At 45.2% G+C, this 136,694-nt stretch overlaps 1 protein-coding gene and 1 pseudogene across 1 annotated transcript; one reads left to right on the plus strand and one right to left on the minus strand.

The window, feature by feature from the left end:
- Positions 1-845: 845 nt before the first annotated feature.
- On the minus strand, positions 846-15,975 carry LOC141178612 (uncharacterized). The gene is made up of 7 exons (XM_073660498.1): positions 15,856-15,975; positions 6,601-6,750; positions 6,295-6,471; positions 6,088-6,211; positions 5,907-6,004; positions 5,618-5,708; positions 846-2,057 (listed from the first exon to the last, which is right to left on the minus strand). The coding sequence occupies exons 2-7, from the start codon at positions 6,676-6,678 to the stop codon at positions 1,132-1,134; spliced, it is 1,494 nt and encodes a 497-aa protein (XP_073516599.1). The 5' UTR covers positions 6,679-6,750; positions 15,856-15,975; the 3' UTR covers positions 846-1,131.
- Positions 15,976-53,497: 37,522 nt separating this feature from the next.
- LOC141178697 (uncharacterized) lies at positions 53,498-120,737 on the plus strand (annotated as a pseudogene).
- Positions 120,738-136,694: the final 15,957 nt, after the last annotated feature.

Below are 136,694 nucleotides of genomic sequence, written 5' to 3' on the forward strand. Positions count from 1 at the left end.
CATGGCCATCCACTGGGAGGATGGATGAGAAGACCACCTGCGCTCCCAATTCTTTCACTTTCTTGCCTAAGTCTTCAAAGTCACTGCAGATGGTTTCCAGGTCCTTTCTTGCGGTGTCATTTGTCCCCACATGTATTAGCAGGAATGGGTAGTGATCTGTAGGTCTGAAGAGTCTTGATATCCTGTCAGACACATCTTTAATTTTTGCTCCTGGAAGACAGCACATTTCTCTTGAGGTTATGTCTGGTCTGCAGATAGCGGCCTCTGTTCCTCTTAACAGGGAATCCCCCATGACCACCACTCTCCGTTTTTTCTTCACAACATTCTTCTTTCTCCATCCAGGAGAATTCTGAGGGCTTACAAGGTTATTCATTGCTGGCAAAGTCTTATTTTGCTGTATTTCTTCATGGTTCTCCTGCGTGAGAGCCTGGTACTGGTTCCTGAGCAGTATGGGTGCTGACTGCCTCTCGATCCTCCTGCTTCTCTGGGTCACATGCTTCCATTCCTCTGTTTCGTCAGGTGCAGTTCGAATTTCTTCTCTTTCTGAATCATGAAGAGATAATTCTGCTCTGTCTAAGAACTCTTCACCTTCCTTAATGATTTTCAAGGTAGTTAACCTCTCTTCTAGATTTCGCAACTTTTCCTCCAACAGGGACACAAGCTTGCATTTCTGGCATGTGAAGTTTGGCTTTTCCACTGGCAAGTCTGTGAACATGTAGCAGGATATGCAGCTCACCAAATGGCTCCTGGACTCTTCCATGTTCTTACTGTTAATGTTCTGAAAACAGTGAAAAAAGCTTCAAAAAAAAGCTTCAAAATGCACGCGGTTTGCATCCATAATTCATATTTAACAGTAATATAGCACACCTAGAAGTGTATAGGATTATAATGTTTATTACAATATTATGGTTATATAAGAAATTTCAAGAATGTGGAATGTTAATTGTAAGATATAGTGACTGCAAGTTATCAGACGGTAATGGGCAAGCTGAAAGGATATATAGGAGAGATGCATGTATGTCATCTCTATGGTATGTTATTTTATTACTGTATGTACTGGTTTCTTGGTTTGTAAAAAAAAACTAATAAAAAAATAACTATAAAAATTTATTGGATTAAAAAAAAAAAAGATTAGGAAAAAGGCTTCTCCCCTGTGTGAGTTCTCATGTGTCTATCCAAAGCTGATTTCTGGTTAAAACCTTTCCCACATTCTGAACACGAAAAAGGGTTCTCCCCTGTGTGGGTTCTCTGGTGACTAACCAAATCTGATTTATGGTTAAAACATTTCCCACATTCTGAACACGAAAAAGGCTTCTCCCCTGTGTGGGTTCTCTGGTGCTTAATCAAAGCTGATTTCTGGTTAAAACATTTGCCACATTCTGAACATGAAAAAGGCTTCTCTCCTGTGTGAGTTCTCTGGTGATCAACCAAAGTGGATTTCCGGTTAAAACATTTCCCACATTCTGAACATGAAAAAGGCTTCTCCCCTGTGTGGGTTCTCTGGTGCTTAATCAAAGCTGATTTCTGGTTAAAACATTTGCCACATTCTGAACATGAAAAAGGCTTCTCTCCTGTGTGAGTTCTCTGGTGATCAACCAAAGTGGATTTCCGGTTAAAACATTTGCCACATTCTGAACATGAAAAACGCTTCTCCGCTGTGTGAGTTCGCTGGTGCGCAACAAAATCTGATTTCTGGTTAAAACTTCTGCCACATTTGGAACAAAGCAATCTATTGTCTGCTGTGTGTATTTTTTGATGCTTAAGAATAGATTTTTCGAGGGTAAAACTATTTCCATTTTCTGAACGTGAAAATGACCTCTTTCCTTTAGGAGCAGTTCGTTTTTTAATGCTTATTTTTTTATTTTGATTTTTTTCCTTCATAGTCGGTAATGAATCAGAAGACAGGACCTGTTCCATAGGCTTAGATGATAGATCTTTGCTTTGAAGGGATGATGGTATATCCGGAGAAATGGCATTCACTTCAATTGTATCCTGTAAGATCTCAAGATCATTCAATTTAAAAATCTCCTGTCCCTCCGATCTCCTGGTACAGTCATCTGCCAAGAAAAAAAAACAATTAATAATTTTGAATGAAATATCCTTGAATTTATATTTTTGAACATTTCTACTTAAATGTCTGTAGAAATGGCAAGTTATTGACAGAATGACAGTGAAACGTGAAAACCTCATAGGATGAACCAGTAGAGCGTGATGTTGAACTGTTTGTTCATTCTGTCTCCAAAATATGGAATAAGAAGCCATCAAACAATGTTATGTAGACAAAAATAATATCAATAAAAACGTCTTCTCATCCATAAACCAATGCAGCAAAATCCGGTCTCCCAAAGTCAAATCTCCCCCTTCCTTCTAAGCCTTGAAGTGTGCCTAAACAATATTTAGCAACCATGTATTTGGCATTACTATAGTGAGAAGAACCCACTTAATCTACAGTGTGTGTCTGCTGGAGCACAATCTGGGCACTATGTGTTGGGTAATAAAATGGAAAATGCGTAATTTTCACTCTCCAACATCCACTGCGTGCTAATTTCTGGAAAGTGATTGTGGAGTCAAAATATTCACTGCACCAATAGTTAATTCACTGAGGGTTATAATTTTCAAAATGAAGTTACTTTATGGTGATTTCTACTGCTCTGGTTTTCTGTCATTTTATTATATTAAGGCATCTGTAAATGGTGTGTCCCATCTCCTCTGGTGATAAATGGATTATATAGCACCAAGCCTGTTCGTGGTGGCCATCTTTTGAGCTGCCAGGTGACCATACAGTTCATACAGTGCCCCCAATACATTGTGTCTGGGAACTATTCCAGCAAGATCTGCATTCCTAATAGCTAAATGTCGCTCCTTCCCTTCTTAACCTGCCATGTGCCCAGACAGTAGTGTACAGCTGTATATAGGGTATTGTCAAATTCAAGAGAAGTTGGAAAATAATTTGTAAGGTCCATTTGTTTCCTATTATCCTTTGTGAAGAATTCCAAAGTTATCTCCACATAAAGTGACACATGTCAGATTTGAAAATGGAGCCTGACTAGAAACATAAAACTGGCTGCGGGAAGTGGTTAAATCAGAGGATCACTGAAGTCAAAAACTGTGACTATAGACAATAACACATCTACTGAAATGATCAAACTCAACAGTCTCCATCAGTTAAAAACAAGTAACTAGCGGTGAAACCTCTCTGGGGTAATTAAGAGTATGGGGCTCGGTGGCTCTTAGCAATCTAAACTATCGTAAGGGACAATATTTTCTGTCAGATGAGTTTCAAGAAGAAATATTAGACATTTAAAGAGAACTTTTCATAATAGTGCAGAGCTGAGGTGTCTTAAATTTAGACCTCGGGCATTGGGAAGACATAATGGAGACCTTCTTTTAAAGACAACGAGGGAGTTACAGAGTCACATAAGTGAGTCAGGCCGATTCCACCACACTCAAACTATCATACAAAATGAACCTGTAAAAAAAGACAGAATAAAAGATATGTTACATCCCCAACAACAATATATGTATCAGGGGAGAACTACAACACTAAACCGGAATTGCAGTCATTTATGGTGGACCATTGGAGCTACTATGAGTCCTGATGAGAAGAGTAGAGAAAGTATTAGTGCTCCTGTCAGGCAAAATGTATTTTTGGTCATAGTTTTAAAAAATGAGAGCTGTCTCAAATCTCCACCCCCCCTGTCCATTTGTAAGAGTTTTACATAGAAGTCACTGTTGCTTTTCCCCCAAACCTCAGGAATTTTTAAGAGCGTCATAAAGCCTCAGCTCAGAAAAAGCACTGGTATACCCTGGATTTTTCCCTCCAATCCTATTGTTTAGCTGTACAAACGTTTAATGTCGATTTTAATAATGCCCATGACTGTCACAAACACAGGGACCACATTTTTGAGATCGTCAACTTTTTCCAATTGTGATGGTGTGGTTTTCGTGACTAGGAGACCACCGGAAGCCCGAGAAATGGGTTCTGAGCTTCTGAGCATCATAGAGATTTCATATTTGATATCCATCTTCATGAATAGTGTTGAGGGCAAACATGATGTCTCCATCTTGGATGTGGGACCCCCCCCTCACCAAGATATGAAATCTGAAGGAGTTTTAGGTCTTCTGCAGCTGGGTGGGTTCACAAAGCCGAGCCCCCGTGTGAGGTAAGCACCATGGGTGTCTCCTAATGTTTTGGCTCCTTTACTAAAAACCAGAACGGCCATTTTTTAAGTCATTCTTGCCCCGGGACGTCAGATGCATGCACACCACGCTGCGTGGAAGAATCGCATCTAATTTCCGGGGAGCCGTCCCCCCCCACAGAATCTGAGACCATCACCACGTGGCACAGGTTTTGCTATTACTTATCCCTTTTATTTTAATAACTGTTTATGCATATATGTACATTGTCTCTTTTATAATATCTTGTATATCTTTTGTAAATACTGCCCACTTTCGGGAGTAAATCATTATTATTTACCAGCTTCGTTCTTCTTGTCCTATGTCGAGCACCCGCTAATTCACGTTACCTAATGGGTACCCGATCCACCTGTTAAGCGATTGGTGGTGGCAGTATACCAGTATTTATGTGATATTGTGGTTTGAGGGTGGCTGGTCGGAGGTATATATACATTCCTGGAAGGAACTGGTGGTATATATATACGTCCTGTCACATCACGTGCCGCAATAGTCGACATAAATTAGAGCAGCTGAGCCCGTGCTTATCCTCGGTCAATACCGTGTTTGATCAGCAGGATAAGGGGGCACCAGAGAGCTGCAAGGTCTGACCAATTGGTGTTTTCGTGACAGCTCCCCATTTCAGGAGAGATTGTGCAGTAATCTGAATTCCTTAGGATTGAAAACATAATGGAATTTATGATGTGGAGTGAATCCATGAAACCAGGGCTCGAGCCATGCCAACAAATCTTCTGCAGGCGTGAATATATGTATATTACAGCCTTCAGCCAAGCACAGCTTAGAGATATATCATGGCACAGGTGTAATGTTTTTATGTAGTTTATCACGATCCTGTTTGAAGTTAATTGGTTTGAAAAGTCAAGATAAAGGGAAACTCTGTTGTTATTGTACAGAAATTCACACTTGGCCTCACTGCACATTTAATGTTGATCATAAAAGCGAAGTTTGTCCAGAAAGACTGGACCTGGTCTTGTAGGAACCATATGAGCACATTCAGCAGCACAGAAGGGAGAGAAGGTAGATTCATCCAATAAGATATCAGGGATCTAGAAAGCCAACACCATCATTACCCTCCGCTTTCTCTTACAGGCCCAGCATAATATTTTTCTTCAAGTGATTTTCTAACGTGTCAGCACATTCTACGTACGCTGTCATTTGGCTTTGTTACAGATCTGGGCAGGTAACGGACAGCGTCTCCTAATCCCAGGGGGTAGGTGGATCCTCCAGGTTGTAAGTTCTCTAGAAAAGGTCTTTCCCAATTCACAAAGTAATTTGAACATTTTCGGATGGAGGAGAATGTTATGCTCTAGCGGCAAAATGGTGATCACACGATTGTGATACTACCGGACTGCACTATCAATAGAGCAGCCACAGCTGGTGACTGAGAAGACTGACTTCTCTGCATTTAGTGGTTACTACTCACCTGGATGGTTATCTGTAGGAATCTCCTCTTTACACCGCTCATCACCTCTCACATATGTCTCTGTAGTATTAATATGGGTCAGATCTTCACCCTGAAACAAATATTGTAAAAGTCACAGACAGATGGAGAAGTCCCATCTATGATCAGCTTTAATCCTGCCATCTCAACCGTTCTCATTACAGAAATATAAAACATATAATCCTGGTGGATAAAACAAGACTGAGCACAAGACCTTCACAGCCGTCTACACATCATAGGGGAGATCTCATGACACCTTCTCTCCATCTACCTGATGATCCTGAGGAACATTGGGGTCTTCCTGTTTACAGTCTTGTGAAAGAAGAGGATGGGGACATCTCTCTGGTGTTGTCCTCTTACTGGATCGATCTGGAGGAAACACATACAGGGACTGAATTCATCCTTTATATACAGATAATTATAGGCCATGTGTATTTAGTCCTGTTTATTACCTGGCGATGTGAGGCACTGGGGAACCTCCATCATGACGTCCTTGTACAGATCTTTGTGTCCTTCTAAATACTCCCACTCCTCCATGGAGAAATAGACAGCGACATTCTGACACCTTATAGGAACCTGACACATACAATGATACCGTCATCCCCCCGATCCCTTCATAGCATTACTGTATAATGTCCCAGAATTCCCAGCAGTGTCACCTCTCCAGTCAGCAGCTCAATCATCTTGTAGGTGAGTTCTAGGATCTTCTGGTCATTGATGTCCTCATGCATCAGGGTGTAAGGTGGAGGCCCTGTGATTGGGCTCAGGGGTCTTCCCCATCCCTCAGACACAGGGTCCTGACAGCGCTCACTAGAGGTCTTCACTACTATGTAATCCTGGTAATGGAGAAACTCATTAATAAATCTCACTACAGACATTTCCAGAGTCCTCACCTATCCAGTTCTGTCCATCTGTTATTCCCATAGATAAGAATGATGTAATGTGACGTCATCAGAATCTCTCACCTCTCCAGTAAGACGGAAGAGGATGTCTAGGGTGAGGTGTAATATCCTCTCCGCCATCTTGTCTCTGTCCATATCCATCTTTGATGGGTAAATCAGGAAAATTCTCTTATCTAGAAGATCTTCACTGAGAGGATCCGATATTGTAGAAACCTGAATAAGAAGATGAGACAATGTAACCTAAAAATCCTGTGTAATAATACAATTACTGGAGATAATAAGGGAAACATTTGAGGAGATTTATTATTTTACAGTATTCAGTTTTCTTCTTTACATCTACTAATAAAACCTATATATTTTAGGCCACAGACAGCAAGCAGTTTCTTCCTCTCCAGTTGAATATGTTTCTCATAGACTCATCTTCCAGAACACTAATTGTCGTCTCATTTACTGACACTGGAATCAGCATTAGTAATACTGCAGGAGATATTCATTACACGTGACATGAGAAATAATTATTTCATGGTGAGGACGACATATTCATTTCTACTACAGCTCTAGAAACATTTTTGGCCAAAGTCTGTCACTGACTACATCACCACCAGCCGTCTATATGAATGTTCTCCGTCTTCCCCGGGCTCTACCATGTTGGATCTCATCACTGATTCACACACAGAAGTTTGAGGCTTTTATAAAAGCTTTTTTGTTTGCACAAACACCGCGGACAGCAATTATTTGATACCAAAGTCTCCATATACAGTTTTTTATGGGGTTTATTTATGGCCTTAGGCTTTCCTATATTACAAGAAATACACCAGAAAAAAAATCAGATATTAAAATGTTTCAAAAGAAAACTGGCACCAACAATTCTTGTAAAAAGAAAGAAACTTGCAAAACGTATTAGGCCCATTGTTATTTCTTAAGAAGTTAAACATTTGTTTTTTTAAAAAAATAACTCTTTTGGGCACCAGAACATAGATGTACACCGCAGGGATGGCACAGGTGCGGCTGCAACAGAAACCTTGGCAGTTTAACCACTTGCTGCTGTCAAAAGGAAACATGGCATCTATGAAGGTTTGACAAAGTTCGGCTCAATTCCCCTCCTCACCCAAGTACTCAATAGTAATAAGTTACCTTTTAACACCCCCAAACACATTAGACTAAAGTTGCATTAAAGCACTGATTTCAGTGGGGTTTAGTCGACTATACAATGTATTTGGGGCCTACCGACATATAATGTCAGGGCAGAGAAGGATCTGGCATCCTGAATTTCAGAGGCTATTTCGTTTGTTCTTCCTGTAGATAATCCTCCGCTATAGGAGTCCGGAGGCGACTCTCTCATACAGACCACAGGAAAGCTGGAATATTTGTGTGTATGGGGGAGTCGGGAGAGATAGCCGTCTGCCAAATGACCATTTAGGCAACACTTATCTCATGTGTATGGAGTCGTTAGTATTACACTGACAGGCAGGGATAATACACGGCACTACAGTAGTACAGTGCATCACCGGAGCGATCAGAGGCTTGTATGTTGTATGATCGCACTAATCAGTGTTGTTTAAAAAAAGGTTTAAAGTGAAAAAAATATTACAGTTTTATCAACAAGAAATATCAGTCACTATAGTGAAAACAGATTCACTGCGCAATGTTAGGTAAGTCACGTCCATAACAACAATAGCTATAAGTGGACCCCCCAACCTCAAAAGGAAGTAAATATGTATATAGAGAACTCATATCTCCTGATTCTGCAAGTCTGGACCAGATGATGTGGAGATGAATGAGGAAGAACAATGTCCAAGGGTACGTGCCCACGATCAGGAATAGCAGAGTTTTGGATGCAGCTCACCTGTGCTGCGTATAAAACGCTACATTCCACATTACAAGCACAGTAGATGGGATTTATAGAAATCCCATGCCCAAGGTGCTTCTATTTGACGTTGCGTAAACTCACCGGTGGTGTGGGTTTACGAGCCACAGCATGTTAATTTCTGTTGTGGAGACACTAGTCTCCGCAAACAGAAATTTCCACAATAGAAAGTATTAGATGTGGTAAATCCGCATTGTTCAATGAACACATGCAGATTTAACTGCGTGACTGAATGCAACGTATTAATGCATAATGCAGAAGAAGCAGTCCGGAACTTTCTGGTTACATGTAGCAGTATATAACTTTTGTTACAAGCCACAACAGTCCAGCAAACCATTATGGGAAGGCCCATCATCCCTTGTGTCACTACGGCCCCTGAGAGCTACTCTATGCTCCCAGTTGATTTGTCAGGACCTCACTGGCTGAGGTCCATCGGTACAACTTCTCAGTAGTACTCTCTATGTTCATTCGATGACTGGCTTCCTCAGGGGGCTGGGGTTATAATTAGTGTTGAGCATTCCGATACTGAAATATCGGGTATCGGCCAATATTCGCGGTATCGGAATTCCGATACTTTTGCAGTATCGTATACCGGAATCGGAAGTTCCCATAATGCAATGAGCCATTTTCATTTTATTCAGCCAATGAGGATCCTAAGAAGTGTGGGCACATCCTGTTAGGCATGTAGGCATCTTAACTAATGGCATGGCTGTGATTGGCTGCTGAAATGATGTCATGATGCACTATAAAAGCCGCCGCCGCCATTTTGAGCTCACTCTGCTGTGAATTCAGTTAGGGATAGGACGCTGTTGTTCTGAGGGACAGTTTTAGCTACCTATTTGGTCTATTCTGCTTTACCCAAGCTACTTTATAAATCGCTGTGCCTTGCAGCGCTAGTGCACAGTTCTCTGTGCTGTTCACCGCTGTCTGCAAGGTCTGTGTGTGTGAGTGCAGCTCACCCTGTAGTGTGTGCTTCAGCCACGTCTGGTTGTAGTGCACTCAGTGTGTGTCACTGCCTCATACATTGTCCTTTTTTGCCAATTCATAATTTTTCCTGATATCTCCCATTAGTGTGGTGGTTCCATCCGTATTCAGCTACATTGGTTCCAAACACACTATATAGGAGAAGATAGAGGAGCCTTTCTGCAGCATTGTGCCCTGCAGCCCCAGCCAGATTAGTATTAGCCTATTTTTTGTAGCCTCATCTATTGCATTGTAGGTTACCTTCCTACATTGTAATAGCTACAAAAAGTTTGTGATACTATCGGTATTACATCTTTGGGCACATCCAGTGTCTTTTTGTGACAAAAAAAAACCTAAATAAAGTTCACCAAACACTCAACTTTACAGTTGTGTAGGCCACATTAGCTCTTATTAAAGTCTAGTCCACACTTTATAAAATTAGTGTTTCTTATACCTGTTAGCAGCTGTTCAGGAATAAGCACACTAAGCCCTTGGTACACAGATAAAGATAGGCAGAAAAGTACTAAGATGAAGAAAGCAGGGAGTAAGGCATGTGGTCGTGGGCATGGAGTTTCTGCAGGGAGAGGACGTGAGGATTCTGTGCCTGCAGGGAGAAGACGTGGGGATTCTGTGCCTGCTGCGGGCACCAGTGACTCAGCATCCCCCAGTTTTACCAGGGAACAGTCCTTTATGCGCAGCTTTGTAGGAGCTAGCCGAACCCCACTGGAGGACCAAATTGAAGCAGTTGTCGGATGGATGGCAGCTAACGCATCGACTTCAATTAGTTCCAGATCCTCTCAGGTCCTGAGCACTGAAGAGCACCCATCTGTCTCTTCACCACCTGCCAAATTGCCCAGGCAGTCAGAGAGCCCTGGACAGGAGCCATCTCTACTTCTGTTCTCTGAATCTCTTGGCTTGTAAAGAGGGAGCCAGCCAAGCAGAATTCGAGAATTTGAAGAAGAGGTAGTATGCAGTGATGCGCAACCGTTTTGTCTCTCTGAATCTGAAGAGGCGGGTGGGCCAGTGCCTATGGTCAGCAGCACACCTCAGTACGCATCTGATGATGAGACTCAGGTGCCACTTTCTGGTGTGTACTGTGCTGTCGAGACTACCCAGGAGAAGCAGTTGTTTGAAAAGGGTGGTGTAGATGATGAGGTCCTTGACCCATCATGGCGTGAGGGACAGGAAGGTGGTGGGAGCAGCTCTGAGGAAGAGATTCCCCGAACAGCCCAAAAAGGAGGGAGAGGGAGGGGGCAGACTTGGTTGCCTGTAGCCTCCACTTAGGCACCCATTAGGAGCATGGCTCTTCCAAAATCCAAAGCGGGCGCTCCCAAGACTTGCAGTGCCTGGTCCTTTTTTGACACAGTTGCAGATGACATTTGCTTTGTCAAATGCAAGCTGTGTAATCAGAAGGTGAAAAGAGGGAAAAGTGTCAGCAACCTCAATACCACAAATATGTGGAAACATGTGCGGACCAAGCACATGGTGGTTACAAAAACACACTGAAGACCTAGGCCAACCTACAGCGCCACCTACCACCTCTTCAGCTCGTGTTGTAGCCTCTTCCTCCAGCTCACACACAGCTGGTTCGGCTTCCTCACAGGATCGCCATGGAAGAATCTCTGGCACTGTTGTACAGAGACACAGTGTAATTCCACCCACAGCACCACTTTCCCAGTCATCCTCACACTCCCAGGCCAGTCTACAGCCATCGTTAGCACAGGCATGGGAGAAAAGGCGCTCATACTCGGCAAACCACCCCCGAGCACAGGCTCTGAATGCTAGCATTGCTAAACTACTGGCCCTTGAAATGCTATCATTCAGGCTGGTGGAGACTGACACCTTCCGTAACTTTATGGCATTGGCAGTCCCACAATACAACGTACCCAGCCGCTTTTATTTCAGCAGGCAAGCCGTCCCTGCCCTGCAACATCATGTGGAGGGAGAAATTAAACATGCGCTACAAAATGCCGTCAGTAGCAAGGTCCACCTGACCACCGATGCATGGACCAGTAAGCATGGACAGGGACGATACCTTTCCCTCACTGCCCATTGGGTAAATGTTGTGGAGCCGGGTACAGATCTTGAGAGTGGCGCTGTACGTGTTCTGCCAACTCCAAGGATTGCAGGAATCCAGTCTGTACACATTGACTCCTCCTCATACTCCAGTTCCTCTGAATCAGCGCTGCAGGAGCCATCACGGTCTACCTCCACATCGACCCGTGAACGGTTACCTGTTATGATGACCGATATGAGCACAGCCGTGGCCAAACGTCAACAGGCCGTATTAAAATTAATTTATTTTGGGAATCGAAGCCACACAGCGCAGGAGCTTTGGAATGCCATCAAGCAGCACAGCGACGTGTGGTTTGTGCCAGCGAATCTCCAGCCAGGCATGGTAGTGTGTGACAATGGCCGAAATCTGGTGGCAGCTCTGGGCCTAGGCAACCTCACTCACATCCCATGTCTGGCACCTGTGCTCAACTTGGTCGTGCAGAGTTTTTTGAGGGACTATCCGGATCTTGATGCACTGCTTCACAAGGTCCGCATAGAGTGTGCTCACTTGCGGCGTTCCAGCAACGCAAGATCACGCATTGCAGCTCTGCAGCGCCGATTACGTCTTCCGGAACATCGCATCATATGTGACCTACCCACCAGGTGGAATTCAACGTTACATATGTTGGAGAGGTTGTGTGAGCAGCAGGCAGCAGTAATGGAATACCAGCTGCAGCAGGCGCAAACAAGTCGCAGTGCGCGCCGTTCACACTTCACCACCACTGAGTGGGCCTCTATGAAGGACATTTGCCACGTTTTGCGTGCCTTCGATTATTCCACGCGGATGGCGAGTGCAGATGATGCACTAGTCAGCATGACTATCCCCCTTATCTGCCTGCTTGAAAAAACACTGCAAGCACTAAGGGACAAGGTTTTGGAAGAGGTGGAGGATGAGGAGTCACAAATGCCATCTGATTCTCTACAGTCTGCGCAACGTGGTTCCTCACAAAGACCTAGGCAGGGGACACTTTGTGAGGAGGATGAGGAGGAGTCAATGGATGAGGAAGACATCTGTCCAGAGGAGGGAGGTACACAATGCTCTAGTAGTCAGTATCTAGAGCGAGGGTGGGGTGATGCAGAGCAGGCAGAGATCATGCCTCAAGCAGGGGACAGCGTTTCTTGGCCAGTTGGCAGTCTGCAGCACATGGTTAATTTCATGCTGCAGTGCCTGAGAAACGACCGCCGCATCGCCCACATTCTCAACACGGCTGATTATTGGGTGTCCACCCTCCTAGATCCTCGCTACCGGGACAACTTACAAAGCCTCATAACACTGTTGAACCGGGAGCGTAAAATGCGGGAGTACCAAGACGCACTGGTGCATTCCATCATGTTCTCCATTCCAACCGAGAGCAGTGCTGCTAGTGCTTTACAAAGCAGCTCAGTGCGTCGAGGCAGTGGAGGAAGCTCTGCACAAAGAGGGAGCAGAAGCAGCGCCTCAGCACAAGGCAAGACCAGTATGGCCCAAATGTGGCAAAGTTTTGTGTCCCCACCTCCACAAATGTCTACACCATCATAGACGGCTCCAGTCAGCAGGAGGCAACGTTTCCGTCAGATGGTGACAGACTACATGTCTTGCCCTCTCAGTGTACTCCCAGACGGCTCTTCTCCCTTCAAGTTTTGGGTCTGTAAGCTGAATACATGGCCAGAGCTTAGTCAGTATGCATTGGAGGTGCTAGCTTGCCCTGCTGCTAGTGTATTATCGGAACGCGTCTTTAGTGCCGCAGGTGGTGTACTAACAGACCGTCGCATGCGACTATCGTCCGATAAAGTTGACCGGCTTACTTTTCTCAAAATGAACAAGGCCTGGATCTCTCATGAATTTGCCAGTCCTCTTCCAGAATAAATAATTGGTTGGCAACAGTATCCAGGTCTCCTGTTGTGTTCATGTTTCTACCACCTGAACTGTAATCCCTGAGCTCCAACACCGCCAGTTGGCGCTCAGAAGTGCCGTCTGCACAGTCAACACTTGCTGCCGTGTTATTGGGGTTCAGTAACGTCAGCTGTTCCCCTGCTGTGCGGACGGCAATTTCTCCTGCTTTGTCCACATTCACTGTACTACTGATTTAAAACTTGCTCCAATTACACCTCTGGCTCCTCGGTTTTTAGTATTTACCCTGGGCTCCAATACCGCTAGTTGCTGCTCAGAAGTGCCGTCTGCACAGTCAACGCTTGCTCCAGTGTTATTGGGGTTCAGTAACGTCAGCTGATCCCCAGCTGTGTGTCCGGCAAATTCTCCTGCTTTGTCCACATCCACTGTACTACTGATTTAAAACTTGCTCCAATTACACCTCTCGCTCCTCTGTTTTTAGTATTTACCCTGGGCTCCAATACCACTAGTTGCTGCTCAGAAGTGCCGTCTGCACAGTCAACGCTTGCTCCAGTGTTATTGGGGTTCAGTAACGTCAGCTGATCCCTAGCTGTGTGTCCGGCAATTTCTCCTGCTCTGTCCACATTCACACTACTACAGATTTTAAAGTTGCTCCAATTACGCCTCTGGCTCCACTCTGTTTTTAGTATTTACCCTGGGTTCCAGCACCGCCAGCTGTTTCCCAGCAGTGTCTTCGGCACGGGTACTCCCTCCTGCCCATCCTGGTTCCAGCACGCCAGCTGTTTCTGGGTAGTGTCAACGTCACTTTGCCTCCAATGCGTTGTCCTGTTGCGGTCGGGTTAGCCGACTCTATGGTGCCTGCAGTTTAGGTGACTCCTATGTGGGTTGCGGGATCTGGCAATGAAGGCTGGTTCCATAGTGCCAATAGGACAAGCACCCCCTGTAGGACTGTGGGTTTTGGTAACTGCGGCCAGCTCGCGGCCTTGAAACTTTTTTTTACATGGGTACCTTCTGCTACTCATCCGGGTTCCAGTACCGTCAGCTGGTTCTCGGCAGTGCCTTTGGCTTAGGTGCCTCCTTCTCGGTATCCAAGTTTCACCAACGTCTGCTGGTCCTTGGTAGTGCTTTCTGGCACAAGTACCTCCGGCTTAGTAACCGAGTTCCAGTACCGTCAGCTGGTCTTCGGTAGTTCCATTGGCTCTTGTACCTTCTGCTACCCATCCGGGTTCCAGTACCGTCAGCTGGTCCTCGTTAGTTCCATTTGCTCTTGTACCTTCTACTACCCATCCGGGTTCCAGTACCGTCAGCTGGTCCTCGGTAGTTCCTCAGCCTTCTTGTACCTTCTGCTACATTTCCAAGTTCAAGCTTTTTGAAATGGTTCTTGGTAATCACTCTGGATCTCCCTGACGAGGACCCTGAAGACCTCCCCGAAGAAGACGAGGACCCCGAAGACGAGGACACCGAGGACGAGGACCCCGAAGACGAGGACCCCGAAGACCAACCCGAAGAAGACAAGGACCCCGAAGACGACCCTGAAGAAGACGAGGACCCAGAAGACGACGACCCTGAAGACCACCCCGAAGAAGACGACCCTGAAGACGACGACCCTGAAGACTACCCCGAAGAAGACCAAGAAGATGACCCTGAAGAAGTTGAACAAGAGGACAAAGAAGAAGAAGACAACCACCAAGATACAGAAGAACAAGAGACAGAAAACCAAGAAGCAGAAGTACAAGAAGCTGCAGAACAAAAAGCGGAAGAACATTAAGCATAAGACTAAAAATCAGAGGAAAAGATAATATCGAAATTATAAGCAGAAGATGACTAAGCAGTGTATGGGGGTGAGTCCGTTCCTCCTCGTGGTGCCCCTGGAAAAGACCTGCTGCTGCAGGCCAAACTGAACGCGGACAAATCCTGTTGTAAATCTTTTGTGACAAGCAGAACGAAAGGTGTAATGTTCAAACTTTTATAGATAACTACAGGAATGCCTGTCACAAATAAGAATATGATGAAGATGAAGAAGTAGAATATGAAGAAGAATAATAGTTGAATAAGAAGAATATGAAGAATGTAAAAAAAAAGAATAATAAAAAGAAGGTGAAGTAGAAGATGAAGAAGGTGAAGAAGTTGATGAAAAAGATGCTGATGCTGAGGATGATGAAGGAGAAAGTGTGGGAGAAGTAAAAAAGAAGGTGAAGAGCATGGAAGTAGTGAAACATAAATATCTGACAAAATATAAAAATACTTAACATAGTCAATATTTCCGTAACTCAGAACGTCTTAAAAAAATATATTAATTCCTGCTATTCCATTTGATTGGGCTAAACCTCTATGCCTTTATTGTCTCCCCAACCTCCCCCAATACATTCTACATTATTCTTAGTTGTTTTCCTTCATGTAGAATTAACCTACAAGGAAAGAAAGGGTTTATTTTCATTCCGATATTTCTGTCCCATTGACTTGCATTGGTTTCCGGTATCGGAATCGGCGATATCCGATACTTTTTGGGTATCGGTCCGATCCAATCCGATCCGATATTTCCCGATATCGGAAGGTATCGCTCAACACTAGTTATAATGCAATAAAAAATGGAGTCACTTACCTTTTAAAGCCTTTGCTTTAGCACCATAGGTCCAATAGGTACCAATAAATTGGCCACTTCTATGTCCAAAATCTTAACTGCTTCTTGCTCTTTCTTCCTGCAGTCATAGTGGAGATAATATGGCGAAATTTTAAATTGATCTACCACTTTTAAAGATAATTAATGTTTTATTGCTTTTAATCCTTTAATTAGGGTTTATTTACCCCTACGGTAATTTGGTAATACGTAAATATCTCATAGGTCCTGGGTTTATTAGCATCTGCAACAAAAATGGGGCTAAGTAAGTATTTATTAATTAGCCATGGGGTAGATAGTACCATTTTGTGTATGTAGGAGGCAGTACTGTGGGAAAATTTTACTGTGTGTGGGGAGGTGGCAGTACTGTGGGAACATTACACTGTTAGTGGGGATGGCAGTCCTCAGGAAACATTATAATGTGCATGGAAGGATGGTGGTATTGTGGGAACATTAAACTTTGTGCTAGGGGAATGCTAGTACTGTGGGAACATTACACTGTTAGTGGGGGATGGCAGTCCTCTGGAAACATTATAATGTGCATGAAAGGATGGTGGTATTGTGGGAACATTAAACTTTGTGCTAGGGGAATGCTAGTACTGTGGGAACATTATACTGTGTGTGGTGGGAATGGTGGTACAGTGGGAATATTATAATGTGTGTGAGGGATGGTGGTACAGTGGAAACATTATACTGTGTGTGCGGAGGATGGTGGAACTGTTGAAATATTATCTTTTGTATGAGAGATGGCAGTACTGTAGGAACATTATACTGTGTGAGGGGCATCATACATACTGCATAAGAAGTGTAAGATTGTGCGCCATAAAAAGAGAAAATCCTCAGTGTTGTGCAGCATTTGTAGAAGAAGACTGCCATCTGTCGTCCAAGCGGAACCCTCCAGAACCAATTGGAAGAGATCGAGTTTCAGGAAGGAGTCTAGATGGTTCACCAGGTAAGGTGACTTTGATGATCCAGTTTCTTGACATAAAAGGCCAGCTCCCCAAAATGGTAGCAGATTTGTTGCCAAGCAAAGAATCGAGCACGATATGTGCAGGGGAATCTGAAGCTGAGGAACCAGGCCGTGGTAAAACCCAAGGCAGCGCGTTGTGGTGCGCCGGGTAGCAGAACCCGGCCGGTGCCAGATGAGTCCCAGAATCCAGTCTATGCTAGCTAAAGCCCAAGAACCAGACCTGCGCCGATCAAGAGCCGAAGTCGCAGCTACGCCAGTCAAGGCCAGAGAACTAGACCCCAGTACTTCGGGTATGCCCACAGTTGGATAAGCACCGAAGATCCGCGAAGAGATTCCTCTCGGGAGTATACGGCTACAGTGAAGAGTGGGAGGCGCAAGTGAGCCAGGCTGCTGCTTCCAGCACTGACGTATGCTACAGGGGTTGGTCCAGGCTACTACATCAAGCAGGGCAAGGCTGGTTGAAGTGATGGCGGCCCAGCGAGCCTTGATAAACTTTGTCAGGAGGACTTGCATCCTATGGGGAAGAACCGGAAACCCCCGCTGGGAAAATATTATATACAGTGGGTACAGAAAGTATTCAGACCCCTTTAAATTTTTCACTCTTTGTTTCATTGCAGCTATTTGGTAAATTCTAAAAAGTTTATTTTTTTTCTCATTAAAGTACACTCTTCACCCCATCTTGACTGAAAAAAAACCCAAAAATGTAGAAATTTTTGCAAATTTATTAAAAAAGAAAAACTGAAATATGACATGGTCATAAGTATTCAGACCCTTTGCTCAGAAAATCATATTTAAGTCACATGCTGTCCATTTCCTTGTGATCCTCCTTGAGATGGTTCTACTCCTTCATTGGAGTCCAGCAGTGTTTAATTAAACTGATAGGACTTGATTTGGAAAGGCACACACCTGTCTATATAAGACCTCACAGTGCATGTCAGACCAAATGAGAATCATGAGCTCAAAGGAACTGCCCAAGGAGCTCAGAGACAGAATTGTGGCAAGGCACAGACCTGGCCAAGGTTACAAAAGAATTTATGCAATACTCAAGGTTCCTAAGAGCACAGTGGCCTCCATATTCCCTAAATGGAAGAAGTTTGGGACCACCAGAAGTCTTCCTAGACCTTGCCATCCAGCCAAACTGAGCCTTGGTGAGAGAGGTAAAGAAGAACCCCAAGATCACTGTGCCGAGTTCCAGAGATGCAGTAGGGAGATGGGAAAAAGTTCCACAAAGTCTATCAATGCAGCCCTCCACCAGTCGGGCCTTTATGGCAGAGTGGCCCGACGGATCCTCTCCTCAGTGTAAGACATATGAAAGCCTGCATAGAGTTTGCTCAAAAACACATGAAGGACTGCCAGACTATGAGAAATAAGATTCTCTGGTCTGAGACTAAGATAGAACTTTTTGGTGATAATTCTAAGAGGTATGTGTGGAGAAAACCAGGCACTGCTCATCACCTGCCCAATACAATCCCAACAGTGAAACATGGTGGTGGCAGCATCATGCTATGGGGGTGTTTTTCAGCTGCAGGGACAGGACGACTGGTTGCAATTGAAGGAAACATGCATGCGGCCAAATACAGAGATATTCTGGATGAAAACCTCTTCCAGAGTGCTCTGGACCTCAGACTTGGCCGAAGGTTCACTTTCCAACAAGACAATGACCCTAAGCACACAGCTAAAACAACAAAGCAGTGGCTTCAGAACAACTCTGCGACCATTCTTGACTGGCCCAGCCAGAGCCCTGACCTAAACCCATTTGAGCATCTCTGGAGAGACCTGAAAATGGCTGTCCACCAACATTCACCATCCAACCTGACGAAACTGGAGCGGATCTGCAAGGAAGAATGGCAGAGGATCCCCAAATCCAGGTGTGAAAAACTTGTTGCATCAATCCCAAGAAGAGTCACGGCTGTACTAGCTCAAAAGGGTGCTTCTACTCAATACTGAGAAAAGGGTCTGAATACTTATGACCATGTGATATTTCAGTTTTTCTTTTTTAATAAATTTGCAAAAATTTCTACATTTCTACCAGTCAAGATGGGGTTAGAGTGTACTTTACTGAGAAAAAAATGAACGTGTGTGTGTGTAAATATATATATATTTATTTGTCGGGACCATCACCCTTGTCAATAGCTAAAGTAACATACGGTCAGAGGCTGTGATTACAGTTAGAGTGAGCTGGAGAATTCATTGTATATCTGATATTCTAGATTTCACCTTGTAATCTCCCTGTTCTGCATTATTCACGGTTGCTATAGTTATAACATTTCCCCCATATCAGGGACATAAATAATTATATTTGTTACTCCCACATTGTGTATGTCTGTGCGTTGTATCCAGTCACCTGATTACAGGGGCATAATGGGGGCATTATACTGTGTGGGGGCATCATACATCCTGCATAAGGGGTATAATGGGGGCATTACACTGTGTGGGGGCATCATACATCCTGCACAAGGGGCATAATGGGGGCATTACACTGTGTGGGGGCATCATACATCCTGCACAAGGGGCATAATGGGGGCATTACACTGTGTGGGGGCATCATACATCCTGCATAAGGGGCATAATGGGGGCACTACACTGTGTGGGGGCATCATACATCCTGCATAAGGAGCACAATGAGGGGGCATTACACTGTGGGGGCATCATACATACTGCATAAAGGGTATAATGGTGGTATTACATGGTGTGGGGGCATCATACATCCTGCATAAGGGGGGCATTACACTGTGTGGGCATCATACATCCTGCATAAGGGGCATAATGGGGGCATTACACTGTGGGGGGTATCATACATACTGCATAAGGGGCATAATGGGGGCATTACACTGTGGGGGGCATCATACATCCTGCATAAGGGGCATAATGGGGGCATTACACTGTGGGGGGCATCATACATCCTGCATAAGAGGCATAATGGGGGCATCATACATCCTGCATAAGGAGCATAATGGGGGCATTACACTGTGTGGGGGGCATCATACATCCTGCATAAGGGGCATAATGGGGGCATTACACTGTGTGGGGGGGCATCATACATCCTGCATAAGGGGCATAATGGGGGCATTACATTGTGTGGGGGCATCATACATCCTGCATAAGGGGCATATTGGGGGCATTACACTGTGTGGGGGGCATCATACATCCTGCATAAGGGGCATAATGGGGGCATTACACTGTGTGGGGGCATCATACATCCTGCATAAGGGGCATAATGGGGGCATTACACTGTGTGGGGGCATCATACATACAGCATAAGGGGCATAATGGGGGCATTACACTGTGTGGGTGCATCATACATACTGCATAAGGGGCATAATGGGGGCATTACACTGTGGGGCAGTAAAGGGGTCCTGTACTATGAGAACAATACGTTTCCTCCCTTCCTGTCTCCATAGTTGGGTCGTATGTATCTATTACAGGAAACAGAACAAAAACCTTATGATTCTTATAAAGGGGCAACACAAGACCCCAAAAGAGCCTCCGTTCTGAAGGGGTTAATGCCCCCTGCGCCCAGTAATGGGGGTCTCCACATACCTCCACCTGCAGAGCCGCCACCACATATATGGCTGCTCTGTGCGCACAGGAGCTGTGATGAGGTCACAGGAGGGGAGGAGTCAGGGGTCACATGATCAGGGGCCTCAGTGGATGCAGGACTCTGCTGTGCTGGTTGTCATGGTGCTGGATGAGCTGAAGTTTATGTGTGGGGTCAGGAGGGGTTTACAGTGTGGATGTAGCAGAGCCGCGTGTGTACGAGGTGTACGGAGCGGAGCCGCGTGTGTACGAGGTGTACGGAGCAGAGCCGGGTGTGTACGAGGTGTACGGAGCAGAGCCGCGTGTGTACGAGGCGTACGGAGCAGAGCCGCGTGTGTACGAGGTGTACGGAGCAGAGCCGCGTGTGTACGAAGTGTACGGAGCAGAGCCGTGTGTACAAGGTGTACGGAGCAGAGCCGCGTGTGTACGAGGTGTACGGAGCGGAGCCGCGTGTGTACGAGGTGTACGGAGCAGAGCCGCGCGTGTACGAGGTGTACGGAGCAGAGCCGCGTGTGTACGAGGTGTACGGAGCGGAGCCGCGTGTGTACGAGGTGTACGGAGCAGAGCCGTGTGTGTACGAGGTGTACAGAGTGGAGCCGCGTGTGTACGAGGTGTGCGGAGCAGAGCCGCGTGTGTACGAGGTGTACGGAGCAGAGCCGCGTGTGTACGAGGTGTGCGGAGCAGAGCCGTGTGTGTACGAGGTGTACGGAGCGGAGCCGCATGTGTACGGAGCAGAGCCGCGTGTGTACGAGGTGTACGGAGCGGAGCCGCGTGTGTATGAGGCGTACGGAGCGGAGCCGTGTGTGTACGAGGTGTACGGAGAGGAGACGTGTGTGTACGAGGTGTACGGAGCGGAACCGCGTGTGTACGAGGTGTACGGAGCGGAGCCGTGTGTGTACGAGGTGTACGGAGCAGAGCCGCGCATGTACGAGGTGTACGGAGCAGAGCCGCGTGTGTACGAGGTGTACGGAGCAGAGCCGCGTGTGTACGAGGTGTGCGGAGCAGAGCCGCGTGTGTACGAGGTGTACGGAGCAGAGCCGTGTGTGTACGAGGCGTACGGAGCGGAGCCGCATGTGTACGGAGCAGAGCCGCGTGTGTACGAGGTGTACGGAGCGGAGCGGCGTGTGTACGAGGCGTACGGAGCGGAGCCGCGCGTGTACGCGGCGTACGGAGCCGAGCCGCATGTGTACGAGGTGTACGGAGCCAAGCCGCATGTGTACGAGGCGTGCGGAGCCGCGTGTGTACGAGGCGTACGGAGCGGAGCCGCGTGTGTATGAGGCGTACGGAGCGGAGCCGCGCGTGTACGAGGTGTACGGAGCGGAGCCGCGCGTGTACGCGGCGTACGGAGCGGAGCCGCGCGTGTACGAGGCGTACGGAGCGGAGCCGCGCGTGTGCGAGGCGTACGGAGCGCAGCCGCGCGTGTTCGAGGCGTACGGAGCGGAGCCGCGCGTGTACGAGGCGAGCAGAGCCGCGCGTGTACGAGGCGTGCGGAGCGGAGCCGCGCGTGTACGAGGCGTGCGGAGCGGAGCCGCGCGTGTACGAGGCGTACGGAGCGGAGCCGCGCGTGTACGAGGCGTACGGAGCGGAGCCGCGCGTGTACGAGGCGTACGGAGCGGAGCAGCGCGTGTATGAGGCGCACGGAGCGGAGCCGCGCGTGTACGAGGCGTACGGAGCGGAGCAGCGCGTGTACGAGGCGTACGGAGCGGAGGCGTACGGAGCGGAGCCGCGCGTGTACGAGGCGTACGGAGCGGAGCCGCGCGTGTACGAGGCGTACGGAGCGGAGCCGCGCGTGTACAAGGCGTACGGAGCGGAGCAGCGCGTGTACGAGGTGTACGGAGCGGAGCCGCGCGTGTACGCGGCGTACGGAGCGGAGCAGCGAGTGTACGAGGCGTACGGAGCGGAGCCGCGCGTGTACGAGGCGTACGGAGCGGAGCCGCGCGTGTACGAGGTGTACGGAGCGGAGCCGCGCGTGTACGAGGTGTACGGAGCCGCGCGTGTACGAGGTGTACGGAGCGGAGCCGCGCGTGTACGAGGTGTACGGAGCGGAGTCGCGCGTGTATGAGGTGTACGGAGCGGAGCCGCGCGTGTACGAGGCGTACGGAGCCGAGCCGCATGTGTACGAGGCGTACGGAGCCGAGCCGCATGTGTACGAGGCGTGCGGAGCCGCGCGTGTACGAGGCGTACGGAGCGGAGCCGCGTGTGTATGAGGTGTACGGAGCGGAGCCGCGCGTGTACGAGGCGTGCGGAGCGGAGCCGCACGTGTACAAGGCGTGCGGAGCGGGGCCGCGTGTGTACGAGTCGTGCGGAGCGGAGCCGCGCGTGTACGAGGCGTACGGAGCGGAGCCGCGCGTGTACGAGGCGTACGGAGCGGAGCCGCGCGTGTACGAGGCGTACGGAGCGGAGCAGCGCGTGTACGAGGCGTACGGAGCGGAGCCGCGCGTGTACGCGGCGTACGGAGCGGAGCCGTTTGTGCGGAGCCGTGTGTGTACGGAGCGGAGCCGTGTGTGTACAGAGCCGTGTGTATGCTGTATACTGCTGTATACCCCCCCAGGTTCAGTGGGAGAGACTCGGTAAAACTGCGCTCGGACGTCTCTTGCTTCTCGCACAGATATTGATAACATAAGATGGAGTCAGACGAACCCTCCTACAAAACCTGATAACAAAGTCATTACTACAGGACTGGATGAGAAAGGGATTTATTCTACAAGAAACGCTGGGGCCACAAATGAGAGAATCCGGGCCCCGTGGCTGGATACTCCGGGCCCCCGCCGTGTTAGGACCAGACGGGGTCTTTGTCCCTGGAGCTTCTCTGCTCGGTATAATGAGACTCTGATCTTGTTCTTATAAAGAGGGTTGGAGTAAAATAGAAGCTGCCTGAATATGAGGACCTTGTCTGATCTCTATGTCCTTGTGTACAGAGCTATGGAGATAGCGCTATTCTCTGTATAATAGATGTGATGTCGCTGGAGCCCTAATATTCCTGTACAGGGGTCTCTGTAGAGATAATCTTACCCCAGCATTATGGATCAGGGAGAAGGGAAAAAGGGATTGGGGACATTTTATTGTAATTTCCCTGTAATAAAAACTGTAATAAAATATAACGGATTAATAAAAAGTGTTTTGTTTTCCCCCCATGTTGTCTGTAGGAGGTAAAGAGCCGAGGCTGAAGATGCTTTATGTCCAGAAGTCTACAAAAGGCCCCGGCCCCACTATCAGTATTTGGTCAGTATTCGGTCAGTATTTTTTCTCAGGAGAGGGGGATAAATGCAGACTTGTTTCTATTACACCTTTTCTCTGATTGTTTCTCACCTGGTTTTAGCTCCCACTCCTGAGAAAAATCGCGATCCTCCTGCGACTGTTAATATGTTAAATGCCGCTGTCAATCTCTTTAAGGACATCATAAGTCCTGCCCATCAGCGCCCATATCACATGACCGCGGATCTCTGATGGGTTGGTATGACAACCCAGGGTTTCCAGGAGACCCCTGCAGTTGTCATTGCCAGATTGCTATGAGCCCAGCGGCAGGGCCGGCTCCAGGATTTCGTGGGCCCCAGGCGAAAGAGAGTCTCAGTGGGCCCCTTTAACAAATACCATGATTCATGATGCACAGATACCGCAGACAAATATATATATATATATATATATATATATATATATATATATGTATATCAATGCCAAAGATTCCACTTCTTACATTACATGAGTGATATCTAAATTCTACAATAGCTCAGAAACCGGCGAATCCACGGAGCACACAATGCAGAATGGGAACTATAGTCCACCATACAGTATTACGGGCACCACTAAGTCCTCCATACAGTATTACGGCCCCACATAGTCCTCCATACAGTATAATGGCCCCACATAGTCCTCCATACAGTATAAAGGCCCCACATAGTCCTCCATACAGTATAATAGGCCCCACATAGTCCTCCATATAGTATAATGGGCCCTACATAGTCCTCCATACAGTATAATGGGCCCCACATAGTCCTCCATACAGTATAATGGGCCCCACATAGTACTCCATACAGTATAATGGGCCCCACATAGTCATCCATACAGTATAATGGGCCCCACATAGTCCTCCATACAGTATAACGGACCCCACATAGTCCTCCATACACTATAATGGGCCCCACATTGTCCTCCATACACTATAATGGGCCCCACGTAGTCCTCCATACAGAATAATGGGCCCCACGTAGTCCTCCATACAGAATAATGGGCCCCACATAGTCCTCCATACAGTATAACGGACCCCACATAGTCCTCCATACAGTATAATGGGCCCCACATTGTCCTCCATACACTATAATGGGCCCCACGTAGTCCTCCATACAGAATAATGGGCCCCACATTGTCCTCCCTACACTATAATGAGCCCCACATAGTCCTGACAGGAGCCATGGCAGTAACTCACCCAGTGACCCCACATAGTGGAGAGATGGGCACAAGGTGGTCAGACAGTGCCAGGAGAAAGGGTCACATACCATTACAGTATAGCCCTCATACAGCGGAGAAGACTGTCACCATCATCCCTGCCCCTGCCTGCCACTTCCTACTCTGCCATTCCACACAGACAGACAGGTCAGGCCAGGATTTCCTGTAAGATGCTGCAGACAGTGCTGTGCTGACTATATATAATATATCTATGTCTTTCTATATATATAGATACTGTACATGATGATGCATGTGATTGTCACTGTATCTATATATAGAAAGACATTACATAAGAAATGCAGTGTCTGTCAGTCAGATAAAGTTACCGGCCGTCCATGTTTGCTGGCTGTGGCTGGCGCTTGAATACTGAGGAGCTCGAGCTCGGAGGAGGGACCCAGGCTGAAGGCAGCGCATGCACTGTAGACAGGTGAACATAGATGGTGCCATCATCTGACTGGATGTGTGCGCTGCCCGCGCACGCGCTCTGCGGCACCAGGAGGCTAAAGATGCATCTGTGGCTCTGCTGGCTGGCGGTAACCCAGGACGCGGCGGGAGTGCTCACATAGCAACCAAGGTGAGTGCGGGCACCCTGCTGTCCAGAAGAGGATCTGCCGGCTGGCGGTAACCCAGGACGCAGCAGACAGCACCAGCGCTCACATAGCAGCCAATCAAGATGAGTGGGCCCCCCTGCTGTCCAGGGCCCCGGCACTTGCCCGGGTGCTGACGCCGGCCTTGCCCAGCGGTCGTGGCTCATAGCCAGTGAGCATTTCTGCTACACACAGGTGATCTGATGGTCGCAGCTTCTAATTTCCTATGGAGACTATTGAAGGAAGTGAAAAGTAAAAAAAAAATGTTTTTAAAAATATAAAAAAATATAAAAGTTTAAATCACCCCCCTTTCGCCCCATTCAAAATAAAACGATAACTAAAACAATCACGCATACACATATTTGGTATCGCCGCGTTCAGAATCGCCCGATCTATCAATATATAGAAATAATTTATCAGATCAGTAAACAGTGTAACGAGAAAAAAATCAAAACGCCAGAAGTATGTTTTTTTGGTCTTCACAACAGTGCAATAAAATGCAATAACGAGCGATCAAAACATCGTATCTACCCCAAAATGGTATCAATAAAACGTCAGCTCAAAGTGCAAAAAATAAGCCCTCACCCGGCCCCAGATAGCGAAAAATGGAGATGCTACAGGTCTTGGAAAATGTCAACTTTTTTTTTTTTTTTTTTTAACAACCTTCGGATTTTTTTTCACCACTTAAATAAGAAAGAACCTCTACATGTTTGGTGTCTAACAACTCGTAATGACCTGGAGAATAATGATGGCAGGTCAGTGAACATGGTAAAGAAAAATAAATTGGGAAATTGCACATTTTTTTGCAATTTCACCGCACTGAATTTTTTTTCCCGTTTTCCAGTACACAATATGGTAAAACCAATGGTGTCGTTCAATAGTAAAACTTGTCCTGCAAAAAACAAGCCCTCACACGGCCATATAGATGGAAAAATAAAAAACGTTATGGCTCTGGGAAAAATGGGAGTGAGAAACTAAAATGCAAAAATGGAGAAACCCAAGGTGGTAAAGGGGTTAATATCAAATATTTATAAAAAAAAAAAGAAAAATGTTAGAAAATATTTGTTTTTATTTCTTTCATATAGGCATCGAAGAAAACCAGCGTATGGATCTTTTCCAGCCTGGGTGCCGGGTTATCTGGGCCCATTCCATCCGGTGTTGTTCATATGGTGCGAAATCCCTTCCCAGATCCCCTGAATTCCTACATGGGATGTAAATTCCCTCAGGAACGACCCGCTGAATTCACGGCTTATCAATGAACATTTATATTTTGTTAATATTTATCCGGAACTTTGGAAAAGCGTCTAAATGGTTAATATTTCTGATGAATTGTATCATTTATTTCAGTTAAATGTAGAAGAAAGATTTTTGGCAATGTTCACACTCTGCATCTGAGGCTGAATGGTCCACAATGTACATTATATAATCATTGTCATATAGCATTTTATAGAGAAATTCATAAACATTTTGAAATAAATAGATAGTGTGGAGACATGAGGGTCAGTGGGTGGTCTCATCTTTAGAAAACCATATGGACCACGGCTCACCCCACTGAACGCCCGCTCTCCTTTCCCGTGGACACTACTCAGACCAGACAGGGTGAGGGTAACACAGTGCTGCAATAATTTATTGCACCAACACCAGCCGGTCACATACAGTACAACCCCAGCAAGTACATAAGATGGTGCACATGACATAGTCTCACCTTTCCGCTGGCTCTGAGCAGCTGTGACTTTGGGGCATCCAGAGCCGACTACCCCAACTTCTGGCTGGCAACCAGAGAGGAGGTAGCGGCAAGCTTAGGAAACTGAGTGAGTGCAGTGAGGTATGTGGCCAGGTGACCTGATTGTTCCAACCTGGATTCTCCAGCGTCTTTGAGGGGTCAGTGATGGTCAGTGGAGCAGATCTGTGTTCCTCCAGCTGGTCGGTGGCTTTCTGTAGAGTATGTGGAAAAAGAGGCAGATCCTACTTTTCTAGGTCACACCTCGTATTCAGGTATTTTCCCACAGGATTGGGAGAAGGTGGTCTCTCATTGTCCAAGTGTTCATAGTTTGTCCTTCAATATTTGCATGAGAACAACCTTGAATGCACTAATACAATAGGTAGACAGGAAACTAACAATGATCAATGGGTCAGTTAGCCTGTGCCTTTCTTCCACAAGGACAGCAGGACAATAAGCTGTAGGGGGCGCTATAATCTGTACACAGCAGCCATTCAAGATTCCAACAACTAATTACATCTACAACTAGAGTCAGGGACAATAGCTCCTGTCCCTGTGCCCACTGACTAACAATGCATTTGGCAGAATTAATAAGAAATGCTGGGTCCTCACATAGATATATGCAAATATACAACTATCTCTAAATATATATACATCTATTTATGGATATAGACATAAAGTTCAAATGAAAGCACGGTTCGAGGTATAAATTTCCGCAATAAAACAAGTCTTGTGTGTATAAAGTCTTATTGTGAAGGATGTGTTCTTGCTAATCTCTGAGACTATAGGAGCAGAACAGAAGCTTCAGGCCGGAGTCACACTACACGTAGACAAAATCGTTCCGATTCCCACTGATGAGAGTCGCACGAGTTCTCTGTATGGTAATCCGTGTGTAATCCGTGTGTAATGCGATGATGCGATATTTTCTCACCCATGTATCCGTATGACATCAATATGCAACGTGTTTATCTTCTCTGCAACTATTCTTCTCCAATCATTTACAGGACCATTTACAGTGTTCTGTGCTACAGAATGGTGATGTATCCGTAAAAATTGGACGGCATACGGATGGTCCATGTGGCGACCAATTTTTTTCTCACACCCGTAGGCTTGCATTGGCGAGTCTCTCACAATATATGCGTACAATCACAGCATGCTGCGATTTTGCATGAACGCCGAATACGCCTGAGAAAAATAAACGGTTATCTGAGCTGCCCTATAGAATAACACTGGGCCGAGTGCTGTGCGATGTTTTATATGTTATACGGTAGTGTGACTCCGGCCTTACCTGACATATCTGCTTCTAGAAGAATGTGACATGGAAGGAGGAAGAGCAGCACAATCCTGTTTTTGTGGATGAAGGACTTGTACACGCAACCCGGTAAACACTGATAAAGAGAACAAGTAACAGGAGCAGCGCTCCAGGGAAAGTACTGACAACGTCTGAAGCCCCCATCACACTAAGCGAGATCGCTAGCGAGATCGCTGGTGAGTCACAAGTTTTGTGATGCAACAGCGACCTCAGCAGCGATCTCGCTATGTTTGACACTTAGCAGCTACCAGGTCCCTGCTGTGAGATCGCTGGTCGTGTCAGAATGGTCTGGACATTTCTTTGATTGTTGAGGCCCCGCTGGGTAGCATGCATCGTTGTGTTTGACACCTTACCAACGACCTTGTTGACGACTCAGACACAGAGACACATAGGCCTGCATCGTTATACAGGTCGTTACGGGTCGCCGCATCGTTGCTGCGTCGTTGGGAACATCTGACTGTTTGACATCTCACCAACGACCACATAGCAACGCAGCAACGATCCCTGACAGGTCGTATCCTCTGGGAGAGGAAGTGGTGATGTCCAACTCACTTAATGAGTTCAAGAGAGGCCTGGACGCCTTTCTTGAGAACAATAAAATTACATCTTATGCTTAGTGATAGTTAATTAATCCAGGGATTTAATCTGACTGCCAGATTGGAGTCGGGAAGTGAATTTTTCCTCAATGATGTAAATTGGCCTATACCGCATGGGATTTTTTTGCCTTCCCCTGGATCAACGCTGCGGAATAGCTGCAGTGCACAAGAAATAGGCTGAACTGGATGGACGCTTGTATGTAACTATGTAACTATGTATCGTTGTCGGAATCACTGTAGCATCACTGAGTGTGACGGGGCCTTGACTGTATTCACACAGATACAGAGGACTTTATTCACACATATACAGAGGAGGTTATTCACACAGATACAGAGGATTTTATTCACACAGATACAGAGGAGGTTATTCACACAGATACAGAGGACTTTATTCACACAGATACAGAGGACTTTATTCACACAGCTACAGAGGACTTTATTCACACAGATACAGAGGACTTTATTCACACAGATACAGAGTAATGATGGACGAGCACTAAAATGCTCGATGCTCGGGTTGAGCACATTGGAATACTCGGGTGCTCAACCCGAGCAACGAGCCCAATGTAAGTCTATGGGAAACTCGAGCATTTTTAAGACTGATCCCCCCGGCAGTCTGCAGAGTTTCGATGGGAACAGTGCTCAAATGACATGGGAACAGCATGGGGAAGACCCCTGTAAGCATTTCTGACTCCCAGGTCACTGCTGTCAACAACGTTGTCAGAGGTATTACGCCACTTTTACAGACTCACAATAAAACATACAAAAACAAAACCAAAATGGATTTTCCTGGTAAATATTTTAAGGACCATCCTTTCCAGGGTAATGACTTGTATATAAAGCAAAATAAATAACCAAAAACAAAAATACTCCTCCACACCTTGGACTATGTTCACACTTAGCTTTTTTGATGCGTTTTTGCACTTTTGCATTGCTTTCAACCGTGACAAATGCATTCACCAGGTAATGTCATTTTAACATTTTACAACCTTATCTGGCCATGTGGTGTGTGAGATATCATCAGACACATCGTGTTTCATTTATGATGGAGGGACTCTGAAAGTCACAAAGCCTATTTTTATAGGGCCATCAGGTGCCCTTTATTATTCTTAAAGGACCAGCAATCGGCCCTCACTATTCTTAGAGAGCCATCAGCCGGCTATGTTTTATTGTTCCCATTACTGAAGACTGGGTCTCCTATAGTGTTCCTGCGTATGCAGTTAGTGGCAGGGCTGCCCAAAATTTGGATGCACCCCAATACCCTTTTTGAAGAGACTTAGAGGAGGGCCTCCTGAAAACAATGTTCCCATTATTAGGAAGTAGGTCTCCCATTGTGTTTGCCTATGCAGTGAATGCAAAGGTTGCCAAAAATTTGGAGGCACTCCAATGCCCCTTGGAAGAGATGTGGAGGAGGGCCTCATAAAAAAATGTTCCCATTAGAAAGGAGCAGGCCTCCTTACTTGTAATGCCCATGCACTAAATGTATGGGCTGACAAACATTTACCCCTGGGGGTATACATGAACATACTGTATAAAAAATGTTTTTTACGGGCATCATAAACACCCTTTAAAAAATTATGTGGGTGTTGCATCACGGACCACGGTCACCCTGGTGATATGGTGGTAGAGGATGAGGAGAAGGAGGAGGACAAGAGCAAATAGACAAAATCAGGAAGCGTATACCCATGTGTGGGTGTGAGAAGGTGCATGGGAATACACCTCCCAAAAAGAGACACTGGATTTGAGTTTATGTTACGCTGCTATCATTCGGTGGTGTTGAGAAGTCTGGCCCAATCCAGCCCTTGTTCAATTTTATGAGTCATCCTGTCAGCATTTTCAGTTGACAGGCAGATGCGCTTATCAGTTATAATTCCACCAGCAGCACTAAAAACACGCTCTGATAAAACGCTGGCGGCAGGGCAGGCCAGGACCTTGAAGGCATAGAGAGTCAGTTCATTCCACGTATCCAGCTTGGATATCCAATAATTATAAGGCACAGAGGAATCACGGAGGACGTTGGTACGGTCGGTAAAGTACTCCCTCAGCATCTTCCCAAACTTTGCACTCCTTATGAGAGTACCCTGCACCTCAGGGCCTGTGCGATGCGAGGGGCTGAGAAAATTCTCCCAGAACTTTGACAGTGTTCCCTTGCCTCTGCTGGATTGAAGTTGTGTCTCTCTCACCTGTTGTCCTTCGTTGTCCAACGAACTGTGACCTCTGCCGCCGGCGTTTTCAGATGGGAATTTTTTAATAGTTCCGCAACAAGGGCCTTCTAGTACAGCCCCATTTTTTGTAGACCTGTCCGCCTCAGGAAAAAGAGATATAAAGTTCTCCTTGTAGTGTGGGTCTAGAAGTGTCACCAACCAGTAATGACTGTCACCCAAAATTTTGAGAACGCGAGGGTTATGAGAAAGGCAGCGTAACATAAAATTAGCCATGCGTGCCAGACTGCTAACAGGCAAGACCGTGTCCTCACCAAAAGGATGACTGACCATGCTCTCTTCCTCCTCCTCCTGTCTGTCCTCTGGCCATCCACGCTGAACAGACAGTATTACAGTTGTGCAGGTAGTACCGTCTATAGCGCATGAAACTAGCTCCTGTTCTTCCTCCTCCTCCTCCTCTTTGTCACCCAATCCACGTTGGGATGAGATGAGGCTGGGTTGTGTGTAATCACACTGTATGGTTCCTTGCTCCATCTTATCGTGCTCCGCCTGCAATGCATCCTCTTTGATTGTCAGCAAAGGGCGTTTTAGAAGACAGAGAAGCGGGATGGTGATGCTAATTATGGTGACATTGCCGCTCACCATCTTGGTGGAGTTCTCAAAGTTTTGGAGGATGGTACATATGTCTGATATCCATGTCCACTCCTGAGGTCTTATGTGTTGAGTCTGAACTGAATACCGACGGCCTTGTTGATGCTGGTACTCAACAACTGCCCTCTTCTGCTCACAAATCTGACCCAACATCTGCTGCATAGATTTCCAACGCGTGGGGCATCACACACCAGTCTGTGAGCCGGAAGCTGCAAATGCTGCTGAAACACGGCAAGGGTGGCGGAAGCTGTAGGTGACTTTCTAAAATGGGCACACAGGCGGCGTACTTTAACAAGCAGATACGGTAGTGTGACGGATCAACCCCGTACTCCAAGATTTTGCCACATGAGGGTTGTCGTAGCGCCTATTCAGCTAATGGGACATAATGTTATAAAGTGGGGTGAATATTGTGGATCGCATATTGTTGGACATTCTGTGATGTGACCGAAGCACTCCTGGCCCCCACCTTCCTGTGCTCACTTAGCAGGGGCAAACAGACAATGTGCTGATTAATGGGTTGTTGCCTAACTGCTGTCTGGGAGCCTACTGTGGGTATTATCTAGTGAGAACAATGGGTGCTAAAAATAGCTTGTGTGATTCTCTATAAAACCTGCCTGTGAGAATAAAAGTTTAGTTCATCTTGGAGACACTGTGCGATAGTCATATTTTATATATCCCAGTGTAAGAAAAGCCTTTCCATGTCAGGGGCCTGCAGAAGAAGATTGGACATCTGCGGATGGGGTAACTAGCTCCCGTCACACTGGTGGCAGCGGTGGGATTCGGTCCATCTTCTTCAGGAACCAAGGACTGAATGGAAGACATCTACCGGAAGCTAAAGAGGAATACGTTGAAGGACCTTGTGGAAGCTCGAGGGTTAACCGCCAGCAACAAAACAAAAGCGGATTTGATAGCAGCCATTATGGAGCTCGACAACGCAACAACCTCCAACGGGAACGTGGAAGAGACTGAATTCCAGAGGGAGGTAAAGAGCAGACTGGCACTTTATGCTCCCAACCCGGCAGTACAGATCATAGATAAGGTGATGGCTGATGTGCGTACTGATCTGGATGAAAAGATGGAGAGGGCAGAGCGGATGGAGCTAGCCAGGATGGAGATGCCAGAGAGGACCAAGATAGAGCTAGCCAAGATGGAGATGGCGGAACGGAGAGAGGAGATACAGCGAGCAGGGGGAGCCCTGGCTTCCTCCCTGGTTCCAGCAGGGGTAAGCCACAAAAAGATCCAATACAATGCCTTCCGACAGTTGGGGGAGGCAGAGGAAGACATTGATGGCTTTCTGCAGGACTTTGAGCGGCAGTGTACCCTTCATAAAGTGGAGCCGGAGGATTGGGTCCAGATTCTGGCCAGCAAGCTGACAGGCCGGGCAGCGGATGCCTATCGCACTGTATCGGATAAGGACTGTATGGACTATAAGCGAGTCAAAGAAGTGATCTTGGCCCGGTATGCACTAACACCAGAGGCATACCGTCAAAAGTTCCGCAAAACCACAAAACGGGAAACGGATACCCACGCTGAATGGGCCTGTAAACTATGGTGGTCACTGCTACAGTGGGTACAAGGTAGCAAAGCAGACATGAAGGAGGACGTCCAACAGCTCATCGCGTTAGAACGATTCTTTACTGGGTTAACTCCCGAGACGCAAGAATGGCTTTGGGACCGACGACTCTTGAGGAGGCTGCACGGCTGACCGATGAACATTATGATGCCAGGAGGGCCCAATTGTCAGGGTCCAAAACTGTCTCAAGGGGCCCTCCCATGGGTCTGGAGGCCCCTAAACCACAGAAGCTTGGCAGGGGACCCACCAATACCCCGGCCTACCAGAGTCCTCCTGGGGTGCGATGCCACACCTGCCATCAGCTGGGTCACCTGCAGAGACACTATCCCAACCAGACCCAGCGCACCCAGTGGCCAAAACCGGAAACGGCTACCTTCAACCGGGCCGGAGTACGCTGCTACCAAGGCGAAGCCGACCCGGCATCGGTGGCTATGGCTAATTATGGGATGGAAGAGAAAGAGGGAGTGCTGCATGAAGTGGACCCTGTGCAGGCAGCCCAGGCGGATAATCGACAACAACATTGACAGTCGGTGTGGATTAATGGGAAACAGCTGCAGGGATTAAGAGATTCCGGAGCTACTCTGACCCTTGTGAAGTCGCATCTCGCCCAAGGCCAAAAGACGGGTCGAACAGTGGCGGTCCGTGTAGCAGGGGGAGCCATACATCGACTGCCCACGGCCAAGATTCACCTGAACTGGGGGGCCGGGGATGGCTTTGTCGAGGTCGGCATGATGAAGGATTTGCCTGCAGATGTCCTGCTGGGAAATGACTTGGGGCCCATGTTGTCTTCCTTCTCGGTTGCCCCCCTGGCTGAGACATATCCTGTGACTACCCGGAGACAAGCTCGAGCTGCGGAGGCGGAATCACACTCAGAGGAGGCCCAGGTAAGACACTACAGCCCTTCACGTATTCCCATAGCCAGACACATTTCATGGGACACCCCAGCAGAATTTAGGAGGGAGGTACTAGAGGATCCCTCATTGCAGGGGTATCGCGGGAAGGCACAGGAGGGGAGAGGGGTACTGGAAGGTGAACAGTTTATATGGCATCAGGGACTCCTCTACAGGGTTACAGAGCAAACTCACTCAGGGACGAGCCCCACTGTACAACGACAGCTGGTAGTTCCCAAAAAGTATAGGCAGGAGTTGCTGCGAATCTCTCATGACATACCCTTGGCGGGGCACCTCGGAGTCAGCCGCACCTGGCATCATCTGACACAAAACTTCTTTTGGCCAGGGTTATCCCATGATGTTCGTCAGTATTGCCAGACCTGTGACAGTTGCCAGCGCATTGGCAAGAGGGGAGATCGCTGCAAGGCCAAATTACACCCCCTTCCAATTGTGGAGGAGCCATTTAGCCGAGTAGCGGTCGATCTGATAGGGCCGTTAGTCAAACCCAGTCCGTCAGGGAAAAGGTATATATTGACAGTGATAGATTACACCACGCGGTATGCAGAGGCGGTTGCCTTACCTAACATACTCCTTTGTTGGGTGAAGAGAATGGGGCATCAAACTCCGCTGCTCGCCTGTCAGAATTATGTACCAGAGGAATCCAAGTCAATGTAATAATAAAATAGACTTTATTTCTACGTGTTTCGTGGTGATCACACCACTTCCTCAGGACAGTCTATAGACGCACCTTCGAGATAGGACAGAAGGTCCTGGTACTAGAACCGGTTAGGCAGAACAAATTCCAGGCCGCATGGGAGGGGCCTTACCGGGTAGTGGGGAAAATAGCCGACACCACCTACAATGTCTCCGATTGTGACGACCCCAGGGTTATCCGCCCTGAAGAGGTAGCTGCCATCTGCGCACCCGAAGCAGATGATTTAGCCAAACTCCCCTTGCCTGATGTCTTAGGTGAGAGGACTCAGTCGAAAACCTGGGACCAGGTACACTTAGGAGAAAACCTAGGGGCCCGGGAGAGAGAGCAGGCTGAGACATTGCTGAGGCAGCCGCAGAGGATGTTTTCAGAAAGACCGGGGTTCACCTGACTTGCACAACACAAGGTTGAGACACAAGATCAGACCCCCCTGAGACAACCCCCCTTCCGCGTCCCGGAGTCTGTACGAGAAGGGATGTGACAAGAGATACAGGAGACGTTGAGTTTAGGGGTCATTGAGGAGTCAGATAGTCCCTGGGCGTCCCCTGTAGTGTTAGTGCCTAAGAAAGATGGGACTACCCAGTTTTGTGTAGACTATCGCAAGATAAATGAGAAAACTGTGACGGATGCGTATCCCATGCCGCGTGTGGACGAGTTGTTAGACCGGCTGGCTGGGGCAAAGTATTTGACCACCATCGATCTATGCAAAGGCTATTGGCAGATCCCCCTAAGTCCTGATGCTATTCCCAAGTCTGCATTCGTCACTCCGTTTGGCTTATTCCAGTTTCGGGTTATGCCATTTGGGATGAAGAATGCCCCCGCGACCTTCCAGAGGCTTGCTGACCGGCTTCTGGATGGTCTCCAGTACTATGCTTGTGCCTACCTGGATGACATCACCGTCTACAGCGCGACATGGGATGAGCATCTAAATCACCTAGAGACAGTATTGGATAGGATCCACAAAGCTGGAATCACCCTGAACCCCAACAAGTGTCACATAGGCAAAGCAGAGGTGCAGTATTTAGGACATTGGGTGGGGGGTGGAAAACAACGACCGGAACCCGCCAAGATTGAGGCCGTAGCCAAGTGGCCCACCCCACGTACTAAAGCCCAAGTCATGGCCTTTCTAGGGACAGCGGGGTATTATAGGAAATTTGTCCCTAATTACAGCAGCATTGCCAAGCCCCTCACTGATCTGACACGTAAGAACCTCCCCCGCCAGATAACCTGGACCCCCGAGTGTGAGGAAGGCTTCCGCCAGCTAAAGGACGCTCTCACAAATACCCCGATATTGGCCGCACCCGATCCAACTAAACGTTTCCTGGTTCACACGGACGCATCTACGTTTGGGTTGGGGGCAGTACTGAGCCAAGTTGGGCCGGATGGCCAAGAACACCCAATAGCTTATCTGAGTCGGAAATTACTACCTTGAGAAGTCAGCTATGTGGCCGTCGAAAAGGAATGCCTGGCAGTAGTATGGGCTGCCAAGAAGCTCCAACCATATTTGTATGGAAGACAGTTTTCCCTCATAACGGACCATAACCCCCTGGTATGCCTTAATCGGGTCTCCGGTGACAATGCCAGACTACTACGGTGGAGTTTGGCGCTACAACCGTTAAACTTCACCATCCACTATAGACCCGGCAAGCAAAATGGTAACGCCGATGGACTAAGCCGACAAGCTGACCTGCTACCAACCTCATAAATCGTGGACCTCCTCCAGCTGATCTGTCAGGGAGCAGACTGGGTAGGCCGATTCTGTCCGGGAAGGGGGAGCATTGTGACTCATCAACCCTGTACTCCAAGATTTTGCCACATGGGGGTTGTCATAGCGCCTATGCAGCTAATGGGACATAATGTTATAAAGTGGGGTGAATATTGTGGATCGCATATTGTTGGACATTCTGTGATGTGACCAAAGCAATCCTGGCCCCCACCTTCCTGTGCTCAATTAGCAGGGGCAAACAGACAATGTGCTGATTAATGGGTTGTTGCCTAACTCAGGGCCGATGTCAGCACCCGGCGCACATGGGGAAATGCCGGGGCCCTGAGCATTGTAATAATAAAATAGACTTTATTTCTACGTGTTTCGTGGTGATCACACCACTTCCTCAGGACAGTCTATAGACGCACCTTCGAGATAGGACAGAAGGTCCTGGTACTAGAACCGGTTAGGCAGAACAAATTCCAGGCCGCATGGGAGGGGCCTTACCGGGTAGTGGGGAAAATAGCCGACACCACCTACAATGTCTCCGATTGTGACGACCCCAGGGTTATCCGCCCTGAAGAGGTAGCTGCCATCTGCGCACCCGAAGCAGATGATTTAGCCAAACTCCCCTTGCCTGATGTCTTAGGTGAGAGGACTCAGTCGAAAACCTGGGACCAGGTACACTTAGGAGAAAACCTAGGGGCCCGGGAGAGAGAGCAGGCTGAGACATTGCTGAGGCAGCCGCAGAGGATGTTTTCAGAAAGACCGGGGTTCACCTGACTTGCACAACACAAGGTTGAGACACAAGATCAGACCCCCCTGAGACAACCCCCCTTCCGCGTCCCGGAGTCTGTACGAGAAGGGATGTGACAAGAGATACAGGAGACGTTGAGTTTAGGGGTCATTGAGGAGTCAGATAGTCCCTGGGCGTCCCCTGTAGTGTTAGTGCCTAAGAAAGATGGGACTACCCAGTTTTGTGTAGACTATCGCAAGATAAATGAGAAAACTGTGACGGATGCGTATCCCATGCCGCGTGTGGACGAGTTGTTAGACCGGCTGGCTGGGGCAAAGTATTTGACCACCATCGATCTATGCAAAGGCTATTGGCAGATCCCCCTAAGTCCTGATGCTATTCCCAAGTCTGCATTCGTCACTCCGTTTGGCTTATTCCAGTTTCGGGTTATGCCATTTGGGATGAAGAATGCCCCCGCGACCTTCCAGAGGCTTGCTGACCGGCTTCTGGATGGTCTCCAGTACTATGCTTGTGCCTACCTGGATGACATCACCGTCTACAGCGCGACATGGGATGAGCATCTAAATCACCTAGAGACAGTATTGGATAGGATCCACAAAGCTGGAATCACCCTGAACCCCAACAAGTGTCACATAGGCAAAGCAGAGGTGCAGTATTTAGGACATTGGGTGGGGGGTGGAAAACAACGACCGGAACCCGCCAAGATTGAGGCCGTAGCCAAGTGGCCCACCCCACGTACTAAAGCCCAAGTCATGGCCTTTCTAGGGACAGCGGGGTATTATAGGAAATTTGTCCCTAATTACAGCAGCATTGCCAAGCCCCTCACTGATCTGACACGTAAGAACCTCCCCCGCCAGATAACCTGGACCCCCGAGTGTGAGGAAGGCTTCCGCCAGCTAAAGGACGCTCTCACAAATACCCCGATATTGGCCGCACCCGATCCAACTAAACGTTTCCTGGTTCACACGGACGCATCTACGTTTGGGTTGGGGGCAGTACTGAGCCAAGTTGGGCCGGATGGCCAAGAACACCCAATAGCTTATCTGAGTCGGAAATTACTACCTTGAGAAGTCAGCTATGTGGCCGTCGAAAAGGAATGCCTGGCAGTAGTATGGGCTGCCAAGAAGCTCCAACCATATTTGTATGGAAGACAGTTTTCCCTCATAACGGACCATAACCCCCTGGTATGCCTTAATCGGGTCTCCGGTGACAATGCCAGACTACTACGGTGGAGTTTGGCGCTACAACCGTTAAACTTCACCATCCACTATAGACCCGGCAAGCAAAATGGTAACGCCGATGGACTAAGCCGACAAGCTGACCTGCTACCAACCTCATAAATCGTGGACCTCCTCCAGCTGATCTGTCAGGGAGCAGACTGGGTAGGCCGATTCTGTCCGGGAAGGGGGAGCATTGTGACTCATCAACCCTGTACTCCAAGATTTTTCCACATGGGGGTTGTCATAGCGCCTATGCAGCTAATGGGACATAATGTTATAAAGTGGGGTGAATATTGTGGATCGCATATTGTTGGACATTCTGTGATGTGACCAAAGCAATCCTGGCCCCCACCTTCCTGTGCTCAATTAGCAGGGGCAAACAGACAATGTGCTGATTAATGGGTTGTTGCCTAACTCAGGGCCGATGTCAGCACCCGGCGCACATGGGGAAATGCCGGGGCCCTGAGCAGGCAGGGGGGCCCACTGGCGGTCGCGCACCCCGCTGGGCTATAGGCGGAGGAGAGCGGTGTCAGCGCCCGCCCTTCTCCGCCGCTTGCTCAGGGCCCCGGCAGCCGGATATTTACCTCTCCCCGTGCCTCCGCAGATCCGCTGTCTTCCTGCTCTGCGCTCCCTGTGACGTCTCAGGTCAGAGGGCGCGGTGATGACTTTCCACCGCGCGCTCCCCTGAACCGTCACAGGGAGCGCAGAGCGGGACGACTCCGGCAACGCTGGAGTCCGGACCCGAGCAGCGGGCATTAGGTGAGAAGGAGGGAGGTGAGTATTTGATTTTTTTTTTTTTTTTAAATGTATGGAGGCATGGGGCATAATATGGGGGGGTGACATCCTGCATGGGGCATAATATGGGGGGGTGACATCTTGCATGGGGCATTATAAAGAGAGGGGGGGTGACATCCTGCATGGGGCATTATAAAGAGAGGGGGGGTGACATCCTGCATGGGGCATTATAGAGAGAGGGGGTGACAGCCTGCATGGGGCCTTATAAAGAGGGGGGGGCACATCCTGCATGGGACATTATAAAGAGAGGGGCGGTGACCTCCTGCATGGGGCATTATAAAGAGAGGGGGTGACATCCTGCATGGGGCATTATAAAGAGAAGGGGGTGACATCCTGCATGGTGCATTATAAAGAGAGGGGGGGTGACATCCTGCATGGGACATTATAAAGAGATGGGGGGTGACATCCTGCATGGGGCATTATAGAGAGAGGGAGTGACAGCCTGCATGGGGCCTTATAAAGAGGGGGGGTACATCCTGCATGGGGCATTATAAAGAGAGGGGGGGTGACATCCTGCAAGGGGCATTATAAAGAGGAGGGGTGACAGCCTGCATGGGGCATTATAAGGTGGGGAACAGCCTGCATGGGGCATTATAAGGGGGGGAAAGCCTGCATAGTGAATTATGTGGGGGGGAACAGCCTGCATGAAGCATTATAAGGGGGGGACAGCCTGTATGGGGCATTATGTGGGGGGTAACAGCCTGCATGGAACATTATAAGGGGGGGACAGCCTGTATGGGGCATTATGTGGGGGGTAATAGCCTGCATGCAGCATTATATGGGGGCCAGTATCCTGTATGGAGCGTTATAAGGGGACCAGTATCCTGTATGGAGCGTTATATGGGGGCCAGTATCCTGTATGGAGCTTTATAAGGGGACCAGTATTCTGTATGGAGCGTTATATGGGGGCCAGTATCCTGTATGGAGCTTTATAAGGGGACCAGTATCCTGTATGGAGCGTTATATGGGGGCCAGTATTCTGTATGGAGCCTTATATGGGGGCCAGTATTCCGTATGGAGCCTTATATGGAGGCCAGTATTCCGTATGGAGCCTTATATGGGGGCCAGTATTCCGTATGGAGCCTTATATGGAGTCCAGTATTCTGTATGGATCCTTATATGGGGGCCAAGTATTCCGTATGGAGCCTTATATGGGGGCCAGTATTCCGTATGGGGCCTTATATGGGGGCCAGTATTCCGTATGGGGTCTTATTACGGGCCAGTATTCCGTATGGGGCCTTATATGGGGGCCAGTATTCCGTATAGGGCCTTATATGGGGGCCAGTATTCTGTATGGGGCCTTATATGGGGGCCAGTATTCCGTATGGGGCCTTATATGGGGGCCAGTATTCCGTATGGGGCCTTATATGGGGGCCAGTATTCCGTATGGGGGCAGTATTCTGTGTGGTACGATTTGCTGGTTTCTGAGCTATTGTGGAATTTACAATAGATATCGCTCATGTAATGTAAGAAGTGAAATCTTTGGGTTGTAGTATATATATATATTTCTCTGCGGTACCTGTGCATCATGAATCGTGGTATGTATTAATGTGGCCCACTGAGACTCTTTCGCCCGGGGCCCAGAAAAACCTGGAGCCGGCCCTGGCCTAACTGCTGTCTGGGAGCCTACTGTGGGTATTATCTGGTGAGAACAATGGGTGCTAAAAATAGCTTGTGTGATTCTCTATAAAACCTGCTTGTGAGAATAAAAGTTTAGTTCATCTTGGAGACACTGTGCGATAGTCATATTTTATATATCCCAGTGTAAGAAAAGCCTTTCAATGCCAGGGGCCTGCAGAAGAAGATTGGTCATCTGCGAATGGGGTAACTAGCTCCCGTCACAGGCAGCTACGGGTAGGATTTGAGAAACCACTGAACCACATGGGCCAGGCATGGTACGTGTGTGAGCTCGCCTCGCCTCAGAGCCGTCACCAGCTTCCGGCCATTGTCACACACGACAATTCCTGGCTGTAGGTTCAGCGGTGTGAGCCACACATCTGCCTGCTCTATCAGAGCTGTCTACAACTCTTCAGCATTGTGTGGTTTGTCACCTAAGCATATTAGCTTCAGCACAGCTTTTTGCCGCTTGGCTGAGGCAGTGCTGCAGTGCTTCCAGCTTGTGACCAATGTGGTCATTTTGGAGATGGAGGCTGAAGAGGAGGCTGAGGAGGATGATGTGCAGGAGCTGTAGACTGTGGGAGCTAACCTGATTGACCTAGGGACCGCAATCCTTTCCATCGGGAGGACGTGTTCCGTCCAAGGTCCGACTGGGTCCCGGCTTCCACTATATTAACCCAGTATGCCATCAGCGAGATGTACCATCCCTGCCCACAAGCACTTGTTCACGTGTCTGTGGTTAGGTGGACTTTCCCGGTAACTGCGTTGTTGAGGGCACGACTAATGTTTTGGGACACGTGCTTGTGTAATGCGGGGACGGCACACCGGGAGAAATAGTGGCGGCTGGGGACCGAGTACCGAGGGACGGCCGCCGCCATCAGGTTGCGGAATGCTTCTGTCTCCACGAGCAACATTTCGAGCGCAAGCAGACGTGTAATGTGGGAATTTAGTATTGTGGCCTGTGGGGCGTTGGCTGCGTATTTGCGCTTGCGTTCCAAGGACTGAGGTATGGACAACTGAATGCTGCGCTGGGACAAGGATGTGGACGTGCTTCCTGATGCTGCTACTTGAGAGTGTGCAACGAAAGGTGCAGGGCAGGAGGCATCTTCGCATGCACCATGGACAGGGGATTGGCTTGCATGCACAACAGCGGAAGAAGCAATGGTGCCACCCGCAGACACTGTTCCTGGACCCTGGGGTTCGGCCCACAAAGTGGGGTGCTTTGCTGCCATGTGCCTGATCATGCTAGTGGTGGTCAGGCTGCTAGCTTTGCCACCCCTGCTGATGCTGGCCTGGCAGGTGGTGCAAATGGCCTTTTTGGGGTTATCAGCAGAGTCTTTAAAAAACAACCATACTCGGGAAGACCTAACAGTTGTACTGGCAACTTCCTTCATGTTGGTCTTATGGGAAATGGTTGCCTGCTTTCTGTCTGCGTCCACCACACTGCTTCTTCCTGCCTGTTGGGGTGCTCTGCCTCTCTCCCCCTGTGTGCTGCTGTCCTCGCTCTGCATGTCCTCCTGCCAGGTTGGGTCAATTACTATATCATCCATCACCTCGTCTTCCACTTCCGCACTCTGGTCCTCCTCCTGACTTTCTGGCAATTGTGTCTCATCATCGTCCACCTCTTGTGATACTTTCCCACCGTCGCCTTCATGTGACCGTGGCTGCTCAAATATTTGGGTATCGCTACATGTGATCTCCTCTTGCCCCACTTCAAGTGGACCGGACGAGAGGCCCGAATCTATAAATGGAAAAGTAAACAGCTCTGCAGAGTGTCCAAGTGTGGGATCATTTGTTTTCGGGCACTCGGCCTGGTGGGAGGAAGGAGGATCAGGGTGAATATGCGGTCCAGACTCACGGCTACTGAGACTTGACCGTGTGGAAGACAGGGTGGTGGTGGTGGAAGCATTATCCGCTATCCAATCAACAACTTTTTGACACTGCTCTGGGTTCAATAGTGGTGTGCTGCAGTCCCCTAGGAATTGGGACAGGAAGGTTGGGCAAGAAGGTGTGGGTGTTTGTTGTGGCACAATTTCAGCTAGCCCACGGCCTCGGCCTCGGTATGCACCATCACCATCACGTCCAGTTCCCCGTCCCTTGCCACGCGCCTTGCCCATTTTAAATGGAGGACAATATCTTCCACGCTCACTACAAATGGCTGAATTTGGAGCAAAGTTATATGTAATCTATGTGATGGAGGAACCACAGTTTTAAATACCTGGCCTGTAGGTAACTATTTTGAACAGCAAACAGGTGCCAAAAACTTTGCTGACACACTGAAAAAAAATTTGAATGGAGGCCAAAAATGGCAGTATTTTCAGTGCAATTATATGTGAATGTGATCCGTGTGACGGAGAAACCACAGTTTTAAATACCTGGCTGTAGGTAACTATTTTGAACAGCAAACCGGTGTCAAAAACTTTGCTGAGACACTGAAAAATAATTTGAGTGGAGGCCAAAAATGGCAGTATTTTCAGCGCAAATATACAGTACAGACCAAAAGTTTGGAAACACCTTCTCATTTAAAGATTTTTCTGTATTTTCATGACTTTGAAAATTGTACATTCACACTGAAAGCATCAAAACTATGAATTAACACATGTGGAATTATATACTTAACAAAAAGTGTGAAGCAACTGTAAATATGTCTTATATTCTAGGTTCTTCAAAGTACCCACCTTTTGCTTTGATGACTGCTTTGCACACTCTTGGCATTCTCTTGATGAGCTTCAAGAGATAGTCACCGGAAATGTTCTTTTAACAATCTTGAAGAAGTTCCCAGAGATGCTTAGCACTTGTTGGCCCTTTTGCCTTCACTCTGCAGTCCAGCTCAACCCAAACCATCTCGATTGGGTTCAGGTCTGGTGACTGTGGAGGCTAGGTCATCTGGCGTAGCACCCCATCACTCTCCCTCTTGGTCAAATAGCCCTTACACAGCCTGTCGGTGTGTTTGGGGTCATTGTCCTGTTGAAAAATAAATGATGGTCCAACTAAACGCAAACCGGATGGAATAGCATGCTGTTGCAAGATGCTGTGGTAGCCATGCTGGTTCAGTATGCCTTCAATTTTGAATAAATCCCCAATCGTGTCACCAGAAAAGCACCCCCACGCCATCACACCTCCTCCTCCATGCTTCACGGTGGGAACCGGGCATGTAGAGTCCATCCGTTCACCTTTTATGCGTCGCACAAAGACACGGTGGTTGGAACCAAAGATCTTAAATTTGGACTCACCAGGCCAAAGCACAGATTTCCACTGGTCTAATGTCCATTCCTTGTGTTCTTTAGCCCAAACAAGTCTCTTCTGCTTGTTGCCTGTCCTTAGCAGTGGTTTCCTAGCAGCTATTTTACCATGAAGACCTGCTGCACAAAGTCTCCTCTTAACAGGTGTAGAGATGTGTTTGCTGCTAGAACTCTGTGGGGCATTGACCTGGTTTCTAATGTGAGCTGCTGTTAACCTGCGATTTCTGAGGCTGGTGACTCAGATAAACTTATCCTCAGAAGCAGAGGTGACTCTTGGTCTTCCTTTCCTGGGGCGGTCCTCATGTGAGCCAGTTTCTTTGTAGCGCTTGATGATTTTTGCAACTGCACTTGGGGACACTTTCAAAGTTTGCCCAATTTTTCAGACTGACTGACCTTCATTTCTTAAAGTAATGATGGCCACTCATTTTTCTTTACTTAGCTGCTTTTTTCTTGCAATAATACAAATTCTAACAGTCTATTCAGTAGGACTATCAGCTGTGTATGCACCTGACTTCTGCACAACACAACTGATGGTCCCAAACCCATTTATAAGGCAAAAAATCCCACTTTTTAAACCTGACAGGGCACATCTGTGAAGTGAAAATCATTTCCGATGGCTACCTCTAGAGTGTGCAAAGCTGTCATCAAAGCAAAAGGTGGCTACTTTGAAGAACCTAGAATATAAGACATATTTTCAGTTGTTTCACACTTTTTTGTTAAGTATATAATTCCACATGTGTTAATTCATAGTTTTGATGCCTTCAGTGTGAATGTACAATTTTCAAAGTCATGAAAATACAGTAAAATCTTTAAATGAGAAGGTGTGTCCAAACTTTTGGTCTGTACTGTATGTGATCCATGTGACGGACGAACCACAGTTTTAAATAGCTGGATTTTTAGCGCTGTAATATGGAAAGGACCTGGCTGTATTCTGCAGTGCCAACAAGCAAATGGCGCAGAAAAATGGTGTTCTCTGGATTGCTTTTTAAGCAAATAATGAGGATTAAGATCCCAAAAAAAATATTCCTGGCCCCTGAGACCTGGGCCTTTGTCTAGAAATATCTAACAGCAGCAGAAGGCAGAACTGGAATGGAGCCTCTTGTGCTATATGCACTGCAGTCTGCTATATACCCTGCCTGCCTGCCTATATACACTGCCTGTCTGATATCTCTGCAGATGGATTAGTCCTCAAAAGGACTGTTTGTTGAGATGGATATGTGTAATGTACTTGTTTTCTCCCTACACTACCTAATATACAACCAAATCTCTCCCTAGCTCAGCAGCACCTCTCCCTACACTGCCTGATTGCGGAGTAGACTGACGAGCACAGCGGCGCCAGGTCTGATATAGACCTGATGACGCTGTGCGGCCAGCCAATCACTGTAATGCCACAACCAACATGACTGTGGCATTACAGTGAGTGGCAGGCAATCCCTGCATGTTGATTGTCGCGCTAAAGAGCGCCAAACATGCAGGGAGGGGACCCAAGTATCCACCCGAGCAACCCCGGAAATACTCGGCGAGCTCGGAGCATCTTGAGTACTGAGATGCTCAGGCGAGTACCGAGTACTTGCGAGTATGCTCAATCATCACTAATACAGAGGACTTTATTCACACAGACACAGAGGACTTTATTCACACAGATACAGAGGACTTTTCAGGTTCTTATTTGAGGCATTTTTATCATCGACTAGGTGTTGTAGCTAATCAGAAGTGCGGATCCAGAACACGATGTCCAGGAGACACAGTAACTCCATCTCATCCATATAACAAGGAGCCGTCAGCGCACAGGACAGATTCCCGCTTTTCCTGCTTTCAGACAGCTCTCCATATATCTATTTATCTAATTATCTATTAGTCTATGTATCTATCTATTATCTATCTATCTATTATCTGTATATCTATCTATCCATGTATCTACTCCAAAAATAAAGGACAGCACTCCTTGTAGAAAACATAATGTGGTTTCATGGCCCATAAGGGCTAGTGGCGATGTTTTGGCTCTGATTTGAGCCTTTCTCAAGCAGTGAATAAGTGAAGTTACATCATATAAATAGAGTCATCCATCAGATAATCAATGATATAAATAAAGTGCATAAGTGCTTTACAGAACCAAAATGCCTAGTAGAAAAGACATGTGCAAACCTCATTGTATATTTATAAATAAAGTGCTGGTGATACACAGATTGCAGATTTACACAAAACACACATTACATTTAATTGCAATCAAGTACCAGATGCGTAGCTTTCAATAATCAAAGATAACATGACTCACCCCATTGGATCATATAATCGAGCGCCAAAACTCTGCATCTATCAAATGCTACCGCACATGTCAGTGTCAGCGCCAGGAAGATTCCTGGCCGGCATGCGCTCTAAGCGCCTGAGTGTATCCTGCGCCATGTTTGTTGAAGTAAGAATCTCAAATCGTACTGCGCATGTCACAGGCTGCTTCAGCATCACAGGAAGTGCTGCGCCTGACACAGACTGTCAAAAAATTCCCAAGCAGCAGTAGTGCCGTAAGTGAGGTCGCGGCTGCAGAATAGAGACATCACATTTTCTGATGTGGCCGTTCTATTCATGAGATCGATGTGGGACACTCACAATATGGACTACGGCAGACAGTGAAGATTATGGTCATTTATTATTTTTTTCTTTATTTCAGGAGACAATGGCTTCAGGGATTAGGTCTAAGGTGAGTATATGGTGTTTTTATTTTTTATAGGGGACAAGATCTGCCCCCTTACGTGTGATGACAGTAAGAGGTTCAGCAATCTGAGAAAACCCCTAATGAATTTCCTATAATAGTTGGCGAATCCTACACAACGTTGCAACACTTTGAGGTCACTAGGTTGGACCCAATCTATAGTGGCTTTCACCTTCCCAGGATCCATCGTAAACCCATCAGCCGATAAAATAATCCCCAGGAATGAAATTTCTTGAACAGAAAAAAACATTTCTCAATTTCATCAAACAAAGAATTCTCCCTCAACCTTTGTAATACAACACGGACATGTTCCTGGTGAGAATCTAAATGAGGAGAGAAAATTCTATATCATCAAGATAAATCACAAGAAATCTCCCAAAGTAATCAGAGAAATATCATTCAGAAAGTTGTGAAATCCTGTTGGTGCATTGGAGAATCCAAAAGGCAGGATCTTGTGGTTTCCCACTGTATTTTTTTATTGTAATGTATTTTGTGTATTTTATCTTGTATTTAATAAAGCATTGTTATATTTTATGAATCTTGGTTCATGAGTACATTTTCTATATGATATGAGCTTTAGGTAATTTAGAATTAGGGAGAAGATTAATAGCACAATCATAAGGACAATGGTGAGGTAGTATCTCTGCCTCCTTTTCCGAGAACACATCTCTGCAGTCCGTCAGGTACCATGGCCGACCCTCCAGACTAGCGGAGCAAATCTGTACCGACTTTAGACATTTCACAATTTCCTTATGACACCAATCAGCAAGTGCTTCACTCTGTGCTCCACACTTACTACTTCTGTTATCTACGTTCTGCTCCGAGCACATCGTCCACACACATCTCCTCTCCGTATACCTCGCACACACACAGCTACTCTCCGTATACCTCGTACACACACATCTCCTCTCCGTATACCTCGTACACACACAGCTCCTCTCCGTATACCTCATACACACACGCCTCCTTTCCGTACACCACGTACACACACGTCTCCTCTCCGTACACCACGTACACACACGTCTCCTCTCCGTACACCTACTTCTCCTCTCCGTACACCTCGTACACACACGTCTCCTCTCCGTACACCTAGTACACACACGTCTCCTCTCCGTACACCTCGTACACACACGTCTCCTCTCCGTACACCTCGTACACACACGTCTACTCTCCGTACACCTCGTACACACACGTCTCCTCTCCGTATACCTCGTACACACACGTCTCCTCTCCGTATACCTCATACACACACACACGTCTCCTCTCCGTATACCTCAAACAAACACGTCTCCTCTCCGTATACCTCATACACACAAGTCTCCTCTCCGTATACCTGTTAGAACCCTCCTGTTAGTTTTTTATATTTTGCTGGTCACATGACTTTTTGCCTATATAATCCAGCTCCGCCCTCCTGGCCTTGCTGGACTTCAGTGTTACTTTTACTCTTAAGCTAGCCAGGTGCCTTGTACCTTACTCTGTAGTTTGCTTGGTCTTTTGACCACTAGTACTTTTGTTTGTTTGTTTGTCTTTGCTCTGCTACAATTTCTGCTAGGAGGTGTCCAACTATATCCCAGTCCTTAGTTCTTGTAGGGACCCCTCCCTTATATCTATAGGTCTGCGTTCAGACTAGCCGAGGACTTAGGTGGGTCTGTTCACAAGGAACAGGTCCCCCGCTGCATCGTAGGGAATCAGCTTAGTCCTATTGTAGGGACAGTTTTCCTATCTTTCCTTAGTGTTTGTAGCAGTTCATAACAATACCTCATACACACATGTCTCCTCTCCGTATACCTCTTACACACATCTCCTCTCCGTACACCTCGTACATGAGCGCCTCCGCTCCGTACACCTCATACACGCGCGCCTCCGCTCCGTACACCTCGTACATGCGCGCCTCCGCTCCGTACACCTCGTACACGTGCGCCTCCGCTCCGTACACCTCTTACACGAGCGCCTCCGCTCCGTACACCTCGTACACGTGCGGCTCCGCTCCGTACACCTCGTACACGCGCGCCTTCGCTCCGTACACCTCGTACACGCGCGCCTCCGCTCCGTACACCTCTTACACGCACGGCTCCGCTCCGTACACCTCGCACACGCGCGCCTCCGCTCCGTACACCTCGTACATGAGCGCCTCCGCTCCGTACACGCGCGGCTCCACTCCGTACACCTCGTACACGCGTGGCTCCGCTCCGTACACCTCGTACACGCTCGCCTCCGCTCCGTACACCTCGTACACGCGCGCCTCCGCTCCGTACACCTCGTACACGCGCGCCTCCGCTCCGTACACCTCGTACACGCGCGCCTCCGCTCCGTACACCTCGTACACGAGCGCCTCCGCTCCGTACACCTCGTACACGAGCGCCTCCGCTCCGTACACCTCGTACACGAGCGCCTCCGCTCCGTACACCTCGTACACGCGCGCCTCCGCTCCGTACACCTCGTACACGCGCGGCTCCGCTCCGTACACCTCGTACACGCGCGCCTCCGCTCCGTACACCTCGTACACGCGCGCCTCCGCTCCGTACACCTCGTACACGCGCGGCTCCGCTCCGTACACCTCGTACACGCGCGGCTCCGCTCCGTACACCTCGTACACGCGCGGCTCCGCTCCGTACACCTCTTACACGCGCGGCTCCGCTCCGTACACCTCTTACACGCGCGGCTCCGCTCCGTACACCTCTTACACGCGCGGCTCCGCTCCGTACACCTCGTACACACGAGGTTCCGCTCCGTACACCTCGTACACACGCGGCTCCGCTCCGTACACCTCGTACACACGCGGCTCTGCTACATCCACACTGTAAACCCCTCCTGACCCCACACATAAACTTCAGCTCATCCAGCACCATGACAACCAGCACAGCAGAGTCCTGCATCCACTGAGGCCCCTGATCATGTGACCCCTGACTCCTCCCCTCCTGTGACCTCATCACAGCTCCTGTGCGCACAGAGCAGCCATATATGTGGTGGCGGCTCTGCAGCTGGAGGTATGTGGAGACCCCATTACTGGGCACAGGGGGCATTAACCCCTTCAGCACGGAGACTCTTTTGGGGTCTAGTCTTGCCCCTTTATAAGAATCATAAGGTTTTTGTTCTGTTTCCTGTAATAGATACATACGACCCAACTATGGAGACAGAAAGGAGGAAACGTATTGTTCTCATAGTACAGGGCCCCTTTACTGGCCCCACAGTGTAATGCCCCCATTATGCCCCTTATGCAGGATGTATGATGCCCCCACACAGTGTAATGCCCCCATTATGCCCCTTATGCAGTATGTATGATGCCCCCACACAGTGTAATGCCCCCATTATGGCCCTTATGCAGTATGTATGATGCCCCCCACAGTGTAATGCCCCCATTATGCCCCTTATGCAGTATGTATGATGCCCCCACACAGTGTAATGCCTCCATTATGCCCCTTATGCAGGATGTATGATGCCCCCACACAGTGTAATGCCCCCATTATGCCCCTTATGTATTATGTATGATGCCCCCACACAGTGTAATGCCCCCATTATGCCCCTTATGCAGTATGTATGATGCCCCCCACACAGTGTAATGCCCCCATTATGCCCCTTATGCAGTATGTATGATGCCTCCACACAGTGTAATGCCCCCATTATGCCCCTTATGCTGGATGTATGATGCCCCCATACAGTGTAATGCCCCTTATGCAGTATGCATGATGCCCCACACAGTGTAATGCCCCTATTATGCCCCTTTTTCAGTATGTATGATGCCCACATTCTGCCCCTGTAATCAGGTGACTGGATACAACACACAGGCAAACAGAAACCCTCTAACCGTATGTTACTTTATCTACTGACAAGGGTGATGGTCCGGACACATATAGGCCATTATGCTCTCCCATGTGGAACACATAACTACGGTCATGCGCAGTCACTGGTACGAGTGGGGCGGTGACAAACAGTTTATCTGGCGTTTCAGTGTAAAGCGTGTCACTTCTGGACATGCATACTAGGGGGTGGACATTATCGGACCACTAGCTCATGAGAAGTAGCGCAGTACATTATTGTAGACAGACTCCATTCTGTATATCCCATGACAATTCACCTCAAGGAATAGGAATGGGTCTCCTAGTCTGGGAGGGGTTTTGGATGAAGTGGGATATTTATACATGAACACCTGGCTATTAGGCACACTATACTGAACATCATGAATTATCATCCCTGTATGAAGCCTCCTGATGAAGCTGTTGGGGAAACACGTTGAGGCGGATGAACCATTCTCTGATGAGTACCATACCTTTTGCTTTATATATACCTTGAGACATATCTGGTCCTATTTAATGTATCAGTGTATTTTTTTGATATATGTCAGAGTTAACTACGGCTTCTGAGAGACAGCCACCAGTGAGCGGGGGCACCATTGTTGAGGGTGCTAACCTCGGCAGGTAGGCAGTATCAACTTTGTTTAGGTACAGGATAGGGTACAGTAGTGACTGTTTCAATTGTTCAGCAGCATCATTGCTTACATCTGTTTATATACATCCACAACAAGCCGTTCAGCAGGTAATTTTGCTAGTTTTAAGTATAAATAAATATATATCTTGTTAGTCCCAGTTTTCAATTCATATATTTAAAAAAGGTTTAATATTTTATTTTAGGGGGGTGTTCCCACAGTATTGCCCCACAGCTAATGAATGAATACTCACTTAGCCCCATTCTTGGTGCAGATAATAATGAACCCAGGATCTATGAGATATTTTCCACACAATAGTTGGCAAGACCGTATCATCCATAGCGGTCGCCCATGCGGCCTGTATGGTGCCCATGAACTGAGACGGCTCGGCACCGAGCACGCTCTCCTTACCCATCATCACAATTTCAGTGATATCCACATTCCCATGATGGTGATACCATTGAATAGAATAGGGAGTCAGGGAGTTGAAGGGTCCCTGATCCACCATTCAGCCGTTTGTGTGTGTGTGTTGTTTTTTTTTTGTTGTTGTTTTTTTTTTTAAATATCAGGAATTAGGGGGGCAATCATACTGTCTGTGAGCCCTCATTCTGAGCTAGATGGGCACACAGGAGAACAAGGGAATAAGGGAATATTGCTGCCCGATAGGTGTCATCTGTATGTATGTATGTAATACTAACGGCCCCATACACAAGATAAGTGTTGGCTGAGCGGTCATTTGGCAGACGGCTATCTCTCCCGACTCCCCCATATGCACCAATATTCCAGCTTTCCTGTGATCTGTATGAGAGAGTCGCCTCCAGACTCCTCTATTGGAGGATTATCCACAGGAAGAACAAACGGATTAGCCTCTGAAATTCAGGATGCCAGATCCTTCTCTGCCCTGACACCATCTGTCGGGAGGCCCCCAAATAATGTATATAGTCTACCAAACCCCGGAAATCAGTGCTTTCATGCAACTTTAGTCTAATGTGTATGGGGGCATTAAAAAGTAACTTATTGGACATTGCCTCTGGCCCGGCCTAATAGACTTTTCTACATTACAGGCCCAGACACCATTATTGGTTATTTAAGTATCGTAGTAACTAGGCATCCCCATACTATCAAGTACTTGAGAGAGGAGGGGCATTCAGTGGAACTCTGTCAAACCTTCTTAGATGCCATGTTTGCCCTTGACAGCAGCAAGTGGTTAAACTGCCAGGGTTTGTGTAGCAGCCGCACCTGTGCCATCCCTGCCTGTACATCTATGTTCTGATGCCCAAAAGAGTTACTTTTTAACATGTTAAACATTTGTTTTAAAATAATTAACAAAATGTTAATATCTGCTTTTTTATGGAATTTTTCTTGTAATATATGACAGCCTAAGGCCAGAAATAGACTCCATAAAAGACTGTACATGGAGACTTTGGCATCAAATAACTCCCGTCTTAGTGAGACTGCTACCAAATAATTTCTGTCCACGGTATTTGTGCAAACAAAGAAACTTTTATAAATGCCTCAAACTTCTGTGTGTGAATCAGACCTGAGCTCTAACTTGTTAGAAGATGACAGTCTGGTGAAAACAGGAAACATATAGACGGCCGTTGGGGATGTAGTTTGTGACAGACTCTGGCTAAATATGTTAATAGAACGGTAGTAGAAGATGAAGATGTCGTCCTCATCATGAAATAGTTATTTCTCATGTCACGTGTAATGAATATCTCCTGCAGTATTGCTAATGCCGATTCCAGTGTCAGTAAATGAGACGAGAATTAGCAATAAGGAAGATGAGTCTATGAGAAACGTATTCAGCTGCAGACTCCAAGGAAGCAACTGCTTGTTGTCTGTGGCCTAAAATATATAGGTTTTATTACTAGATGTAAAGAAGAAATCTAAACACTGTAAAAAATAAATCTCAAATGTTTCCCTTATTATCTCCAGTAATTGTATTATTACACAGGATTTTTTGATGTTACATCGCTCATCTTCTCATTCAGGTCTCTACAATATCGGATCCTCTCAGTGAAGATCTTCTATATAAGAGAATTTTCCTGATTTACCCATCAAAGATGGATATGGACAGAGACAAGATGGTGGAGGGGATATTACACCTCACCCTAGAGATCCTCTTCCAGCTTACTGGAGAGGTGAGAGATTCTGATGACGTCACATTACATCATTCTTATCTATGGGAATAACAGACAGAACTGGAGAGGTGAGGACTCTGGAAATATCTGTAGTGAGATTTATGAATGTGTCTCTACATAACCAGGATTACACAGTAGTGAAGAAGACCTCTAGTGAGCGCTGTCAGGACCCTGTGTCTGAGGGATTGGGAAGAACCCTGAGCCCAATCACAGGGCTTCCACTGCATCACCTGGTACATGAGAACATGAATGACCAAAATATCCTAGATCTGGCCTACAAGATGATTGAGCTGCTGACTGGAGAGGTGACATTGCTGGGAATGCTGAGACATTTTATAGTATAGCTATGAAGGGATTGGGGGATGACTGTCATTGTATGTGTCAGATTCCTATAAGGTGTCAGGACGTCACCGTCTATTTCTCCATGAATGAGTGGGAGTATTTACAAGGACACAAAGATCTGTACAAGGACATCATGCTAGAGGTTCTCCAGCCCCTCACATCACCAGGTAATAGACAGGACTAAATACACACGACCTATAATTATCTGTATGTAAAGAATGAATTCAGTTCCTGTATGTGTTTCCTCCAGATCTATCCAGTAAGAGGACAACACCAGAGAGATGTCCCCGTCCTCTTCTTCCACAGGACTGTAAACAAGAAGATCCCAATGTTCCTCAGGATCATCAGGTAGATGGAGAGAAGGTGTCACGAGATCTCCCCTATTTGTCTTGTTTTATCCACCAGTATTATATGTTTTATACTTGTGTAATGAGAACAGTGGAGATGGCAGGATTAGAGCTGATCATAGATGGGACTTCTCCAACTGTCTGTGACTTGTACAATATTTTTTTTCAGGGTGAAGATCTGACCCATATTAATACTATAGAGACATATGAAAGGGGTGATGAGCGGCGTAAAGAGGAGATTCCTACATATGACGACCCAGGTGAGTAGTGACCACTAAATGAAGAGAGGTCACAGATTCTTCTGGTTTACTGGTCATGTAGGCTGGCCATATCACAATCGTGTGACCACCATTTTGCATCTAGGCCAAAACCTTTTCTTCCACCAAAAATTGTACAAATGACTTTGGACATTGAAAGCCCTTTTCTATAGAACTTACAACCTGGAAGATCCAACTACCAACTGAAATTAGAAGATCCTGACTTTTACCTGCCCAGATCTGTAAACTACAAAGCTAAATGACAGCATATGTAGAAAGTGCTGACAAGTTAGAAAATCACTTAAAGAAAAATATTATGATGAGCCTGTAAGAGAAAGTGGAGGGTAATGATGCTGTTGGCTTCCTAGAATCCTGATATCTTATTAGATGAATCTACCTTCTCTCCATTCTGTGTTGCTGAATGTGCTCATATGGTCCCTACAAGACCAGGTCCAGTCTTTATGACCAAACCTCGCTTTTATGATCGGCAACATTAAACGTGCGGTGAGGACCAAGTGTGAATTTCTGTATAATAACAACAGAGTTTCCCTTTATCCTGACTTTTCAATTTCTTTTTAAACCAAATAACTTCAAATAGATAAACTATATAAAAAACATTACACCTGTGCCATGATATATCTCTAAGCTGTGCGTGGCTGATGGCTGTAATATACATTTATTCACGCCTGCAGGAGATGTGTTGGCTCGAGCCCTGGTTTCATGGATTCACTCCACATCATAAATTACATAACATTATCGATCCTAAAGAATTTAGATGCAATTTATCCTGAAATGGGTGGCACTAATACTTTCTCTACTCTTCTGGTCAGGACTCATAGTATCTCCAACAGTCTACCATAAATTAAGTGCAACTCTGGCTTAGTGTTGGAGTCCCCCCCCCACCCCCCAAACATACATTCTTGTTGGGGATGTAATGTATTTTTTTATCCTGTCTTTTTTTTTTACCTGTTCATTCTGTATGATAGTTTGATTGTGGTGGGATCGGCCGGCCTCACATATGTGAGTCTGTAACTCCCTGGTAGTCATTCAACAAAGGTCTCCATTGCCTCTTCCAAATGCCCGAGTTCTAAATTTAAGACATCTCAGCTCTGCACTATTATAAAAAGTTCTCATTAAATGTATATTTCTACTTGATACTCATCTGACAGAAAATATTGGCCCTTACTATAGTTTAAATTGCCTGGAGCTACCAAGAAGCATACTCTAATTATCCCAGAGAGGTTTCACCACTAGTTACTTTTTTTTTTCGATCTTTTCATTAGATGTGTTATTGTCTAGAGTCAAAAGTTTTGCCCATCACCCTTTAACCCCTCTACATGGATCTGGATTTACACAGAGACCCCTAGGCTTGGACTTGGTGTTGCCAGCTGTTCTGTGGTGTGAGATAACAAGAAGAATAGTCAGGTGGCTGGATCAGAACAAGGAGGGCAGAGAATATACAAAATCAGAAGACACAATAGTAGTCAGTAAACGAGCTGGGATCACAAGAAGAAACTAAGAAGAAAATACACAACATGGGAGCTGAACCCAGAAGACTTAACCAGCGGAGAACAAGGCTGTATCAGGCAGCTTCCAGCATTATGCATGAGCTTTAGTAGGGTGTGGTGCTTTCCATTTGAGTTAAGTAGGGAGCATATTTGACTTTGGAAGAGCAGATTTTGCTGGATTAGTTTATGGAAGCCATGTTTCTTTTCAAGAGTTTTTGAGCCACTAATGATGTGGAAACCTCTGTTTTTCCGTTGACAGATGATGGACCTGAGTGGAGGCTTGTTTTTTGTGAGATGAGTAGAAATTATTATTGGTATCATTTTCGCATATTTCATATTTGGGAGGCAGAATGAACAAACAGTTGAACACCAAACTCTACTTGTTCATGCTATGAGGTTTTCTATTAGACTGTGAACTGTCATTATCTTGGTGAATAATTCAATATTTTTACATAACTTGCCATTTGTACCAACAGATTAAGTAGAAATGTTCAAAAATATGAATTTCAAGAATATTTTATTCAAATATAATATTTTTTTTACTTAGCAGATGACTGTACTAGGAGATCAGAGGGACAGCTGACATCTTCAATTTTCAAATCAGATGAGCTGGAGATCTCACAGGATACAATTGAAGAGAATGCTATTACTCCAAATATAACATCATCCCTTCCCAGCAAAGATGTGTCATCTGATCCTTTGAAACAGGTCCTATCTTCCGATTCATTACCGACTACTAAGGAAAATCAAAGTCATAAAATAAGCATTAAAAAACTAACTGCTCCTAAAGCTAAGAAGCCATTTTCACGGTCAGAATATGGAAATAGTTTTCCCCTCAAAAAGTTTTTTTTTAAACATCAAAAAATTCACACAGCAAAGAATAGATTTCCTTGTTTCAAGTGTGTGAAATGTTTTAACAAGAAAGCAAGTCTTCTTAGTCACCAAAGAACTCATACAGGGAAGAAGCCTTTTTCATGTTCAGAATGTGAGAAATGTTTTACAGGGAAATCAAATCTTGTTAACCACCAGAGAACTCGCACAGGAGAGAAGCCTTTTTCATGTTCAGAATGTGAGAAATGTTTTACAGGGAAATCAAATCTTGTTAACCACCAGAGAACTCACACAGGAGAGAAGCCTTTTTCATGTTCAGAATGTGAGAAATGTTTTACAGGGAAATCAAATCTTGTTAACCACCAGAGAACTCACACAGGAGAGAAGCCATTTTCTTGTTCAGAATGTGGAAAATGTTTTACAGATAATTCAAGTTTTATCAGACATCAGAGAATTCACACAGGGGAGAAGCCTTTTTCATGTTCAGAGTGTGGGAAATGTTTTAACCGGAAAGCGCATCTTGATAGACATCAGAGAACTCACACAGGGGAGAAGGCTTTTTACTGTTCAGAATGTGGGAAATTTTTTTTCCGGAAAGCGCATCTTGATGGACATCAGAGAACTCACACAGGGGAGAAGCCTTTTTCATGTTCAGAATGTGAGAAATGTTTTAACCAGAAATCAGATCTTGTTACACATCAGAGAATTCACACAGGGGAGAAGCCTTTTTCATGTTCAGAGTGTGGGAAATGTTTTAACCGGAAAGCGCATCTTGATAGACATCAGAGAACTCACACAGGGGAGAAGGCTTTTTACTGTTCAGAATGTGGGAAATTTTTTTTCCGGAAAGCGCATCTTGATGGACATCAGAGAACTCACACAGGGGAGAAGCCTTTTTCATGTTCAGAATGTGAGAAATGTTTTAACCAGAAATCAGATCTTGTTACACATCAGAGAACTCACACAGGGGAGAAGCCTTTTTCATGTTCAGAATGTGGTAAATATTTTAACCGGAAAGCGCATCTTGATAGACATCAGAGAATTCACACAGGAAAGATGCCTTTTTCATGTTCAGAATGTGGGAAATGTTTTAACCAGAAATCAGATCTTGTTACACATCAGAGAACTCACACAGGGGAGAAGCCTTTTTCATGTTCAGAATGTGGGAAATGTTTTAACAGCAAATCAGCTCTTGTTAAACATCAGATAACTCACACAGAGGAAAAGCCTTTTTTATGTACAGAATGTGGGAAATGTTTTAACCAGAAATCAAATCTTCTTAGTCACCAGAGAACTCTCACAGGGGAGAAGCCTTTTTCCTGTTCAGAATGTGTGAAATTTTTTAATCGGAAAGCACATCTTGATAGACATCAGAGAAGTCACAGAGGGGAGAAGCCTTTTTTATATCCTTAATGTGGAAAAAGTTTTACTTGAAAAGACTTACCTTTAGCAAAAAAAAATCTTGCTAATAAGTGAGTGCGTCCTATAGACTGGAGATAGCTTCCTGTGACCGAGAACAATGAGACCGTGTCCTTCCTGATCAGTGAGAGAACTGCTCTCTCCTTAAGCCCCACACCTATCTAACTGATTGGTGCAAAAGAGGAGAGGAAGGTACTGGGACCTATGCAGAGGCAGCACGTCCTGACTGAGCAGCTGAAGAACCTAGCTCATGGACCTTTCAGATCATGTAACACTGTTTTACCTATTTTTAAAAGTTGTTAGGTTCCGTTATGAACTGTGCCATTTCTTAATGAGTTTGACCTCCTGAATTCAAATTGGACAATGAGTTTTCCTTTTACTGCTACATATAATTAATGATAAAAGTTTCAGTACTTTGAAACATTATTTTTGTAAATATACCGATGCAGAATATTTTATTATGCCAATTTTCTGATATTTATTTAGAGGAAACTTAGAAACAATTCAAGTAACTAAAACCTGTCTAATCCCTATTGCGAATTTTAAACCGTTACAGAAATTGCACTACAAAATTAGTCCTCATTCAGTGACAACTGTTTTTTGCTTGTTTCTTGTACTCCTGTATCAAATCATCTCTTAAAATTATGCAACAGTAATTTGCAAGCATTGATGGATTTCATTTTCCTTGATATCTTTTTCTCTATAGCTGCAATATCTTGGTTACATCTCTCACCATCCTCGTCTCTCACTACTCCACAGTTTGGTGTAAGAAAAGTCCAGAATGTAAGAAATTAATCATTAAGGACATGTTACAGCCATGATCCTTATATGTTTTGAGGAGAAATAACACCCAACTCTTCATAGTTACTGTATCTGCTCGAGTTTCCCAAAAAGTTAGTTACCACAAATGCAAATGTAAACCATACTGCTTTTTCCTTGCCCTGCAACGAATGAAAAAACTCCTCATCTTGAAGAAGCTTATGAATCTGAAGTCCAATAAAGACTCCTTCTTTTATATTTGCTTCACTTAACCTTGGAAAGTTATCAATCAGATGCATGAATGCTTTTAATTTTTTATCCATAGCCTTTACAAAGTTCTTCATTAGGCCCAACTTGATAAGATTTTGTTGCCACCATTGCCTAGGTGGGTCCTCAACTTATGGATTCAGGACAATTTACTCCCTTGCTGAAGTGAATGTCAGAGAGGCCAGTCCCTTTTTTTGTAGCAATATTCTCTTGCACGACTATCCCACTCACACAGAAAGCAAAAATGAAAAAGTGAAAAAAAAAAACACTTTTTCATTTTTACAAATCAATTTGTGAAGCACCTGGGGGTTCCAAGTGCTCACTATGCATCTAGATAGGTGCCTTGGGGGGTCTCGTTTCCAAAATGGGGTCACTTGTGGGGGAGCTCCAATGTTTGGGCACGCAGGGGCTCTCCAAACGCAACATGGTGTCCGCTAACAATTTGAGCTGATTTTTCCATTCAATTTGTTAGCGGACACCATGTTGCATTTGGAGAGTCCCCGCCCGGATGTTTCACGGTTATTAGACACCCAAAAAAAAACATGCGGGGATCGCTCGTGCATGGCAGGCAATCCCCGCAAAGTTTTTTTGGCCGCGAAGCATATGAGGTGGAGACTCGAGCATGTCACTCAAATACCCACGATACTCAATGCATACCAGAACACCCGATGCAAACTCAAGTAGCGAGCACTTGCGCTCAACAGTAGTCACCATATCGTCATCTTTTTTTCTTACTTTTGAAAAAAATCCCAACCCCACCCCAACCCCAACCTCAACCCTAACCTCAACCCTAACCTCAACCCCAACCTCAACCCTAACCTCAACCCTAACCTCAACCCTAACCTCAACCCTAACCTCAACCCTAACCTCAACCCTAACCTCAACCCTAACCTCAACCCTAACCGTAGCACAATCCTAACCCTAGCACAACCCTAACCTGAGAGTTTATTTTTTACGCCGTTCCTCCTGCAGTATAAGTGATTAGACAACTTTATTCTTCGGGTCGGTGAGACTACAGCGATACCAGAATCATATGGGGTTTTTATGACTGACAGCTGTCACACACTAAAAGACGCATTTTTTGTAAAATCTAGTTTTTGCATCGCCATATTTTGAGAGCTATAATTTTTCCAGATTTTGGCAGACAGTCATTTGACGGCTTGTTTTTTGCGGGATGAGTTGACTTCATTATTGGTGCCATTTTCAGGCACGTGACATTTTTTGATTGCTTTCTATTCTGATTTTTGGGAGGCAGAATAAACCAAAACCAACAATTCAGGAATTGTTATTTTGTTTTTTTTTATTCTGTTCCGCGTGTGGTAAAATTGATAAGGCAGCTTTATTCTTCGGGTCAGTACGTTTACAGCGGTACCACATTTATATCGTTTTTCTATGTTTTGCACTTTTACATAATAAAAGTAATTTTATAGAAAAAAATATTTTTTAGCATCGCTTTATTCTGAGAGCTATAACTTTTTTTATTTTTCAGCTGATGGAGCTGTATGGCAGCTTGTTTTTTGCGGGACGAGATGACATTTTCAGCGGTACCATTTTTATTTATATTTGTCTTTTTGATCGCGTGTTATTCCATTTTTTGTTTGGCGGTATGGTGATAAAGCATTGTTTTTTGCTTCGTTTTTTATTTATTTTTTTTACCGTGTTCACTGAAGGGGTTAGGGAGAAGATTGTTTGGAGATGCACTGCGCATGTCCAAAAAATCTTCCTGCTGTCTGGCAATCCGGATGTTGTCATGATGACATCGGGTCGTCATGGCAACATCCTGGAAGCCATGGCAGACAGCGCTGGAAGCCGGAAGAGGAGGTGAGTATCTGCGATCACCCCCCTTGCCACCGCAATGCTGCGATCGACTTTGATCGCAGCATCAAAGGGGTTAATGTTCTGGGAGCGGTGCGTGACCGCTCCCTGCACATAGTACCGGGTGTCAGCTGTGACAGTCAGCTGACACCCGGCGGCGATCGCCATGACCTACTAATACAGGTCTGGCTCTTAAGTCCCAGGGCACAGACGCGTATTCGTACATCTAATGTTGTTAAGGGGTTAAAGACATTTTCATTGCAATGGTACATTGTAAATTCTCTCCATCTGCTTTCAATGTACATTTTGGTGGTCTTAAAGATGAGATAGAACAGGCTTGCAGAACAGCAAATATCAGCACTGCTGGCAGAAACAGATGATCTTGAAAATAGGTCAAGGCTCAATGATATACCACTTATTGGTGTGCCTGAAAAAATAGAAGGCGCCTTTCCTACTGAATTCTTTGAAAACTGGCTGAAACTAATAATCAGGCTCGAAACCTTAACCCTCCTATAAGCTGTAGAACGAGGTCATAGGGTGCTCATCTTCCTCCTGGGCTTCCACAAAGACCTGTGCTGGCTAAAGTTTTACACTACCGGGACAAAGATATTATCCTGCGACAGGCAAGGGATCACCCAGATGTAACAATCAGTGGGTCCAAAATCTAGATCTTTCCAGATTATTCTATAGAAGGACTGAAACAAAGAGCCAGATTCATTGATATCAAAAAACATCTGAGAGATCAGCATGTTCCATATTCAATTATTATATTTAATAAACCTTTCTGAATTGACGTCTGCAATAAACCAGCAGCACGAGAATTATCCACAAATTTCTCCAGATCCTGATATTCATCGGTTTTGACAAACCCATGAATCTGCAGCAGCTGAACATCAAACTTAAAACGCCAAGAAAAGAATACGGATCAGGTTAGCACAATCTGATACAAATAATCTTAAATGTTTGTTGGGTAAGGCCCTATTTGCGCTACTTTCTCCCTAGTGTTTTATCTTGGATACAGCAGCAGTACCTTGGAATCGTCTCCCGGTCTGGAAATTGTCAAAGGAGAGCCCGGCTGCAGAGGGCATTATCTATATATCTACATCATGGAATACTTTTACAATTGACTATCATCAAGGGTTACAAACTATTAGACAAAATGGAGGATCCATTATGGACATGGACAGCTCTACAAACATTTCCTAATGACAATAAGTTTACACTTGAATGGGACTCTAATTTAAATAATTGTCTGCACATTATGTTAGCATGTTTACATAAAAAGAGAACACAATTGTGTGAAACTGCAACTGAAAAAGTTCTATATTTAGCTAAGGACTGTGAAGACCTGGGGTATTCTGTTGGCATAATACTACTCAGACAACACAGTGTGAGGGTAAAGCAGTGTGACAATATTTTATTGAACCACCAAACGGACATTAAACAGAACAGTCCCAACAAATACCTAAGATGGTACAACATTACACAGTCTTGTCCTTCTGCTGACTCATCAGGGATAGAACTGTGATTTTGGGACTTCCAGGGCCAACTACCTCAACCAGTGGCCCCCGCTTTTGGCGGGCGTCCTCAGAGAGGAAGTAGCAGCCAGCTTAGGAAGCTGACAGTCCATCGAGGTACAAGGCCTGGAGACTCAAGGGTCCCACCCTGGCCTCTCCGAGAGTTTCCATGGGTTCCAGGCGACCCGAGGGTCCCACCTGGCAGCCCCTAACAACATATCCATGGGGCCAGGTGACTTCATTGTCCCAACCTGGTCTCCACAAATGTATCCATGGGTTCTCTGATGGTCAAAGGAGCAGCTCCGTATCCTTCCAGTCAGGGCCGTTCATCCTTAGGCTGGAATCATGTAGAATCCAAATCTGTGTCTTTCTGGATTGAGCCATGCTACCAAGCTGATGCCCTGAAAACTCTGACTGATTTTTGATTCTCTCTTTCAATTCTCACTGCTACAGAGGCATATGTCCCTTAAATAGTTACAGTTGTCCTTTCAACGTATGCATCCACAGGTCAAGGATTAGGGAGGGTATTATTCCACAGGGCTCATGTTTCATTGTTTGAGCATTTAATCATTTTATATAGTTGGTATAGCAGTGGGCTCTTGTAAATCAACATCAAGATGGCTTTAGTAAATATGCAATTAGCATAATAACAAATATCATTGTTTAAAAACTAAGAGTTTTCAACATTCAGCTTTATGCAAATAATCATATGTCCTTCTTGACCAGCCACAGAAATACACATACATTCACAAGTCAACACAATAGTGGATTTCTCTTGGCTTAACAAATGTAGACTTCTGGCTGATTAAGATAAAAAGCTGTTTTGTCACAAGGACCTATTAGGCTATGTGCCCACGTAGCGAATTTCAAGCGGATATGCTGCGGAATTTCCGCAGCGTATACGCTTGGTAAACGCTATGTAATCTGCCCCCCATGGTCCCCAAGGGGATTCCGCAGGTTCAATGCCCATGCTGCGGATTTTTCCGCAGCGTTTTTGCTGTGGGGAAAAATCAACAGCATGTTCAATAATTTTACGTTTCCCCAAGCGGAATTGCCTTTGCACTGCAAGAAAAAACGCAAGGCAATTCCGCATGTGGAAATCGTGCGATAAACGTACGATAAACGCGTGCGGAATTCCACATGCGTTTATCCGGGAGAGGACATGCAGAAATGAAGCAGAAAATTTCTGCTTCATTTCCGCAGCGTGGGCACATAGCCTTAAGGTTTGAATCTCATCCAGAATATAAAAAAAAAAAAAAATTCTAACACTATCACATCCATATTACAATTAGACCATGAACCAATAATGAATAAATCGAAAAAACTGCAAAGAGACAGGGATCATTATCGTATTATAAAAAAGAAAGAAACACAAAGTGTGCCCTGAGTGATCGAACAAAATCTAAAATTTCTCTACCTATACAACTAAAGGACAAGGCTAATGAATGTATTGATACAAAAAAAAATTTAAAAAAATGAAAATATTAAGATCGAACCGAAGATAACAAATAAAATAATTGAGAAAGTGCTACCAAATAGAATTGAACCTTTATCAATTGCATCAGTTGAATCTACAAAAATTACTGTAAGCAGGAGAACAAATTTGACAAACACTCCTCCTATACAAAATTCAAATACAATACTTCCATCTTCTGAATGGAAAACCTCTACCTTCATTTTGGTTCTTAATGAAAAAAAACATCTAGACAACATTAGACTACAAATAGAATAAATGAAGAAAGGGAAAGTGCTTGTGTAAGTAGAAAATAAAACTGAGACAACTAGAGGCAATAAATTAAATAAGTCTAATTCCACCTAATGAAATTGAATCTCTAATCAAATTCTCTGATCCCACTTCTACTCCACTACTGGACCTCTCAGTATATGACACTACATCAGACATTGTTTCCTCTACTAAAAAAACAAGCAATATTATCATAGTGGACAATACCACAACTGGTACTAAAGGTCTGGTACCTTTTTTACCCCGGGCTGTGTCCCACAAGAAAGGGCAATTAACCAATACTTCTCCCCCAAACCAGGGAAAAGAGAAAACCTATTAGAGGAACACGAGGAGGAAGAAAAGAGGGAAAATAAACCTACCCCAAGCCCCAAACAACATATCCATGGGGCCACAAATATTTTTAATCTGTCGGACTAACTTTTATCAAATGATGAGAAATGAATGTTATCAAAAGGACTTTCCTTTTGTCCCACAAACAAATCCAAAGACTTTGGTCTTTTTTTAAATCTTCAGGTATTTACGAGGAAAATGACTGAAAATACATTTTACAATAAATAAAGTGAGAGAACAGTCTGTTTTATCTTCATCACAAACTGATTTACAATTTCATGTGAATGTAAAAACAAAATCCCATTTTTATCCGATCGAGAGTAAGGGACATCACATTAGCACCTTCCATGATATAGTTCTTGATAAATTAAAATAACTTACAATTAAAGGAGGCCCACCACAAAAAATAAAAATAATCTTTCAATATCTGAGAAAAAAGCCCTACAATCCTTATGTAATAATGAGAACTTAGTCATTAGAGCTGCTGATAAAGGTGGGATATAGTAATACAAAACTGCACAGATTATTGCAGAGAAGCATACAGGATAATATCAGACGTGGAATACTATCAGACAATTCCTTCAGGCCCTTTACCTAAAGTGATGCTAATTAATAATAGTTTGATCAACAGAGCAATAGAGGAAAATATATTAAATCTAAAAGAAAAAAAAAATTCTCTTAATCAAAAATCCCACTATTTCCTTCTTTTATCACCTTCCAAAAATCCATAATAGTCTTACTAATCCCCCTGGAAGACCTATAATATCAGGCATTGGATCTCTGACGAGCAATCTGTCAGAATATATTGACAAAATAATGCAGATTCATGTGTCAAAATTACCTAACGATCTAAAAGATTCTACACATCTAATTCAACTTCTACAAGAGATACAATGGGAGCCGAATTATGTTTTTCTCACATTAGATCTATCATCTTATATTCAAATATATTAAATAATATCGGATTGACATGTTTCAAAAAATATTTGACCGATGTCAGATTGTCCAGTAGACAAATCCTTCATCTACACAGGGCTATCCTTTATTTAAAAAAATAATTATTTTACATTTGAAGGTGAACATTACCATCAGATGCGAGGCACTGCGATGGGTTCAAAGGTCGCACCAACCTACGCAAATCTATTTATAGGGGTATTTGAGGAGATTTTTATTCAAAATAATAAATGGAAAAAGTATATAACTTTATATAAAAGGTTCATTGATGACCTGTTCTTTATATGGGACAATTGTAACAATAACATGCAATCCTTTTTGCTACATAAATTCTAATAATTGAGGTATTTCCTTCTCACCCCTATATGATTTTGTAAATATCAATTTTTTGGATATAAATGTATTTATAAAGGAATATTCCATATGTACGAAAACCTTTTTCTTAAAAAGTTGACATAAACAGTTATTTATATCCATTATGTGAAGTGGCTGGATAACATCCACAAAATCAATTCAAAAGAATTGAGAAGAATTGTAGTGTTGACATTGATTTTATAACACAAGCCAAAATCTTGCAAGAGAGATTTGAAGCTCAGAGATACCCAAATGGATTAATCAAACGAGCCTATTCTAATTCAATGAAATATGGTCAGAAAGCACTACTAGAAAATAAGAAAAAATCAGTCTGTAAATGGATATGAATTCAATTTTATCACCCAGTTTAATTCCTGCCATAAAGAAATACGCCAAATTTTTCAGAAATATTGGCACACATTACAAAGTGATCCTATTCTTGGAAAATCTCTACCTAGAAACCCCATGATCACTTGTCGTAGTGCGCCCACAATAAAGAATATTTTGGCCCCTCGCTGCTTCAAATCATACTCCTCAAACAGTATACCTAATCAGATAAACCTAATGGTATATACAAATGTGGATCAAGGAATTGTTTGTGTTGTTTATCTATAGATCACGGTGTCGATAGTTTTTCCTCATCTATTGGACAGAGATTTTCAGTTAAGCAACATCTAACACAGACTTTGTGATTTATGTAATCCAATATATATGTAATAAACAATATGTGCGTAGAACTACTCAGCCACTGCACAGCAGAATTCATTCACATAGAGACAATATCGTAGGGGTTTCCTTAAACATGGGTTATCTCAACACTGTACAATAGAGCACAATAATGAGTATAGAAAATGAAAATGAGTCCAATTGAATATATTCCTGCTAATAGGCCGAACCGCATTCAGAAACTGAACAGGAAGGAAATTTACTGGATATAGAGACTGAACAGTATGAAACCCCACGGATTAAATGAAATGTCTGAATTGTTCCTTTAGATGTTAAGAAATCTACATCTATGGTCATTTTGGAGATAGAAAGCCTGATGTGGAAGCTCCCTTAACATTAGTATTAATTGTAATAATTTAGATGGTCTTTTAATAAGATATTTTATTGTAATATCTATTTACAACAATATTATCCATGATCTGTGACATGGTTTTATTAACCAATTGATATAAATTATTTTAAATAAAACCCTCGACCTTTCAGGTTTTAATATTTAGTTCTTTTATATACATTTGCTATGATTTATTATGATATATAATTATGGTACAAGGATGATCTTTTAATATCCTATGTAAACTACCGTTCAAAAGTTTGGGGTTATTTAGAAATTTCATTATTTTTGAAAGAAAAGCACATTTTTTTTTCAATGAAGCTATCATTAAATGAATCAGAAATGCACTCTATACATTGTAAATGTGGTAAATGACTATTCTAGCTACAAACGTCTTGTTTTTATTGCAATATCTACATAGGTGTATACAGGCCCATTTCCAACAACCACCACTCCAGTGTTTTAATGGTACATTGTGTTTGCTAACTGTGTAAGAAGGCTAATGGATGTTTAGAAAACCCTAGAAAAACCCTTGCACAAGTATGTTAGCCCAGCTGAAAACAGTTTGGCTGATTTGAGAAGCTATAAAATTGACCTTCCTTTGAGCTAGTTGAGAATCTGGAGCATTACATTTGTTTGTTCTATGAAACCCTCAAAATGGCCAGAAAAAGAGAACTTTCATGTGAAACTCGACAGTCTATTCTTGTTCTTAGAAATGAAGGCTATTCCATGTGAGAAGTTGCCAAGAAACTGAAGATTTCCTCCAACGGTGTGTACTACTCCCTTCAGATGAGAGCACAAACAGGCTCTACCAGAGTAGAAAGAGAAGTGGGAGGCCCCGCTGCACAACTGAGCAACAAGACAAGTACATTAGAGTCTCTAGTTTGAGAAATCGATGCCTCACAGCTCCTCAACTGGCAGCTTCATTAAATAGTACACGCAAAACAACAGTGTCAACGTCTACAGTGAAGAGGCGACTGCGGGATGCTGGCCTTCAGGGCAAAGTGGCAAAGAAAAAGCCATATCTGAGACTGGCTAATAAAAGGAAAAGATTAATATGGGCAAAAGAACACAGGCATTGGACAGAGGAAGATTGGAAAAAAGTTTTGTGGACAGACGAATCAAAGTTTGAGGTGTTTGGATCACACAGAAGAACATTTGTGAGACGCAGAACAACTGAAAAGATGCTGAAAGAGTGCCTGACGCCATCTGTCAAGCATGGTGGAGGTAATGTGATGGTCTGGGGTTGCTTTGGTGCTGGTAAAGTGGGAGATTTGTACAAGGTAAATGGGATTTTGAATAAGGAAGGCTATCACTCCATTTTGCAAAGCCATGCCATACCCTGTGGACAGCGCTTGATTGGAGCCAATTTCATCCTACTACAGGACAATGACCCAAAGCACACCTCCAAATTATACATGGACTATTTAGGGAAGAAGCAGGCAGCTGGTATTCTATCTGTAATGGAGTGGCCAGTGCAGTCACCAGATCTCAACCCCATTGAGCTGTGCCCATCAAGCCAATCCAACTTGTGGGGCTTCAGGAAGCATGGGGGGAAATTTCTCAAGATGACCTCAGCAAATTAACAACTAGAATGCCAAAGGTCTGCAATGCTGGAATTGCTGCAAAGGAGCATTCTGTGACGAAAGCAAAGTTTGAAGGAGAAAATTATTCTTTCAAATAAAAATCATTATTTCTAACCTTGTCAATGTCTGGACTATATTTTCTAATCATTTTGCAACTCATTTGATAAATAAAAGTATGAGTTTCCATGGAAAACATGAAATTGTCTGGCCAAACTTTTGAACGGTAGTGTATATTTTTTAGATGTCACAATTTTATCAAACTCCCAGAACATCAAGCATTTAGATCTCCTTTAAGTGATTGTCTTTTTTTCTCAGAGTATAAAACTCCCCTCATTGTAACTCGAGTCACTACCATTGTCATCTATTTACCTACAGTCCCTGATAACGAAGGCTTGAAAAAAGAAAGATCTCCCTGAACTAATTCCCATGTGAAGTCACTGCTGCCCTAGGTGAACCCTCCGCTGATGAAATCCTTCCAAGTTAAGCACATGGCCATATATTTACTCCAGCGGCCGTATTCATGGACAGAGGTAAGCCACGCTCTCTCCCCATATTTCACCATCTCATTGTATGAGAAACTAATTAATTAAAAAAGGAAGCGTGGAATTGATAATGATATTTATTTTCCCTCTAATAAAATTATACAGGAATTGATAAAACACACTGATATCAGTATAATGACACAAAATAATATTCTGACATATGAAACACGACAAATGGACTGTAACAAATATAATAAACTAAAATAAAAGAGGAATTCGGATAAGAGCATTTTAGCTCATCAAAAAGACATTAAATAAAATAAATAAAACAAGAATTTTTTGACATACAATGAGCTACAAGTTTTTTACAAGCTTTTCTCCTACCCTTGGATTTGCTTTTCTTTTTAATCTTCTGTTAATTCCTAAATACACATAGCGGCTTAACGAATAAAGAACACAGGACACAGTGGTTTTCCCTATAGAGACATAGGTTCTAGCCCAACTCCTGCTATTAGAATAAGTGAATAAATACATTTATTTTATTTGAACTTATATATATACAATTTTTAAATAATGTCGAATAGGTTTATAGTATATGAACTGTAGATTTTTTTAGGAGGAATTTCTTTGTATAATTGAAATGCATGCAATTTTGTTATTTTCCGATGTAATCGTTTGCCAATCTAGTGAACTTTGACACAGCTCAGACAGTCATGTGTTGATTTGGAGCCTTAATTCATAACTCAAGCCTTTACACTGTCTTGCACCATTTTGTCTGTATGTGGTTGTTTCCTGAAGAAGAAGTGCTTGTCACTTTGAAACTCCTTGAATAAAAACAGCAATTTAATAAACCTTTCTGAATTGACGTCTTCAATAAACCAGCAGTGTGGGAAGTATCCACAGATTTCGCCAGATCCTGATATTCAATGATCTACCCTGCCAAGTTAAGGGTGGTAGCCCGAGGTACTGTGCACTTTATTCAAGATTCATAAACCCTTCACTGGCTGGATATGAATGAGAGGATAAAATATGAAATACACCGGGATCACATTCGGGATGTTACAAGTTGAAGATCCTGTGGTCCAAACCCTAATTCTTCAAAAACACAGTGATCCGTGAGTGTATGGGAAGAAGTGTGTCCCTGCTTGCTGGACAGTTCTTTACAAATGTTGCTTTTTCTTCAGGTTCTATTATGATTATATCACAGTCCTTATGTCTAATTGGGGTTGAATTATCCCCCAAGGAGACTTAAATTCTAGGCGAGATTCTCCCATATGTTCAACAGTGACTGCGCCGCCATTTTTTCTACTTTAAAAGCGACAGCTATGGAAATACTTCTCCCAGTCTCTCACCCGGAGAAAGGTGTCATATATCTGCCTATTGTGGTTGGGGTTTTATGGGTGGAGGTCTTTTTATTTTTTGGGGTATTTTTATATTGTCGACAATCTTGTAAAATGCGCTTAACAAGCTATTTAAAACGGAAATGCTCTGCTGATAGGATATTGGAAATGACATATCTACTACATTAAATATGGCGGGGTTAGTGACAATACTTATCTGGAATGTAAGGGGTCTTTCTTCTTGTGTTAAAAGACAGGTGATCTTTCAGTATCTTCAAATGGAAAAACCTGCCTTCAAACACATCTTACCTCTGAGAAACTTCATCTACTAGACAAGAAGTGGTTACAGGCCAACTATCACAACACACAATATATTAAAGGGAAGGTGCCATCAAAAACAAAATTTTTTCAACAATTGAAAAAATGTAAACTATTAATGTTTAATTTTTTTCAAAATATCATTTGTTTTTAATGAAGTAAAATATGAAAAATAATTTTAAAAGGTTTGGTATTTCCACTTTTAAACACTAGGGGGAGCAGCTGCTGAGATTTGCCATGAAAACCTAGTGTACAACTAGCTCCCATTACGACTGCAGTAAATGTGGGCTGGATCTGCTCTCCTGTGTGTGATGTCGCTCCTCTCCTCCCTTTCTGGGTGTTTGTAACAGGATAAGAGAGGATGAAATTTAGGATCACAGTGTGGTGCCATTTTTTTGGTGACTGCCAGTGATCATGACGAGTACAGTGTCACCGAGGACGGCCGGCAGCACTGATTCTGTTAGATGGTGCTGCTAGCTGTTTTCATAAGCTGGGGTTAGATACGCGTAGTGTATCGTGTGGGATTAGATACACTTAGAGTAACACGCTGGGAATAGATACATGTCTCAATGTAGTGTATCATATGCGGCTGATGTGGGGCCTGTGAGCTAGGTGAAGGGAGGGGCCTAGCTCTGGTTCCCCTGCCCATCCTCACAAATTGAACTGTATCGACTTATTGCCGATATACAGTACAGACCAAAAATTTGGACACACCTCATTTAAAGATTTTTCTGTATTTTCTTGACTATGGAAATTGTACATTCACACTGAAGGCATCAAAACTATGAATTAACACATGTGGAATTATATACTTAACAAAAAAGTGTGAAACAACTGAAAATATGTCTTATATTCTAGGTTCTTCAAAGTAGCCACCTTTTGCTTTGATGACTGCTTTGCACACTCTTGGCATTCTCTTGATGAGCTTCAAGAGGAAGTCTCCGGAAATGGTCTTCCAACAATCTTGAAGGAGTTCCCAGAGATGCTTAGCACTTGTTGGCCCTTTTGCCTTCACTCTGCGGTCCAGCTCACCCCAAACCATCTCGATTGGGTTCAGGTCTGGTGACTGTCGAGGCCAGGTCATCTGGCGTAGCACCCCATCACTCTCCTCCTTGGTCAAATAGCCCTTACACAGCCTGGAGGTGTGTTTGGGGTCATTGTCCTGTTGGAAAATAAATGATGGTCCAACTAAACGCAAACCGGATGGAATAGCATGCCGCTGCAAGATGCTGTGGTAGCCATGCTGGTTCAGTATGCCTTCAATTTTGAATAAATCCCCAACAGTGTCACCAGCAAAGCACCCCCACACCATCACACCTCCTCCTCCATGCTTCACGGTGGGAACCAGGCATGTAGAGTCATCCGTTCACCTTTTCTGTGTCACACAAAGACACATTGGTTGGAACCAAAGATCTCAAATTTGGACTCATCAGACCAAAGCACAGATTTCCACTGGTCTAATGTCCATTCCTTGTGTTCTTTAGCCCAAACAAGTCTCTTCTGCTTGTTGCCTGTCCTTAGCAGTGGTGTCCTAGCAGCTATTTTACCATGAAGACCTGCTGAACAAAGTCTCCTCTTAACAGTTGTTGTAGAGATGTGTCTGCTGCTAGAACTCTGTGTGGCATTGACCTGGTCTCTAATCTGAGCTGCTGTTAACCTGCGATTTCTGAGGCTGGTGACTCGGATAAACTTATCCTCAGAAGCAGAGGTGACTCTTGGTCTTCCTTTCCTGGGGCGGTCCTCATGTGAGCCAGTTTCTTTGTAGCACTTGATGGTTTTTGCAACTGCACTTGGGGACACTTTCAAAGATTTCCAAATTTTTCGGACTGACTGACCTTCATTTCTTAAAGTAATGATGGCCACTCGTTTTTCTTTACTTAGCTGCTTTTTTCATGCCATAATACAAATTCTAACAGTCTATTCAGTAGGACTATCAGCTGTGTATCCACCAGACTTCTGCACAACACAACTGATGGTCCCAACCCCATTTATAAGGCAAGAAATCCCACTTATTAAACCTGACAGGGCACACCTGTGAAGTGAAAACCATTTCCGGTGACTACCTCTTGAAGCTCATCAAGAGAATGCCAAGAGTGTGCAAAGCAGTCATCAAAGCAAAAGGTGGCTACTTTGAAGAACCTAGAATATAAGACATATTTTCAGTTGTTTCACACTTTTTTCTTAAGTATATAATTCCACATGTGTTAATTCATAGTTTTGATGCCTTCAGTGTGAATGTACAATTTTCACAGTCAAGAAAATACAGAAAAATCTTTAAATGAGAAGGTGTGTCCAAACTTTTGGTCTGTACTGTAGTTGAAAGCAATATTGAGTGAGGGAGCGTGACGCTCCCATCAATCACCCTCTGCGTCTTACATCACTGATGCAGGCACTGACAGCTGGGGCGATGACATGACTACATGGAGTCCACTGTGCTGAGATGTGCGGGCGTTCGCTACAGAGACCGGAGCAGAGGGAGAACAATGAGGAGTTCATTATACTGTATAGAGACATTGGGGAGTGCATTCTACTCTGTGGAGGCCAATGGGGAGTGCATTCTACTCTGTGGCGGCCAATGGGGAGTGCATTCTACTCTGGAGGCTGATGGGGAGTGCATTCTACTCTGTAGGCCAGTGGGGAGTGCATTCCACTCTGGAGGCCGATGGGGAGTGCATTCTACTCTGTGGAGGCCGATAAGGAGTATCGCACATGAAGATGGAATTGGATACATTGGTCTGGGGAACAACGCAAATGATGATAGGATGAGATACACCGGTCTGGGGAACATCGCACATGATGATGGGATTAGATACACCAGTCTGTGGAGTATCGTGCATGATGATGTGATTAGATACACAGGTCTGGGGAGTATCATACATGCAGGGATTAGATAGCTTTTCACTTTATACTGTATTTCTTACTTGAAGTTGCGATCATCTGATCTCTACTATACATAGCAAAATACACATACGCTCATACAAACAGGAAAATAGAAAAATTCTCACACACAGTAAAATACGCACGCTCACACACACTGAAAAATGCACACGCACGCTCACACACCCGGAAAAATGCACACGCACGCTCACACCAAAAAAAATACACATGCACGCTCATACACACAGGAAAAAACACATGCACGCTCATACACACAGAAAAATGCACATGTGGTGTAATACATTACCTCGCTCTGTCCACTTCTATGGGAGCAGTGGTGTAATATGTGACCCCGCTCCGTCCACTTCCATAGGTGCAGGGGTGTAATAAGATAGAATAGATAGATGTCCTGTAAATATATAATTTCACATGCCCCTACATATAATAAACTTGCACTTGCCTTTCATGTGGCACTAAAAGGCATTTATCCTAATAAATGAAAAAAAAAAACGCTTATTTTTGGTAACCAGCAAGGTAAAGCAGACAGTTGTGGGTTTATATTTTCAGGCTGGAAAGGTACCTCGTTATTGGGCCTTACCCAGCCTAAAAATAACAGCCTGCAGCTGCACCAGAAGTGTCGCATCACATTAGATGCGAGAATTCTGGCGCTTTGTCCGCCTCTTCCTGATTGGTGTCGTGGCAATCAGAGTAATGGTAGTTGTGGTTGATGACAGCTGTGATTTGTCAAAAATCACAGCTGCAATCAACAGCTGGGATTAGTAATGAAGAGGCGTCTTTCAGACACCCCCACTACTGACTCACTAATGGAAAAAAAACAAAAATAAATGTTATTTGAATAATGACTCTCCGATACTTTCCCTGGTTCACCAATTTATTTTTGAATAAAAAAAAAACACAAGCAGGCCCGACGTAGTCCATGATGTTACCATGCCGATCCCCGTATCCGAAGTCCAAAGGCTATGGAGCCTTGTTCAGAGAACGAGGCTTTATAGGCCGCTGCAGCAGCCACTCCGAGGCCCACTGCGCTCCATGAGACCCGGCGGCTGTGATGAGCAGTGGCATCAGTAACTACACCGCTCATTAGAGTCACGGAGCCCTCTGTATAATGGCCCCTTATAGTGTCCCACAGTCTAATGGCCTCATATAGTCATCCATACAGTATAATGGCCCCATATAGTCCTCCATACAGTATAATGGCCATATATAGTGCCCTACATAATAATGGCCCCATATAATGACCTACACTATAATGGTCCCATATAGTGCACTACGGTATAATGGCCCCATATAATGCACCATACTGTAATGTGCCTCACATATTGCTCCACAGTGTAATGGTGTCATATAGTGCCCCACAGTAGAATGTGCCCCATAAAGTGCATCCTGGTGTATATGGCCCCCATCATCCTTCTCCCGGTGTGTATGGTCCCCATCATCCACCTCCCTGCGTCTATGGCCCCCATCCTCCTCCTCCCTGCGTGTATGGCCCTCATCCCCCTCCCTGCGTGTATGGCCCTCATCCTCCTCCCCCCTGCGTGTATGGCCCTCATCCTCCTCCTCCCTGCTTGTATGGCCCACATCCTCCTCCTCCTCCCGGTGTGTATGGCCCCCATCCTCTTCCTCCCGGAGTGTATGGCCCCTATCATTTTCCTCCCAGCGTGTATGGCCTCCATCATCCTCCTCCCTGCATGTATGGCCCCCATCATCCACCTCCCTGCGTGTATGGCCCCCATCATTCACCTCCCTGCGTGTATGGCCCCCATCATCCTCATCCCTGCATGTATGACCCCCATCCTCTTCCTCCCGGCGTGCATGGCCTCCATTATCCTCCTATCGGCGTGCATGGCCCCCATCATCCTCCTCCCAGCGTGTATGGACTCCATCTCCCTGCGTGTAAGTGTCCTGCTCAGACACTTACACCCCCACCAAATTAAAATGACAGCTTCCAGTGGCTGAAATAAAAATGTATAAATAAAAAAACTAATAAAGTAGTACATTTAATTTTGTATTAAAAATAATTGATTATATAATCCCAATGTGAGCATCTTAAAGTGATAATAGATGCAGAGGGTCAGTACATATATTTGTTCTGTAAGTTATTACTAAATCTCTATTACTAATCTCTATCTACATACCACCACCATATTCCAGGAGAATCATACATAAAATTCTCACTATTATTTCTGGCTTCTTACAAATCCCCTATATTATAATAGAGGACATTAATAATATACCGGACTGTCTCTGGGATAGAGGGAGACATGAAGCTAAGAGGGTAGAAGGCAATTGTATCTCTTTTGGTCACTTAAGGAGACAGCTGTAATTGCTCTTTGGAGAGACGGTCAGCCTAATGTATACCAATACTCCTGCTTCTCGTCCACATTCTCCTCTTTGTGGAGAATGGATTTGTCTCTTGGAAATGAACGGATGCCGGGTCTTATATCTGACATCAGCTCCTGCCCAGAGCGCTATCCCATCATTCTCCTCTGTGTCTCCCTAAGCTTAATCTCCCAATGCAGTACAGACCCACAGGGAAATTAACCCCTTTTTGGTTGCAAGTTATAGACCTTAAGGGGAAAATTGATGGGAAACTAAAGGAGTATCTTGTGATTAATAAAAATACAACTTCCATTTTCTATGTATGGGAAGCCATGAAGGCCGACCTTAGAGGAATATTTATAACAGAAATCTCAGCAGCTGAATCCCAGACTAAGCAGCAGGAGCAATTGGTGTTTCAGGAATTGGGAGATGCAGAGAGTGCGATGATTACTGATCCAACGCCGACTGCGCAAAACAGGCTGAAAGCAGCTCCGGACACGAGGAATCAGGGAACATTGCAGCCGCAGGAAGGAAGAAGATGTTTCATAGGATGCAATATTGTGAAGAGGGGGATAAAGCAGGTCACTTATATCTGTGATAGCTGCCGCCCAGAGGGACTCCGCCTTTATATCCAGTGTAATGCAGCAGCTTGCTAGCATTACTGTAAATGGTCCAGGATGTGTTTTACCTGACCATGTACCTTCCCCTTTAACTGACTGGTCACATGACTGTGACATCACACAGGTCCTGTATGCACAGTAAAGGTCTGTACACATGACTGGGACAGCACACAGGACCTATACACACAGCTGACTGATCACATGACTGACATCAGCAAGGTCCTGTCAGTATGTGTGTGTGTGCACAGGATATATAAACCCTGGTAATTTGAGACAGGTGTGTACGGTGTGAGGCATGAGGCCTGTTCCCGTGTGTGTGGGACACCGTTTGTGAGAGGCCTAGTGAGGCCGAGTGAAGCCTGGCAGCCTGAAAGGCAAAGACTAGATCCTGTGTGGATGCTAGTGGCCTTGGAAGGCAGAGGCTTGAGGAAGAGTCCTGAAAGGCAGAGCCTGGATCTTGTGTGGATGTCAGTGGCCTTTGAGGGGACGACGGCTGGAGACCCCTACCTGGGAACCCACAAAGCCACAGTGGTGGCGGAGTAACGGACTGAAACAGCTAAACCCGGTAAAGGTAATACCCTGTGTTATATGGACATTAATATGGACATTGCTATTTTATTACCTTGCTGAAGGCTGTTACTTGGGCCACTTGGGCCTGTCTGCTACTTGAGAGACTCCCAGATGTTAAGTGTGTAAACGTGCCGGTGGCGGACTAAGATGAACTGTGTGAACTGTGGTTTATGAAGTAATAAACTGCTGAGCATTGTTTAAAAACGGAAAGACATTGCACGTGTGCATTGATTGTCGCAGCAAAGCGAGTATTCCCCATTATGATGACTAGTGCTGCCTTACACCAGTCTGCAGACTAGGGAGGGTAATGTGGTACAGTCCACAGTGGACATACTGAAAGTGTTGGAGGAATACTATGCAAAGCTGTATACTTCTCAGGTTCAACGTTCAGAAGAACATACCCAGACCTTCCTAGATAAAGTTCCGCTCCTGGTCCTTTCCTTAGACTCTCAGAATTTATAAGATGAACTACTTGATATAGAAGAGCTAGAATGGGCACTGAGCTCAATGGCCAACGATAAAGCATCGGGAATGGACGGTCCTCCAGTGGAAGTATATAAGAGATATAAGGAAGTATTACTACCAGTGTTATTGGAGGTATACAATTCCAAGGAGGATCATTGTCACATCCATGCACGAAGCCATAATTAGAGTGTTACCTAAACAAGGCAAGGCCCCCAGCTTGCTGGCATCCTAGTGACTCATCTCTCTTTTAACAGTAGATGTCAAACTTCTTGCTAACAGACTCTCAAAAGTAATCTCAATAATACACCCCGATCAGTCTGGGTTTATGCCAAATAAGTCCACAGCGATCAATCGCAGAAGGCTTTATATTGATATACAAGCAAGGACTGATAATATTGGTCAAAGGGTGATCCTGGCTAAGGCCTTTGATAGTGTAGAATGGCCATATTTGTGAGCTACACTGCGGCAGATGGGCTTTGATGACAAATTTATATAATGGGTGCATTTGCTTTATTTGGACTCAAAGGCTAAAATAAGAGCGAATGGCTCTATGGCTAATCGATTTTTGTTGCACAGAGGTTCCAGGAAATGGATGGCCCCTGTCTCATTGTTTTCAATAGCAACTGAACCTCTTGCGGCAGTAATTAGTAAAATGTCTGAGAACACCAAGGTTACTTACCGGTAGCCGTTTTTTCCTGAACCCATGACAGAACACATAGAGAGAGGGATCCACCCCATCAAGGACAGGAAATAAAGGGCGGTACCTCTTCCTCACTTCAGCTGTTTACAGAGCATTGAGAGGACCTCCCAAAAAGGTTAGACATATAACCAACACCTACAATATATATAACACCCCAAACAGTGCCCACCAGGGTGTGAGAAACAGAAAAACGGGGGGGGGGGGGAGACGGACAAGGGTGCTGTCATGAGTTCAGGAAAAACCGGATACCGGTAAGTAACCTTGGTGTTTTCCCCTCACCCATGACAGCACACCTTGAGAGAATTTTGGAGAATTATGAGCACCCTATGGAGGGACCACCACCTTAAGTACCCTTCTCCCAAAGGTAAGGTCAGAGGAGGACAGATCCAACCAACAGTGTTTATAGAAGGTGGATGGTGTAGACCAATTAGCAGCTCTACATATCTGATCGATTGAGACGTCTGCCCTCTCCGCCCAGGAGGTTTCTATGGCTCTGGTGGAATGAGCCTTGACATTGTCCGGGGCCGGAACTCCTGTGGACGTATATATGCTAAACAAATGGCCTCCCTAAGCCACCTAGAAATGGTACCCTTGGTCACCCCATGACCTTTCCTACTCCCTTGAAAAGCCAGGAACAAGGAATGGTCCTTCCTCCATACACTAGTCATGTTAATGTAATGTAGTAGGGATCTTCTAACGTCTAGGTTATGGAATCTAACTTCCCCAGTGTTTTTCGGATTGCTGCAAAACGAGGGTAGTGCAATCTCCTGGTTACAGTGGAATCTAGATACCACTTTGGGAAGATATGCTGGATCTGGACGCAAGGTGACTATCATCATAAATTTGCGTGTACGGAGGATCAACCGAAAGGGCCTGCAGGTCACCCACCCTACGGGCTGATGTTAAGGCCACTAAGAGGATGGTCTTAAGGGTGAGTCTTTGGAGAGACGTCCTGTAGGGGCTCGAACGGATCACTGGTAAGTGCGTTCAAGACCAAATTCAGGTCCCAGGAAGGAATTGTAAGGGACCGAACTGGTCTGGCTCTGGCACAGGATTTGATAAATCTAGAGACCCACCTGTTCCCAGCCAAGTTACAATTATAGAGCGCCCCCAAGGCAGACACCTGAACTTTAAGAGTCCCCGTGGCTAGACCCAGGTCATGCCCCTTTTGCAGACACTCCAGGATTCCTTTGATTGGAGGCTTGTCTGTTATAAATTTTAGTCATTATTGGTTTCCTACTACCCAGCAGGGTAGAGACTAACCCTGGTGAAAACCCCTTGTTACTTAGTAGTGACCTCTCAAATTCCACGCCGCTAGATGGAATCCTCTGGCTTGGAATACTGGTCCCTGAATGAGAAGTTCCGGCCTCTCTGGTAGAACCCAGGGATCTGAAACCGACATTAGTGGAAGCAGGGAGAACCAAGGCCTCTTGGGCCAAAAAGGGGCTATAAGAATTACCATTGCGCCATCCTCTTGAATCTTCCTCACCACTGCTGGAACCATTACTAACGGGGGAAAGGCATAGGCCTTCCTGAACTTCCAATGAATCTGGAGGGCATCTACAGCATGGGGATTTTCTGCTGGGTTTAAGGAACAGAATCTGTCTACTTTCCTGTTTGCTCTTGAGCCGAACAGATCTTTGTCTAGTTGTCCCCATAACTGGACAATCTGTCGGAAGACCCCCGGGTTTAAGCTCCACTCCCCCTGTTTTAGGGTGTGGCGGCTGATAAAATGTGCCCTTGCATTTTCCACCCTGCTTATGTGAAGGGCACTGAGAGATGGGAGATATTGCTCTGCCAGATGTAGGATTCTGTCTGCCACAGCCATCAGAGAGCGTGACCTTGTTCCCCCCTGGTGATTTACATAGGCTACTGTTGTCCGGTTGTCAGACCTGACCTGGACATGGTGACCCTGAATGTGAGGAAGGAAGCCTATCAGGAATTTCTCCGCTGCCCAAAGTTCTTTTAAGTTTGAGGATGCCCCCATTTCGAGGTATGCCCAGTGACCCTGTACTGAGAGCTCTGCTAGATGACACCCCCCCCATCCGGAGCCGCTCACATCGGTTGTAATCACCAGATCTACTGGTCTGGACCACTGTACACCTGAGGTCAGATTTTCCCTGTCTGTCCACCATGAAAGGGAATCTACAGCTTCTAGGGAGAGAGAGAACTTCCTTTCTAAATGCCCGTTGAAGGACCTCTGCACTGACAGGACCTCCCACTAAAGAAGTCTCATATGCCCTTGAGCCCATCTGACTGCTGGGAGCCCAGGAGAGACATTGCTTCTCTTAGGGACATCACTGGAGACCGCATGGCTTTCAAGACTAAATTGAATACTTTGCGGACCTTGTATTCTGGGAGGAATCAGGCTTGGAGACGAGAATCCAGGATTAGACCTAGAAAGATATGAGTCCTTGAGGGGATTAATTTTGACTTTTGGGTATTTACCAACCATCCTAGCTGTTGCAACACCACCATGACTTCTAGAAGTTGACTGGAGCAATGGACTTCTGATTTCCCTATTACCAAAAAGTCGTCTAAATAGGGAACGATCACTACGTTTTTGATTTGTAGAAAGGCTGTTACTTCCGCTATTAATTTTGTGAATATTCTCGGGGCTATGGAGAGGCCGAAGGGTAGGGCAGTAAACTGAAAATGCCTCAGTTCTTTCTGAATGAACAGGGCTACTCTCAGATATTTCTGGTAGTCTGGATGAATTGGGACGTGATAATATGCGTCCTTCAAGTCTATTACTGTCATAAAGCAGTCATGGTGCAAGAGCTTCACTGCCGAGCTCACTGACTCCATCTTGAAAGTCTGGTTCTCTATCAACTGGTTTAGACTCCTGAGGTTGATGATGGTCCTTAAGGACCCATTGGTTTTTTTTTTATCATGAACAGAGGGGAATAGAATCCCTTCTTCCTTTGTGGTATCGGAACTTCGAGAAGGACCCGTTTCGTTTCCCTACTAGCCCCAATATTTCTGACTCCAGAGCTATCTGTTCTTCCTGGACCTTCCTCTTGGGGGTAATCATAAAGGTCCGGCGAGGAATCTGGCTGAACAGTATTTTCAGGCCACCACTCAGAATATTCAGAATCCAGGGGCTTGATGTAATGGCTTCCCAAGCTGGAATAAAGTGGGAAAGCTTCCCCCCTACCTCCAGCCTGGCGTCATTGGGAAGATTTTTTTGTATTGGAGGACGGTCCTCCAAACATATAGCCTGACTCTTTCTTGGACCCCCATCTTCTCCTGTCTCCTGGAGGGTGACCCTGATTTAAATTTTCTCCTCCGAAAACTAAACCTTTTTGAGTCCCCTGAAAATCCTGGGAACCCTTTGTTATTATCCCTCGGTTTTTCTAAAAGGTCATCCAGCTTCTGGCCAAACAGGAGTCTGCCGTCACACGGGAGGGAACATAATTTATGTTTGGATTGTAGGTCACCTGGACAACTCTTGAGCCACAAGGCCCGTCTGGCAGTATTAGATAGATTTGCTGATCTAGCCGAGAGTCTGAGTCCGCTGAAGAATCTGCCAGGAAGACTGATGCTGCCTGCATTAGGGGCAGATTTGAAAGGATTCCATCCCTAGGGATCTTTTTATCCCTAAGTTGGTCTTCCAATTGTTGGAGCCACACCATGAGAGACCTTGCCAGCTACCTCAGGCTTCAGGCCTCCTGCTGCAGCTTCCCAAGTGTGACGTAGAAAGGAGTCAGCCTTTTTATCAAGGGCTTACTTTAGGACGCCTGAATCCTCCAAGGGTAGGGAAGATTTTTTTGGATGACCAGGCTACAGCCCCATCAACTTTGGGGATTTTATCCCAAGGCTCAGAGTCCTTCTCCTCAAAGGGGTACCTTCTTTTAGAGAAGGAGGGGAAGGCCCCTTATCTCTCTGGTTTCTTCCACTCTCTGTCAATAAGGCCCTGAATTTTACTGTTTACCGGAAAGGAGCGTCTCTTTTTTTCTCCAAGGCCCGCAAACATAATGTCTTCCAGGGATTTGGATGCTTTCTCCTCCCCCAGACCCATGGTTGATCTGACTGATTTGGCCAGTTTGTCCGTACCCTCGATGGGGAAGCAGGGTCTACTGTTATCGATGAGGAAGAGGATGATGAAATCACTCAGCCATAGATCCTCGGACTGGGATGAATCAGAATTGGAGGAGACATCTTTATGGGATCTTTTCTTCCCTCCAAACAACCCCTTCAGGGACCCTTGAACCTCTGCGTGGACTATGGATTTCAGATTGGATGCGAAATCCAGAGAATTTTCTGCTATGGTTTTATTAATGCAGTTCGGGCATAGCTGTTTTTGCAAATCTATGGGAAGGAAAGTTTGGCATAGGGCACAAATCCTGTGCTTTTGCTTGGCGCTACTCTTCTTAGGATCCTACAGAAGGACTCACATATGAGACTTCCCATTACTAAAAGGGTGACATTCACGAAGATCACTCACCCCTGAAGTCACAAACGGGTACCGGATTCGGAGGCTGTAGTGGAACACGCGATGATTCCTTTCTGGATGGTCCAGAGGTGTTTGATACCTTGCTCCTGCGGCTGCCACTGCGATTGCTCGAGCGGCTGTCTGTGTGAGAGGCGTCCGTCTACCTCTTCCTGTTATGCACACGCCCGGACTGACTGGCGTGTGCGTGATTAGTGATCCCACTGTACCATGAACCGGGGAGTGCCTGGAGGTGGGTAACTAAGTATCAACCCGATCTGACCAAGGTCGCACGTCGGCTCAGTCGACTCCGTGCACCAGGGAGGAACCGAGCAGAGGGACCAGGTGCTACTCCAGGTCAGACCCCGGACACGGCTGTTGACCCACACCGGGGAATGCAGGAACAGGCAGGTTAGGCTGGCATACAGACAGGTGGGTATTGGCAGGCACGACTGGTATGCAGACAGGTGGGCACTGATAAGCACGGCTGGTATGCAGATAGGGGGGGTACTGGCAAGCACAGCTGGAGTGCAGACAGGGAGGTACTGGCAGGCACGGCTGGCGTGCAGACAGGGAGGTACTAGCAGGTTGGAGCGCAGGCTGGATAGGGTCCAGTACAGACTGGGATACAGGAACAGAACCGCAGATGCGGTAGACTAGCAGAGTAAAGCGAATTCGTCAGAGCGGAGGACAAGGCTGAGCAGAGCGAATCCGCTGGTGCGGTGAGCAAGTAAAGCAAAGCGAAACCGCAGGTGCGGTGGACAAGGTAGAGCAGATCGAAACTGCCGGAGCGGTGGACTAGGCAGAGCAGGAAGGAACCGCCAGAGCGGTGGACAAGGCAGAGCAGAGCGAAACCGCTGCTGCGGTGAGCAAGCGGAGCAGAGCGAAACCGCAGGTGCGGTGGACAAGGCAGAGCAGAGCGAAACCGCCGGAGCGGTGGACAAGGCAGAGCAAAGAGGAACCGCCGGAGCGGTGGACAAGGCAGAGCAGAGCGAAACCGCTGGTGCGGTGAGCAAGCGGAGCAGAGCGAAACCGCAGGTGCGGTGAACAAGGCTGAGCAGAGTGAAACCGCCCGAGCGGTGGACAAGGCAGAGCAGAGAGGAACCGCCGGAGCGGTGAACAAGGCAGAGCAGAGAGGAACCGCCGGAGCGGTGAGCAAGCAGGGCAGAGCGAAACCGCCAGAGAGGTAAACAAGGTAGAGCGGAGCAAAACCGCCGGAGCGGTGGACAAGGCAGGGCAGAGCGAAACCGCCGGAGCGGTGGGCAAGGCAGAGCAGAGAGAAACTGCCAGAGCGGTGGACAAGGCAGAGCAGAACGAAACCGCAGGAGTGGTGGGCAAGACAGAGCAGAGAGCAGAGAGAAACCGCCAGAGCGGTGGACAAGGCAGAGATGACAGGGCTCTGTTCACATGGAACAGACTGGAAGGGACAAGCAGAACCATATACGCACAAGGTACTTACAATGAAGTAGCGAGTGGACTCTAAACTCACAAACAGAAGTACAGAGACAACGAGATGGAGTTAGGTGCAGGTTCAGACACTGCAGGAACAGGGAAGGTACGGACATAGAGACAAACAGGTAACAGGCTAGGAGACAGTTCAGACAGGAACTGACACTGCAACGAGATACAGGAACGAGCCTGGGTATACAGCCCCCAGAATGGCGAAAACAGACAAGAAGTCACAGATAACAGGTCTGGGTATACAGCCCCCAGAGATGGTGGAAACAGACAAGAAGTCACAGATAACAGGTCTGGGTATACAGTCCCCAGAGATGGCGGAAACAGACAAGAAGCAGAACTGGACCTGGCAACTTCAGAGTCAAGGAGCACACTGAATGTTAGTGTTGCTCAGGCACCTCCTTCAGGGTGGAGTGGGTTTAAATATCCAGTGACTCACAGCAGCTATAAGAATCAGGAAGTAACCGGGCCGCCACCCTAAGCAGTCAGACCAGAGGCATGCACACAGCATGAACAGGAGCAAGGTTTGCAGACTGGACTGAAGGGTAAGATTGCGATCTTGCATAGTGGGAGGTGGTACACTATGCAAGCACGCTGCCAGGGATGTTACACTTCCATTGCTGAGGTAGAGGGGTTAGCTGCTGCTCTTGACTATCCTGGTCAGCCATCTTGCAGAAGCTTGAGCGACGCTCCCAGGATAACCCCCCCATAACATAGAGCCATCCAGAACCTCCTCCGGTTCAAGGGCCCTCCCCCCCTTCCCAGGCCGAGGCTCCAAACAAAAAACTGGCCCACGAGCGCTTTACAGGGCACCGACATCTTGGATCGGGCACCATACGGTGCAGTGGTCTACGGGAAGCCAGAGCCTGCCTCACCGCGTTCGCCCGCTCGGACGCAGGACCCAAGGGAGCTGCGGATGGCGCTTCTGGAGGCTGGAACCTGGTGCACAGGCCAGTGCCTGTTCTTCCACACCGGAACAGGCCCAGGTAAGTTCTTTTATATCCAAACAGGTTCCCATCAAGGACAGGAAACCAAATGAAGCAAGGGGGAGGTACCGCCTTTTTATTTCAGACGGTTTCCTGTCCTTGATGGGGCGGATTCCTCTCTCAAGGTGTGCTGTCATGGGTGAGGGGAAAAAATGGATTTAAATATGGGACCAAGGAAGAGAAGGTGGCATTGTTTGCCGATGATTTACGATTATTCCTTGGGGATGCTCGGGGGTCTCTGGAGAGCAAGCTGGCGACTATCTCTAGCTGACTTATTCCTTCCAAAGACCATACTAAGGACTAGGGAGCACTTATTACAAGTGGAGAAATGACCATTCGGGCAAACAGGAAAGAGAAAGGAAAATTCAGAAAAATGGGGATGATCACCATAATTACAATAAAACGGTGAGGTTCCAGCAGACTGACTGATCCGACTGTAAGGCCACGGCTTCACTGTCAGTATTTGGTCAGTATTTTTCCTCGGGAGTGGGAGCCAAAACCAGGTGAAGAACAAGCAGACAAAAGGTATAATAGAAACAAGTCACCAATTCTACATTTATCACGCACTACAGGTTTTGGCTACCATTCCTGAGAAAAAATACTGACCAAATACTAATAGTGGGGTGGTGGCCTTAAAGGCAAACTCGGCAAGAAGCAAGAATGAAGTTGCAGCAAAACAGTGAGCTGCAACAAAACACCTTAAAATTTGTTATAGAGATTGATTAGTCCTTTCTGTCTGACCAATGGTTTCAGTGTGGTTGGTCCAGGAAAATAAATGAATTCCCAGTTTGTTACAAAAAGCTCTGCAGAATTTGGAGACAAATTTCACTACCCTACCACACACAATGTTAAGAGGGATCCCATGTACTCTTACTTTATGCGAATTAAAAAACCTGGAGAATGTCTCTGCATTAGGTAATCCTCTGACAAAGGAACAAAATGAGCCCGTTTAATGAATCAGTCAATGACCACCCAAAGACAGTCTTCCCACCAGGCAGAGGCAAATCCGTGATGAAATCCATGGACAGATGAGTTCACTGTCTTTCTGGAATTGCAATGGAGCCAATACTCCACCTGGACTGTTATGACAGACTTTAGCATGTGCGCAAACTACACAAGCAGATACAAAATCTTTAATATAATTATTCATAGATGGCCAGCAAAAAAGCCTAATAATAGCTTTCTGCTTAGCTGTGAACCGCGGATGACCACTCATGATTAAATCATGAAACTCTAGCAACAGACGCAATCTTAGGTACACAACTATAAATAATTTGGACCTAGGCGTGGCGAAAGGAGCAAACGATTGGACTTTACGGATCTCAGCTTCAACCTCCAACGATATCACAGAAACCACAATGCCCTCAGGGAGAATGGAGGTTTTGGAGAAGAAACAGAACTAAAACTGCTTGGACCTCGGCCTGAAAGTGATAGAGAAATTGAATCTAGAGAAAAATAAGGACCCTCTGGCCTGTCTAGGAGTTAGCCATTTAGCTGATTCAATAAACGCTAAATTCTTCTGGTCAGTGACCACAGTGATTTGATGAACTTCTCCCTCCAGAAAATGTCTTAAAACCTTAAAGGCTAATTTAACAACGAGTAACTCACAATTCCCAACAGCATAATTTCTTTCAGCAGATGAAAATTTTCTTAATAAAAAAACACATGGCCACAAATTGGTCAAAGTCTCGGAACATTGAAATAAAACGGCCCCTACCCCGACCTCCGAAACATCCACCTCCACAATGAATGGTTCTTGGAGATGGGGTTGGATTAGAACAGGAGCAGACAAACACTCCTTCAATTTCTCAAAAGACCCAATAGCATCCGGTGGCCAAACCTTGAGATCTGCCACCTTACGTGTGACGTCAGTAATCTGAGAAAAAAAACCGAAAGAATTTCCTATAATAGTTGGAGAATCCTACAAAATGTTGCAACACTTTCAGGTCACTAGGTTGGACCCAATCTATTATGGCTTTCACCTTCCCAGGATCCATCGTAAACCCATCAGCCGATAAAATGACCCAGGAATGAAACTTTCTGAACAGAAAAAAAAACATTTCTCAATTTCAGCAAAGAAAGAATTCTCCCTCAATCTTTCTAAAACAACACGGACATGTTCCTGGTGAGAATCCAAATTAGGAGAGAAAATTCTCTATCATCAAGATAAATCACAAGAAATCTCCCAAAGTAATCAGAGAAATATCATTCAGAGAGTTGTGAAATTCTGTTGGTGCATTGGAGAATCCAAATGGCAGAACGAGATTATCGAATAAGGCCTCTGCTCCGTACAGATCGTACACACATAGCTCCGCTCCTTACACGTCGTACACACATGGCTCCACTCCGCATGCCTCGTACACACGCGGCTCCGCTCTGTACACCTTGTACACACGCGGCTCCGCTCCGTACACCTCGTACACGCGCGGCTCCGCTTCGTACGCCTCGTACACGCGCGGCTCCGCTCCGTACGCCTCGTACACGCGCGGCTCCGCTCCGTACGCCTCGTACACGCGCGGCTCTGCTCCGTACGCCTCGTACACGCGCGGCTCTGCTCCGTACACCTCGTACACACGCGGCTCTGCTCCGTACACCTCGTACACACGCGGCTCTGCTCCGTACACCTCGTACACACGCGGCTCTGCTCCGTACACATCGTACACGCGCGGCTCCGCTTCGTACACCTCGTACACGCGTGGCTCCGCTTCGTACACCTCGTACACGCGCGGCTCCGCTTCGTACACCTCGTACACGCGCGGCTCAGTACACCTCGTACACACCCGGCTCCGCTCCGTACACCTCGTACACACACAGTTTCGCTCCGTACACGCGTGGCTCTGCTCCGTACACCTCGTACACGCGCGGCTCAGCTCCGTACACGTCGTACACGCGCGGCTCAGCTCCGTACACGCGCTGCTCAGCTCCGTACACGTCGTACACGCGCTGCTCAGCTCCGTACACGTCGTACACGCGCGGCTCAGCTCCGTACACGTCGTACAAGCACGGCTCCGCTCCCTACGCCTCGTACACGCACGGCTCCGCTCCGTACACCTTGTACACACACGGCTCCGCTCCGTACACCTCGTACACACACGGCTCCGCTCCATACACCTCGTACACACGCGGCTCTGCTCCGTACACCTCGTACACACGCTGCTCTGCTCCGTACACCTCGTACACACGCTGCTCTGCTCCGTACACCTCGTACACACGCTGCTCCGCTCCGTACACCTCGTACACACGCTGCTCCGCTCCGTACACCTCGTACACACGCTGCTCCGCTCCGTACACCTCGTACACACGCTGCTCCGCTCCGTACACCTCGTACACACGCGGCTCCGCTCCGTACACCTCGTACACACGCGGCTCCGCTCCGTACACCTCGTACACACGCGGCTCCGCTCCGTACACCTCGTACACACGCGGCTCCGCTCCGTACACCTCGTACACACGCGGCTCCGCTCCGTACACCTCGTACACACGCGGCTCCGCTCCGTACAACGCGTACACACGCGGCTCTGCTACGTACGCCTCGTACACACGCGGCTCTGCTACGTACGCCTCGTACACACGCGGCTCCGCTCCGTACACCTCGTACACACGCGGCTCCGCTCCGTACACCTCGTCCACACGCGGCTCCGCTCCGTACAACGCGTACACACGCGGCTCTGCTACGTACGCCTCGTACACACGCGGCTCTGCTCCGTACGCCTCGTACACACGCGGCTCCGCTCCGTACGCCTCGTACACGCGCGGCTCCGCTCCGTACGCCTCGTACACGCGCGGCTCCGCTCCGTACGCCTCGTACACGCGCGGCTCCGCTCCGTACGCCTCGTACACGCGCGGCTCCGCTCCGTACGCCTCGTACACGCGCGGCTCCGCTCCGTACGCCTCGTACACGCGCGGCTCCGCTCCGTACGCCTCGTACACGCGCGGCTCCGCTCCGTACGCCTCGTACACGCGCGGCTCCGCTCCGTACGCCTCGTACACGCGCGGCTCCGCTCCGTACGCCTCGTACACGCGCGGCTCTGCTCCGTACACCTCGTACACACGCGGCTCTGCTCCGTACACCTCGTACACACGCGGCTCTGCTCCGTACACCTCGTACACACGCGGCTCTGCTCCGTACACCTCGTACACACGCGGCTCTGCTCCGTACACCTCGTACACACGCGGCTCTGCTCCGTACACCTCGTACACACGCGGCTCCGCTCCGTACACCTCGTACACACGCGGCTCCGCTCCGTACACCTCGTACACACGCGGCTCCGCTCCGTACACCTCGTACACACGCGGCTCCGCTCCGTACACCTCGTACACACGCGGCTCCGCTCCGTACACCTCGTACACACGCGGCTCCGCTCCGTACACCTCGTACACACGCGGCTCCGCTCCGTACACCTCGTACACACGCGGCTCTGCTCCGTACACACGCAGCTCCGCTCCGTACAACGCGTACACACGCGGCTCTGCTACGTACGCCTCGTACACACGCGGCTCTGCTCCGTACACACGCAGCTCCGCTCCGTACAACGCGTACACACGCGGCTCCGCTCCGTACACCTCGTACACACGCGGCTCCGCTCCGTACACCTCGTACACACGCGGCTCCGCTCCGTACACCTCGTACACACGCGGCTCCGCTCCGTACACCTCGTACACACGCGGCTCCGCTCCGTACACCTCGTACACACGCGGCTCCGCTCCGTACACCTCGTACACACGCGGCTCCGCTCCGTACACCTCGTACACACGCGGCTCCGCTCCGTACACCTCGTACACACGCGGCTCCGCTCCGTACACCTCGTACACACGCGGCTCTGCTCCGTACACACGCAGCTCCGCTCCGTACAACGCGTACACACGCGGCTCTGCTACGTACGCCTCGTACACACGCGGCTCTGCTCCGTACGCCTCGTACACACGCGGCTCCGCTCCGTACGCCTCGTACACACGCGGCTCCGCTCCGTACACCTCGTACACACGCGGCTCCGCTCCGTACGCCTCGTACACACGCGGCTCTGCTCCGTACGCCTCGTACACACGCGGCTCCGCTCCGTACGCCTCGTACACACGCGGCTCCGCTCCGTACGCCTCGTACACGCGCGGCTCTGCTCCGTACGCCTCGTACACGCGCGGCTCCGCTCCGTACACCTCGTACACACGCGGCTCTGCTCCGTACACCTCGTACACACGCGGCTCTGCTCCGTACACCTCGTACACACGCGGCTCTGCTCCGTACACCTCGTACACACGCGGCTCCGCTCCGTACACCTCGTACACACGCGGCTCCGCTCCGTACACCTCGTACACACGCGGCTCTGCTCCGTACACCTCGTACACACGCGGCTCCGCTCCGTACAACGCATACACACGCGGCTCTGCTCCGTACACCTCGTACACACGCGGCTCCGCTCCGTACACCTCGTACACACGCGGCTCCGCTCCGTACACCTCGTACACACACGGCTCTGCTCCGTACACCTTGTACACACGCGGCTCCGCTCCGTACGCCTCGTACACACGCGGCTCCGCTCCGTACGCCTCGTACACGCGCGGCTCCGCTCCGTACGCCTCGTACACGCGCGGCTCCGCTCCGTACGCCTCGTACACGCGCGGCTCCGCTCCGTACGCCTCGTACACGCGCGGCTCTGCTCCGTACGCCTCGTACACGCGCGGCTCCGCTCCGTACGCCTCGTACACGCGCGGCTCCGCTCCGTACGCCTCGTACACGCGCGGCTCCGCTCCGTACGCCTCGTACACGCGCGGCTCCGCTCCGTACGCCTCGTACACGCGCGGCTCTGCTCCGTACGCCTCGTACACGCGCGGCTCTGCTCCGTACACCTCGTACACACGCGGCTCTGCTCCGTACACCTCGTACACACGCGGCTCTGCTCCGTACACCTCGTACACACGCGGCTCTGCTCCGTACACCTCGTACACACGCGGCTCTGCTCCGTACACCTCGTACACACGCGGCTCTGCTCCGTACACCTCGTACACACGCGGCTCCGCTCCGTACACCTCGTACACACGCGGCTCCGCTCCGTACACCTCGTACACACGCGGCTCCGCTCCGTACACCTCGTACACACGCGGCTCCGCTCCGTACACCTCGTACACACGCGGCTCCGCTCCGTACACCTCGTACACACGCGGCTCTGCTCCGTACACCTCGTACACACGCGGCTCTGCTCCGTACACACGCAGCTCCGCTCCGTACAACGCGTACACACGCGGCTCTGCTACGTACGCCTCGTACACACGCGGCTCTGCTCCGTACGCCTCGTACACACGCGGCTCCGCTCCGTACGCCTCGTACACACGCGGCTCCGCTCCGTACGCCTCGTACACACGCGGCTCCGCTCCGTACACCTCGTACACACGCGGCTCCGCTCCGTACGCCTCGTACACACGCGGCTCTGCTCCGTACGCCTCGTACACACGCGGCTCCGCTCCGTACGCCTCGTACACACGCGGCTCCGCTCCGTACGCCTCGTACACGCGCGGCTCTGCTCCGTACGCCTCGTACACGCGCGGCTCCGCTCCGTACACCTCGTACACACGCGGCTCTGCTCCGTACACCTCGTACACACGCGGCTCTGCTCCGTACACCTCGTACACACGCGGCTCTGCTCCGTACACCTCGTACACACGCGGCTCCGCTCCGTACACCTCGTACACACGCGGCTCCGCTCCGTACACCTCGTACACACGCGGCTCTGCTCCGTACACCTCGTACACACGCGGCTCCGCTCCGTACAACGCATACACACGCGGCTCTGCTCCGTACACCTCGTACACACGCGGCTCCGCTCCGTACACCTCGTACACACGCGGCTCCGCTCCGTACACCTCGTACACACACGGCTCTGCTCCGTACACCTTGTACACACACGGCTCCGCTCCGTACACCTCGTACACACACGGCTCTGCTACATCCCCCCTGTAAACCCCTCCTGACCCCACACATAAACTTCAGCTCATCCAGCACCATGACAACCAGCACAGCAGAGTCCTGCATCCACTGAGGCCCCTGATCATGTGACCCCTGACTCCTCCCCTCCTGTGACCTCATCACAGGTCCTGTGCGCACAGAGCAGCCATATATGTGGTGGCGGCTCTGCAGGTGGAGGTATGTGGAGACCCCCATTACTGGGCGCAGGGGGCATTAACCCCTTCAGCACGGAGACTCTTTTGGGGTCTTGTGTTGCCCCTTTATAAGAATCATAAGGTTTTTGTTCTGTTTCCTGTAATAGATACATACGACCCAACTATGGAGACAGGAAGGGAGGAAACGTATTGTTCTCATAGTACAGGACCCCTTTACTGGCCCCACAGTGTAATGCCACCATTATGCCCCTTATACAGGATGTATGATGCCCCCACAGTGTAATGCCCCCATTATACCCCTTATACAGGATGTGTAATGCCCCCATTATACCCCTTATACAGGATGTATGATGCCCCCCACACAGTGTAATGCCCCCATTACGCCCCTTATGCAGTGTGTGTAATGCCCCCATTATGCCCCTTATGCAGTATGTATGATGCCCCCACAGTGTAATGCCCCATTATGCCCCTTATGCAGTATGTATGATGCCCCCACACAGTGTAATGCCCCTTATGCAGTATGTATGATGCCCCCACAGTGTAATGCCCCCATTATGCCCCATATACAGTGTGTATGATGCCCCCACACAGTGTAATGCCCCCATTATGCCCCTTATGCAGTATGTATGATGCCCCTTATGCAGTATGTATGATGCCCCCACACAGTGTAATGCCCCCATTATGCCCCTTATGCAGTGTGTATGATGCCCCCACACAGTGTAATGCCCCCATTATTCCTCTTATTCAGTATGTATGATGCCCCCATTATGCCCCTTATGTAGGATGTATGATGCCCCCAGACAGTGTTATGCCCCTTATGCAGTATGTATGATGCCCCCACACAGTGTAATGCCCCTTATGCAGTATGTATGATGCCCCCACACAGTGTAATGCCCCCATTATGCCCCTTATGCAGTATGTATGATGCCCCCACAGTGTAATGCCCCCATTATGCCCCTTATGCAGTATGTATGATGCCCCCACAGTGTAATGCCCCCATTATACCCCTTATACAGGATGTGTAATGCCCCCATTATACCCCTTATACAAGATGTATGATGCCCCCCACACAGTGTAATGCCCCCATTGCGCTCCTTATGCAGTGTGCGTAATGCCCCCATTATACCCCTTATGCAGTATGTATGATGCCCCCACAGTGTAATGCCCCCATTATGCCCCTTATGCAGTATGTATGATGCCCCCACAGTGTAATGCCCCATATGTAGTATGTATGATGCCTCCACAGTGTAATGCCCCCATTATGCCCCATATACAGTGTGTATGATGCCCCCACACAGTGTAATGCCCCCATTATGCCCCTTATGCAGTATGTATGATGCCCCCACACAGTGTAATGCCCCCATTATTCCTCTTATTCAGTATGTATGATGCCCCCACACAGTGTAATGCCCCCATTATGCCCCTTATGCAGGATGTATGATGCCCCCACACAGTGTAATGCCCCCATTATGCCCCTTATTCAGGATGTATGATGCCCCCACAGTGTAATGCCCCCATTATGCCCCTTATGCAGTATGTATGATGCCCCCACACAGTGTAATGCCCCCATTATGCCCCTTATGCAGTATGTATGATGCCCCCACACAGTGTAATGCCCCCATTATGCCCCTTATGCAGGGTGTATGATGCCCCCATACAGTGTAATGCCCCCATTATGCCCCTTATGCAGTATGTATGATGACCCCACACAGTGTAATGCCCCCATTATGCCCCTTATGCAGTATGTATGATGCCCCCACACAGTGTAATGCCCCCATTATGCCCCTTATGCAGTATGTATGATGCCCCCACACAGTTTAATGCCCCCATTAGGCCCCTTATGCATGATGTATGATGCCCCCACACAGTGTAGTGCCCCATTATGCCCCTTATGCAGTATGTATGATGACCCCACACAATGTAATGCCCCCATTATGCCCCTTATGCAGTATGTATGATGCCCCCACACAGTGTAATGCCCCCATTATGCCCCTTTTGCAGTATGTATGATGCCCCCACACAGTGTAATGCCCCCTTTATGCCCCTTATGCAGTATGTATGATGCTCCCACACAGTGTAATGCCCCCATTATGCACCTTATGCAGTATGTATTATGCCCCCACAGTGTAATGCCCCCATTATACCCCTTTTTTGGCCCCACGTAGTGTAATGTTCCCATAGTACCGCCATCCCCCCACACAGTATAATCAGAGTTATAGCTAAGGTCTGATGGGGACCCGTTGCGAGATTTCGACCACCCCCCATCCTGATATATACAGTGGGTATGGAAATTATTCAGACCCCTTTACATTTTTCACTCTGTTTCATTGCAGCCTTTTGGTAAATTGTAAAAAGTTATTTTTTTTCTCATTAATGTACACTCTGCACCCCATCTTGACTGAAAAAAAAATGTAGAAATTTTTGCAAATTTATTAAAAAAGAAAAACTTAAATATCACATGGTCATAAGTATTCAGACCCTTTGCTCAGACACTCTTATTTAAGTCACATGCTGTCCATTTCCTTGTGACCCTCCTTGAGATGGTTCTACTCCTTCATTGGAGTCCAGCTGTGTTTAATTACACTGATAGGACTTGATTTGGAAAGGCACACACCTGTCTATATAAAACCTCACAGCTCACAGTGCATGTCAGACCAAATGAGAATCATGAACTCAGAGACAGAATTGTGGCAAGGCACAGATCTGGCCAAGGTTACGAAAGAATTTCTGCATTACTCAAGGTTCCTAAGAGCACAGTTGCCTCCATAATCCTTAAATGGAAGAAGTTTTGGACCACCAGAAGTCTTCCTAGACCTGGCCGTCCTGCCAAACTGAGCAATCGTGGGAGAAGAGCCTTGGTGAGAGAGGTAAAGAAGAACCCCAAGATCACTGTGGCTGATCTCCAGAGATGCAGTAGGGAGATGGGAGAAAGTTCCATAAAGCCAGCTATCACTTATGCCCTCCACCAGTCGGGCCTTTATGGCAAAGTGGCCCCACCGAAGCCTCTCCTCAGTGCAAGACATATGAAAGCCTGCATAGAGTTTGCTCAAAAACACATGAAGAACTCCCAGACTATGAGAAATAAGATTCTCTGGTCTGATGAGATGAACATAGAACTTTTTGGTGATAATTCTAAGTGGTATGTGTGGAGAAAACCAGGCACTGCTCATCTCCTGCCCAATACAATCCCAACAGTGAAACATGGTGGTGGCAGCATCATGCTATGGGGGTGTTTTTCAGCTGCAGCGACAGGACGACTGATTGCAATTGAAGGAAACATGAATGCGGCCAAGTACAGAGATATCCTGGATGAAAACCTCTTCAGACTTGGCCGAAGGTTCACCTTCCAACAAAACAATGACCCTAAGCACACAACTAAAATAACAAAGGAGTGGCTTCAGAGTAACTCTGTGACCATTCTTGACTGGCCCAGCCAGAGCCCTGACCTAAACCCAATTGAGCATCTCTGGAGAGACCTGAAAATGGCTGTCCACCAACGTTCACCATCCAACCTGATGGAACTGGAGAGAATCTGCAGGAAAGAATGGCAGAGGATCCCCAAATCCAGGTGTGAAAAACTTGTTACATCATTCCCAAGAAGACTCATGGCTGTACTAGCTGAAAAGAGTGCTTCTACTCAATACTGAGCAAAGGGTCTGAATACTTATGACCATGTGATTTTTCAGTTTTTCTTTTTTCAGAAATTTGGAAAAATTTCTACATTTCTTGTTTTTTTTTTCAGTCAAGATGGGGTGCAGAGTGTACTTTAATGGGAAAAAAATATGAACTTTTTAGAATTTACCAAATGGCTGCAATGAAACAAAGAGTGAAAAATTTAAAGGGGTCTGACTACTCTCCGTACCCACTGTATATGTATGTCCCTTATCCTAGGCCCCATCTTGGTATATGTCCCCTGTGCTGCCTCTGTTCTTTAGTGTATAGAAAAAATAAACTATTACACTCACCAGGGGCGAACATAGAAGTGATGGGGCCCCATAACAGAAGTACAGTGCATTGTGAAAGTATTTGGCCCCCTTGAACTTTTCTACTTTTTGCCACATTTCTGGCTTCAAACATAAAGATATAAAATTCTAATTTTTTGGGGGGAAGAATCAACAAGAAGTGGATCTCTGAATGATCCAGTGTTGTCCTAAATGACTGGTAATTATAAGTAGAATCCACCTGTGTGTAATCAAGTCTCCGTATAAATGCACCTGCTCTGTGATAGTCTCAGGGTTCTGTTTCAAGTGCAGAGAGCATCATGAAGACCAAGGAACACACAAGGCAGGTCCGAGATACTGTTGTGGCGAAGTTTAAAGCCGGATTTGGATACAAAAAGATTTCCCAAGTTTTAAACATCTCAAGGAGCACTGTGCAAGCGATCATATTGAAATGGAAGGAGTATCCGACCACTGCAAATCTACCAAGACCTGGCCGTCCCTCTAAACTTTCATCTCGAACAAGAAGACTGAACAGAGATGCAGCCAAAAGTCCCATGATGACTCTGGATGAACTGCAATATATAGAATTAGTATAAAACTCTTATAAGAAAGAAGCGATAGCAAGTCTTGCAAACAGTACTTAGCCGCCTATAAAAAAGTAAATCTGTGGAACTGGTAACACTCCTAGTATGGTTCCTTCTGACACAGGAACCTAACGGACCACAGGTGTGTAACACTATAGACCATCACCTCAATTCCAACTAAGTTGTTCTGGTCCAAACTAAAGAGAAGACTGTCATACAATAAATGTTTCTTTAAATATACAACAAAGCATATTGAACAGACAGGTATACATCAAGAATCTCCTACACCCATGACTTTAATTCAGAAATGGGTGAGGAAAAGAGGAAGATAGACCAATTGTAATGTAGAGTCTAGATGTGACATAAAATACCTGGTGAATAATTAATATATAGAACAATCTCACCGTTAGAATGTCAGTATCATCGCTGTTGACTCATATCTATGCAATTCTAAGGAGAACCCTTTGGAAGTGGCATTATCCAGTAGAGTGCAGGACTCATTTCCTCTAGAAGGACTCAGACCAACAGGGTGAGGGGTGCCCTCCCGACGCGTTTCCTCATGTTACTGATTCATCAGGGGAGAGAGCAGTAGTACTAATGGGTCTATCAGCCCGAAATGGAGATGGCACGGCTGCTAAGTAGTGCCCGCGCTTCTTTTAAATATGCCGGTATTACTGCGCTACAGCGGTAACGTCACTTCCGGTTTCCGGCCCCTCAACTTCCGGTATTTGGAGCGCATGAGCCGGCAAATGACATGCAAACGTCGTTTCCGATGACGCGAGCCTCCGACTGGGCGGACGCTTGCTGTGTTGTGATGGTAACCTGATGTACATCAACCAGACACGACTGCGGAATATCAGGTAAATATACTATTTGCCCGGGTCCATCAGGTCACCATTAGGATAATTCGGCTTACGGGATGATTTAAAATGGAAACATCATGCAGCGCCCTAGGTAGAGTGGGAAAAAAACGGTTTGTCACGGGGTTCAAGGATCAGGGAGGGGTACAGAGGAAATGATTAATCAGTTCCCGAGGCACAATACTCTCACACGTAGATCAGTTGGAACATGTAGGTGAAGACTTTATACATAGTCATAAAACCTTCTGACAAAGGCGGAAATGTTGTCATTATTCGGGCTGATAGACCCATTAGTACTACTGCTCTCTCCCCTGATGAATCAGTAACATGAGGAAACGCGTCGGGAGAGCACCCCTCACCCTGTTGGTCTGAGTCCTTCCAGAGGAAATGAGTCCTGCACTCTACTGGATATTGCCACTTCCAAAGGGTTCTCCTTAGAATTGCATAGATATGAGTCAACAGCGATGATACTGACATTCTAACGGTGAGATTGTTCTATATATTAATTATTCACCAGGTATTTTATGTCACATCTAGACTCTACATTACAATTGGTCTATCTTCCTCTTTTCCTCACCCATTTCTGAATTAAAGTCATGGGTGTAGGAGATTCTTGATGTATACCTGTCTGTTCAATATGCTTTGTTGTATATTTAAAGAAACATTTATTGTATGACAGTCTTCTCTTTAGTTTGGACCAGAACAACTTATTTGGAATTGAGGTGGTGGTCTATAGTGTTACACACCTGTGGTCCGTTAGGTTCCTGTGTCAGAAGGAACTATACTAGGAGTGTTACCAGTTCCACAGATTTTTCTTTTTTATAGGCGGCTAAGTACCGTTTGCAAGACTTGCTATCGCTTCTTTCTTATATGAGTTTTATACTAATTCGATTTATTCACTACTATTTTTAAATAGATAAATAAAAGTTAATTTTTATATTACACTTTGCCACTTTTTGCTCGTCGTTCTATTGAATACTTGTGGTTTATATCCCTTTGCTGATATTTTAATGTTCGTGACGCCACCTGTGGTATGCGACTGTATGGAGCAGGTCCTCTGGAGCTGTTGGTAATGCAGCAGAGCTGGTTCAGCTCTCCACAGGTAGAGCTAAGCTCCAGGGCCTTGCTGTGGTGACTATAGATGAGGTAGATGTTGTTGTGCAGTGTGGTGCAGGGGATGATGGCGCAGCAATAATTCACAGAGACAGTGGGGTGCAGTCTTCAAGGTTTACTCACGCTTATCACGTTGCTCCTGGTTACAACTGCAGATTATAACCACCCAAGTCGTCCTGCATTCACCATGGGAGGGGTTCAGCAATCCCTTAGGTAATTCAAGAGCACTTAACGGGACCCCTTTCTGTGTGCCTTTCTCAGTCATCTTCCTGCGCTGGCTCTCACCCTCCTGCCCTGCGCCTCGCAAACAGTGTGCCAAGCCGGTAACCTCAGATCTTAGCGGGCAACCTGGAGTTCCCTGTATCCTGTGTGGCTACCTTTTTGGCGATTAATTGTGGCTGTGGCAACTGCACCCTGAAAATGTATGTAGAAGCCTCCGGTTTCTAGCTGAATATGGCAATTCCGACTAGTTAGGGGCCGGTCTCCTCTGCGGCTTGATCCCTCCACGTCCTGGTAGATTCGGGCGTACGGGTGGCCTCCAGCACTTCCTGTACCCCTAGGATCCCCTCTTTCCTTCTTGGAGCCTTCTTTCCTGCTCCTCTCCTCTCTGTTCAGTCAGTCTCCACTCCTGGGCCTCTCTCACTCAGGCGCGCTCCTCCTGAGCAGAGCTCCTGCGGAGCTCCTGCTCCCACTACTTCTCCTCTCACTGTCTTCTCTGACTCAACCCCTTCTAGATGGTTCCATCCCTTTTTATACTACTCCTGAAGTGCTCCCCTGATCTTCTTCCTCCACCCACACCCACTACATTGTTCTGCCCTCCAGTTAGGGACCAGGGACTGTGCTCTCCTTTAGGAGCAATCTCGCCCTGCCCTCTGAAGTGGAGTGTAATGCATGCTAGTGTGTGGGTTCCGGGCAGTACTCCATCGTTACCTGAGAGTGAGATACTACACCTCTCGGTGAGATGCAGTACCTCTGTGGCGACTGAACCCGCAGGGGTGCCACATATCCATAAAAAGTCTTGTTTGAAGTTTGCCACCTGCCACCTGGGAGAATCACCAAACATGTGGAATAAGGTGCTCTGGTCAGCTGAAACCAAAATCAAACTTTTTGGCCACAATGCAAAACGATATGTTTGGCGTAAAAGCAACACAGCTCATCACCCTCAAAACACCATCCCCACTGTCAAACATGGTGGTGGCAGCATCATGGTTTGGGCCTGCTTTTCTTCAGCAGGGACAGGGAAGATGGTTAAAATTGATGGGAAGATGGACGGAGCCAAAAACAGGACCATTCTGGATGAAAACCTGTTGGAGACCTGAGACTGGGACAGAGATTTATCTTCCAAATAGACAATGATCCCAAACATAAAGCGAAACCTACAATGGATTTGTTCAAAAATATACGTATCCAGGTGTTAGAATGGCCAAGTCAAAGTCCAGACCTGAATCCAATCAAGAATCTGTGGAAAGAGCTGAAAACTGCTGTTCACAAACGCTCTCCATCCAACCTCAATGAGCTCGAGCTGTTTTGCAAAGAAGAATAGGCAAGAATTTCAGCCTCTCGATGTGCAAAACTGATAGAGACATACCCCAAGCAACTTCCAGCTGTAATCACAGCAAAAGGTGGCGCTACTAAGTATTAACTCAAGGGGGCCGAATAATATTGCACGCCCCACTTTTCAGTTTTTATTTTTTTTTAAAAGTTTAAAATATCCAATAAATTTCATTCCACTTCACGATTGTGTCCCACTTGTTGTTGATTCTTCCCCCCAAAAATAGAATTTTATATCTTTGTTTGAAGCCAGAAATGTGGCAAAAGGTAGAAAAGTTCAAGGGGGCCAAATACTTTCACAATGCACGATATAATGCACTCCCCATAATCCTCCATACAGTATAATGCACAGCCCATAGTCATCCATGTGGTATATTGCACAGCCCATAGTCCATATATGTAGTATAATGCACAGCCCGTTGTCCGTACATGTCGCATAATACACACCCCATGGTCCTTGCATGTAGTATAATGCACAGCCCATAGTCCGTACATGTAGTATAATGCACAGCCCATAGTCCGTACATGTAGTGTAATGCACAGCCCATAGTCCGTACATGTAGTATAATGCACAGCCCATAGTCCGTACATGTAGTATAATGCACAGCCCATAGTCCGTACATGTAGTATAATGCACAGCCCATAGTCCGTACATGTAGTATAATGCACAGCCCATAGTCCGTACATGTAGTATAATGCACAGCCCATAGTCCGTACATGTAGTATAATGCACAGCCCATAGTCCGTACATGTAGTATAATGCACAGCCCATAGTCCGTACATGTAGTATAATGCACAGCCCATAGTCCGTACATGTAGTATAATGCACAGCCCATAGTCCGTACATGTAGTATAATCCACAGCCCATAGTCCGCACATGTAGCATAATGCACAGCCCATAGTCATCCATGTAGTATAATGCACAACCCATAGTCATCCATGTAGTATAATGCACAACCCATAGTCCATACATGTAGTATAATGCACTGCCCATAGTCATCCATGTAGTATATGCACAGCCCATAGTCCATACATGTAGTATAATGCACAGCCCATACATGTAGTGTAATGCACAGCCCATAGTCCACACATTTAGTATAATGGTCCACCCATAGTCATACATGTAGTATAATGCACAGCCCATAGTCATACATGTAGTATAATGCCCAGCCCACCGTCATCCATGTAGTATAATGCCCAGCCCATAGTCATACATGTAGTATAATGCACAGCCCACAGTCCATACATGTAGTATAATGCACTCCCCATAATCCTCCATACAGTATAATGCCCAGCCCACCGTCATCCATGTAGTATAATGCACAGCCCATAGTCATACATGTAGTATAATGCACAGCCCACAGTCCATACATGTAGTATAATGCACAGCCCATAGTCATCCATGTAGTATAATGCCCAGCCCACCGTCATCCATGTAGTATAATGCCCAGCCCATAGTCATACATGTAGTATAATGCACAGCCCACAGTTATACATGTAGTATAATGCACAGCCCAGTCATCCATGTAGTATAATGCCCAGCCCATAATCCACACATGTAGTATAATGCACAGCCCACAGTCATACATGTAGTATAATGCACAGCCCCCAGTCATACATGTAGTATAATGCACTGCCCATAGTCATCCATGTAGTATATGCACAGCCCATAGTCCATACATGTAGTATAATGCACAGCCCATACATGTAGTGTAATGCACAGCCCATAGTCCACACATTTAGTATAATGGTCCACCCATAGTCATACATGTAGTATAATGCACAGCCCATAGTCATACATGTAGTATAATGCCCAGCCCACCGTCATCCATGTAGTATAATGCCCAGCCCATAGTCATACATGTAGTATAATGCACAGCCCACAGTCCATACATGTAGTATAATGCCCAGCCCACCGTCATCCATGTAGTATAATGCCCAGCCCACCGTCATCCATGTAGTATAATGCCCAGCCCATAGTCATACATGTAGTATAATGCACAGCCCACAGTCCATACATTTAGTATAATGCACAGCCCATAATCCAAACATGTAGTATAATGCACAGCCCATAATCCACACATGTAGTATAATGCACAGCCCACAGTCATACATGTAGTATAATGCACAGCCCATACTCATACATGTAGTATAATGTACAGCCCACAGTCATCCATGCAGTATAATGCACAGCCCACAGTCATCCATGTAGTATAATGCACAGCCCATAATCCACACATGTAGTATAATGCACAGCCCATAGTCCGTACATTTAGTATAATGCACAGCCCATAATCCAAACATGTAGTATAATGCACAGCCCACAGTCATCCATGTAGTATAATGCCCAGCCCATAATCCACACATGTAGTATAATGCACAGCCCACAGTCCATACATTTAGTATAATGCACAGCCCATAATCCAAACATGTAGTATAATGCACAGCCCACAGTCATCCATGTAGTATAATGCACAGCCCATAATCCACACATGTAGTATAATGCACAGCCCACAGTCATACATGTAGTATAATGCACAGCCCATACTCATACATGTAGTATAATGTACAGCCCACAGTCATCCATGCAGTATAATGCACAGCTCATACTCTTACATGTAGTAGTATAATGCACAGTCCATACTCTTACATGTAGTAGTATGGCCAAGGGCACCGTGTACTCGCTGATTTAAAAAAACAATAACATTATATTCACCTTCTCTCCGCTCCCTCGCCGCGCGGTGTCTTTTTCTGGAGCTGCCGCTGACTTCAGCTGGAAGCGACAGGAGAGCATGATGTTACTTCCATGCGCCCCTAATGACGTACATGCCGATGTCAGCTGCAGGCCTCTGATTGGTCGGCAGCGTGTATTGTGGCACTAAGCTGAATGTCAGTCCGAGAACACACATCCTGCTGAAGCAGGGGTTGGTGTTGGCTGGGCCCGGTCACAGGAGCGACTGCGGTCATTAATCCTCTCATAGTACCTCTATTTCCCCACACTGTATAATGTTCACAGTACCGCCATCTTCCCACATACAGTATAATGTTCCCACAGTCCCGCAATCTTCCCACATACAGTATAATGTCACAGTCCCGCCATCTTCCCACATACAATATAATATTCCCACATTACCACCATCCCCCTCACTTACAGTATAATGATCCCACAGTGCCGCCATCCCCAATTTTATTTTATGTTTTAACACTTGGTTTTCTTTTTTTGGTGTTTTTCATGTAATATATGGAAGCCTACATAAAAATGCTAAAAGAAACATAATATCCATGAAAAAAAAACACTGTACAAGGAGACATTAGCATCAAATAACTCCTGTCTTGGTGTTCTTACAAACAAGCTCTTATAAATGAGATGTAACGTGATAAAAGATTACAACCTGGGAAAGACGGGAAACATTCATACAGACAGTCGGTGATGATGTAGTTAGTGACGGACTCTGGCCAACTTTGTTTCTAGAGCCGTATTAGAAGATGAAGATGTCGTCCTCATCATGAAGTTGTTATTTCTCATGTCACGTGTAATGTATATGATGAGAATTAGCGTTATGGAAGATGAGTCTATAAGAAACGTATTCAGCTGCAGACTCCGAGGAAGAAACTGCTTGTTGTCTGTGGCCTAAAATATATAGGTTTTATTAGTACGTCAGGGACAAAAGCAGAATGTTGTAAAATAATAAAAATACCATTGCTGCTTGGGTTTCTGGGTGATTCTTACTGAAGCAGTGGCCAAATTAGCCAGTGATTGGAAGTACGGAGGAGATGTCTAAGGCTGTGTGCCCACGATGCGTTTTTTAAGCGTTTCCACCGCAGCAAAAACGCTTCAGAAACGCTTAAAAAATGCATGGTAGAAGGCCTGCCATGTTCCCCAATGATAATCCGCATGTGGTGTGCACATGCTGCGGAAATTTCCGCTACGGGTTATCATTGTGGAAAAAAATGCATTTTCACCGCCATTGACTAGCATTGGAACGCATGGATTACACATTACTACATCTGTAGATGCGTCTTCCATGCATTCTAATGTGCGGATGGTACCCAGGTGTGGAGGAGAGGAAACTCTCCTCCGGACCTGGGTACCATAGAACATGTAAAAAAAAGAATAAAATAAAAAATAAAGATTATACTTACCTTCTGGCGGCCCGCACTACGCTCGTCCTCCTTTGCCGGCATCTCGCGATGAACTGTAGGACCTGCGCTGACGTCATAGTCATGTGACAGCAGGTCCTTCAGTACAGTGCACCGCCAGTTGCCGGCAGCCACGACGGAGCGAAGCAAGACTGCGGGGGCCATCGGAGTGTAAGTATATATTTATTTTTTGACATTCTTTGGGGGTTACACTATATAAATCCATGTCTGTTGTATGGATTTATATACTGTAACCAAGTTGTCAAGCACTTTCCAAGTGATGCTAAAATCGCTTGGAAAGCGGTTGTCAACCCTCATACGGAAATGCATGTGAAGAACGCTTCACATCCACATGTCTTTGGCAGGACATGCTCAGGAAAAAATCCTGAGCATTTCTGCATCGTGGGCACATAGCCTAAGTCAGCAATTCAACTTGTGTTCCAATCCATAAAAGACTAGAGAATACAACATCTACGCATTCTATCTCCTGATATATTTCCCTTATTGTCTCCAGTAATTGTATTAATACACAGAATTCTTTATGATGTTACATCGGCTCTTCTTCTCATTCAGGTCTCTACAATATCAGATCCTCTCAGTGAAGATCTTCTATATTAAGAGAATTTTTCTGAATCACCTATCAATGATGGATATGGACAGAGACAAGATGGCGGAGAGGATATTACACCTCACCCTTGAGATCCTCTTTCGGCTTACTGGAGAGGTGAGAGATTCTGATGACGTCACATTACATCATTCTTATCTATGGGAATAACAGATGGACAGAACTGGAGAGGTGAGGACTCTGGAAATGTCTGGAGTGAGATTTATTAATGTTTCTCTCCATAACTAGGGTTACACAGTAGTGAAGAAGACCTCTAGTGAGCGCTGTCAGGACCCTGTGTCTGAGAGAAGGGGAAGACCCCTGTGCCCAATTACAGGACCTCAGTCTCACCCCCTGATACAGGAGGACATCAATGACTAGAAGATCCTAGAACTCACCTTCAAGATGATTGAGCTGCTGATTGGAGAGGTGACACTATTTGGAATGCTGGGACATTATACTGTAATGCTATGAAGGGATCGGGGGATGACGATATCATTGTATGCGTCAGGTTCCTATAAGGTGTCAGGATGTGGCTGTCTATTTCTCCATGGAGGAGTGGGAGTATATAGAAGGACACAAAGATCTGTACAAGGACATCATGATGGAGATTCCCGAGCCCCTCACATCACCAGGTAATAGACAGGACTAAATACACACGGCCTATAAATATTTGTATGTAAAGAATGAATTCAGTCCCTGTATGTGTTTCCTCCAGATCTATCCAGTAAGAGGACAACACCAGAGAGATGTCCCCATCCTCTTCTTCCACAGGACTGTAAACAAGAAGATCCCAATGTTTCTCAGGATCATCAGGTAGATGGAGAGAAGGTGTCATGAGATATCCCCTATGATGTGTAGACGGCTGTGAAGGTCTTGTGTTCAGTCTTGTTTTATCCACCAGTATTATATGTCTTATACGGTAAAGGTTACACCAATTTAAGATACACTAGGTAACTGCTCTCCTCCAAATTAAAGATGTCTGAGTGCATGCAGAGAAGCTAATTAACCAAATCTGCTAATCTGGTTGAAAAACTTCACTCAGAAACTGAACCACGCCAAATGGCATACTTTATTACGTAGACATGGGGTTAAATAGCATTCTCCTTCTAGATGGGATTAGTAAAATTTATTGCTCTTTTCTGATAACTTGGCACGCTATAATTCATTCATCTATGTATCTCTTGGTTTGATTAATGCCTTAGGAATTCCGATGGAGGGGGTGAGTTCGTCTCTCAGCGCCATCTTTGCCAACTCGACATGAATCTCTCTGTTATCAGCCATGCACATGCATATGTCATTCCCAGGAAATCATTTAGTTGTTCTTGTCTACAGATTAGAACAGAAGCTGTTAGTTATATATTCATTAACTATTAATATAATCCATGTGCATATACACATTTGCATACATACATACACATAGATTATTTCATCATCGCTATATTGATTCACACTGATTAGGTAATCTATTAAAAGAAACTAATTGATTTTCTATAATATATATATTTAACCTTGACAAGCCCCCCTAAAATCAATTATTTGCTTTTAATATCCATATGCTAAAAATCAGAGGGGGAGAAGAAATTGACCCTATGTTAAGGCTATTCTGGAACCCTACGATGTGACGGGCGGCCCATCCCTTTTAGCCGGACCCACCGACGTTCCTAAATCTAACTCGTACGAAGACCTACAGGAAAGGGGTGGAGACCCTAAAAGATCTAGTGACTGTGTAATCGCCGGTCACCCCTAACACAGAAATATGGATATTAACTTTACAAACTCATTTACTTCCGGTATTCTCTCTGGTACAACACTTTTGTTCTAAGGGGAACTGTTTGTTCATAGATTTTGAGAGCCTTAGTAACTTTCCCTGTGGGGCCGGTATTGTCTGGGATATACGTACAACAATGGTCACCTATCATTTTGCATACCGCTCCTTTTTCTGCAATAACATATCCAGAGCTATTCTGTTTTGGAAGGCCATGGTAGATGTGGGTGCTAGTTGGTCAGCTATCCCTTATAAGGCATCTTTGGTGTAATTGACAAATCTTTGTTGGTTATAATATATGTAATGTATCCAATCTACGTTCTTGTTAATGGTTATTATGGGTATTATGGACTCAAATCCCACCTTCACTTGGTCTCAGGCCTTGAATTCGTCTGGCACCCCCCTAAGAACCCCGAGAACATTATATATATATATATATATATATATATATATATATATATATATATATATATATATGGATCAAAACTGCCTTTGGGGTTAACTTCTCTCTTGGCCCTGTATGTACCTGCAAACACAGCCTTTATTTCCTCTTTGGATTCCTGGGACTCAGATATAAGGTAAACAGACATTATTGCTTTAGTTATGGCACATTCCCCAGTCTATTTGCCCTCCAATCTAATCCTAATCTTCATGTCACCACATTCAAGGAAGTGTTGTACCAGAAAACTGGAATATCATTCTCTTTAGTAATAATTGTTTGGAATGCACGTGTTACCGTAACAAAGGCTTCCCCCCCAAGCTACTGTCATCAGACAAAGGAACATCAGGGTTGTGGGTCTGAGACCGCCTTCTTGCAATGGGATGTGTGGACCCATGATGTTTGGCCTTCGACCTTCACAGCCGTAGGGGATGTAAGTAGTGCTTGGTAGGGCCCTTCAAATCTGGCATCCAGTGTGCCTCGCACGTGATTCTTTATCCAGACAAAATCTCCAGGCTGGATACTGTGAGTACCTGATTCAAGATCTGAGTCTGGAATAGAAGAGTACACTGTAGCATGTGTTAGTTTTAACTCTTTAGCAAGTCTGACAACAAAATTCACAAGCTTATCATTCCCTGAACTAAGCTGCTGTGGGTAATATCGACCCATTCTAGGTGGCCCACCATACAAGATCTCGTATGATGTGAGCCCTGTGGGTTGTCTCGGGGTATTTTGGACTGAGTATAGGGCAATAGGCAGCACCTCCGGCCATGGAAGTGAAAATTCTTTACTGGCTTTAAGAATTTTGTTTTGTTTTCCTTCTTCCGTTACCGCATTCTGCCAGTCCACGTAAGTCCTGTGTGTCAGATTCTCTTCCAGTCTTTGCTCCTCTTCATCTTCCAACCCCAAATTTCTCATTCCCGTTTCTTCCTCATCTCCTTGTTGTCTCTGACTTCTGGTGAGCACAAACACCTCCGTACCACCCGACACCTCTGCTTCCTCTGGAAATATTGGTTCCATAGCTGCTGCTTTTGCTGTAATGTCAGCCCTTGGCTTCCTCTGAATTCAGTTTCCCATGAGCCTTAATTTTGATCACAGCCACTTGCCTAGGTAACTTCAGAGCTTCTAGCAGACTTCTCACTGCCGCTGCATTCCGGATTGGAGCTCCACTGGCTGTCTTGTAGCCCCTCAGGGCCCATATCAGGCCAAAGTCATGGGCAATCCCGAATCCGTACCTCGAGTCCATGTAGATATTGACCACTCGACTCTCTGCGCACTTGCAGGCTTCGGTCAGAGCATACAGTTCGGCCTCTTGAATTGACATATAAGATGGCAGTGGTCCAGCAGAAATAACCGTTGGTGGGGACACCACCGCATATCCGGTATGGTACGTTCCATATTCATCTGCGTATCTGGACCCGTCAGTATACAGTATCAGATCCGCTTCAGGCAGTGGCTGCTCAGAGACAGTAGGTAGGTGAGAAGTTTCTGCCTTCATGACCTCAAGGCAATCATGGTCACTCGAATCAGGGTATTCATGGTCTTCTGAGGACCCCCCTAAGTCTTCAGGGCAGCCCCCCCTTGACAGAGGAAGCATGAGTGGAGGGGTTCAAGACAGTACATTGCCGAAGAGCTATATTTTCTGGTAAAAGGGGCTCACATTGGATTCTGACACGACGTTGCATAGATAGATGGTTGTGCTGGGTTTGTGCAAGGATAGCTTGCAAATCATGAGGGGCCAGTATAGTTGTAGGATGGCCAAGTACAACATCTGCTGTTCTGTGGAGGAGTTCTGTAGCTGTAGCTGTAGTAACTTTGCATTCGATGGTGGCCAGAAATTGGAGCAAAGAATAGCTGAACCTGTGGCAAGTTTGGTCGTCTGGACAACAGAGTAGTAGATCATCGACATATTGTATCAATGTGACTTCAGGGTTCTCACTCTTCCAGGGTTGGAGACAGGTAGTTTAGGCCAGTGTGAAGTGATGAGGAGAGTTCTGAGCTCCTTGAGGCATAACGGTCCAGGTGTACTGTACTCCTCTGTGCGTAAAATCAAAAAGATACCGACAGTCTGGATACAGAGGCACACTGAAGAAGGCGTTTGCCAAGTCGATTACTGTAAAATGCGTTGCCTCGGGGGGAATTTCACTGAGTAATATATGTGGATTTGGCACCACTGGAGTCTCCAGGATTGTAACTGCACTCACAGCTCTCAGATCTTGCACCATCCTGAATTTATCCGGTTCTCCTCTTGCAGTTTTTCTTCACTGGAAACAATGGAGTGTTAGCTGGAGAAACACAGGGAATTAATGCTCCTTTCTTATAGCAGGAGGTGGGCTTGTTTGTCTAGGAAATAGTTCATTCAGGTTATCTTGTGAGGTCATCTGGCGGCTGAGTGAGTCTGATCTAGCTGTGGCACTTTCCACAGCTCGGGTGAGAATTTGAGATGTATGATAGTAATTGCTGATTAGTCTTATCTCCTCTAACATAGTTAGGCTGTGTGCCCACGTAGCGTTTTTCAAGCAGCGGAAACGCTTGTAAAACGCTAGGTAATCCGCACCCCATGGTCCCCAAGGGGATTCCGCATGTTCTATGCTCATGCTGCGGATTTTTCCGCAGCGTTTATGCTGCGTACAAAAATCCGCAGCATGTCATTTAATTTTGCGGAAGTGCAGCGGAACTCCCGCCATTGACTTGCATTGAGACGCACAGAAACTGCGACTGTACATTTTTACAAGCGGCTTCTATGCGTCTCTATGTGCGGATGGTACCCAGTTCTGGAGGAGAGGAGACTCTCATCCAGACCTGGGTACCATTGTACCTGTAAAAAAAGAATAAAATAACAAATAAAGTTTATACTCACCTGTCCGGCGTCTTCTCTCTGAATGCCAGCAGCCCTGAAGGACCTTCGGTGACGTCACAGTCATGTGACCGCAGGCCCTTCACCGCTGTGTCTCGCGATATGCCGGCAGCCGGGAACCAGACAGGAACGAGCGCTGCAGCACACAGGGGCCTCGGGGGTGAGTATAGCTTTATTTGTTTTAATTTTTACGGTTCACACTGTATAAATCCATGCTGTTTGCATGGATTTATACAGTGTGACCTAGTTGTCAAGCACGTTCCAAGTGATGCTATCGCCTGGAAAGTGCTTGTCAATCTGCATGCGGAAACGCATGTGAACCCGCATGTGGATCCGCATGTATTCTGCAGGAAAAACGCATGCACAATCTGCATGCGTTTTTTTCTGCCAGGGAGATGCAGAAATGCTGCAGAAATTTTCTGCTTCATTTCTGCATCGTGGGCACATAGCCTTAATCTTCTATACTCCGGTATAGCTTGGACTATTGCTTGGGCACAGGCTTGCATAGGAAATCCATACATTCCATAACTTATAGCAGGAAGAGCAATAGAAGTAAGGTTCCTTGTTCCAACATAGTTCAGAATATTGTTGATTGTAGCTCTAAGTTGTGTCACACACTGATCATGATGATCTTCATCATACACATTCCGAGTCACGGCACTATTTGTGAAGGTTACACCAATTTAAGATACACTAGGTAACTGCTCTCCTCCAAATTAAAGATGTCTGAGTGCATGCAGAGAAGCTAATTAACCAAATCTGCTTATCTGGTTCAAAAACTTCACTCAGAAACTGAACCACGCAAAATGGCATACTTTATTAGGTAGACATGGGGTTAAATAGCATTCTCCTTCTAGGTGGGATTAGTAAAAATTTATTGCTCTTTTCTGATAACTCGGCACGCTATAATTCGTTCATCTATGTATCTCTTGGTTTGAGTAACGCCTTAGGAATTCTGATGGAGGGAGTGAGTTCGCCTCTCAGCGCCATCTTTGCCAACTCGACATGAATCTTTCTGTTATCAGCCATTCCCATGCATATGCCATTCCCAGGAAATCATTTAGTTGTTCTTGTATACAGATTAGAACAGAAGCTGTTAGTTATATATTCATTAACTATTAACATAATCCATGTGCATATACACATTTGCATACATACATACACATAGATTATTCCATCATCAGTATATTGATTCACACTGATTAGGTAATCTATTAAAATAAACTAATTGATTTTCTACAATCATAGTGTAATGAGAACGGTGGAGATGTCAGGATTAGATCTGATCATAGATGGGACTTCTCCATCTGTCTGTGACTTTTACAGTATTTGTTTCAGGGTGAAGATCTGACCCATATTAATACTACAAAGACATATGTGAGGGGTGATGAGCGGTGTAAAGAGGAGATTCCTACATATGACTACCCAGGTGAGTAGTAACCACTAAATGCAGAGAAGTCACAGATTCTTCTCTGTCACCAGCTGTGGCTGCTTTATCGGTTGTGTAGTCCGGCCGTATCACAATCGTGTGATCACCATTTTACCGCTAGATCACAACATTCTCCTCCATCCAAAAATGTTCACATTACTTTGTGTAATTGTAAATGACCTTTTCTATAGAACTTACAACCTGGAGGATCCACCTACCCCCTGGGATTAGGAGACGCTGACCGTTACCTGCCCAGATCTGTAAACTACAAAGCCAAATGACCGCGTACGTAGAATGTGCTGACAAGTGAGAAAATCACTTGAAGAAAAATATTATGATGGGCCTGTAAGAGAAAGCGGAGGGTAATGATGCTGTTGGCTTCCTAGATCCCTGATATCTTATTGGATGAATCTACCTTCTCTCCCTTCTGTGCTGCTGAATGTCCTCATATGGTCCCTACAAGACCAGGTCCAGTCTTTCTGGCCAAACTTCACTTTTACGATCAACAACATTAAATGTGCAGTGAGGGCCAAGTGTGAATTTCTGTACAATAACAACAGAGTTTCCCTTAATCCTGAGTGTTCAATTTCTTTTCAAACCAACTAACTTCAAACAGGATTGTGATAAACTACACAAAAAACATTACACCTGTGCCATGATATATCTCTAAGCTGTGCGTGGCTGATGGCTGTAATATACATTTATTCCCGCCTGCAGGAGATGTGGTGGCATGGCTCGAGCCCTGGTTTCATGGATTCACTCCACGTCATAAATTCCATTATATTTTCAATCCTAAGGAATTCAGATTACTGCACAATGTTTCCTGAAATGGGGGCGCTAATACTTTCTCTACTCTTCTGGTCAGGACTCATAGTAGCTCCAATGGTCCACCATAAATGAGTGCGGCTCTGGTTTAGGTTTGAAGTTCTCTCCCCTGATACATACGTTGTTGTTTGGGATGTAACATATCTTTTATTCTGTATTTTTTTCCAGGTTCATTTTGTATGATACCTTTATTGTGGTGGGATCGGCCTGACTCACTTATGTGAGTCTGTAACTCCCTGGTAGTCTTTAAAAGTAGGTCTCCATTGCCTCTTCCCAATGCCCGAGGTCTAAATTTAAGACCCCTCATCTTTGCACTATTATAAAAAGTTCTCCTTCAATGTCTAATATTTCATCTTGAAACTCATCTGACAGAAAATATTGGCCCTTATCATAGTTTAGATTACGAAGAACCACCGAGCCCCATACTCTAATTACCCCAGAGAGGTTTCACCACTAGTTACTAATTTTTTACTGATGAAGACTATTGAGATTGATCATTTCTGTAGATGTGTTATTGTCTATAGTCAGTTTTTGACTATAGTAGTTAGTTCTCAAAATACTCTAATTTAACCTCTTCCTGCAGCCAGTTTTTTGTTCCTAATTAGGCCCCATTTTTCAAATCTGACGTGTGTCACTTTATGTGGTGATAACTCTGGAATTCTTCACAAAGGATAATAGGAAACAAATGGACCTTACAAATTATTTTCCAACTTCTCTTGAATCTGACAATCCCCTATATACGGTTGTACACTACTGTCTGGGCACATGGCAGGTTAAGAAGGGGAGAAGCGACATTTAGCTATTTGAATGCAGATCTTGGTGGAATAGTTCGCAGACACAATGTATTGGGGAAATGTTCATGGTCACCTGGCAGCTCAAAAGATGGCTACCACGAATAGGCTTGGCGCTATATACTCCAGATCCCAGGGACTGCCTTTCTCATCACCCTTTAACGTCAAGATGAATAGTAAGGTAACCGGGTCAGAACCAGGAGGGCAGAGGAAATACAAAATCAGAAGACACCAGTAGTCAGTAAACTGGCCGAGGTCACAACAGGAAACAAATCCACAAGCCGGGAGCTGAGCACAGAGGACTGAACCAGAGGAGAACAAGGCAGTATCTGGCAGCTTCCGGCAATATGCTTCCAGCTTTAGTAGGGTGCAGTGCTTTCCAAATGGCTGAAGCAGGGAGCAGATTACTTCAGCTGGACAGCACACACACCCATACTGCCAGACTGGATAGTACTACTGGTCCCAGCAACCCTAATATTAGTGGCTGGACAGAACCTGCACCACCCAGAGCTTCTGATTCTGACGTCTCTTCCATCACTATCGCCGCCTGCAGGATGAATAAGGCGGCTCCTGGTGACAGAAGCAGACGTCCCAGGAGCAGATCCCAGAGGAGATGGGACCCACCATTTGCAGAAGCCCTATTATTACAAAATGGACGAAATCCCTATAAAGTGACTAAATTTTGGAAATTATAACCCTCAGTGAATTAATCTATAGGAGTAGTGACTATTTTGGCTCCACAGGCACTTTCCAGAAATTATCACGCAGTGGATGTTGGAGAGTGAATATTGCAAATATGCCATTTTATTACCCAACACATAGTGTCCAGATTGTGCTCCAGGAGACACACACCATAAATTAAGTGGGGTCTTCTCACTATAGTAATGTCAAATACATGGAGGCTAAATGTGGTTTGTGCACACTGCAAGGCTCAGAAGCGAGGGGGAGATCTGACTTTGGGAGTGCCGATATTGCTGGATTGGTTTATGGAAGTGACGCGCCCCCTGGGCCGTGGGGTACTAGGTAGCCGTCCTGGTCGATGCTGGGGGAGGTCACGGTGGTGGTGACCCAGTCCGTGACCCAGGGTGATCAATTAAAGGGGAAAAGTAAAAGGGGAATAAAGTTTTTAGAGATAATGTTCATGACGCCACCTGTGGTATGCGGCTATATGGGCCGCTGCTGTGGTGCAGATCCTCTGGAGCTTATGGTGATGCAGCAGAGATGGTTCAGCTCTCTACAGGCAGAGCTTAGCTCCAGGGCAATAGATGGGGATTTTATGAGGTAGATGTTTGTTGGTGCTGTGTAGTGCAGGGCTGGTGCTGGCGCAGCAATTATTCAAGGACACAGTGGGGTGCAGTCTTCAGATTTTACTCACAGTTGTTAAGTTCCTCAGGTTGCACTTTCCGGATTATAACCGCCCACGTCGTCCTGTGTCCTCCGGGTTAGTGAGCCAGCAAACTCTCAGGTATTTCAGGAGCACTTGCACGGGACCCCGTTCTATGTACCTTTCCCGGTTGTCTCACTGCGCTGGCTCTCGCCCTCCTGTCCTGCGCCTGTCAATCAGTGTCCCAAGCCAGTAGCCTCGGGCCTTGTCGGGCGACGCGCAGTCCCCTGGACCTTATGCGGCCACCTTTTCGGCGATTTAATTGTGGTTGTTGGCTGCAGCACCTTGAAAATGCAGCATATATCTCTTCATTTCCCTGGATTAGCATGTAGCCCAGGGATGTGTTTGTTTAGATATTTTAAGTAGAAATGTTCAAAAATATAAATTTCAAGGATATTTTATTCAAAATTAATAATTGTTTTTTATTCTTGGCAGATGACTGTACCAGAAGATCAGAGGGACAGGAGATTTTTAAATCTGACGATCTTGAGATCCCACAGGATACAATTGAAGTGAATGCCATTACTCCAGATATACCATCATCCCTTCACAGCAAACATCAATCATCTGATCCTAAGAAACAGGTCCTGTCTTCTGATTCATTACCGACTGCTAAGGAAAATCAAAATAAAATAAGCATTAAAAAACGAACTGCTCCTAAAGCAAAGAAATCATTTTCACGTTCAGAAAATGGGAATAGTTTTACCCTCGAAAAGTCTATTCTTAAACATCAAAAATTACACACAGCGGACAATAGATTTTTTTGTTCCAAATGTGGAAAATGTTTTAACCAGAAATCAGTTTTTGTTGATCACCAGAGAACTCACACAGGGGAGAAGCCTTTTTCATGTTCAGAATGTGGGAAATGTTTTAACCATAAATCAGCTTTGGTTAAGCACCCGAGAACTCACACAGGGGAGAAGCCTTTTTGCTATTCTTTTTTTTTTTTTTTAATCCAATATATTTTTATTGAGATTTTTTCATTAGGTTTTTTTTTTTTACAAAACAAGAAACCAGTACATACAATAATAAAATAACATACCATAGGATGACATACATGCATCTCTCCTATATATCTTTTCAGCTTGCCCATTACCGTCTGATACAATATTAGATACTAATAATTTATCTATATAATTTTCCTAGAGAAGAATGGCTAGAGACAGAAAGAAGATGGTGGAGAGGATATTACACCTCACCCTAGAGATCCTCTTCCGGCTTACTGGAGAGGTGAGAGATTCTGATGACGTCACATTACATCATTCTTATCTATGGGAATAACAGATGGACAGAACTGGAGAGGTGAGGACTCTGGAAATGTCTGTAGTGAGATTTATTAATGTGTCTCTCCATAACCAGGATTACACAGTAGTGAAGAAGACCTCTAGTGAGTGCTGTCAGGACCCTGTGTCTGAGGGATGGGTGACACCCCTGAGACCAATCACGGGACCTCCACCTCACCCCCTGATACATGAGGACATCAATGACCAGAAGATCCTAGAACTCACCTACAAGATGATTGAGCTGCTGACTGGAGAGGTGACATTGCTGGGAATGCTGGGACATTATACAGTAACGCTATGGAGGGATCGAGGGGATGACGGTATCATTGTATGTGTCAGGTTCCTATAAGGTGTCAGGATGTCGCAGTCTATTTTTCCATGGAGGAGTGGGAGTATTTAGAAGGACTCAAAGATCTGTACAAGGACGTCATGATGGAGGTTCCCCAGCCCCTCACATCACCAGGTAATAGACAGGACTAAATACACACAGCCTATAATTATCTGTATGTAAAGAATGAATTCAGTCCCTGTATGTGTTTCCTCCAGATCTATTCAGTAAGAGGACAACTCCAGAGAGATGTCCCCGTCGTCTTCTTCCACAGGACTGTAAACAAGAAGATCCCAATGTTCCTCAGGATCATCAGGTAGATGGAGAGAAGGTGTCATGAGATCTCCCCTATGATGTGTAGATGTTTGTGAAGGTCTTGTGCTCAGTCTTGTTTTATCCACCAGTATTATATCTGTCTGTGACTTTTACAATATTTGTTTCAGGGTGAAGATCTGACCCATATTGATACTACAGAGACATATGTGAGGGGTGATGAGCGGTGTAAAGAGGAGATTCCTACATATGACCGCCCAGGTGAGTAGTGACCACTAAATGCAGAGAAGTCACAGATTCTTCTCAGTCACCGGCTGTGGCTGCTTTATCGGTGGTGTAGTCCGGCCGTATCACAATCATGTAATCACTATTTTACCGCTAGACCACAACATTTTCCTCCATCCAAAAATGTTCACAATACTTTTTGTAATTGTGAAAGACCTTTTCTGTAGGACTTACAATCTGGAGGATCCACCTACCCCCTGGGATTAGGAGACGCTGACCGTTACCGGCCCAGATCTGTAAACTACAAAGCCAAATGACAGCGTATGTAGAATGTGCTGACAAGTGAGAAAATCACTTGAAGAGAAAGCGGAGGGTAATGATGCTGTTGGCTTCCTAGAATCCTGATATCTTATTGGATGAATCTACCTTCTCTCCCTTCTGTGCTGCTGAATGTCCTCATATGGTCCCTACAAGACCAGGTCCCGTCTTTCTGGCCAAACTTCACTTTTATTTTAGACAACATTAAATGTGCAGTGAGGGACAAGTGTGACTTTCTGTCCAATAACAACAGAGTTTCCCTTTATCCTGACTTTTCAATTTCTTTTCAAACCAACTAACTTCAAACAGGATTGTGATAAACTACACAGAAAACATTACACCTGTGCCATGATATATCTCTAAGCTGTGCATGGCTGATGGCTGTAATATACAATTATTCACGCCTGCAGGAGATGTGTTGGCATGGCTCGAGCCCTGGTTTCATGGATTCACTCCACGTCATTCCATTTTGTTTTCGATCCTAAGGAATTCAGATTACTGCACAATCTCTCCTGAAATGGGGGCGCTAATACTTTCTCTACTCTTCTGCTCAGGAGTCGTAGTAGCTCCAATGGTCCACCATGAATGAGTGCGACTCCGGTTTAGTGTTGGAGTTCTCCCTTCATACATACGTTGTTGTTGGAGATGTTACATGTTTTTATATTGTTTCTTTTTTTACAGCTCCATTCTGTATGATAGTTTGATTGTGGTGGGATCGGCCGGCCTCACTTATGTGAGTCTGTAAGTCTTAAAAGAAAAGGTCTTCCTTGCCACTGCCAAATGCCCAAGATGTAAATTTAATCTAAGCTCTGCACTATTATAATAAGTTATTTTTGAACGTCTAATATTTCTTCTTGAAACTCATCTGATAGAAAATATTGTCCCTTATGATAGTTTAGATTGCCAAGAGCCACCGAGCCCCATACTCTAATTACCCCAGAGAGGTTTCACCACTAGTTACTTATTTTTTACTGAAGAAGACTGTTAAGTTTGATCATTTCAGGAGATGTTATTGTCTATAGTCACAGTTTTGCCCATCACCCTTTAACCCCTCTACATAAATCTGGACTTCTACAAAATCAGAAGACACAAGAGTAGTCCGTAAACGGGCCGGGATCACAACAGGACACAAATACACAAGCCGGGAGCTGAGCACAGAGGACTGAACCAGAGGAGAACAAGGCTGTATCTGGCAGCTTCCGGCAATATGCTTCCAGCTTTAGTAGGGTGCAGTGCTTTCTAATTGGCTGAAGCAGGAAGCAGATTACTCCAGCTGGGCAGCACACACACCCATACTGCCAGACTGGATGGTACTACTGGTCCCAGGCACCCTAATCTTAGTGGCTGGACAAAGCCTGCGCCGCCCAGAGCTTCTAATTCTGATGTATCCTCCATCACCAGCGCCGCCTGCAGATTGGATGAGGCGGCACTTAGGGACAGAAGCATAAGAGAAACCTCGGCACTCAGGTAATGGATTTTAGTAAAAATAACGTTTTGGGCTATTCGACCTTCATTAGTGCACGCCAGACACCAGCAGTGGATACCGCGGTCTTGTCTGTCATTTCTCCTTATCTTCTGGTCCCAAGGAATCACGTGCCTGAGACACTGCGTCCTCACCCTCCTTCTCTATTTCATTCCCAGCAAGTGGTACACTGATGAAGGTCGTATAGACCGAAACGTTATTTTTGCTGTGGACTGCAATTAAAATTTAATTTGCTAAAATCCATTACCTGAGTACCGAGGTTTCTCTTATACTATATACGGTTTTGGACCCTACTCGTGCACCCTGGTCCAGTTGTGCTGCGTTTTCTACCACTGTTGGTGACAGAAGCAGACGTCACAGGAGCCGATCCCAGAAAACAATCGGACACAACTTTGTCAGAAGCCTTAATATGACAAAATAACAGAAAACCAGAGCAGTAGAAATCCCCGTAAAGCGACTCCATTTTGGAGATTATAACCCGTCAGTGAATTTAATCTATAGGAGTAGGGACTATTTTGACTCCACAGGCGCTTTCCGGAAATTAGCACGCAGTGGATGTTGGAGAATGAATCTTGTACATTTGCCATTTTATTACCCAACACATAGTGCCCAGATTGTGCTCCAGGAGACACACACCGTAAATTAAGTGAGTTCTTCTCACTATAGTAATGCCAAATACATGGATGCTAAATGTGGTTTGGGCACACTGCAAGGCTCAGAAGTGAGGGGGAGATCTGACTTTGGGAGAGCGGATATTGCTGGATTGGTTTATGGAAGCCATGTTGCATTTCTAGAGTCTTTGAGCCACTAATAATGTGGAAACCTCTGTTTTTCCACTGACAGATGATGGACCTGAGTGGGGACTTGTTTTTTTGTGAGATGAGTAGAAGTTTTTATTGGTATTATTTTTGCCTACATAACATTGTTTGGTGGCTTTTTATTCCATATTTTTGGGGGAAGAATGAACAAACAGTTGGACACCACGCTCTACTGAATCATCCAATGAGGTTTTTTATTAGAGTGTGAACTGTCATTGTCTTGGTGAATAATTCAATTTTTTTTACATAACTTCTTATTTTTACAGTTTAAGTAGAAATGCTCAAAAATATAAAACTCAAGGATATTTTATTCAAAAATAATAATTGGCTTTATTCTTAACAGGTGACTGTACCAGGAGATCAGAGGGACAGCTGACGTCTTCAATTTTTAAATCAGATGATCTTGAGATCCCACAGGATGCAATTGAAGTGAATGACATTACTCCAAATATACCATCATCCCTTAACAATGAAGATCTGTCATCTGATCCTATGAAACAGGTCCTATCTTCTGATTCATTACCAACTACTAAGGAAAATCAAAGTCACAAAATAAGCATTAAAAAACAAATTGTTCCAACGAAGCCATTTTCACTTTCAGAATATGGAAATAGCTTTTCCCGCGAAAAGTCTACTCTTAAACATCAAAAAATACACATAGCAGAGAATAGATTTTCTTGTTTCATGTGTGAGAAAAGTTTTAACACGAAATCATCTCTTGTTAGACACCAGAGAACTCACACAGGGGAGAAACCTTTTTCCTGTTCAGAATGTGGGAAATGTTTTAACCATAAACTAAATCTTATTATGCACCAAAGAACTCACACAGGGGAGAAGCCTTTTTCATGTTCAGAATGTGTGAAATGTTTTAACAATAAATCAGATTTTGTTAAGCACCAGAGAACCCACACAGGGGAGAAACCTTTTTCATGTTCAGAATGTGGGAAATGTTTTAACCAGAAATCTAATCTTGTTACACACCAGAAAATTCACACAGGGGAGAAGCCTTTTTCCTGTTCAGAGTGTGGGAAATGTTTTAACTATAAACTGAATCTTATTATACACCAAAGAACTCACACAGGGGAGAAGCCTTTTTCCTGTTCAGAATGTGGAAAATGTTTTAACCAGCAATCATCTCTTGTTAGACACCAGAGAACTCACACAGGGGAGAAGCCTTTTTCCTGTTCAGAATGTGGAAAATGCTTTGTGAAGAAATCATCTCTTCTTAGTCACCAGAGTAATCACACAGGGGAGAAGCCTTTTTCATGTTCTTAATGTGGGAAATGTTTTACATGGAAATGAACTCTTAATAAACTTCTGCTTAATAAACATCAGAGTGTCAAAATTCCTACGCTCAGTGTGTCTTGGACGCTGTGATTGACAGCTCAGTTGTTCAATCTGGTGCAGTTGTAAGCTGAGCTGTCGGTGCCGAGTAGTGTTGAGCGAATTTGTTTGGCATTTCAAATTCGGGTTCGTGTTCAGGGTTCTGGCTGGATTGCACCCAAAAAAATCGGCTCCACCCACGAACATCCCTGAATTGCCACGCTGATGTTATCTGTGTGACAGTGTGGTAAATCAGGGATGCCGATTTTTTTGGCGCGAACGAGCCGAAACCCCGAACACGAACACGAATTTGAAATGCTCAACAAATTCGCTCAACACTAGTGCTGAGCTTCTTTCAGGTGTTTCCTATTCTAGGTGATTACCCAGTTACTTAGCTGAGCTGTCAGTCTCAAACTTCTTCCAGATGTAGCATCTGCTCAGTAGTGTGCTTTGTATTTTTGTGCTCTGTTAATCCTTTGCTGTCTGACTTTGGAACTTGTCCTGACCATCCATTTGTCTAGCCCCTTTGCCCTGATCAGCTATCTTCCTGGTATTCTGACCTCAGATCATGACTTGACTTCGGCTTTGTCTTTTAACTTTAGTTTTCTATGTGTTCTCTTGCTATCTGACCCCAGAACTTTTGACTACCCTGCTTCACAGCCTGTCCATGAGTTGTGACTAGCGCCACATTACGCATGACCTATACTTTTTTCCCGCACCAATGGATCCAGTTGGTGCACTCTGTGATCAGGTGTAAAATATGACACAGATGGTTCAGGAACTGGCCAGGAAATACCAGAAGCTAGGATCTTCACAGTCCCAGCTGCAGGGTCAGTTTTCTAGTACTATGAGTGCTTCCCAAAGCTCTACAATACCGACTGTTGTTATGACTTCGGTACTTGCTGACGTGCATTTGGTCTCCCAAACCAGTAGTATGTGGAAAGTAAAGAAAAGTGGAAAATCTGCACTGCTGGTAGATAAAAGTAAATCCAGGTCCACACTAGAATATTATGCGTTTTTTTACTGTCTATGCATTACGAAGTACCATACTTCGTCCTCAGGACAAAAAACCATATGACAAGTGACAGAATTCAGCCATAGAGTGGGGTAAAAAGTGTTTGCCCCTTCATGATTTCTAATTCTTTTGCATGTTTGTCACACTTAAGTGTTTCAGATCACAAAGCAAATGTAAATTTACTGTAAGTAAAAAATAAGTAAATACAAAATGCAGTTTTTAAATGAAGATCTTTATTATTGATTGTCCCCTAAACACAATAACTGGTTGGTCCACCCTTAGCAGTAACAACTGCAATCAAGTGTTTGCGATAACGGGCAATGAGTCTTTTACAACTATCTGGAGGAATTTGGCCCACTTATATTTGCAAAATTGTTGTAATTCAGCCACTGTTATGCGCATGCCCGGACTGGCTGGCGTGTGCGTGATTAGTGATCCCACTGTACCATGAACCGGGGAGTGCTTGAAGGGGCATAACTAAGTATCAACCCGATCCGACCAAGGTCGCACGGCGGCTCAGTCGACTTTGTGCACCAAGGAGGAACCGTGCAGAGGGACCAGGTGCTACTCCTAGGTCAGACCCCGGACACGGCTGTTGATCCACACCAGGGAATGCAGGAACAGGCAGGTTAGGCTGGCTCAGGTGGGTATTGGCAGGCACGACTGGTATTCAGACAGGTGGGTACTGGTAAGCACGACTGGTATGCAGACAGGGGGGTACTGGCAAGCACGGCTGGAGTGCAGACAGGGAGGCACTAGCAGGTTGGAGCGCAGGCTGGATAGGGTCCAGTACAGACTGGGATTCAGGAACAGAACCGCAGATGCGGTAGACAAGCAGAGCAGAGAGGAACCACTGGAGCGGTGGGCAAGGCTGAGCAGAGAGGTACCGCCGGAGCGGTGAGCAAGGCAGAACCGAGAGGTACCGCCGGAGGGTTGAGCAAGCAGAGCAGGGCGAAACCGCAGGTGTGGTGGACAAGGCTGAGCAGGGCGAAACTGCCGGAGTGGTGGGCAAGGCAGAGCAGAGAGGAACCGCCGGAGCGGTGAGCAAGGCAGAGCAGAGAGGAACCGCCGGAGCGGTGAGCAAGGCAGAGCAGGGCGAAGCCGCCGGAGCGGTGAGCAAGGCAGGGCAGAGAGAAACCGCCGGAGCGGTGAGCAAGGCAGGGCAGAGAGAAACCACCGGAGCGGTGAGCAAGTCAGAGCAGAGAGGAAAGAGCTCTGTTCACATGGAACAGAATGGAAGGGACAAGCAGAACCAGAAACACACAAGGTACTTGCAATGAAGTAGCGAGTGGACTCTAAACTCACAAACAGAAGTACAGAGACAATGAGTTGGAGTTAGGTGCAGGTTCAGACACTGCAGGAAAAGGGAAGATATGGACATAGAGACAAACAGGCTAGGAGAGTGTTCAGACAGGAACTGACACTGCAACAAGATACAGGAGTGAGTCTGGGTATACGGTCCCCAGAATGGCAGACAAACAGGCTAGGAGAGTGTTCAGACAGGAACTGACACTGCAACGAGATACAGGAGCGAGTCTGAGTATCCGGCCCCCAGAAAGGCGGAAACAGGCTAGAAGACACAGATAACAGGTCTGAGAATACAGCCCCCAGAATGGCGGGACAGGCAAGAAACAGAACAGGACCTGGCGACTTCAGAGTAGGAGCACACTGAAATTAGTGTTGCTCAGGCCTCTCCTACAGGGTGGAGTGGGTTTAAATATCCAGTGACTCACAGCAATAGGCTGGGGACGCATTAGGAGTATGCCCACAGCAGCTATAAGAAACAGGAAGTAACCGGGCCGCTGCCCTAAGCAGTCAGACCAGAGGCAAGCACACAGTATGAACAGGAGCAAGACTAGCAGACTGGACTGAAGGTTAAGATTGCGATCTTGCATAGTGAGAGATGGTGCACTATGCAAGCACGCTGCCAGGTATGTTACAGCCACATTGGAGGGTTTCCGAGCATGAATCGCCTTTTTAAGGTCATGCCACTGCACTCAATGTGATTGAGGTCAGTAATTTGACTAGGCCACTCCAAAGTCTTAATTTTGTTTTTCTTAAACCATTCAGAGGTAGACTTGCTTGTGTGTTTTTGGATCATTGCCCTGCTGTGTAATCAAAGCGCGCTTCAGCTTGAGGTCACTAAGAGATGGCCGGACATTCTCCTTTAGGATTTTTTAGTAAACAGCAGAATTCATGGTTCCATTTACCGCAGCAAGTCCTTAACTGAGGCAAGTGGGGCCTGCAGATCTTTAGATGTTGTTGTGGGGTCTTTTGTGACCTCTTGGATGAGTCGTCGCTGTGCTCTTGGGGTAATTTTGATCGGCCAACCACTCTTGGGAAGGTTCATACTGTTCCATGTTTTTGCCATTTGTGGATAATGGCTCTCACTGTGGCTCGCTAGAATCCCAAAGCTTTAGAAATGGCTTTATAACCTTTTCCAGACTGATAGATCTCATTTACTTTGTTTCTCATTTGTTCTTGAATTTCTTTAGGTTGCAGCATGATGTATAGCTTTTGAGGATCTTTTAGTCCACTTCACATTGTCAGGCTGGTCCTATTTAAGCGATTTCTTGATTTAGAAAAGTTGTGGCAGTAATCAGGCCTGTGTGTGTCTAGGGAATTTAACTCATTTCAACTCAGTCGTTTTATAGCTAACAAAAGAGGACACTATGTAATAGAGAGGGCGCTGTGAATAACAAAAATAATGAGAATATTCAATGTAAGGGATGGTGAGATAGATGATATGTAATAATTGTCAGCGCCCCAAATAACAGAGGACGCTACATAATAAAGGACGGCACCATACATAAATAGAGAGGATTTTATGTAATAAGGGACGGCATTATACATAATAAAAGAGGAAACTGTAATTAATGTGTTTTCATTGGCTGTAAGCCATAATCATCAACCTTAACAGAAATAAACACTTGATACAGATCACTCTGTTTGTAATGATTCTATATAATATGAGTTTCACTTTTTGTATTGAAGAACTGAAATAAATTAACTTTTTGATGATATTCTAATTTTGTGAGAAGCACCTGTATGTATATGTGAAATGCATGGATCTAAATTATTTGGCACAGCACTGTATCCATAGTTTAATGATATATGATAAATTTATGATTATCTATATGTATAAAAACCTGGCATCTACACTTTGTCACTGCTTGAGAAAGGCTCACATTTGGAGCCGAAACGTTGCATCAGCCCTTATAGGCTAATAAATCGATTTTTTCAAAGAGGACTGTCTTCATTTTTTTGCATATATTATATATATATATATATATATATATATATATATATATATATATATATATATATATATATATATATATATATATATGTATGTCATGGTGTTACACACACGCCGCTAGGTTCAGATAGGGCAAGACAGGTTTGATGAATTCTTTGGAATCCTGGGGGAACCGTTATTCAGGGCGAGCATAGACCATGTGCTGCAGCTTCTCTCAGGCACACAGGGGTATTGACCCTCTGGCACAGACACGTAGGTTGTTTCACTTGCTGACCAAACACACTTGACAAGAGTCCTCATAAACGGTAGAAAAGTAGCATTTAATAAGAAGCCGCACAGCCAGTGCAAGTTAAGTCTTATGAGCAACAGGCTCCAGTGACATACTGTAAAATATTAATCTCTTATGATAAAAAAATACATAATAAGAAACTTTGAAGCTTTGGTCCGAATCATGTTTAGTTTTAAATATTTTCAGAGAAAGACTGAGTTATTTTGAAGATCTTGGCAGAGACACCTGTTCTATACGTCAAACCTATAAGGCCCTTGTCAAAATGGGTTATTTGGAGATAACTAATGATCCTTTTAAATATGTTTAAAATATGCTAACATGAGGTAACTGTGCACGTAGTCAAAATACATATTCCATTACTAGGTTTGCCTTAATATGGAGAAGCTACTAATATATCAGCAAGTCGCCATATTGGGTTATGAAACTGTAAAAATAATCTTCAATGTATGTCTATGGGGCAAGATGGTATATAAGCAGAGACAGTTGTATGGAGAGGACATAACTCATACCTTGAGAATCTCCACCACGGATCATCTCATGCTTCTAAGACTGGATATGTAAGAACTTATAATTGTTTCCTTTCTCTTTTTAACCTGATACTTCTTTTTGTGTGCTATGAACTATTTTTTTTTCCATTTTTGTAATCACTTTTGAATGAACATTGAGTTAAGCTTTTGTTTTATCCACACAACTCAAGATTGCTTTTCTTCCATCTTCACCCTGCCCTTACCTAAAGTAAGGAAGTGTTAGAAAAATTAACATTAATGACGAGCCACAGCCAGTTCTGACATTTTTTTGTGCTATTTTTGTGTGGAATCCTTCTCCTTGCACAAAAGGGAGGAGAGTTTGTGCTAAAAATACAGTACAGACCAAAAGTTTGGACACACCTTCTCATTTAAAGATTTTTTTGTATTTTCATGACTATGAAAATTGTACATTCACACTGAAGGCATCAAAACTATGAATTAACACAAGTGGAATTATATACTTAACAAAAAAGTGTGAAACAACTGAAAATATGTCTTATATTCTAGGTTCTTCAAAGTAGCCACCTTTTGCTTTGATGACTGCTTTGCACACTCTTGGCATTCTCTTGATGAGCTTCAAGAGGTAGTCACCGGAAATGGTCTTCCAACAATCTTGAAGGAGTTCCCAGAGATGCTTAGCACTTGTTGGCCCTTTTGCCTTCACTCTGTGGTCCAGCTCACCCCAAACCATGTCGATTGGGTTCAGTCTGGTGACTGTGGAGGCCAGGTCATCTGGCGTAGCACCCCATCACTCTCCTTCTTGGTCAAATAGCCCTTACACAGCCTGAAGGTGTGTTTGGGGTCATTGTCCTGTTGAAAAATAAATGATGGTCCAACTAAACGCAAACTGGATGGAATAGCATGCCGCTGCAAGATGCTGTGGTAGCCATGCTGGTTCAGTATGCCTTCAATTTTGAATAAATTCCCAACAGTGTCACCAGCAAAGCACCCCAACACCATCACACCTCCTCCTCCATGCTTCATGGTGGGAACCAGGCATGTAGAGTCCATCTGTTCACCTTTTCTGCGTCGCACAAAGACACAGTGGTTGGAACAAAAGATCTCAAATTTGGACTCATTAGACCAAAGCACAGATTTCCACTGGTCTAATGTCCATTCCTTGTGTTCTTTAGCCCAAACAAGTCTCTTCTGCTTGTTGCCTGTCCTTAACAGTGGTTTCCTAGCAGCTATTTTACCATGAAGGCCTGCTGCACAAAGTCTCCTCTTAACAGTTGTTGAAGAGATTTGTCTGCTGCAAGAACTCTGTGTGGCATTGACCTGGTCTCTAATCTGAGCTGCTGTTAACCTGCGATTTCTGAGGCTGGTGACTCGGATAAACTTATCCTCAGAAGCAGAGGTGACTCTTGGTCTTCCTTTCCTGGGGCGGTCCTCATGTGAGCCAGTTTCTTTGTAGCGCTTGATGGTTTTTGCAACTGCATTTGTGGACACTTTCAAAGTTTTCCCAATTTTTTGCACTGACTGACCTTCATTTCTTAAAGTAATGATGGCCACTAGTTTTTCTTTACTTAGCTGCTTTTTTCTTGCCATAATACAAATTCTAACAGTCTATTCAGTAGGACTATCAGCTCTGTATCAACCTGACTTCTGTACAACACAACTGATGGTCCCAACCCCATTTATAAGGCAATAAATCCCACTTATTAAACCTGACAGGACACACCTGTGAAGTGAAAACCATTTCCGGTGACTACCTCTTGAAGCTCATCAAGAGAATGCCAAGAGTGTGCAAAGCAGTCATCAAAGCAAAAGGTGGCTACTTTGAAGAACCTAGAATATAAGACATATTTTCAGTTGTTTCACACTTTTTTGTTAAGTATATAATTCCACATGTGTTAATTCATAGTTTTGATGCCTTCAGTGTGAAGGTAAAATTTTCATAGTCATGAAAATACAGAAAAATCTTTAAATGAGAAGGTGTGTCCAAACTTTTGGTCTGTACTGTATATGTTGTACAAGTCTCAGGAATTCCACATATTCACAAGGATCAGACGGAATCTACAGGACGGTGAGGAGTTTGTCTCCAAAGCATACAACCACGTTGAGGTCTGCGGAACACAGAAAAGCCACAAAGAACCATCCATTGACTGTTGGATCAATCCAGTAGAGAAAAAGCCATTCAATAGGTGAGAAATGGATTTTATTCATGACTATTCTAAGAAAAGTAACATACAATTTAAGTTTGTTCATAGCCATACAGATGCACAATTATGGTCTATTTGTATAGCCAATGTGAAGCAGAGAATCTTAGTACTGATAAAAGTTTTTTTTCTGTAAAAAAAGTTACAGAGAAGGCTTCAAAATGTGATGCAAATGGTCCGTGTGTACAATAATTTGGTTTTTGAAAAAACTGACACATAGAAAGCATGCATTATCACACAGGACATCAGTCATTCTGACAAACAGGTGGACATACAAGAGACCAGTCATACTGACACACAGGACACTGACGGGGATTACTTTGATTGTCCAAATTGTTTGATTTTGGCAGAACATATTGAACAATTGGAGGATCAAATTGATACTCGGACAGAGTTATTGTCCAAATTACACCAAGACATAAAAAAGGTTTCTGTTCATACAAGATCCAATAGTAAAAGTGAAGATAATACCTTCACATCATTTGTACCAGACACACAAGATCCAGATATTTCAGTAGAAGGTTTACAGGGAAATGAATTACAAAGGAAAAAATTACATGACAGAGCAGCACGAATCAGTCTTAAAATACACGATCAATTAATGAAAATTGTAAAAGACATTCCAAAGTACAATGAGAAGATGGATGCTTTTGATAATGCAGACATTTTTGAATCTAATACAAATAAATAAATTCAATCTTAATGATGAACAAAAAAACAAGACATTCAGAGTTTGGTTACCCTCACATATGGCAAAAATATTACAGACCACACCCAGATTAAATGAGGATAATGAACTGACACATAGTACAAAAGAAGACAGACTTAGACAATTGCTATTATTTACCACAGGAGACTCGCCCTCTCTTGACATTTTGCATCAATTGAGTGCGAGTGTCCATGATGACCCGTTTGCTTTTTTGGTCAAATTTGAACAGGCCTATAGAATGGTGATGCCTGTTGGGCCTAATGAGGAACCTAATGATCAAATTGTATGTAACAAAATTCAAGTACCTAGATCCTGTTTCGGCACCATTGACTAGTGTTCAGACATCATTGCAGGAGGCAACACCTTTTATCGACAAAATTAGGAAATCCATGAAGCGGAACCAGGTGAAGGCAAAAATAGCTGTAGTTCATGAGGAAAAAGATAGACAGCTGACATCAAAGAAAACTCAACCAAAACCTAAACCCACATTAACATCTAGGAACAGAGATTACGCTGAACATAGAGGTAAAAATATCACACAAAGTAACAATATACGTTGTTATTTTTGTGGTATACCTGGACACTTAAAGTGGCAAGGCAGGAAATTTTGGAGAGCAGAATCAGAGGCAGGTACACCTGGAACAGGCAAGCTTGGAAGAGAAAACTGACTTATTCCAAAATCATCCAACAAACCTTCCGCCCCTCCGTTCAATTGTCTCACATACCCTCACACTGACAATACACAAACACAGTCACCTTATGCTCCATTAATCAGACAGATAAGAGAGATGACAGTGAAGGAGTCAAATTGCAGGGACAGTGCCTTTAAAAGACACACTGGTCTGCTCCCATCTCCTCCATCTCTCTGACTAGCAAAGAATGCTCCCACACCCCATCCATTGGAATTTGTGACTTGAGTTACATTGGATGACTGTGGAAGACCATTTCTCAATGTGATTTTGGCAGAACAAAGTGCAGTGTTTCTTATTGATACAGGGGCACAATTAAGTGTTACTAACCTTGATTTGATGGTAAAACCAGAATCTTCAAGTTGTAATATTATCGGATTCAGCGGAAAAGGAAAAACAAACGCAAAGCTCGTTCCCAATGTTATGTTGGAAATACCAGGTTCTTTCAAAACAGAAATTGACACTTGGTATTGTTGTGATTCTGAGAATATACTTGGCACAGATTTTATGCAGAGATTAGGATGGGTAATTGATCTAGGGAATCAAGTGATCTGGAAAGATTCTACTGGACGTAAACCTGTAGTCATTGACCCTAGTGAATATAGCCATGTTGGAAGTATTTGCTTGAATGATGTTTTGTGTCATCAGATAATTTATAGCCTGAAACTGGCGGTGATGAAGTACAGACTGAAATTGTACAATGTTTTCCTTCTCTTTAGGCTCAGTTCAGGAATAAGGTGGGTACAATGAAGGATGTAATTGTGAATGTAGAAGGACGTGATCCTCCTCCACAGTGTCAGTATAAATTGCCTCCAGATTCAATTGGTTCTATGTCTAAGATCATACAGGAATTGTTAGCTCAAGGTGTCATACGTAAGGCTAACTCTGTAAGTAACAATCCTTTATGGTGTGTATTGAAATCTGATGGTAGATATCGAATCATATTGGATTTGCGGATGCTTAATAAACATACTCCCAATGTTGCATCCATTGTTGCCAATACTTATGACATGATGGCAAGGCTAAATGCAAAGGCAAAATATTTCTCTGTACTAGACATCAGTAATGATTTTTCAGTATACCTCTTGAAAAGAGTTGTCAGTACAAGTTTGCATTTACTTTCTTGGATGAGCAATATCTGTTTTGCAGGTTACCTCTAGGAGCACATTTGTCACCTAGTGTTTTTCATCAGGCATTGGTAAAGGTATTATCCAGATTTTCTAGGCCTGATTACATACTGCTATATGTGGATGATATTCTGTTGTCTACTGAGGATAAGGAGTCATGTGTTTCTCTTTTGACAGAATTGTTTGAACTGTTGTATGACGCAGGGTTGAAATTTAACACTAAAAAGGTCAAATTGATGCAGACTGAGGTCAGGTTTCTGGGAGTATTGTTGAGTCCAGGAAAAAGACAGCCATTGCAGGAAAGAATAGAGGCAATCGCTTCTCTCCCAATCCCAACCACACACAAGGCATTGCGACATTTTTTTGGTCTTGTAAACTATTCAAGGGATTTCATTGAGGATTTTGCTGATAAGGCCAGGCCTTTTTATGATCTTTTAAAAGGCAAAAATAATGATTACTTTGGTCCTTAGGGTGTTGAACAACAAACCTCATTTGAACAATTGAAAATGAATTTACAGAATGCACCTGCTTTGTCCACAGTAGATCCTTCAGCTCCATTTGCTTCGCAAGTTCGCACATCAGAGACAGCGGTGTCTGCTGTTCTGTTACAATTGCAGGCAGAAGAGTGGAGAATTTTGGGCTATTTTTCTAAGCTTCTCTCACCAGTTGAAAGAGGTTTTGAACTTGTGCCAGACACTTCGTAGGCGTCTACTTTGCCGTCAAAGCAACTGAACACTTTGTTGGTTTCAACAAAATCATTCTGCAAACTCCTCATTCTACACTAAAACTTCTCTTTGAGAAAAATATCTCAGGTGTGTCACATCAGAGATTTGCCCATTGGTTACTGTCATTGTCTCCCAATCAAATTGAGGTAGATTATAAAGCCAAAGTTCTTCGTCAGTTGATGCAATATGAAGGGCAAACTCATGATTGTCTCCAGTCTTTTCAAGATCCGATTCCATCACTTTTCAGACGGTAGGCAGAGGTAACAGATGAAGCAGTTTTTATAGATGGTTCCAGATTCTATTCAGATGGGCACTATTATACAAGATATGACATTTTTTATCCCACATGAGGACAGGTGGTAAAACACAAGTTACCGAATCATTTTTTCAGCCCAGAGAGCAGAACTAGAAGCAGTAAAAATGGTGCTACAGCTGAATGAGGCTGACGATCAGTGTCCCATTGTAATCTACAGTGACAGCTCCTATGTTGTGAGATCATTGACAGATTACCTGCCAGTTTGGGAAAAAAGAGGCTATGTAGATTCTTCTAACAAGACTCTTGCACATAGTGACACACTGAAAACTATTTTTGAGATAGCTTCAAAAACTCCTAATGGTTTTGCTATTGTCAAAGTTCCTGCCCATAAAAAGTCTGATGAAGTCTGATCTGTTGGAAATGCAACTGCAGATATGTTAGCCAAAGAGTCAGCCCTAACAGAAGAAGAAATTTTTGAACCTGAACCTCTCGAAGGTTTCAGCAGTTCAAAGAACAGACACGCATATCCCTTCTTTTGCGGAAGAACAAGAAAAAGATGCAACTTTGTCCAAAAGGACAGAAACCACCACTACTGTGAACCGCACCTGCAGACGGTCCATGGTTACAAATCGAGTACATTGGTCCATTACCATCGGGTAAAAATGGTCTCAGGTATGCATTGGTTGTAGTAGATGTTTTTTCTAAATGGGTTTAAATTTTACCTGTCAGGAAAGATGATGCTTTGTCTACAGCTAGAGCATTAGTTAATCATGTCTTTTGTACTTGGGGGATCCCAAGAATGATTACCTCTGATCGAGGAAGTCACTTCACAGGAAAAATCATGCGAGCAGTTTGTACTATTCTAGGGGTACAACAACAGTTTCATGTACCTTACCATCCACAGTCTGCTGGTATTGTGGAAAGGATGAATAAGACAATAAAATCCAGAATTGCTAAAATGTTATTGGACAAAGGTGATACTTGGGTGGATGCAGTACCTTTTGTACTGTTGAGTGTTAGAGGAACAACTTCCTACACAACTCAGTTTACTCCTTTTGAACTATTGACAGGAAGGAAAATGCCATTGATTTTCCCACATGAACCATTTTTGTCCACATCTCAAAAAGATGCTGTTGCAAGGTCCAAATGGTTGCAATTGTTGCAGGAAAACTTGAAAACCATTCTTCCACATGAATGCAGAGGATGAAGCCACCATATGAATCCAAATTCAAAAAAGGGGCTCTAGTCATGATTAAAACTTTCAGGAAGAGTGGAACTTGGGAAAGTAACTGGGAAGGTCCCTTTGAAATAATCGACACCATGGGACAAGTTATGATCCTAGTGCGACCAGCATCCAACATGGTTAAAAATATCCGCAGACAACAAAAATTGTGGGTACATGTTGATCAATGCAAATTGTGTATTGCAAAATAATGATACTGCATTTCTTTTAGGAAGAAATGGATTCCAATAAGAGCTGGAATACGGAATACCATGTCCTTGATGGAAGGGATTCAACACCAATCCTTCAAGAAAAGTTTCCCAGGAAAAGCTACTATTTGATGGAACTACATTTCTGCTACTTTGTACTATTTCAATTGTGATCTACGCAGAAGACATTTTATATCATGGAACAAATACTAGTGAAGTGAATGGACATATCAAAGGAACTTTACATGCACGAAAACCAAGAGGATCAAGTATACAAAATCTAATAGATGAAGACAAACCGGACGATTCAGTAGATATTACTGGAAACATTTGCATGGGTTATGGTGTAAAATGCTGAATTGAGCTACACTTCATAAACGACACTTAATATTACATGCTGCCATAGGACCTAAGTCTAAATTTACACAATTACAAGGAGATTAGATACATTATTAGATACATTATGTATCACATGACATGACAGGCATATGGGAATGTAATCCTACAGATGTGCTATAATGGAATATAGAGATAAGAGGTGAAGAGAAAGCTGTGTGGTCAGGTGATATTACTAATGATATGCTTGCAAAAGGGACATTTAGAACATCCGAAACAGAGATTGTGTTAAAGACACAAGTTTTGGGGAAATTTTTTTATCCTTCATTACTTTCTATTACAGAAGGAGATGAAGATTGGGTAAAAACATGGAACTTCCAGAGAATCAGTAACAAATATGATCGCTCCAGAAGTAAGGGTTGCACCACAAGCAGTACATAGTCAAGAAAATATGGCTCCTCTTGAATTGAAATTCAACACAAGGTTAGAGTTACCTCCCGAGTCTTTGTTAACTTGGACCAGAAACAAATTATTTTTGGGAAGTTTTTCAAATGGTCCAACAAATGTTATACATAGAAGTCAATATAGGAATGTGAGATGGTTGCATAAGAATTTTGATTTTTCTCTAGATAATCGATCTCCTAGGGATTCGGGACTTTACCAATGTTGTGTTTTAACTAAAAATAATTATAAACAATGTAAAGATGTAAATTTTTTGTCAGCAGTAGATAATGTATGTACACAGACAAGGTTTCAACCATCTACTCCTTTCCAAATCAATCAATTCCAATCTAAACCTCTATTAAGGGATGGAGTGTTGATGACTATTGTCTGGACTTTTAACATGTCTAGTTGGAAAATCTCATCCAGATATCCCCAATGTCAATCACATCTCATCAACATGGAGATGGGAATAGAACAATGGTTTGGGAAAAGAACTTCAACACAGGTTAGAAGTAAGAGGGGGATATTAGAAGGCATTTTGGGGGGATTAGGAACAGTGGGAAGTTTAATTAACACTATGGACATTCATACACTTAAATCAGATTTGGAAAATATTGGGTATATTGGAGGTAAAGGGGTAAAAATTCAGAAAAGTTTGAATCAACTCCTTGAGAAGATGGTTTTGAACACTGCTGCTGTGTTGGGATCTTCGGTGTCACATCTACAAGTTACTACTTTAGCTCTAATAGAAAGTGAACAGGAATCCCAAGTGGCCGGAGCATGTCTAGAAATTCAGATTGAATACTCCACCAATCTGAAAATGATTGCACAGGCATTGCAGAGTGGAATTACACCTTTAGGAATAATGAGAAATTTTCCTGCAGAAGATAATTTTAGATCACACAGATTTGTGGGTAAATAAGTGGTTAGGATGTGAACAGAACATTTGTATAGGAATATGGCTAATCCCAATATCGGGAAGAGAAGAAACCATGGTTCCCATTACTGTTCTGGGCATTCCTGTTAGTAATACACAATTACTATATTATCTATTACAGGACACAGATTTTGCATTTGATGGTACAAACACTGGACAATTAGACATTTCTTCATGCTTACATTTTGTTTGTAAGGTAATGTGTCTACCTGGACAGGATAAAGTCATTTATAACTCGTGTTTCCATAATCATACCTCATGTCATGCCAGAGTTGAGAATGTGCACACGATACATGACTTGGTGACTCCAATAAGCTCGAACAAAATTTGTTTCCAAGTTATGTCCGAAAAATATGTCATTTCTGCATTCTTCTCATCTTGTGTACATGCTGAAAATCTGACCATAGGTTTATATTGTATGGAAGGAGATGTAAAAACTATCTCCAAGAAGGAAGGAAGAATTAATATTACGTCAATAGGGACAAGAAATCAGAAAATCCTTCCAATACAGTTCAATTTGTCCCAAATAAATAATTTCCCTTGGGATATGTGGACAAATGAGATAAAGAAAGACAAAGGTTTGTTAACAAAACAACTAAAAGAAGCTGAAATTGTATTCAGACATGAACAAGGTAACTTAAATGATGTTGAACATGAGTGGACAAGTATGTCAGGCTCATCTTGGTGGAGAAATCTAGGAAGATCAGTAACTAGTTGGTCACAGTCTTCAGCGAAAATGGCAGCAGGAAATGTATTAACAAATCCAATCATAATCATATTTATTTTGATCTTGCTGTGTATCATTTATCAGATTTTAATAACGTGTAAAATTAAGAAAATATATAAAAAAATAATGACAGAAATGAAAAAGGAGGATGATATTTTAAGAGAAATGCTAAAAAGAAAAAAATATAACTTTTTGAGTGAATTTTTAATTTTTCATTCAGAAGCTTTTGGGAACTCAGATGACATTCAATACAGGTGTTGATACAAGGTTTTCAGAATAAAGAATGAATGTGATACGAATGGTGAGAGAATGAGTTTAGGATTGATTATGATATTTCTAAAATCATAATCAGGGGGGACTGTAAAATATTAATCTCTTATGATAAAAAATACATAATAAGTCAATATGGGTTATTTGGAGATAACTAATGATCCTTTTAAAGGTCATTAGACATATGCCAACATGAGGTAATTGTGCACGTAGTCAAAATACATATTCCATTACTAGGTTTGCCTTAATATGGAGACGCTACGAATATATTAGCAAGTCGCCATATTGGGTTATGAAACTGTAAAAATAGTCTTCAATGTATGTCTATGAGGCAAGATGGTATATAAGCAGAGCCAGTTGTATGGAGAGTAGATATCTCATACCTTGAGAATCTCCACCATGGATCATCTCATGCTTCTAAGACTGGATATGTAAGAACTTATAATTGTTTCCTATCTCTTTTTAACCTGATACTTCTTTTGTGTGCTATGAACTATTTTTTCTGTTTTTGTAATCACTTGTGAATGAACATTAAATAAGCTTTTGTTTTATCCACACAACTCAAGATTGCTTTTCTTCTCTCTTCACCGTGTCCTTACCTAGAGTAAGGAAGTGTTTAATTTTTCTAACAAACCGAACCTTATATTGGACGGGCTTGACCTTAAGGTGAAGTTATCGAGAAGTAAGGATGCTTTTTGTCTCATGTCCGCAGAAGCCGACTCGTTCAAGGTGCAAATCTTACAGGCCGCTCTCTATGTAAAGAGGGTGCAAGTCCAGGGGTGGATTAAGAGTAGTAAGGGCCCCGGGCAGTTTAGAAGGCGCGGGCCCCCCCCCAGACACCCCCCCCTCAACACACACCTGATTTATCACGTGACATGTCACATGATCCCCTGTGATAGTTCACGTGAAATTAATTTGCCACAATATTAATTATAATATTTTTTTTTTAGGCTGTGTGCCCACTATGCGTTTCTTAAGCGTTTCCGCAGCGGCAATTGCGCTGCGGAAATGCTTAAAAAACGCTTGGTAAAAGGCC

The sequence above is a fragment of the Phyllobates terribilis genome, unplaced genomic scaffold (assembly GCF_046119375.1).
Source record: "Phyllobates terribilis strain yellow unplaced genomic scaffold, ASM4611937v1 Scaffold_29__1_contigs__length_15306474, whole genome shotgun sequence".
NCBI lineage: Eukaryota > Metazoa > Chordata > Amphibia > Anura > Dendrobatidae > Phyllobates > Phyllobates terribilis.

Excerpts from the sequence above, each read along its gene's own strand:
- LOC141178612 (XM_073660498.1), bottom strand. The coding sequence starts at position 6,678 with ATGGATATGGACAGAGACAAGATGGCGGAGAGGATATTACACCTCACC. Across the intron at positions 6,005-6,087 it reads CCAGTGCCTCACATCGCCAG|ATCGATCCAGTAAGAGGACA; the intron begins GTAATAAACAGG and ends TGTTTCCTCCAG. Across the intron at positions 2,058-5,617 it reads TCCTACAGATAACCATCCAG|ATGACTGTACCAGGAGATCG; the intron begins GTGAGTAGTAAC and ends TTTTCTTGGCAG.